Here is a 144,179-nt window from a genome sequence, read left to right as displayed (position 1 = left end):
AGTCGCGCCTCAATTAAGCGTTAGCTATTGTTGCGGTTTTTAACCGTAGCAATATGCCAACTTATTCTTGTGCTTTATTCCCAAAACGGCAGCAATAAGTGCACTTTTTATAAAAAAAAATTTTGAAATTAAAATCTTCATACTATTTTCAATGTTAAAATGCAATAAAAACTTAAAATTAACTAAAACCCACTGGTACAACATATTGAATCCATATATTGAGCATAAAATCATAAATAATGAAAAGAAAACAATTACAATATACCAAAGATAAAATAAATGAAATTAGAAAAGAGAATGAGAAATGAAACTAACTAAATAACAAATTGAAACTAATTATAAAATTTTTTTAAAAAATAAATAAAGTTACAGGAAGTCGAAGAGTAGTAGTTGGAACAAATTGAAACCTAATAACACTAGTGGAAAAAAGCGCATATAATGTGGTCAAAATCGGGCTTACTGATGCGGTTTTGGTCCGCATCAAATGGACTTGCAGCATATTCCATTTATTTACTGATCTGATCCAAAACCGAATCAATATTTTATTTACTAATGCGGTTTTAAGGTAAAACTGGATCAGTTAATCACATTTACTAATCCGAATTTACTTTAAAATCGCATCATATTGCCAAAATTTTTGTCGAAAAAAAAGTTGCAGACCTGCCACCTGCAGGTCTGCAACCTTTTTCATACACAAAACTCACGCTGACTTTCATACAGAATACAATCACAATAAATATATATATATATAGAAAAATAGATTTGTATAAAAAAAAAATTTATACATATATATACCATAACAATACATATATATACCTGAAAAAATGCATACACAATTCCAGTTCAATAATGAAAACAAATGAAAATTACAAAAAAAAATGAAAAAAAAATGACAGTAAATGAACGAAAATTGAAAGTGACTAAAATCCAAACTAGATCTAACTAAAAAAAATTAAATTAAAGAAAATGAACGAAAATGGAAAAAAAAACGAACTAAATCTAACTAAAAACATAAATTACTAGAAAATGAACGAAATTTTTTTGAAAAACGAACTAAATCTAACTAAAAACATAAATTATAGAAAATGAACGGAATATTACACAAAAATAGATATAACTAAAAATGTAACTTAAAGTAGATCTGAAGTTACAATAAGATTTACAAAATGAAGACGCAAAGGATGAAGGCTCCATTGAAATTCGTTGATGACGAGTTCAGATCTGCATGCGGCGGCGCGAAAACGATGGCGGCGCGTAAGTTACGTTGAAGGCGGCGCGTAAATTTGTTGCATTCTTCCCTTCGATTGTCCCGGCGGTTCGTGGTTGATGATGAAGGAAATTTCAAATATTTGAAAGAAAGTGGCGGAGATTAAAAATGAAAAAGAAAAAGTCAGAAAATTTATAAGTGTTAGTTGAGGAGGGAGGAGGGAGGAGGGAGGAGGGAGGAGGGAGGAAAGAGGAGGGAGGAGGAAGGATAGAGGATCGGAGGGTGTCAGATTGAGAGATGGGATTTAGGATTAGAAGAGAGAGAAATGAGAGAGGGTTAGAAATGAGAGAGGGGCCGGAAATGAGGGGTAGATGGGATTTAGGGTTAGAAGAGAAAGAACAAAGTTGGGCCGCACATTTGATGTGTTAGAAATGAGGGGACCGCATTCGTGTACTCAAATCTGATGCGGTCCACAAAAGAACCGCATTAGTTTCTAAAATCTGATGCGATCCACAAAAGGACTGCATCATATTGTCCTCTCATCTTTCCCTCCCAGTTTTTATGTTGATTTTCGGATGCGGTTTTATAAAAACCAAAACTATTACTAAAGTGACAGATAAGGTTTTTTCCACTAGTGAAATACAAATCCTAAACATTGGATCTAAACTAAAAATAACAAAAATTAAAAATACAAAAGAACCGTTAGAGCGACGATGACGAGGACTCGAGTAATGACGAGGATGGTCGAGCGAAGAATCGCCTTCGTCTGGTCGAGCGAAGAAAAGATGACGGAGGAGAAGAACGGCCGACGAAAGATAATGATCGAAGAAAGGACTTGAGTAATATGCCGACATTGACAAAGCAAGAATCGACCGACGATGACAAGGAAGCCGGTTTGAGAAGGAGTGAGAAAGGGTGGTGCGAAGTGTGAATGAGAGATTGAGAGACGAGATGAGTGAGAGATTGAGGGAAGCAAATGAAGGTAGGAACTGCAGCAATTTTAAAAGTCTATTGCTGCGGGTTTTTTTTGTAGGAACTGCAGCAATATATTCAAATATTATTTTAAAAATATTTTAATTACCGTTGACGTCTATTGTTGCAGTTTCCACCCAGATCACATCAATAAATTAAAATATTGCTACATATGAGTAAAACCGAGTCAATTCACCGTATCAATAAGTAATTATTCTACTAGTAAGTTGTTTATAAGAGTTCTTTCATTGCACATTTAATTTATTGATTTCTTAACACACTAAAATATGATGTCAAAACAAAAAACACTGAAATACATTTTTATTCCGATTTTAAGTAAGAAAGGAAATGTGACATCGTACAATTTTTTAATTTTACAAATCCACTCATAACTTCACAAGTAGTCACAACACACATTTACGTAAATCACAGTATATATTAGTGACACACAAGGTCAAGTGACGTTGAAATAATATAAGCAGGAGTATCAATTAGTGCCACCGAATATTCTCTTCACCCTCTGAACTTGTGCAGCATCCAACAAAGTAATCTTTTGAACCACATCAGTTGGTAGATCATTTGCGCCTATAGAAGTGGTAAAAAATTGGAACCCAGGATTTGCGCTGTTCAAACTAACGAATGCAAGAGCAGGAGTTTCACCCACGTTAACTTGGAAATGGAGTAAAGTATGTGGAAAGATCATAATATCCCCCCTGTTTAATGTTTTAAAGTATGCGGTGTTATCAGAACTTATAAATCCAGCAATTATAGTCCCTTCAATCACCATTATAACTTCAGACACTCTATGCGAGTGGATTGGCACAACTCCACCTACACCAATGTCTAACCTTGCCATGGAAAGGCCTAGACCATTCAAGGCCGGGAAAGTTAGATCGAATGCTGCAGTCACACCAACTCTAAAAATGTTTGAGGTGTTACCTGCAACACCTAAACCTGAAAAAACAAAGTCATCAACTGTGAGATTAGCAGGATTCCTACAAGGGTATCCTGCTGGTCCAACTGGAAAATTAAAGTCCGCCACACAGAAGTCAATGACACTTGTGGCGGACGTGAATGAAACTAGAAAACAGAAAATAATGAATAATTTTGGAAGGCTCATGCTTGGTTTTTTGTTTGGAATGCTGGGTGTTGAATGTGTAGATTATGGTAGTTTACGACTTCGTACTACGTAAAGTTAGTATATATGTTGGTTTGTTGGGTCTTGTTGTAGGATTTTGTGTTGCTTTATATAGAGCCAGGAAATGGGGGAATTCTTCTTTGTGTTTACTTGGCATGCAAGGGAGTTGCTATTCAACATCGTCATTGCTTATATGGATGGCCAAGGCTGATAGGTTAAGCATTGACTGATACTTTTTATATCATAATGATCAATGAAAACACCGATATAGTACGGGTGAATGGGTGATATGTATATAAAATATATATTTGGGTCTTCTTATGTGTTTGTAATTAATTGGTTAAGTGAACTAGAAAATATAATTTGCTCCGAAAGTAGCAAATGAAAGAAAGAAGGCAAAGTATGGGAATTTTCTTTTGTCTGTCCCATTTAATAATAAAAAAAAGTAGACTAGTCTAAGGTAACATATTAAGTTAAGCCCAAAAAAGGTTTAATGTATAAATTTCACAAAACAAAATTTAAGGTAACAACATATAAAAAGGTTTATAATTAACGGTTTGAATATTACTTTTGTCTATTTACTTATTTTTTTGGCATATAGAGACATAGAGCCACAAATGCAATTGATGAAGACGAGATTTGATCACTATTGGTGCAAAATCAAATCGTTGACCTTGCAAACAAGTCAATGGACACCCAATAATTTGATATTTGATACCTTGGGAGACTTAGTCCGTGGGGGTTACCGGTCTTAATTAGATATAATCTCGCTAACTTACTCTGTTGTAATTTAATTAAAACGATCAAACTACAATATAAATTAATTTCTGGCGAAAAGCAATAAATAGAACAAACAATAATCAAGCTTTTAATTAAAGCACAAAGTCCTCATACATGGCACAAACTTAAACATGAATTTTACAAGACAAAAAGGATAGGTCAGGCTGAACAACTAAAGAGAAAATACGAAGGTTGTTACCTCCATGGTTCCCTGCTTCAAATTTGAGTGAGAATTTGACATCTTGCCTAATGGTGCCAGAACATGCTCGGATACCTAAGATAAATCTAAGGACTAAACTATAACCCCGTAAAGGGGTTGGGCTATGCTAGTGCGAAACTACATTAATTAAGCAATTAAGAAATGTTAGAGTTTGATGGATTGTTCGTTCTTTTCTTGATAATAGCTTCTCTATTTATAAAGAATCATAACGTGTACCTTCAATGCATGCCAGGGGACGGAAATATTTGAATAATATTTGATTCATACCTTAACTGTTTTCTGGCGCTGAATAACCGTTGCCCACTAATGGACATTTGTCTTCATGTTGAACCATCTTCTATTATCTTTTGATTGATATTCTTTCATTGCCTTTGACTTTCATCTCTTGATAATCCTGATGATCTTCCTTTGGATTTTCTTGACTTTTGACCTCTGTTAACTTCTCTTAATAGGCTTTATACTTATATTGGGCCCTTATGTTAAAGCATAAATTAAACCTTTTGAGGTTTGATTCAATGTACCATAATAAATGTTACTGGACAACCGAAAATGGTAGTAACAAATTGCTGCCCTGATTTATGGAGTGATGTTCTCATCACTACACAAATTATGAGCAGAAAGAGACTTATAATGGTTCTAGCCAATATCATCCAATAGTATTCTGAATGTGACTTCTTCCATTGTTCCAAGGTGATCAATAAATGCTCTTTTTTGGATGACTAAAAGTAGTTGGAAAGAATAACCTTTCTTCAATGTTCCCACTTGCAAGGTTATTTGGTAATAACCAACAAGGAATTACATCGTAGGCCATGAAATCATACCAAATCTGACACGCACATTTATATTGTACTAAGACTCTTGATGATAATCCATCCATCATTCTGTAGACCTTAACCTTCACTAGTACAGAAAAGGCAATTTGTGTCGGATGTGAGGCGCCTATTTGCGTCGGACTACGGTGCGACACCAAAGCCATCGACGCAAATGACTCAGAAACGATATGCGTCGTATGCGGAAACGACGCAGATGGTTCAACTACTTGCGTCGCACCTTGTATACGGTGCGACACAAATCACGCATCTGCGTCGCACCATTGGCCATGTGCGACACACATGCTTCATTTTTTTTTTTTTTAAAAAGTAGGATATGCGTCGGATGGAGGGCCACATCCGACGCAAATGGCTCATTTTTTTAAAAAAACAAAAATTCATTTCACCATTAACCAGATATAAATTACGGACTTGAAAACAGAGACAAACTCACATGAATGAAAATAAAACACCAACCAGATTTTAAAATGTCAAAATCATATTATACAACATGGATGAAACAGAATTACAACATGGTCGAACGAAAATTGAACCTAAAAATTGAACGAAAATAAAACGAAATTGAACCTAAAAATTGAACAAAAATAAAACTAAATTGAATCTAAAAAATGAACGAAAATAAAACAAAATAAGATATTATTCTTCTTCAATTTTGTTCTTCGTCAGATCTAAAAAATACAAGACTAAGATAAAAAATTGAACCTAAAAATCAACAAAATCAGATCTAAACAAGCGAAGAAATGTTCGAACTGGAAGTCACGAAATTTCTGGAATAATTCTGGCTCTTCCTCAGTTGTTCTTTGTGAAATGTTCGAATTGAAAAAACGAGGAGGTCTTTAAACAGATCTGAAAAAAATGACAAATAGCTAAAAATTAAGACATGCGAAAAAGAAGAAAAAACAAAAATAAACAAATTACCTTATTCTTGGAGTGCGAAGAAAGAAAAACGATTTGCTGAACGAACAAAGAGGTCGCCGGAGATAATACTCGAAGATCTTCAATTTTCGTTGCGATTATACCAAATTTTCGCCGGAAATCTAACTCGAAAATGAAAAATCAGATTTTCGTTGCGATTATACCAAATTTTCGCCGGAGATCTTCAATATTATGCAATTGTAGATCTGAAAACGAAGGTTTTTGTTGCGATTATACCTATTTTCGCCGGAGAGAGAGAGAGTTTGAGGGTGAGAGAGAGAGGGGGGGTTTGAGTGTTTGAGGGTGAGAGAGAGGGAGAGAGAGGGGGGTTTGAGAGAGAGAGACGGTTTTGAGGGTGAGAGAGAGACGGGGGGTTTGAGTGTTTGAGGGTGAGAGAGAGAGAGAGAAGGGGGGCGGTTTGAGAGAGAGAGAAGGGTGAGAGCTGAGAGGGTGAGAGACGGTTTTGAGAGAGGGTATTTTTAGGGTTTGAGAGGTGCGAGCTATAAGTGATTGGGCTGATGTGCGTCGGATGGGCCAAGGGGTCCGACGCACATTAGCCTTTAGCAACACACCTTCATAACGTGCGACGCACATTGGTTTAATAATCTCTCCAACTGGTGCCCGGAATATGCGTCGCACCTTCGCAACAAGCGACGCACATTGTTAATTTGTGTCGCATGTGAGGAGGGTGCGACGCATATACCGTGCACCTGCTGGGAGATTTTTGTGATTTGCGTCGCACAACTTCCCACATGCGACGCAAATCCTAACTGTGCGTCGTTTCCGTTTCTGTGCGACGCAATTGAGGGGACGCAAATCGTCCTTTTTCTACTAGTGCTTCTTTTTTATTCCTTTGACAAAGAGCCTTTTCATATACCTCCAAGGGAAATTAGGCTTCCATATCTCTTTTATGATGATTTTACCCCATGATTTACAATCTAGAAGAGACGTCACCTGATCAGTCCTTTCAAGTTTTGGAAATATCAATTCTTTTACGAAATCTAAATTAGACCAATTTGAAAGGCCTTAGATTCTCTTCTATTCTATGATATTTGTTGCATAATAGGATTGTCTCCAAAGTATTTTTGAATAGAGGAGGTCCATTTTGTGGATTCATGCTTAGTAAATTCGTTCTTATCTCCAGATATTATATTCAATGCTTTATGATGATTCGAGCACGTTGATGGCTATGACATATCTTTTGGAGTAAGTTGATTAAACACGGGAAGATATGTATAATCCATTAGCTTAAGTCTAAGATGTTGTGGATATCATATATATAAAGACTTAGGCACTTTAGCTGTCGAATAGTTATCACCACCGTGATACCTACTATGCCATCAGGGTGATGAAAATAACCTCACCCTCCAACATTATAACGCAAAATTCATCCACCAACCCATCTTCAAAATTTGGGCATGGTTCATGTCTCAGACATTGTTTGGGCGGGTGGAAGGATAATTGATCCGGGGGGACAAACTGTACTTGATAGGGAGCTATATTTAGAGGGACCCCTTGCTGGTTTCAATACAACATCCCTCACCATGTTGCGTCTCCAAATAGAGCGTATTGCTACCACATTTCCTAAGAGGCGAGCCGACAGTACCTTGACCTCTCGTGCCATTGTGAATAGGGAGTTGGTGACTCTTTTTGCTAAGGAAGTCCCCAGTTTTGATGAGACCCGCTACCACTCGGCCATAGGACCTACTCTCATGGACTATGCTTACCTAGATCGCCTCCACTAGTTAGGGCGGGCTGGGGACACATACCAGTAGCGCATTAACGAGTTGTGCTCCATTAATTTGCCTAGTCCTCTAACCAAAATCAGACTTGGGCAACCACATTACCACCTTCCCATTGTCGGTACTTATTTTCCCACCCCCATCCCTTAGGTACCCTAGCGCACCTTTCACCGCCGCCCACCCCATTCTAATGACATTGCCTCTAATTCTGATGCTCCCCCTTCCCCATAATTATGTTGTTCCTCCTTCTTTTGATTTTCAGCATATGATGAGCATACTCCAGCGGATGGAATCTGGCATTAATGCCAACTCTGCAGCCAGAGCATCGGCCAGCGAGTTGATGCCAATTCTGCAGCTCTCGAGAGCATCAGTCGGCATGTTGATACATTGGCCAATAATTAGCATCTAGCTACGTATCCTATGTACGACGAGTACTAAAGACTTCATCAAATTGCTGAACAAGATGTGCACCCATCTTGGTACACTTGGAACCTGAGTTACAGCCAGTCGGGATCCAGTAATAGGGGTGGTGGAGGTGAGAATGATGATGGTTTATGGCACTTACATGGATGACTGATATCCATGTCGCTCCTTCCCCTTGTTGCAATGCGACCATTGCCACGTTCAGCTTGAGATAGGATTTCTGTAAGTACTTGTTTCTCTTATACTGCTTTTTGTTTAGTTTAAGTTAGTTTATTTGCTTTGAAAAAAAAATGAAATATTGCTGGAAAAAAACACCAAAAATACGAGTTAAATATGAATAGATTGATTGCTTCACTGTGCCCCAAACTTTGCTTTGAAAAATTATTTAACTCATTATACTAGATAGTTGGGTATTTGTGATTGGGATGTTGTGATGTGATCTCTGATTGCCTTGATCTTGAGTGGATTCTGATGATAAAGCGCTTACTTTAACTGCATGCTTGAATTGGTTACATTGTGAGGATTCATTCTAGCCTTCAGAATTATATCTATGTCCGGTATATTCTTGTGCATTGTGTTCGTTGATTTCTAATGAATTTGAGCATGTGTTGTGATAGAGGCGTTAAGCCTCAGAGTTGTTAAATGGATCATTTTCCCCTAGCCCCGCTGAGCCTAATGACTTTTTGGATCTATATTAAGCCACATTACACGTCTTAAGCCTTTACAATGATTATTGTCCCAAGCCTAGATTGGGATAGCATTTGTTAGGTTGATACTATATTGTGTGGTTGATTATGTGGGTTGGTTGGAAAATAATGTTATTTTAGTACAAAGTAAAGTGAAAAAGAAAAAAATAATACATGAAAAGTCTCCATGGTTTTCATTCATTAAGTTTCAAGAAATTTTTATTCATGAAAAATTATTAAAAATTCTACTAAAGGACATAATTATTTGTTGGTTCGTGAAATATCAAAGTTGGTTAGTATCTTGGTCATGTTATTGAGGCTATGAGAGTTGTTTCGACCACATCTAGTCCTACTAGTGTTTTTTGCTCCCCTTTTCTTGGCTTTTCCACCACATTTATTAAATAATTTATGTACCGCGCCCCATTACAACCCTGAGAAATACCTTTGAGCACGTGTTTGATTGTTTATTGTAATAATACAGAGTCATCAATATGCCAAAGTTGAAGATTAAGTTTGCTATTTGAGTCGACCTGATTAGGATGAGCGATATTATACGTTTCTAAACACATGAGAGTGTGAGTGAGAAGGGATATTATGGTTGGGAATATGAGCGATCGGGCACATTTTATGCTCGCCACAAAATTTAGAGGAGTGACGACTCGATGAGCACCTTTTCAAGATTTGCATGTTATGTAGGGCAACTGCATTTGATGGTTTTCTTAGGTGATTGGTGTTCAGGGTGATCTGAACGACTGAACTTGAATTTTGCTTGCTTGAGGGATTTTTAATTGAAAATGTTTGAGTTCGAATTTCTTATTTGAGGGGTGAAGCAATTTTATTCATATTCATGTTGTGCTTTGCAAGAGGACAAGCAAAGATTTAGCTTGGGGGAGTTTGATGTTATGGTTTTAAATAGAGTTTTGCCCCTTACTTATAAGCTAAAAATGATGTCAATGGTGCTCTTATGAGCCATTTTATACTAACTTTCTCCATCTAGTTGTGATTTTTTTTTTTTGCGTCGAATTACAGGTTTTAGGGTATTACTATTTTCTACTGTTATATGACCGCTACACTGGAGTGTAGATGTTTGATGTTGAGTCCCAAGGTTTCGATGACACTTTTCGGGACCCTTGCGTCGAATTTCTTATTTGAGGGATTGATAGATTAGTCTAATTGCCTTGTATTTCAATTGTTTCCTGTGGTTGAATCGTTCATGCTAGATTTATAAGTTAGGCCTGATTTGTATTTCTAATATCGCAATATTGAATCTGCTTCGAGAGGAGAGATACCGTATAGGCTTTCAATCATCAGGCAAAGTGATCCTTGACCATGCGAAAGCGGCTAGGTGATCTTTGAGGGAGCTAATATTCAGGAGAAATTACATGTTCCCTAGATAAATTGACTTATTAGGTAGGTTTTATTCATCCATGATTTCCTGAATTGTATGCATAATGATTCATAATCCTAATACTCTATTAATTGATTTATACCTTCATGTTTAATTATGTTATTTGCTTAGTTTAGTAACACAACCATTTTCATCTGATTTACTTAGTATAATATTAAAGTTCAGATACAATAATATAACTTTCTCCCTGTGAATTCGATCCTGACTTCCCTGACTACTAGCTAGTAGATCTTAGGTTATTTTTGATTAGGTTATATGCCTTTAGCCTGTCGGGGTGTGCGATTTAAGAAACTCAAGGTCAAGGAGCATGCGAAATCACAAAATCAAGTTCTAAGTTGCAGCACATAGGCAAGCTTGGCCAAACAAAAGTTGAGTGTGAAGGAAAGCCTCTAGTCAAGGAAGCCAGTGAGAGTGTGGAGATTGATATTATGAAGGATTCCTGGGTTCATAACTGTCCCATTAATGAAGGGCATACTGTAACAAGGTTGTAGGTAATAAGGTTACCTATGTCAATAAAAGAAGACCAGGAATGTGTTTAAAACTATCACAAGCTGATATATTCAAACTTAAGCAAGGGAAGGATCTCCATGTTTATCACCCCCACTCAATGTCCTTTATGAAGGCTCGTAACCTCATCTCAAAATTAAACAAATTGATGGTGGCTCATTGATCAACATTAGAGTTGAAGGAAACAACGGTTCTGGATTTTGCTTCCCCCAAATCATGTGTGAGAAGCAGGAAGAAGAGATCATGGAAGATGCAAGTGGTTATACTCATGAATCTGGCTTGGAAGTTGTTGAGTCTTAACGAAGAGAAAGTAGGAAAAACATCTTTTTTAGTGGAGAATATCACCAGCTCTATTCATCAATAAGGTCTTCAGCAGAAGGATACACAGGTGCAACGAGTCTTAACCTATAAAGCAACCCAACAAAAGGTAGGTTATGCACAAGACCCAAGTGCTGGATTCTCGAACAAGGGTTATGTATCATCAATGATGCCCATGGTGTCATAAACAACGAAAGCACCTCGAGAAATAAAGATGAGAGAACTTACAATTGCTAGGTCTAACATGCACAAGGCATTGCTCAATGTCAGCTCAAGATCACTAAAAGGTATGTCTCTAGGGAAAACAAGGTCGAGATGCTTTCAACATGCAGTTTCAAAGTCTCATCCACCCCATATTGGTTGTAAGCGCAAGTCAGTAGGGTCTATTCCCTTAGATGTGATCCCCCTCCCCCTTTAAGAAGCATCTTACCAATGTGATGTCTTGTAAAATATGTTCTAGGTAGTCTGCGTCGACCCATGATATAACTTGCTGTTACTTGTCAGAATTCATAGGTTAGTTAGTTTTTCCTTGTGTGTACTTGTTGTAAAAAAAACCATAACCCAATAAAAATCGCGCCACTTAAATTCATTATTGAGTCAAGCAACTATACATATTACAATATATGGTACAGGACGATAACAAACCACAACTAAATGCGCAATTTAAACGTCAACCGAATGACCGATATGTAGTAGCTTTATAGTACATAGGTGCTCTCCTACAATACAGGAGTAACTTATTTAGGTGGAGAAACTCTGCACTTAGGTGTATATACATATACATGGAGATAGGTGGTGGTTTACCGGATGAGTGGATCTACGACGACACGCATGTACCACTAAACCAGCGGTTGCAAGATGTGCCGGCGCAACACCAATGGCCTGGTACAATATCACAAGGATTCCCTTCGGGTGTGCAGCCTAGCACCTGGGCAGCGAAACCAGTGGCCACCATCAAGATGATGGCAATGGTTAACAGCAAGAGAGCCTGAACTGTCTTCATTTCTGCTGCGTTATAGTCTATAATAAGCGTTTTCTTATTTCAGTGCTCATTTGAACTACTTTTTGTAACCTTCAAAATTCAAGCCCTACATAACATATTTGACCGTCATTTGTTAGTCATGCAATTAAATTAAAATAATGGGAAATTCTCCATGATACCATTCTACTTTTACCTATTCTCTATGGTACCCAAAATATTTTTTAATTACATATGGTACCACTCAATGTTTAGCTTAATTTCTACAATAATATTCTTTTAAGCAAAAGTTAATTTAACGTTAAGTGGGGTTTTGTTGTGAAGTACAGTACACTTACTTTCATATTTTCTCTCCCTTTTTAGTCATCTTTCTCTCCTTATTTATCTCTCCTCCAATCACCCCACTTATTTTCCAGCCATCATATAACGATTTCAAGCTGCTTTTCCTTTGGCAAAATCAGATCCTTTGTTCTTTGTTTATACCACCACCTAAACCCTTGACCATGCAAAAATTAAAGCCAAGATTGAATATATCCCAACCCAATATCTTTCACCAAGTTAAAGTTCCAATTAAATGAACGTTTATGAATGCATAAACTAATAACCACATCATTCTTAAGCCGAAAATTTCAGCCAGAAGTTAGAAGTTTGATGTCCGTATATTTACAGCAATTTTCACCGAAATAAGGATTGAATGCTTGTTTTTTAGTTTTTACAGCAAAAAAATTATCATGATTACAGTTTTTAGAGTTCGGAATCAAACAACAAACAAAAATTTCATACATGCGATTCAAGTAAACATATACGGAGTAATTGACAATTGGTGACTTATGGTATCTCAGGCAATACAGTTCATTGTTTCTTTAAAATGATATCTTGTGTGAAGATTGACAAAAGCATGATACAATTGCAGCAACGATTGTAGTTGGGAATCGAGAGGGCAATTGAATAACTTGCTATTAGTTGTTTGTAGCTGGTGGGTGGGACCATTTATTATTAAAACAAAAATTAAAATCAATCTTTTGAACATAAATTACCTAACAGCAAAACCCCACTTAACGTTACATTAACCTTTGCCTAACAGAATGTTATTGTGGAAATTAAGCTAAACATTGAGTGGTACCATGTGTATGTTAAAAATATTTTGGGTACCATATAAAATAGGCAAAAGTAGAGTGGTACCATAGAGAATTTCCCTAAAATAATTCCCAACCAAATACAAATGTGACAAAATAATATTGTTATTTAATGACTTTGTCATGAAGGTCAAAATTATTAACTAAATCTTGGTTTGGGCACAGAATATGAAGAATCAACTAGTTTTTAGGCCCGGGCTATGTTCCGGGTAAGAAAAAATTTCATTTATTAATATAATACTTTATGATAATAACACTAAATACAACTTAACCTAATGGTTAAACTTTAGTATATGTATTTGAGGTCTTGGGATCAAACCCTATACTATGCAATTTCTTAATTTTTTATTGTACATGAATTACATGAACTAAAACTTTCTAGGGAGAGCGCCACGTAGCACAGTTCCTTGTTCTCGCACGCCTTTTAATATATTTGTATAGATTCATTAGCGTCATCATTTATCTTATGTTGAGAAAATCAATAATTATATTATTTTATACGGTTTTGATATATGCTACTCTGCAAATTAGCACTTATCTTATGTTGAGAAAATCAATAATCACATTATTTTATACAATTTTAATATATATGCTACTCTACAGATTAGCATTGAATCTATTTCCTATAATTGAATATGTGTGGTAATTTATGGCAAAAGAAATCTCTAATTGGAGTTATTTATGGTCACTTGTTGCTCAATGTTTCCATCAACTATCTGTTTAAGCTTTTTTTTTTTTTTACATCAGGAAAAAATACAAGAAATTTTGAAAGGTGCAGGAAGGAATATTAGCAGTACGTAGACATGTAGCTATGTCATAAGCTTGCTATTTAAGTATAGCTTAATCCGACTCTTGCTCTGGTGGAAAGAAGGATTTCATGTTATCCTTAAGGATCAAATAACCCTAGTCCCCTTCTCTCTCTGAGTTAGGGCTGCAACCCAGCGTGTCTGGCTGTTGTCGTCGCACTTGCGGCCGGTGTCGAGACGGCGATGGCGGATGAACTGACCGAAACGTGCGCACAATTAACGATAGTCGAGGAGGAGAACCAAATTATTGACTTGGGGGGAGTCGAATCGCACAATCCGAATTCGCAGACTTCTTTAATGTTGGTCGGGAAGGTAATTTCTGAGCGGGCGGTGAATCTTGACGCTCTCAAAAGGACGATGTCGCAAGTTTGGGCCCTACACTGCAATATGGTGGTTAGGGCGATTGATTCAAATACTTTTGTGTTCCAATTCTTCCACTGGAAGGATAAAGAAAAAATCATGAATGGAAGACCATGGAGTTTTGACCAGAAACTATTGGTGTTAGATTCAATTCAGGGGGATGAACAACCGTCGCAAGTCCGGTTAGATACTTCACCTTTTTGGGTTCGCATCTACAACCTTCCATTCAATTGTCGTTCCGAGTCAGATGTGAAGACGATTGCGTCATGCTTAGGTCCTGTTCTGGAGGCTGATTTGGACGATTTAGGACTAGACCGTTTCTGCAGAGTCAAGGTGATGCTGAATATATTTAAACCATTAAGGCGCACGCAACGCATCAAACGCAAAGATGGTCAGGTGACTATGATTGAGTATAAATATGAGAGGCTCCCTCATCTTTGTTTTAGATGTGGTGTAATGGGGCACAGTGACAAGGACTGTCGTGCTGAGTTACCGGAGGACTGTGATGTTGAACTTGGGTGGGGGGAGTGGCTGAAAGCATCCCCACATAAGGGGAGGTCTCGAAACAGAGAGGAGGTGGCTGCTATTAGAGCTCGGAGACGGGTTTTGTTTGTAACGAAGGAGGTGGAGGGGGTTGATGTTTCTAGAATGTCGCAGCCGGATCTTAGGGGGGTGCTACAACTACAGCAACTGCCCGGGAAAACTCGGGGTTGGAGGCTCTCAACGTGCCTATTTTAATAGAGGGGGATGGAGAGGATATGGGGTCTACTGTGCAGCAGCCACGTGTGGCTTTTATGGGGATTAGGGAAGGGGAACATAATGATGAGGATGTTGGGGTTCTGGTGGATGGGGGGGAACAAGTGGGAGGTGGAAGTGTGAATGATGCAGGGGGTGGCGAAGGGTTGATGCGGGCTCATGATGTCACACCCACTGATGTGGACCTAGGGGGATGTGTTTCTACTGCTTTTAATGATAATTCTCGTGGGTTCTGTCTGCCAGAGCAGGTTCCCACCTTTTTCCAAGCTGACTTTTCTCCTAAGTCAACCACCAAACGAATGACACGTAAGAAGAGCAATGTCGTTAAACGCAATAAAGTGAAGGGGACTGATCCCACCTCAATTATGGACATGTCGGTTAGTAATTATACTGCTTTTTCTAATTCTTGCATGGATTTTGATGACATCATGGACATTTCTGATAATGGTAAAAGAAAAGGTGCTGATTTACCTTTGCATGAGGAGGGTTGCATGGATGTTGAAAAAAGAAAGAAACCAAAAATTGATCTTAATTCGAACCATACAATGGTTCAAGTAGCGGAGGTTGGTCTTGCCCAACCCCGCGAAGAGCAATGAAACTATTGAGTTGGAACTGTCAGGGTCTGGCCAACCCTTGGACAGTTAGTGCGCTTCACTCTATGTGTTGGAGTGAACGGCCAAATATAGTCTTCTTGATAGAGACGATGATTGATGCGAAAGTTCTTGAGAAAATTCGGAATCGGTGTGGTTTTTCGGAGGGGCTGTGTTTGAGTAGTAATGGTCTTTCTGGGGGAATGGGGTTGTGGTGGAGTAATATTGATGTTGCTGTTTTATCCTTTTCTGCGCATCACATTGAAGCTGCGGTGTTGGATGAGCACAAAAACCCGTCTTGGCATGCTGTTGGGTTCTATGGGTGGCCCGAGACGGCTAATAAACATTTATCATGGCAGCTAATGCGACAACAATGTCCACTTCCTTTGATGTTTTTTGGGGATTTCAATGAGATTACTAGTGTGGAGGAGAAGGAAGGGGGTGTCTTGCGGAGTGAGAGATTGATGGATGCATTTAGAGAAGCCATTGATGATTGCGCAATTAAAGATTTGGGGTTTAAAGGAAATAAATTTACTTGGCAGAGGGGCAATTCCCCCTCTACTTTGATCCGTGAGCGTTTAGACAGGATGCTTGCCGATGATGCATGGTGTGACCTTTTTCCGTCGTGGGAGGTGCAAATTTTACCGAGATATCGTTCAGACCACGCTCCGTTGCTGCTGAAAACGGGGCTAAATGATTCGTACAGAAGAGGGAACAAACTGTTTAAATTCGAAGCGTTGTGGTTGTCGAAGGAGGAGTGTGGTAAAGTGGTGGAGGAGGCGTGGAGTGGTTCGCGGGGGGCGGATATTGCTGAGCGACTAGCTGGAGTATCGGGGGATCTCACAAAATGGGCAACACATTGTTTTGGTGATTTAAAAAAAAGGAAGAAGCGGGCTTTAGAAAAGCTTAATATTCTTCAGCAACGGGCGCCGGATGCTAGGGTGCTTGAACAATGTCATGCAGCATCAACTGAGTTGGATGAGATATGTAGACTTGAAGAATCATATTGGCATGCCCGTGCTCGTGCTAATGAAATTCGGGATGGGGATAAAAATACAAAGTACTTTCATCATAAGGCGAGCCAGCGGAAGAAACGTAATGCGATCAAGGGTCTCCTTGATGAAAATGGTGTGTGGAAAAAAGGAAAAGATGAAATCAATGAGGTGGTGCAGAGATATTTTGGGGATTTGTTTGCTACAGAGGGGCCGAATGAGATGGAGGCGGCTCTTACGGGTATTTCACCTTGCGTCTCGAATGAAATGAACCAAGCTCTGATTAAATCACCTGCTGGGGATGAAGTTAGAGATGCCCTTTTTGCTATGCACCCTAATAAGGCGCCAGGTATTGATGGTCTACATGCCCTATTTTTTCAAAAATTTTGGCACATTCTTGGTCCGGACATTATTACATTTGTGCAGGATTGGTGGAGTGGTTTGGTGGATTTGACGGTGATTAACCGCACGTGTATTGTTCTTATTCCTAAGTGTGAAAATCCGCAGTCAATGAAGGATTTTAGGCCGATTAGCCTATGCACGGTACTGTATAAAATTCTTTCTAAAACGCTTGCTAATAGGCTCAAAGTTATCCTTCCCTCAATTATCTCCCCTAATCAGAGTGCGTTTGTCCCTCGCCGGCTGATTACGGATAACGCTCTAGTGGCCTTCGAAATTTTCCATGCGATGAAGAGGAAGGATGCTAACAGAGATGTGATTTGTGCTTTGAAACTTGATATGAGCAAGGCGTATGATAGGGTGGAGTGGTGCTTCTTAGAACGTGTTATGGAAAAGCTGGGGTTCTGTGCTGACTGGATTAGTAGAGTCATGGCTTGCATTTCTGGTGTCTCCTTCACCTTTAAGGTGAATGGGGTGGTTGAGGGATCTCTTTCTCCATCGCGGGGCTTGCGCCAAGGTGACCCTATTTCGCCTTATTTGTTTTTGTTGTGTGCTGATGCTTTCTCTACTCTTATTACTAAGGCGACAGAGGAGAAGAAAATTCATGGTGCGAGAATTTGTAGAGGGGCTCCTATGGTGTCTCACTTGTTTTTTGCAGATGATAGTATTCTTTTCACAAAAGCTTCCGTGCAAGAATGTTCTGTGGTGGCTGATATAATCAGTAAATACGAGAGAGCATCGGGACAGAAAGTCAATTTAAGCAAAACGGAGGTTGTCTTTAGTAGAAATGTGGAGAGCGATCGGCGAGATGCTATTGTTAGGGTGCTTGGGGTGAATGAGGTTGAAAGGCAGGAGAAATATTTGGGTTTACCAACGGTGATTGGGAGGTCGAAAAAGGTGACTTTTGCTTGTATTAAGGAGCGTATATGGAAGAAACTGCAAGGGTGGAAAGAGAAACTTCTATCCCGCCCGGGGAAAGAAATATTGATTAAATCTGTTGCCCAGGCGATACCTACTTATATGATGAGTGTCTTTTGTTTACCCAGTGGACTTATTGATGAGATTCATGCCATGTTGGCAAGGTTTTGGTGGGGCTCTAATGGTGGTGAACGGAAAATGCACTGGCACAGTTGGGATGCAATGTGCCTTCCTAAGTCGATGGGTGGCCTCGGTTTTCGTGACTTGCACTGTTTTAACCAAGCCTTACTAGCGAAACAAGCGTGGCGGCTGTGTCAACGTGACGCTACCCTTCTTTCCCAAGTGCTTCAAGCCCGGTATTACAAGAATGTGGAGTTTTTGGAGGCGAGGAGAGGCTATAATCCTAGCTTTACGTGGCGTAGTGTGTGGTCATCCAAATCTTTGCTGCTGGAGGGATTGAAATGGTGCGTGGGCTCGGGGTCAAGGATCAATGTATGGACCGAGGCGTGGATCCTTGGTGAGGGGTCTCATCATGTGCCCACCCCCCGACACGACAGTAATATGGAGTTACGGGTGTGTGATTTAATTGATGTCAATAGAGGCGGATGGAATGTGGAGGTAGTTCAACAGGTGTTTGTGGAGGAGGAGTGGCGCTCCATTTTGGACATACCCCTTTCTCGTTTCTGGCCTGAGGATCACCGTTATTGGTGGCCATCCCGCAATGGTGTCTTTTCGGTAAGATCTTGTTATTGGTTGGGCCGGCTGGGTCACGATCGCACGTGGCGTTTGCAGCATGGGGAGGGTGAAACTCGACTGTGGAAGGAGGTGTGGCGAATCGGGGGCCCCCCGAAGCTGGGACATTTTATTTGGTGGGCCTGCAAGGGTAGCCTCGCAGTGAAGGAGAGCCTGGCGCGACGACATATTTGTGAGTCCACCGTGTGTGCTGTGTGTGGAGCTTCTGTAGAATCTATTCATCATGCGCTGTTTGAGTGTAGCTTTGCTAAAGCTATATGGGAGGTTAGTCCGTTTGTTGCCTTATTAAATATGGCTCCTACCTCATCGTTCGCAGAGTTATTTATTTGGCTGCGTGATAAGCTTTCGAGTGATGATCTTCGCACGGTATGTTCACTTGCCTGGGCTAGTTGGTATTGTCGAAATAAATTTATTTTTGAGCAACAGAGTGTGGAGGCTAGTGTTGTGGCCAGCAACTTTGTGAAACTTGTGGATGATTATGGTTTGTATGCCAAGAAGGTGCTTAGAGGGTCAACTACGATGTGCACGTCGGAGGTATCATGGCAGCGTCCCCCTGCAGGCCTAATAAAAGCCAATTTCGATGCCCATGTGAGCCCGAATGGCGAAATTGGGCTGGGCGTGGTTGTGCGAGATTCGAGCGGTAGGATTGTAGTGTTGGGCGTGAGGCGTATGGCTGCTTCGTGGGATGCTTCTACAGCTGAGGCGATGGCTGCTCTTTTCGCGGTGGAGCTGGCGCAAAGGTTTGGGTATGGCAACGTCGTGGTAGAAGGTGACTCCCTGATGGTGATAAGTGCGTTGAAGAACAAACTCCCTGGTGGCTCTCCTATTTTTAATATTTTTAATGATATTGGTAGATTATGTGTTAGTTTTAATGCCTTTTCTTTTTCTCATATTAAACGAGCGGGTAATGTAGTTGCCCATTTGTTAGCTCGTTGGGAGTGTGCTGTTAACTCTGAGATTGTTTGGCTGGATTCTTTTCCCCAAAGCATTTCCACTTTGGGGGATCTTGATTTAATCTAAGTTCGTTATTTTCCCCTCAAAAAAAAAAAAAAAAGTATAGCTTAATCCGGCACATAGCTATGTGTGGTATCTGATTTTGACTGTCTTAATTAACGGTCTGAATCCCACAAAAGTCTCTTATAGAACTATGAGTTTTTAGAAAACTTTAAAGTCGCCACCCTATTAATATCTTAATAGGGACAAAATTTATTTAATAAATAATTTTAAAATCAATTTCAAGAAATCTCATTTAAAACGATGATGACTTTATATAGATAAGGCTTTTTGAAAATTAGTCTTTCATACCATGAGATAGGGTTCGAGGTTTAGGTTAAGAGGTGCGAACGTCTGAAACTCGTCCCCTCTACCGTTCTAAAGAGTGAGCTCTTACTAAATGCGTTATTTTCCATTTTAAAGTAATCATGGCTATCAAAAAGAAAGAAAATCACATAGTTTGCACATATACACATCAATCATTTTTTAGTTTTTTTAGGACCAATATATCATTTGTACATGGTAAGTTTGAGCACTGAAGTTGCACTATGTACCAATCATTACGGGATTGGAATCTACTCGTAGATAAAAACCATTGTAGTTCGATCTATGTTTCACCTTAAATGGCCAATTCCATTAGGCGGGAAGAAAAGGAAATAAATTATGAATAACTCACCTTTAGAATTAAAACAAATCTATTTGAAATGAGGTAATTAATCCAATTAGTGATAGAAATAGGATTCAAATAATCACTCCAATTAGTGATTGAAATGATGGATTAAGATAATCATCTTAATTAGTGATTAAAAATGAAAAGATAATCACCTCAATTAGTGATTAAAATGAAGTTTAGAAAATAATCATCCAAATTAGTGATTATTCAAAGTTTAAGACAAGCAACCTAATTAGTGATTAAATATGATGAAAGATTAAGATAATCACCCTAATTAATAATTAATCAAGATTTAAGACAATCACCCTAATTAGTGCATGACTAAATATGATGAAAGATTGCGATAATCATCCTAATTAGTGATAATTCAAGATTTAAGATAATTACCTTAATTAGTGACTAAATATGAAGAAAGGTTAAGATAATCATCTTGATTAGTAATTAATCAAGATTTAAGATAATTACCCTAATTAGTGATTAAATATGATAAAATGTTAAGATAATCAACCAGATTAGTGATTAATCAAGGTTTAAGATAATCACCCTAATTAGTGATTAAATGAGGTTAAGACAATCACCCTATAAGTGATTAAAAGGAAGGTTAAGGCAGTCACCCTAATTAGTAATTAATCAAGGTTTAAGATAATCATCCTAATTAGTGATAAATATGATGAAATGTTAAGATAATCACCCAAATTAGTGACTAATTAATGTTTAAGATAATCACCCTAATTAGTGATTAAATATGAAAAAAGTAATCACCTTAATTAGTGAATTAAACTTAGGATCTTTTAAGAGGTCTTAAAAAATAAGAGTTGCTTCCTAATTGAGGGCTTTTCGATGGATGAAAAATAATCTTAATTTAAGTTATTAAGTCATTTTTAGCAAGATGATCAATTTGAGATGGAATTTGAAAATTGTATTTGACTAATCGGAATTTGACCATTTAAAGTGAGACACGTGAAACGACCTAAAATCAATTAGGATATCATAATTACCTTTCTCATTACGTCAAATTATTTAATTGACCTATTTTAAGATTATGGAGAACAATTTTGAAAATGTTAGATGGATCATCCTACAATTTAACTTCATTCGATTTGTAATGTTTCCTCTTAATTGAGATTGGATCATTTAATTCATATACTATGATATGATATATTGGACCCAACATGCAATATTTGTAACATTGGTTGCTCATTTTATTCAGAAATAATTGTAGAATTATTTATGAATTGAAATATGTATAAACATCTCCATATTTTTCATTAATTGAGTGATGTAATAACTATTTACAAAGAAACAAATATTACAACAATATGTACAAATTCTATGATCTACACAAACCTTCAATCTTGATCTTCACAATGATCTCTCCTTGATCTTTATCTCCTTGAATGGGCTTTGAAATTCATATTTATTTGTGACCTTGTGAAAGTTAAAGATTAATTAACTTATTTAATTTGATTTTCTATGATGATTTTTATTGATTTTTGTTTACTTAATCAAAATGAGTCATTTTAAGAGAAACTTAAAATTTAATGATTTTTAATTATCATTTTCGTTACCAAAGACAACATATTTTATATGAAACTTGAGTTGATCAATTTACTTCATTTTCTAGATTGCACTTTTCTTCTTGTATTGACTTATAAAATTTAGAATTTTCTCTACAGAGCGTGAAATACAACATGTGATACACCTATATATGGATATGTCAGTGATCAGTTCTATATGTTGAGTCAAAATATCACAAGTTTTTAGTGACAACTCAAATTATGGTCAATATCTTATACTAAAACCAATCAAAACAAGAAACTGGTAAGATAAATGCTTATTGCTGCGGTCATTAAGTGGCCTATTGCAGCGGTTTTGACCGCGCAAAAATTAAGGGGGCAGCAATAGGTAATTAATATATTGCCACGATTTTTAACCGCAATAATATTTTAACGTATTGATGTGGTTTTTAACGAAAACCGCAGCAATATATTTATTTTATATTAGAAAAATTCAGTATATTGTTGAGGTTTCTAGGACAAACCGCAGCAATAATATACTTTATTTCATAATAAAAAAAACAAGGATATTGCTGCGGTTTAGGGTATAGCCCGCAGCAATAGGCCCTGGGGAAGTAAAAAAATAAAAAATAAAAAAATATAACAAAAAGAGAAAAATAACGGTAAACTAACATTGCAGATGAAACCAACATCAAATTTCTCTGAGATCTTCGTTCCAGATGAAGAAAAACACAAAAAAAAAACAACCAAACCAAACCTGGAAAATGAAACTAACATCAAAACCAAAATTTAACTGAATATTAAACTAAAATATGAACTCTTTAACATAATTTGTAAAAATAAAAAAAAGGAAAACAATGCAAGATCTAAACATCTGATCTAAATATAAAATGAAAAAATACAAAAATAATTTGAGAACGGCCGACGATTTGCGAGCAAGGACGACGTGCGAAGAGTGACGGCGACGGCGACATGTGAGGTTTGCGACCAAGATTTGCGAGCAGATGAACAGCAACCACGAAGTGCGAAGAGTGACAGCGGCCACGATTTGCGAGCAGATATACTTGATGCTGCCACCAACCGACATAAAATGGGTTGTACTTGGTAATCGAACCAGTTTTTAATCGATTCTCTTGAGTAGTCTTACCATTAAATTTGTCATCTTGAATACCAATATCTTGAACGACGGGTCGCGAGAGAGGCGCACTGATCCGAACGACGGCGAACGTTGGTGAGACGAATGACGAAAGAGGAGAGAGAATGAGAGGGTCGAAGAGCAGATCTTGAATACCAATATCTTGAAACAAATCTTGATCTTGAAACTTTTTGACCGACGAAAGAGATGACAGATCAAAGAAGTAGATGGTCGAAGAATGAGAGGGTCGAAGCAGGAGAGAGAAAGTCTGAAAGAGGAGAGAGAAAGTCTGAAACTGAGAGAGAGGCGTGAGAGAATTTGAATGAGGATAGGCGTGAGAGAGAGTGAATGAGGAGAGAGGAGTGAGAGCGCTAAAAACCCTAAGTTGTAACTGAACTTGTATGGGATATTGCTGTAGTTTCTGGCAAGAACCGCAGCAATATGGTGATTTTATGTTTTACCTTTTATTTTTAACTTGATATATTGTTGCATATGGGTAAAACCGCAACAATATTACCGCAGCAATAAGCAATTATTCTACTAGTGAGACATCTATCCAATTTGTTCTTGGAAACGTAACTTATTGAACATATTTTGAAATGAATTTTTGTATGAGCACTTTAGACACTTTGGACGACTAGACTGAAAATTTTCACTTGAGTTAGACACTTTTAAGATCCTTTTTAATTTATTTTCTTAACTGAAGAGAAAATTAGTTTTTTGAAATTTAGTGATTTGCATGAATGATTTTGTAAAAATGAGTTCAAATTATATAGAATTCATATGAACATGATTTTTATGTTTTTAGAAAGCTGCTGATCTCTAATTAAAAGTTGATGTTTTTGGTTTTACCTAAATGAGTTTAGTTTGAACTTTATTGAAAGAACAATCTTATGTGGCATTGGACAAAATCAGTTTTCCACAACCATTTTGTATGATTTTTATTAAACTGTACAAAATTGTTTTTTAGTAATTTCAAAGCCGAGTTTCATAGGAAAAATACTACATTCTAAAAATATTTATATAATACAAACGAAAAAATATAAAAAAGTACGAAATTAAAACTAATTATAATTATAGCATCACAATTTCTTCTTTATGGAGATGTTTATGCACAACTTTACTTGAGTTTTTTTTATGAAAACACATGTTTTTGGTGATGAATAACAACTTGATTAAGAAAAATCACATAATAAACACATTATTTCCTAAGAGTCTCCCCATTAGAGTTGACTATTATAGGTAGGGTGATTTAAGGTTGAGAACCTATTAGGACTTCCACATACCCAAATCACTCTAAACATTGAAAAATGATGAGAGAAAACAAAGAGAAAGTTAGTATATGATCAAAAAGATGATTAAGAAAAATAATACTCAAAGATGCACTTCCTTTGCAAAATTTTCTATTTTTTTTTTTGTGATTTTTCTTAGTTTCTAATTGAGTTTCTAGTTTACTTAATTACTAACTAAAACCTTTTTTTGTGTTTTTCTTTGATGAACTTCTTACTACTAATTACTTTCCTAACGTTTCTTTATTTTCTTGAATGATATTTTTTTAGAGGAAGGAAGTAGAGAAGATGAGTGAGAGAAGTTGTGTGGGATATTATTGATGATTAATGAAAACAAAACGGGGGTATTTATAGGAAAATCAAGTGATAAATTATGATTTTGAAAGAAGTAGAAAATTAGATTTTTAACCTTAAAAATCTGATTTGTTTACCATCCTAAATCACCTTAATGACATCACCCTAATGACATCGTTAAGTCTCCTAGATATAAATATTCTTATTCTCTTTAGATTAGATTTGATTTTTTTCATCAATGAGGCAAAATCGGATTTTCAGAAAATATCCTTCCCTAAATCCATCCTAATACGTAGAAATGTATCGAAAAACGTGAAAAAAGAAACTGGCTGGCGACTTACGCGCAGCGCAAATCCCTGCGCTAGACACAACCTTGGTCGCTTGGCACACAAGCATGCGTTTAGCGCATGAAGTTGTTGGGTGTTGGGCGCTTGACCATGCGTCTGGTGCATTATCATGTGTCTGGCGCACATCTCAAATCTCTCGAAAAAAATCGGATCCTTGGCTCTTACACATGGGATTTGATTCTTATTCTCGCTCATTTTCATGATTCTTATTCCTTAACGAATGGATAAAGGATGTGATTAATGACCTCCTCTCTTCAAGGTGTGTTTATCACTATGAAAGTTTCCTTCTCTAATAGAAAGAAAGAATACCTTGATTTGAGTTGAGGTTTTTTTTCTCTTGAGTTTATTAATAAAATTATAGTACCAAATTATTAAAAAAAATGCATTATCTAAACAAAATTTAAAAAATTAACTAATAATATCTTAAAATTTTACAAGTCTTTAATTGATTTAAGACACTAACGAGTTCGCAAATCACAATTCATAAAATCTTAGAGTTTAGGTAAAAAAAAACAAATTCTAATATGTAAATGAGTCTGCGGTCGGGTCTGGATCTAGTATATGTGGACCCGGACCTAGACCCGACTATGCTCTCTCGGACCAAAACCCGAGCTGGACCCATTGGGTCTAAACTAGACCCAGACCCTTATAAATGGGTCGGGTCCTAGCGTGTTTTGGTCGGGTCTAGGATCTATTGTCATCTCTAACCATAAGTCCACAACTTAGAGTATAACAACATCTCACACGTGTAAACTAATATGAGTGTTTCATATTATTATTACTCATTTTTATTTCATTATATTGGCGTATTGTTTCATATCATTCTGGAGTTGTCTCATGTCTTTTTTTTATAAATTTATTTCATGTCATTTATAAAACTTCTCCCTGTCATTGTTATTTGACTTCTATGACATTTTTCAGCAAACTTATATCATTTTGGAGCTGTTTCTTCATGTCATTTTCCCATAATTCATTATTATTTGCTAATTTCTTATATAAAAGTGACATAAAAATGAGTAAAAATGACACAAAATTGAGTAATAATGATATAATACACAAAAAATTGGCAAATAATTAAGCTCAAACATAATGGCATTTATTCAAAGCAAAAACTCGGAGTATTACTCGATAAAGTTTATTATTAAATCAAACAATCATACATAATACAATATATGGTCCACCACGATAGCAAACCCCAAGAAAACTACGAAAGTCGTGGATTAAACATAGTGGTATAAGACCATGATATGCATCAATCCAATAATGCATACGTGATCTCTTATAATACAATAGAGGATTAGATGAATAATTTATTTAGGTAGAGAAACTTTGCACTTAGTATAGAGATGCAATAAGTAGTGGATCTACGACGAGACGCATGTTCCGCTAAACTAGCGGTTGCAAGAAAGGCTGCCCCAACACCAATTGCCTGCGATATCACATGGATTATGGATATCCTTCTGTAACGCACGTTGGAAACTGGGCAACCGCACCGGTGGCCACCATCAGAATGACGGCAATGGTTAGCAGCAAGAGAGCCTGAACTGTCTTCACTTCTGCTGTGTTATAGCCATAATGTGTCTTTTGGTGCTTTGTTATAGACTAATATGTCCTTTTATATCCTTGAAAATCAATGTCCTGCATAACATATTTCGCGTCACTTGTTAATCATGCAATCAATGTAAACTATTTTACAATGAAACGTCTTTGATTTCCGGAGATGCCTCCTTTCACATTCAGATACAAATATTATTACATTTTTTTGGATAGGAACAAAGACTCTCACATTATATTGCTAATTAATGACTTTGTTATGAAGGTCAAATTTATTAACTAAATCTTGGCTTAGGGCCCAGACCCAGATGTAATAGGTTTTTTTTTTTTTTTATTGTAGATAGAGTTATAAGGGAAAATGATATAGACGATTTTTTCTCCCAAGTTTTGAGTACCACCTTTCAAGACTTTAACCAACTAAACTAGTTGACATCCACAAATGTACTAGGTCGTGTTTGTGGAGATTCACTATCAAGTTTATGCATAATTTCTATTAGATCAAATGTTATCAAATATCATCAGCAGAAATGTAGAAACATCAAGTTTTATTTAGAGAAACATCAAGTTTTATTTAGTCGAAACCAAATGTATGTGGAGTTCTTTGGTGATGAAGATGGTTGTGCGGAGTTCTTCAGTGAAGACGAAACAACGAGCGAAGAGGAGGGGGTTTAGGGTTTTAGTGAGGAGAGGGGCGGGAGCAGAGAGGGAAAAGGAGGGGGTTTAGGGTTTCAATGAGGAGAGGGGGCTGATGAGAGGGGAAGAGGAGAGTGGTCTAGGGTTTGAGAGTTGAGGGAAGAGGAGAGTGGTCTAGGATTTGAGATTTGAGGCGCTGATTTGAGTGGGCTGGGGTTATAAGGGAGTGGCTGGGATTATAAAGGAGGAACGTGGGCCATGCACGCAGGTTTTTTTTTTTTAGAAAATAAAAAAAAGTGATGCGGTCAACAAGAGGACCGCATCAGATTGTCCTCCCAGCTTTGCCTCCCATTTTTAATGTTGATTTTCGGATGCGGTTTTACAAAAACCGAATATGTTACTAAGTGACATATACGGTTTTTTTCACTAGTTTTTTTCGCTTTGAAATTCTGGGGTGTTACATATTATATCTTGAAACATAGCAAATATCCAACATTAGTCTTAATTAATAGAAACTTAGTTACTAAACAAAGTCTGACATTAACTTAAATTAAAACCATGAGAGTCTATATAAGTCTAGATATTATATTACTCCTCACTGCTACGCCATCCCGTTATCATCATCAGTACCTAAAACATAAAATAAGACATCGTGAGTCGAGGCTTAGAAACACACTACCCTAATATCATAAATCCATTTCAACTCATTTTGTTTATATACAGGGAGGAGAGAATAAGTAAAATTATTTCAAAAACTTAACATATCATATAACATTATCTTCTCTATCATGTTCATCATCATATTTCATATTATTTGCTAGCTTGGCTAGTACAACAGAAGGGACATCTCCCTAGAACATATTACATCGTAAACGGAAGGCAGCCACCCAAGGACAATGGCCCTCACTAAACATGAGATGGAGTTAATGTCCATAATATAGAAGTGTGTGGTGCCACCCGAGTACATTGTCCCTCACTAAACGGGAGGTGGTGAACCGACCGGGAGGTACGTGCACAACACAGGATAACAGAATACTCCCAAGAACTTTCACTTGAATTTATCATGTTTCATTTCTTTTAAGCGTAACATAATCATCATGAATCATTATATTCTTTTATTTCATCTATAACATCTTCATCGTCATCTTATAACATTGCATCATAACACATTTCATTTCTCGCAATCCAAATATGTAAAAGCGTAATATTAACATGATCATAAACACATACTTCGAAGGGAAATGCGGGTTAATCATATCTAGAGCATAGGTTAATCCTACAATCGGGTCTTGACGCTCTCAAATCAACATATATATGTAGTATGGTCGCTAACATAATCAAATTTGCTAATTGTAGGTAAACTTCTAAAAAGTACTATATCTCGATCTATGACTCAATATTAGCAAGATTTAATCAGACAATTGATCAGGTTGCAAGATTAACAGTAGAAACACTAATCAATTAGAAATATCAATGACTAATCAAACCATCAATAAATATCAATCAAGATTCATGGCATACAGTTAAGAGTTAAACTTGTTATGCCTCAAAAGATTACGAGTAGAGAAAAAATGTGGATAGAAAGAGTGTTCAACTGATAGAATGAGTTTTCATCTGATGTATAATCTTGTTCTTTGCACTTCAATTTAGAGGGGGTCAATCTAGTTGGGCTATTCTTTTTTGAAGTTAGCTTAGGTTGTAATATCGATTTTTGTGTTTTATAATACTTCTTACTTAGCAAAAGAAAAAAAAGATTCATGGCATATAGACATGGATTCCCAAATCCTAGAAATAACAACTACTCAATCATGAAATAAATAATAAAATCTAAGTATACAAAAGAAAACATGATTAAATAAATCAAGGAGAGAAAGTAATAGGACTCATAAATTAATTAAGAACATGAAAAACTAAGTTTGCAACTAAAGCCAGAGAGAAAAAGATGAATATATACTAAACTAAACCTAAAAATAACGTCTTTAAAGAAGAGAGAAGAGAAGTGTTTTTCCTCATCTAAACAATATTAAGTAACCTCCTAAGACTAGGAAAGTAAATTACAAGATAAGGAAAGTCAAAATATTCATTAAATGAGCTGAATTAGCTAGTACGTGTGCGCGTAGGAAGATCAGCAAAACAGGACCAACTTGCAAAGTCCATATCTCCAGTAATATAACTCGTCTTGGACCATGCAACCTATCATTGGAAAGATATTCAAGTCTAGTTTCCAAATATGATGAAATTATTCAATTCTAGGAAGCATATCAAAAGTTATGGTTAGAAGTATAGATATTACTCCTTTTTTACATTTCTTCTAATGATTTACCACTTTATTTTCGCTCAAATTCATACTATGAGATATCCATGACGATAATGCACCTTCTTCCAGATGCTCCTAAAACTCAAACTTAGCTAATTATACTCCAGATGCGTTCTAAATACCTGAAATTCATCAAAATACGAAAACATACTAAATAGGTGTAGAATAGCATAACTTAAGAATAAGATGCAATAATGAACCTAAATATGAATCTAAATGCTCTAAAATGCAACCTAAATGCACCTAAAAACATATATAACAAGGATACGCCAATAGTTAAGATGGTGAATGGTTACGTACTATCCTATTCACTAGGCGAGAAGAAAGTCTATCTTATGGATGGATAGTTTGTGATTGTTTGTTTAGTTGAGCAAAAATGGCCAACTCTAGGTTGTATAGTTTTGGTGGAGCTTTATACACCTACTTACTTACCAAAATAAAAAAGTGTATCTCAGTTCAGGTGCGATAAGCAATATTGAAGGCAATTTAGGAGCGAGTAAAATTCACTAAACTGAATTTCTAAATACCATTAGATGTTCTGGCCTACCTAATCATCATTTAAGATTAAAGATCGATGCACCTATTGTTCTGTTACGGAATATAGACTAGATATCTGCGTTGTGCAACAGTATGAGGCTGATGATTAAGCATCTTGGGTATCGCGTTATTGAAGTTGTATTTATTTCTGGAAGTAACATGGGGGATAAGGTATTTATTCGTTGCATGACTCTAATTCCATCTCATGCAACGAGATTTCTCTTTGGTTGTTTGTTTTGCAAGGACTATAAACACAAGTCAGGGTCAATCTCTATCGCGGGTAATTTTTTTTGTTATGGTCAGTTCTATATTGCCATTTCTAGAATAACAAACAACCGGATCTCAAGATCCTAATTGTGGCAAGGAACACGAGGTATCTACTACCACGAGTAATGTTTTTTATAAGGAAGTATTCCGGAACTTATGCTTTACTTTGACTATTGATGTAAGTTACTCACTTTTATTATATGTTTATTTTATGTCAATCGTGCTCTTTAATAAATGTTTGTCCTACTTTATTATGTTATAAACTACTTATACATAATAACTAACCATTCTTTTCTTATATTATATAGATTTAAATCCAATTCTATGTTACTAAATTGGATTTGCAAATTACACTATTCTCTCATGTAAATTTGTTGTTTTTAGATGTTTAATGATAATAGTAGGTTTATTCACCAATCACCATACACTACTGTAAAAATTAATCTTTAAATCGAGAATCACATTTCATGTGGACACATACTTCTAAACAAAATTATAATTTAGATACATAATTATCTTAAATTTATAAAACAAAATAATTAATGTGTATTTTGCACAGAGGCGACTAAGGCAATGTACAAGGTGAACAATTGCACATGGGCCCCGAAAAATAAGGGCCCAATTATGTTAGTTGTCCGTCCAAAGAAAAAAAAAAGAAAAGCTAAATCTAATTATAAATATAAAGAGATTAATTTCTATTTGGTGTTTTTCTTCTTCTTCTCCTATCCTCCAAAAAGGCCCATTTATAACTCTTCCGACTCTTCTATTCACCAAAAACTTTAATCTTTATAATTTTATTTTAGCATAGGACTCCTAATTTTATGAGACGGTCCTGATTTTGCACGGGTGAAAAGATAGTTTAGATGAAAATGATATTTTACCTGAGAAATGAGAAAAAATACCAACCCTTAAATCATGGTTCATTTAATTAATGCCCTAGATTAAAAAACAAAAGGTAAAAGGAGTTTGTCTTGTAAGAGACTGTCTACTTTTAAATTAAAATTAGGCAATGGTAAGCCCAATACTAAAAAAACAATGAGCCCAATGGTGATTAGGTTAATTTCTAGTTTAATCCATTTAGTGAATAAGTCTACTTTTATATTAAAATTAGACCGTCTCCTTTAATAATTTTTGAGGTAAAAGAAACTAATCCCCCAAAACAATCTCCAATCCTCACGCATAAACATTCTTTCTCTTTCCTCTCGTTTCTTCATCCTTTTTTTTTTTGCGTCAAATTAAGTATCTGAAGTTCGACACTGAAATTTAGGGTTCTTCAGCACTCAAGAATGGTAGAACAAGGTTAGTATTTGGTAATTTTTTCGAATTTTTTTCGAATTTTATAGAATTTTGATTCAAGTTTAGATCTGAGGCTTTGGGGAAAAGGAAACTCTATCCAAAGACCCAAAGTACAGGGCAACAAAAGAAGGCATATGGGTTGAGATTTTGATTTGAACTGGAGGATGCGCAAGTCAATAGATTCTCTGCTTTTCTTTGGAAAGGAATACGGATTAAGAAAAACATACAAGAAATAAAAAAAAGAGAACAGGTGGTGAAATAGACTAATAGTTTTCTACTGACTTTGAACATGTACTAATTTGATTTTCTAGTCAATGTAAAATTAAGGACATGTTTGTTCAAATATTTGTAATGTGAACCTATTGTTTTGCATGTCTGCAGATTTCATACTTAAATTCCAAATCTTCTTTTGCATGTCTGCAGATTTCATACTTAAATTCCTACTCTTTGTTTGTGTATTGCTGATTTCTGTTATGTTTGTACCTCAAAGTTACAATCTGATATGTTTATCTATTCTTAGGTGTTTGAGAAGGCCCTCCAATGTTCAATTTCAAGTTACGAGGAGGTATTTTCTATTGTCTTTTTTTCATGTAATAATTTGCTTCATGAGCAGTTGAATTTTGAACTATATCCTGGCATGCAATATTGGAGATTTATAGAAATATCTCTTGGAGTCTTATGCATAGGGAAATCTGAATTTAGATGAGTTACAGCTTATGACTTATGAACTATCGGTCTATTAGCTTTCTTCACTAGACGGCCAACAACAGTCATCTTATAAACTGCAACTTAACTTGACAAATTTTTGTTCTCTTGTAAACCTTCCTCTGGAGAAGAACTCATCGCTTATCAGAAAATTCTACTTGAATGGTCTAATTCCTTGCTCGCTGAATTATGTAAAAGCAATGACTGGACTCTTATTCTAACTTGCAAGACTGAACAATATATAGTTTTTTCTAGATATTATTGGAATCAATCTTGTGTACATCTTTTGGTGTATTGCTCCGAAAAAAAAAACAGATCTTTTGGCTTTGAGTAAAAATTCGTATGTGAATAGGTTGGGGAATGATCAGATAACCATAGGATTTTAGAGAGTAATCAAGTAGGATTTTAGAGAGTCATCAAGTAGCAGTACAAGAAAATGTCAAATCAACGACGGCTTCACTGCGACGGCTTAACGAACAGTCGTTATTCTTGCAAATAGCGACTGTTTTACGCCATCATTTCCACCGACTGCTTTTAACGAGCACAACGACGGCTTAAACGATCTTTCATTAACAGCGACCGTTTAAAACCGTCAATGATGTTATTATTTTAACGGTTTTTTCACCACGTATCTTTATACTTTATCAAAATTTTTGGGGTACCCCAGTACTTTATCAAAATTCGTGGGGTACCTTAGTACTTTATCAGAATTCGTGGGGTACCCGGGTACTTTATCAGAATTCGTGGGGTACCCCCGTACTTTATCAGAATTCGTGGGGTACCCCCGTACTTTATCAGAATTCGTGGGGTACCCCCGTACTTTATCAGAATTCGTGGGGTACCCCCGTACTTTATCAGAATTCGTGGGGTACCCCCGTACTTTATCAGAATTCGTGGGGTACCCCCGTACTTTATCAGAATTCGTGGGGTACCCCCGTACTTTATCAGAATTCGTGGGGTACCCCCGTACTTTATCAGAATTCGTGGGGTACCCCCGTACTTTATCAGAATTCGTGGGGTACCCCCGTACTTTATCAGAATTCGTGGGATACCTCTAATTTTAAAAAAATGCACCACGTACCTTCATTATTTTTACAAAATGCATGAAATGTCCTTAATGATTAACGGTGTTAAGTTTTCGTTAGTCATTAGGGTTAATTAAACCCTTTAACCCTAATTAAACCCTGATTAATTAACTAAATCCTAACTTCTAACTTCTAACTTTATCCTAACCCTAACCCTAACCCTAACCCCCTAACTTCAAACCCTAACCCCAGCACCATCCAACCACCACTACCCCACCAACACCAACCACTACCATCTCCCCTCGCCCACCCCGTCTTCCCATAACATACCCCTCCCACCACCCCACCACCCCCACCCTCCCCTTTTTAGCCTAATAATCAAAACCCCCCACTTTCTCTCTCCTTTCTCCTCTCTCCTCTCTCCTGAAGCTCATCAATGGCACCACTCTTCCTCTTCCTCTTGCGTGCAATCCACCATAATAGCGTCATCAGATGTGCACCAGCGAACCAGTGAATTCTCCGTCGTGAATTCCATCGACTCATCAATGCGCCACTCCTCTTCCTCTTCCTCTTCTGGTGCGTGAAACCATGCAAACTAGTGAATTCTCCGTCACGAATCGGCGAGTCGCAAATTCCACCATTTCAAATTTGTTTAAACGATTTTGCTTCATTTTTTTCTTCTGAATTTCAATTTCTCTTTTTGTTTTGCTCTGGAACTTAATTTTGGAGTTATACTTCCACTAATTGAATTAAGGATGTAACTTTTAGAACTTCAACAAATTGAATTTATTGAACTTCAACCGTTGTGCTGCTCTTGTTGTTGTTGGTGTTGTTGATGTTGTGTCGGTGGGGGAGGGGGGTGCTGTCGGGGAGGGTAGAGGGGGTGTTGTGGGGGGTGGGGGGTGTTGCGGGAGGAGGTTTGTTGCGGGGTGGGGGAGGGGGAGGGGGAGGGGAAAGGGAGATGGTGGGTGTTAGGTGTTGGTGGGGCGGTGGGGTTAGGGTTTGAAGTTAGAGTTAGGGTTAAGATAAAGTTAGAAGTTAGGATTTAGTTAGTTAATTAGGGTTAGAGGGGTTAAAGGGGTTAATTAACCCTAATGACTAACAAAAACTTAACACCGTTGGTCATTAAGAGATTTCGTGCATTTCATTGAAATAATAAGGGTACCTGGTGCATTTTTTTTAAATTAGGGGTACTCTATGAATTTTGATAAAGTACATGGGTACTTGGTGAAAAAACCTTTATTTTAAATTTTAGATTTTTAGGCTTAGGCGACGGCTTGAAACCGTCGCTGGTTTCAATTTAACCGGCGTTGAATATTTACGACTTAAAACAAAAACTTCCTCCAACTTAAACGTCTGTTTCTCAAAACACAAAATGAATACATTCGTTTTTGGGACAAAGTTGGATTCTTCCTCCAACTGCCATTGAAGGCTAGACCGACGACTAGTGATTGGCGACACGACCATTTTGCTCTCCTTGCCGTCGGTAATTTAATGGTTCATGTTTATTATTTTTAATTTTTTTTGTTACACATCAAACCCTAAAAATTGGGGTTTTGGGATATAGGTGGCCAACTCTCCTTTTGCCGCCATCGCCACGTGCTCGTCTTTTTCCATTCAATTCCCACAAACTCCTCAGTCCAATCCTTACCTTCTCTCTCTCTCTCTCTATTGAAACTCATGTTTCCTTGAATTTTGTTTTAGGTATCATGCTACTTTCGCCTTTCGAATCAATTGTAAATTTATGAGATTGGTAGAATGTTAAGAATGTGAAAAATGATAAACAAGAGTTTAACATTGGTTGAAGTTTCATTTTGTGAATTGAAATTTAATATTCGTCTATGAGCTTTGTCTATTTGATTTTATTTGGACCTCCATTTCTGAAATCCTGAATATGCAAATACGCTTCATGTCGATGTTGTTGTTTAATTTGTTGTTGGTTGTTATGTTGTTCTTGTTGTTGTTGTTATTGAATTGAAATTGTTGGGGTTAATGCTGCCACCATGCTCTTAGATTGTTGTTAATGTTGATGTTGATGATGGCTTGTTGTTATTGTGGTGTTAATTTTTCTAACTTTACTAAATGATGCTTTGTAAATTAAATCAGCGTGTTGTTGAACCAATTAGAAGTTAAGTTTGGTTAATATTATTTAATAATCTAGTCTTGGTTCTTATTTTGATTTTACTTATGTTATTTGCAAAGTCAGTTTATTAAAATTGAAATCAATTATTTATGTTATGAGTTCCCAAGTTTACTTGTTAAAATATTTTATTAGGAGGCTATCCTACTTATGTTCAATCACTTTTCTCCAATATAGATTGTCATCTGGATTTGTGGAATGTTTTATATCAACAAAGTAAGTTGGATTAGTTTTTTGAGAAATGGTTATTTATATTTACTAATATTTTTTTGGCCGTTATCTTAACATTTACCTTTCACAATCCATTTCATACTCAAATCTCTCTACGCCACGGCAACACCATTGCTTCCCCCCACCATCACAAGCACAACCACACCAACCTACGTATCAACCACACCAACCTACGTATCAACCACCACCCTCCGATCAATCCTCTCCCACAAAACCCTAAGTATCCCCCTCCCAAACGCCTCTCTTTCTCTCTCTAGCCTCACCACTCTCTCTACCTCCCAAAATTCCACTCTTCTCCTCATGCCTTCTTTCTCTAACCCCCCCCCCCCCCCTCACTCCCTCTCATCTTTAAGTTAGTAAATACTTTCTCTAATCTTCACTTCCCCCCTTTCCCCCCTCAAATCTCTAATCTATTTTTTTTTTGTTATGGTATTAGGGTCAATAAATTATTTGCACATAATGATTTAGTTCTCTTTTTTATGGACCTGATCGCGTTATTGTTAGAAATTGGAGTTTGAAGAACAAAGAGATTGGTTTTAGCCTACAACTTCCCACAAAATTTAGCAATAATTGTAATTGATTAAATGAGATTTCAACTAGTTTTTTTTTTTTGGTAGAAGAAGAACGTTTGTATGAATCCTTTGCTATTAAAAACTTCAAACTAACTTCTAAACCCTACTTATTTTAATTTTTTTTTTTGAATTTTTGGCATTCACCAAACCCTTATTTGACTTTGTGAATGTAGGTGGCCAAACACCACTGTCTCCATGCCGGTAAATCTCCCAGGCAGCCAAGGTCGTGGGCATTTGATTTCCAAGCAGCTTTTTGAGTCACCAGGAGTATCAGAAAGCCATAATTATATCTAAGAGACGCAGAGAGATGATTTACACGCACGCGACTTTGGTAACCCCATACTGAAAACTCTGAACAGTCATAGGAAGGTGAAGGGTCAAATTGTGCACCAGAAATGGTTTTAAGCCCTACTGGATTGTGGTAAGTTTTTTAGCTAATATATGGTTTATGATGTTTGTATAAAATGATATTCACAATTCACGTGTTTGTTTGATGTTCAATTTGATTTGATGATAACAAAGTTAGTGGATCCATCACTGACATTTTCTAGAGCCATTTTCGAAAACCTTGGTTCAATTACAGTGATGTAGACGATGCCACAAGGCCGTATTAGTAGAACTCATTCACAATATATATGAATCGAATTATGAAGAATGAAATTAATTATATTAGTTTATTAATAACTTAGTTTAATCTTTGATTAAAAAGTCTCTTCAAATGGGCTCCTAAATTAGATGGCTAAGTGAGGAAAACTTACAAGATGAAAGCTGCATATCGTCTGAGAGACTTGCGATACTGGGTGCTTAAGAAAGCTAAAAAAAAGCCAAAATGGTTGGGAGAAACCATTTACGAAGCAATGGAAAAGAAAAGTCTAGAGCTCACGTTCCTCGAAAAATCTGAAAAGGCGAAGAAGAACCGAAGAGGTGGCTCCCTGTCTAATCCAATTGAGCCGTCACACTTTCAGGATTTCTATCTCGACGTCAAAACATGTTAAAAAGATGATAAAAATGTTTCATATCTACTACTTAATTATAAACACCAGGAATAGGCTTTATTTTTGCGGTAGAGAGCAATTTATATTTTTGCGGTAGAGAGCAATTTAAACTAAGTAGTAGATATGAAACATTTTTATTATCTTTTTAGCATGCTGTGACGTCGAGATAGAAATCCTGAAAGTGTGACGGCTCAATTGGATTAGACAACGAGCCACCTCTTCGGTTCTTCTTCGCCTTTTCAGATTTTTCGAGGAACGTGAGCTCTTGACTTTTCTTTTTCATTGTTTCGTAGATGGTTTCCCCCAACCATTTTGGCCTTTCTTTAGCTTTCTTAAGCACTCAGTACCGCAAGTCTCTCAGACGATATGCAACTTTCATCTTATAAGCTTTCCTCACTTGGCCATCTAATTTAGGAGCCCATTTGTAGAGACCTTTTAATCAATGATTAAACTAAGTTATTAATAAACTAATATAATTAATTTCATAATTCGATTCATATATTGTGAATGAGTTCTACTAATACGGCATTGTGGCATCGTCTACATCAGTGTAATTGAACCAAGGTTTTCGAAAATGGCTCAAGAAAATGTCAGTGATGGATCCACTAACTTTGTTATTATCAAATCAAATTGAACATCAAACAAACACGTGAATTGTGAATATCATTTTATACAAATATTATGAATCATATATTAGCTTAGAAACTTACCACAATGTAAGGCTTAAAACTTTTTTTGGTGCAGAGTTTGACTCTTCACCTTCCTCCCTATAACTGTTTGGAGTTTCGATACTTGGTTACCAAAGTCACGTGCCTGTGAATCATCTCTTTGCGTCTCTGAAATATGATTCTGGCGTTGTGGTAGTCTTGGTGACTCAAAAAGCTGTCAAGGAATCCAGAACTGAACGTAAACTAACATATGTTGCAAGAAATACTAGAGGGTAATTTTCATTACTATGGACAAGTGTCATCATTCTTGTGCTCTTGACGACTCCTTGGATGGCTAGGTGGTCAATGTTCCACCATCGAGCACTAACACGCTGAATCAGGTCACCAGGAATATATATATTGTTTGAGTTGCGATGTATATAGTGATTTGAACAAACTGCTTTGTTGTCATGTATCATAAATGTATGATACTTGTTGATTTAGCCTTTTATTTTACCTTCAAAGAAGGCATATATTTTCTGCAAATGAGGTATGATGCTTGGCAGGAGGCTCTTGACAGTTTATTTTTCCATCTTATCAAATTCAGGTGTAATTTGTTTTTTTAGTAAGTTTCATACGGTCTCTTTCACATATCTCTAGTTCCTTTACCAATAACATATATATCTATTTATATATTTGACTATTGAAACTATGTGACTACTAACAGTCTCTTCGCCGCCTGTGATGATGTTCATGAGGACTTGCAAGAAAACTTTGTGTGCCTTTGTTTGTCAATCGTCAAAAAGCTTTGAGTACCTTCAGATTTTTGTAAGTATGTCACTGCATTTTAAGAGAATATACATTGTCATGTTATGTATTAACTTATTGGAGCACTTACAATTATGTTATATTTACAGCTTCACTCTTTTTTGTCTGACTATTGTCATTTTGGTCATTTGTTTGAGCATTAGAAGTTTAGAACGTCTCGTCATTTTTTCATAGATATAAATAAGGCCCCCTATCTCATGAACAATTGGCGTGATATTTGTTTAGAACAATTTCTAGAGAGTAAATTGTTTTATACAAAGAAGATTAGCTTTAAACCTTTTGTATCCAAGTGAGTGTATTATACAAAGTGACTGTATACGGAGAACTCACTGCATGATAATGTAATGCATGGTAGATAAAGTAAATAACCTGCAGAACAAGTGCTGGGTCATTTCAGAGTTCCACAGGTATGTGAGCTGCACTTTGCCATTTAGCATGCTAAGAAGTCTGCAGATGATAGCAGGTTGTATGTTATCCGCTAGCATGCTTTGTATGTACATTAAAGGATTCCATCGTTGAACATGAATTGTACACGAAAGAACATATGAATTTACATGAAAAATATGTGATTTTGTATGATTGAATTATGAAGTAATCTGATCAAGTTATTTATGCTAGCAAGGGAAGGCATAGACTTATTGAATGTCTTTATTTACCAGTACTAGAAGCCTAGATGTGTAGATTATTTGATCTTCTTTGCTCTAAGAATTATTTTGGGGTGAGTGTTGCGTGTATGTGTGTGTGGGGGGTATTCATTCATGGAAAGTTTTGTGATGATGGTGCTGTAAACCAATATTTGAAACTAAAAGAAAGCGATTCCCTTTATTAGTGAGTTTCATACATTTGGTTTAGTTGTTGACAAACGCAAAGAGTCTGAAAAGTGAAAAATTAGAATGATAGCATATAATTTTCAGAACAATGCAAATGTTTTGTTACTATATATTTATTTTGAAGCTGATAAAGATCTAGATTATAGTACTTATCTTGACATGGAGAATACAATTAGTAGCTAGATAGATTCTTCAGATTTACCACTTATTTTTCAACCTCGGCAACCTTCTAGGATGTAAACTTAGCTATTATTTAGTGGGAGAGAAAAAGGAGCTTTAGGAATTAGGACACTGATGGTAGATTAAGGACTTGATCTACACTTGAAACTTGATGATATGATCCAAATCGTATTGGATTTCTTTTGTTCTGACGTCTTAAATTGTCTCATATTAGAATTTTCCTAAGAAGAATGTTTGGCTCCTTAGATGTATGATTTATTTAGGGTATCGAAATGAGAATAGCACGCAAAAATGGCTGATGATTAAGTGTTGATTACAATTAAAATAAGACCTTGGGTATTTCGTTGGTATTGTTAGACCTCCAGTGTCATAACTCAAGATGAAGGTAGTGGTATGGATGATTGTATACAATAAGCTACCCCTCATAAGTGTGTTGGGCTCTAATTAATTGGTCAAGAAATTGAGTTTTCTTGCGCTTTAGAGTCATTATTACTTCGTAGCCTTGTAAAGGGAGAAAGAAATGTCATCTGCGCCTTTCTCTAATTGCTTAGCTTTATAATACTAACTTATTTCTTGTTGAAGCTAGGGGAGATACGTGGTTCTTTGTTCTGTGCTATAAAAAAGCCTGTAAATTTCTTATGACTTGTTATGTACCTTTCCTTTTTCTACCTTAAGAAAGAAGTATTGTTTGTACTAAACAGTTTTGCAATTGAGTGTTGGTCGCTAGGGTTGAGCACCGGTCCAGGACCGGACCAGGCCGGAACCGACTGGACTGGTGGATCGTAATTGGGCAGATCTTTGAACATGGACTGAACCTGTTTCGATTCCTATTCGGTCTTGGTTTCAGAACAATGCAATGTTTTGTTATTATATATTTATTCTGAAGCAGATAGAGATCTTGATTATAGTACTTATCTTGACATGGAGAATACAATTAGTAGCTAGGTAGATTCTTTAGATTAACCACTTGTTTTTCAACCTCAACATGTCTTCTAGGATGTAAAATGTGTTACAAATATTAAAGTGTTAAAGTATTACCTATTTTAAAGTGTTACATCAAGATGTTATTCAATTGAAAAAGTGTTACATCGAGGTTACTTCTGGAAAAAGTGTTACATATTAATGAAGTGCTACCAAGGTATTACGTATGTATTTGAAAAAAATTGAATTTTGAAAAGTATTACCCTATATATTTGAGAAAATTAAATTTTAAAAGTGTTACTTTAGACCAACTTTGTACTAAAGAAGAAGCTTTAGGATTTGGGACAATGATGGTAGATTAAGGATTTGATCCACTCTTGAAACTTGATGATATGATCTAAATAGTATTGGATTTCTTTTGTGCTGATGTCTTAAATTGTCTCATATTAGAATTTTCCAAAGGAGAATGTTGGCTCCTTACATGTATGATGATTTAGTGTATCATATTGACATACTATAATATAAACCTAGAACGTATACTATATGCTCTGTAGGTCAGTGATGCTGCCACAATATGCAAAACAGAGGGTGCTCTCGCTTGGTCCAAGTATATTCAAGAGTTCATCTTTCAGTATGTGTTTATGCTTAATATCTTAAAGAAGTTTCAGACTTCCAATTGCCATGTATTTTGGATTTTTTTTTCCTCTAGTGGTTGTATCTTGGGCAGAAGAATTCCCCTGATTATTTGTACTCAAACTAAATGATGCATGATTAACTATATCAAGAAGCATTTTATGTTTCTTATCACAGTAACGCTCTACCATATTGAGCTAATAGGGTAGAAAGAGAGTGACAAAAAGCAACGATTATTCACACAAGCCATATTACATACAAGTTATCCTTGTTAAAAGGATAGCCATTAGCAATTTAAACATTGATACAATAATAATAACATTCAAAATCCGAGATACGAAGTACAATCCATGTTTATATAATTACATATCCCCAATTTAGCTCATCACTATCACAATCAATACATAATTATCTTATCACAGTAACAAACCAAACATGGGAACAATAGAATTTAGAGAAAAATTACAGCAATTCCCACTACACATTCAAACAGAAGTTCAATAAAAATCGATGCTACTACATAATTGACTTTACGTAACATCCAAAAGTGTTACTTTTTTTTTTTTTGAATAGTAAAGTTAATTCATTAATAAAAAGTCATACGACATCTACATAAGCAATCGAATCAAATAAATACATAAGTTGAATCAAACAAAAATTTCCTTCATAAAAACTACGATCGTCAAACAAATCTTGCAAAGTGGAACATCTCCCGCTTATATCGCTGGAAAATACAGCCTTATTGGAGAGACAATCTAACGATCCCTTGTAGTCGTGAGGATGATTTCCGTCGGATTCATCTGACCGTATTCGAAAAATTGAGAACCTTTGTGATCCCGCATAATTCTTCACCAACAAAATAATTTCACGGCAATCCATTAGATCTAGTATTCCGGATTGAAACCTGTAGAAATTCCCCCTCTAAAAGAGGAGAAACTCTGTCTTTCGAAGGAGGTCGAAAAACCTTGTCTTTCGAAGGAGATCGAAAAACCTTTTCTTACGAAGGAGATCGAAAACCCTTTCTTTCGAGGGAGAAATCGTTATTGGAAACCTAAAAACAAATAAAAAACAAAGGTGGGGCTTTCCAACGGTAAAAACCGATGGAAGCCCCTTTAAAAATCAACAATGGAGGCTAGGGTTTTTGAAAGTAGAGAGGAGAGAGGGGAGAGAAGAGAGTCCAAAAGTGTTACTTGAGATTGACTTATGTAACACTTTTAATACCTATTGTTACCACATTCAAACTGTTGCTTGAATTTTTTTATGTAACACTTTTTATCCCATTAGTAACATATTGTAGTGTTATCACAACCTATATATAGTAACACTTTATTAAACATTGTGTATAACTTTTTATCATTTTAAGTAGCATCTTGTACGTTATTAGGTAACACTTTTTGTCATATCCTGTAGCACCTTATGGGTGTTCAAGTAACACTTTTCTTTAGTATATATATATATATATATATATATATATAGGGTTGGGTTCTAGTGAGAACCCTCTTATGGTGAGAACCGTGAGAACCACTTAAAATGAGCAAAAAACTTCCTAAAATGAGCAAAAAACGTAACAAATGAGCAGAAACATAAAATGAGTAGAAAATATTAAGTCATCAAAAACGTAAAATGTACAAAAATGTAAAAGAAGAAAAACGTAAAATGAGCCTAAAAAGAGAAAAAAAAAAAAGTAAAATGAGCAAAAACGTTGATAAATGAGCACAAAATTGTTAAACGAGCAAAACCATAAAATTAGTGAAACAAAAAATGAGCAAAAATGTTAAGAAATGATCAAAATCTTTGTAAAATGAGTGGTTCTCACCATAAGGGTGGTTCTCATATGAACTTAAACCTATATATATATATATATATATATATATAATATATATATATATATATATATATAATATATAATAGGGGTAGGATCCGCTGGAAACACCAATTAATCTGAAAACTGAAAACAAGGGTAACTTTTAACCCCTTTAGGGTAACTTTTAACACTTTCAGGGTAACTTTTTCTAGTTTTGGGGTAACTTTATTATATTAAGGGTAGTTCTATATATTTCAAGGATAACTTTATTGATTATAAGAGTAACTATTACCATTTTTAGGGTAACTTTTAACTTTTTTAGGGTAACTTTTAGCAATTTTAGGATAATTTTATATATATTTCAAGGGTAACTTTTAGCACTTTTAGGGTAACTTTATATGTTATAAGAGTAACTTCTTCCACTTCTAAGGTAACTATAAAATATCAAAACAACAATAACTCGATTTATCAACACTTGCAATAACATTCAACGAATTTCGCAACAACAAATGCTTGATAAAGAAAAAGCAAATTAACTATCAATAAAAATACAAGCAACCGAAATGTTCCCATAAATATTTTGGAAGGAAATTAAGCACTGTATGGATTCATCATGTTCGATTATGCGATTGTCAAAAAATTCACGCATGGATTCATCATCATTGATATAAACATATCTTCTCATTTTTGTCCAGTGCAGTCAAAATCTACTACAAATAATTCAAATAAATACATTAATTATGAAAAATGCGATAGATCTTTCAAAATCGCAAACAAAACAGATCGAATTTGAACGAAAAATTTTCGATCGAAAATTAGCTCAAAATTAGATGAGAAACTGGGCAGAGTATATACAAGTAATCTCCAGATAAAACATTTCATGGATTCTTTAAGGTCCAGTCAGCGTCGCTATTAGAGAGAAAAAAATGAACTTTCTTGACAGAAAATAAATCTAAGATTCTGAGTGTATACAAATGTTCTGAGAGTAGCAAAAACCCAATAAATTCCGTGTGATAATGATAACCAAAACGAGCTCAAAATTATCATAAAATTAACAATTACTCATCAAATCACATAACTCAAAAAAAAATTGTAAATGAAAATAAACTAAATCTAAAACCAAAAAAAACAGAGGAAAACTTACTCGAATTTTGATCTGGAATCCGCTTGATCTGGAATAAACGAAGGAGAAAGGAGAGAGGAGAGAGAAAGCTTGAGTTTCAGAAGATAAACGAAGGAGAGAGAGAGGAGAAGAAAGAGGAAGAGAGAGAAAGCAAACGAAGGAGATAGAGAGGAGAAGAGGAGAGAGAAAGTTTGAGTTTCAGATCAAGATAACCGAAGGAGAGAGAGAGAGGAGAAGAAAGAGGAAGAGAGAGAAAGCACGTGGTAGATTTTTTTTTTCTCAAAACTCATCCGTGAATTTCGTCCGTCAGATTATACTATGGATAATCTAATGGTTGAAATTGCTTGTTTTAAGTTTTCAGATTAGATAGTGGTTTTCACAAGATCCCATTCCTATATATATATATATTAGGATTTTGTATATATATTAGACTATACAGAATTAATATATGAATTGACAATTGTATTATATGTTGAATAGATAATACACTGATGTAACAATATATAAAATCAAAATCATCCAACAAGCTAAGAAATATATTCATATAATAATCTAAAACTAGATCTAATTGTCATATATCTCTTCTCCATCATTTGTCATCTCGCCATATGTATCCATTTTTCATGCGGCTTCGATATCATGAGTTGCTACTCCAATTCGTAATTTTGATTCTCTTGATCCTGTAATAAAAAAATATTAAAGATGAAATCTTCAACAATAATATTATGTTATTCTAACATAAGAGCGCAAACATATTAGGAATTCAAAATAATATCATGAGATAGCTAATTTTGAATAATATAGTGCTGCTTGGATTTCTTCTAAGTGTCACATGAAAGCCAACAAAAGAAAACTAGAGAGGGGTAGTAAAGGAAATATAAAAAAATATATATGCTTGTTAATTATGTTTAAGAGGTAAATATTGCTACAAAAATTATTTCTTCATCTTTCTCTTGATCATTAGTGCCTTCTTGAAGATGTTATGTAATGTTATGAATAGTTGACACATTTCCAAGTGAATGAGCCAAATCAGCAAAGCATCAGGAATGATTACACCAATTTGCTCTATAATTGTGTTTCTCGAACGTCTTTATATGATTGCAAAAACTCATCAAAAATGACTACATCGTCCATGTAAGATCCCTTAGAGTATGTACAATGGGGCTCTCCAACTAGCTCTCCAACTAGCTCTCCAAGGAGAGAGAAAATGGAGAGCCACCTCTTACCCAACAATGGGGCTCTTGGGTGTGTCTTGGGTGTCTCTCCATGGAGACACTTTGCCAAAGAGCTCTTGGGGGAGATACCATTTGGGTTGATGGAGAGATGACTCTCCAATGTGTGGGACCCACTTTTATTGTAATTACTTCAATTCTTTTTTCTTCATGCAACCATTTAATGATCTTTTCTATAAAAATTATAAAAAAGATGGTAATAATTATTATGCCAACAAGTATAATTTTCCTTTATCTATAAAATGAGCCTAATATTGGATATTTAAAAATTAGTTTTTCATGTTGTAGGTTAATTCTTCATTCCATGCCAAATTTATGAAAATTAAATATTAACACTCATAATTATATTGTTTTTTAAAAATTCTACTTTGCTTAAATTATGAAAAAGATTAATTTGTAATTATATTTAATTTACATGAATAACTTAATTTATACAACTTTGATCATAATATGAAATGAGGTTCATTTATTGACATGGGGACCACAAAATAAGGAAAAGTTGAATGGAGAGCTCTTTAAAGGGTTTTATTGTTGTTGGGTGTTTTTAAACATGGCTCTTGAGAGTAGCTTGAAGAGAGAGAATAGGAGAGAAAGTGTGGAGAGCTAGTTGGAGAGACACCAACCATTGTACATGCTCTTACACTTTCTTTTGATTGAACATTTCTTCAACTAATCTGATTTATTCATAACTTTATATATGCATCTTCTCCATCAATTTGACTTTGCTTTTGGACTTCCTCCATCTTCTCCTATAATGACAATACAATAAACTAATTGCATAATTGAGTGAAATCAACATATTTTAGCCTAATTATGTGATTTGTGCAGCAAAAGTTTGAAATACAAACAACACTCTTCCAGTTAGAGGTGTGCATGGGCCGAGCCGGGTCGGCTCGACACGGTTTGGGCCCGGCCCGACCCGTTGACCTCTATGTGGGCTGTGGGCCTGTCATGGTCAAGAAATTTTATTTCAGGCCCACACCGGCACGATCCCGCTTAGATGGCTCGTGGGCCAAACGCCCCTTTCTAGAGCTCGGCATGGGCCGGGCCTTTTGACGGGCTCGGCCCGCATGCTTGGGAAAATGACTAGTCGGGACCCGAGCCTTGAGTGGCGTATGGGGTTTGAATTTTCAAGATTTTGTCCACGGTCCGGCCCAGGCCCACGATCCGGCCCAGGCCCATGGCCCACGGGCCGAGCTCGTGCCTCCTATAGGCATGACCCATGTTTTATGTTGTCTTTTTTGAAATTTTGACAATTTTAGGCTAAAAAGCAAATGAAAGGGGCGTTCGGCCCGAGGGCTGATCCATAGGCCATCTAGGCGGACTCGTGTCAGTGCGGGCCTAAAATAAAATTTCTTAACCGTGACAGGCCCGAGGCCCACGTAGCGGACAACGGGCCGGGCCTCGAGCTGGCTCATGCCGGACCGGGCCCAAATCGTGTTGGCCCGACCCATGCAACCTCTACCCATTTCCTTTATTTTTTAGCCTAAAACTATCAAAAATCCAAAAAAAAAACATAAAACACGGGCCAAACCCGCATGAGGCACGAGCCCGACCCGCGAACCGTGGGCCTGAGCTGGACTGTGGACAAAATCTGAAAATTTCAGGCCCAGCACGGCCCGGCATTCACAGGCTCGGCCCGACCCGACCTGACCTGTCATTTTCCCAAGTCCGCGGGCCGAGCTCGTGAACAAGTCCGGCGACCCATTCCCAGGTCTACTTCCGGTACAAAAAATATGCATATTCTAATGGATCACGAGTAAAATAAACTTTAGAATGTTTTTTTTGGATAGGCTCAGTTGATATTTTTGTAGTTTTTGCCTACTTTGCTTTTGTGAGTTTCTTTATACAATAGTGCTTGTACCAATGGCTTTTTCTCAGCATCTTTAGAGCAGCCTAATAGCACTACGTAGAAAAATTATTGATGCAAACTTTTGATCTAAGTATGTAGATAGCAAAACTAGAAAACATTGTGGAATAAGAGGTTGTGGATTTGTTGTATGGGACAACGAAAGCCACAATCGTTTGTGGAACATGGATGGACAAAATTTGAGATAAAACCTAATGGATGGATGCCATTTCTCGGTATTTGGAGGAGAAACAAAAATATAATTTTACCAAATATTATAATACTATAGATTTGAGATATATAATTAATAAAAGAATATCCATGGCTGATGGCTCTAATATTCAAAACTTACATATATCATATAGATTAAACACATTTTTTTTCTACTTTTTTAAAGAAAAATTATATATAAAGCTCTTAAAGTTAAATGTTGGTATCTATATATATATATAAAACAAGGTTCATTTTGCTTACGTGTCAAGCCAACATTATTCAATGTTCACTTCGCCTACGTGTCATGCTACTACTACATCTGCCACGTGTCATCGCCAAATTCGACACTCTATTATATAACGTGTTCACATCCAAAAAATCTGATATCACATGGCGTGATAATTTCCTTCCAAAAAAAACTACCTTGAAATCAAACAATGATATTAGTGTGGGAAGTTTTAAACAACTGCCTAAATTATAGATACCGGTCAAATATAATTAAATGTTTTTTTATTTAAAATTCCAAATTTACCCACCAAGAATTGTTATTATAGTTGCGGGAAAATAAAGGTAAAAAATGTTATTATATAAGATGTTCATGTAATCACACCCTAATATAAACTGATTGTCCAGAAAATAAAAATGTTCATTCATCCATATTTCAATCTCAATTATAAATTCCTAAATGACAGTTATACTACTAATATATTAAATTAATTTTCACTAACTGTTAAAACTTACAATCTTGATTTTTTCAATATATTTCTCACTCACTAACTGTAATAAATCTAATCCTTTCCCAAAACCAACTCAAGTTATAATTTCGGAATATTCTTTTCTCTCGAATTTTCTTTTTTGGACGAAAAACTGATTTACAAAAAAAAAATCTGATTTTGAAAATTTTATTTTTTAAAAGATAAAAATCTGATTTAATAAATAAAAACATGTTTCACAAAAAAAAAATCTGATTTATTATAATTTTACTTTATTTTTCATAATTTTATATTTATAAAATCTTATTATAACAAAAAAAAATTTAATCTTATTAAGTAATGAGATGATTTATGTATTGTATTGTAGTGACCGTTAAAGAATTGATATCGGTATTATATAGCACCCATAATCGATTGTGTTTTTTTTGAATAATATTAAAAAAAACCGATTTGCTTGAATAAAATAATGGGATTATTGCCTCATCATGGTCTACATAGTGTATAAATTGATTTGCTTGAAAAAACCGATTTGCTTGCAAAGATTATTGCTTCATCATCATATTCTTTCCTAAAGTAAAGATTCTAATTAAATAAAGTAATATTATCGCACCTATAAAACCGATTTGCTTGAACTGATGGCCGAAGTGATATTCTTTCCTAAAGTAATATCATCATATTCTTTCCTAAAGTAATATTATTGTCCTTACATTAAAATTACCACGTGGTAAAGCAAAGCAATAGGTTCAAATGAAGATGACACGTGGCAAAAGCAAAGAGGTGACCGGAAAAATTAGGATGAAGGAGAGCAGAGGAAGCTTCATGTCTTGCCACGTAGCTGAAGTTTTCTCTCTAATTTTCTTTTCTCTCTAATTAAAACTTAGAATATTTTTTATAAGGCCCGTTCTAATAAAATAAGAACAATCATATACTAATTATAGATAATTCACAAGTCATAATATTGCAGCATAAGGGTCGTAAGCCAGTTTTAAACTATTCTCATTACAAGATTCTAAATTTTTTAATCACAAGGCCATAATAAATATTTCACCCTAAAATTACGAGATACACCTCTTTCACGAGTATGTTGGAATGTAAATATAGAAGTTTGAAATTGTTCTACAATACAATTCTAAAAATCGAAAAGAATATGGAAAAGAACACAGGTCATATGGTGATTAAGAAATAAAAGGCAAATCAAGACAAAAATATGCCATATTTGTATAATTTTCTTGAGTGATTGTCTATTTAAATTAACTTTTTCACTTAGAAATTTAGAGATAACCCCATTCATTTTGATGAAAATCATGCTATATAAAACTTTGAGATTGTTTTATAATAAAATTTGGATAATCATATCATAAAAAAAATAAAAATTTGTAATAAGATAGTTTAATAAGAGAGAGGAGTTGAGCGGGACTGCAGAAAGCAAGGAGTGAAAGTTGTTGCATGATCGAGTGACAGTAGTGCTGCGTATTGTATTTTTATATGAGCCTCTGTATAAAACGATAGGAAGAACAAAAGCTTCTTCATTCAACTTATTTTGTTTTAAGAATGTTTTTTTTACTAAACAAGTAATTATATTAATTAGAGCAAACAGTTACAACCTAAAACCAACTAAGAGAAAGCAAACCTTTGCTTAGCAAAAAAAAAAAAAAGTTGGTTGGTCACATGTTTTTCATGACATTAGCTACATCAATCACTAAACATACGGGTCATGAGCCGGTTTTAAAATTTATTTTTAATACACAATATGATTATGAAAACTTGAAATCAATCAGCTACTATTCAAATCATGATTTTAGGAGAAACATCCTAAAATCTTAAATTTATAAACAAAGTATTCCCCCACAATTTAATGTGTTTTTTTGTTTCATTTACGTAATCATAAATGTATATATCACGATCACAATATTTATAAAGTTTAAAATGTCATAACAAAGGAGTGAAAGTTGTTGCATGATCGAGTGACAGTAGTGCTGCGTATTGTGTTTTTATATGAGCCTTTGTATAAAATGATAGACAGAACAAAAGCTTCTTCATTCAACTTATTTTGTTTTAAGAAAGTTTTTTTTTACTAAGAAAGTAATTATATTAATTAGAGCAAACAGTTACAACCTAAAACCAACTAAGAGAAAGCAAACCTTTGCTTAGCAAAAAAAAAAAAAAAGTTGGTTGGTCACATGTTTTATCATGATATTAGCTACATCAATCACTAAACATACGAGTCATAAGCCGGTTATAAAATTTATTTTTAATACACAATATGATTATGAAACTTGAAATCAATCAGCTACTATTCAAATCATGATTTTAGGAGACACATCCTAAAATCTTAAATTTATAAACAAAGTATTCCCCCAAATTTAATGTGTTTTTTTGTTTCATTTACGTAATTATAAATGTATATATCACGATCACAATATTTTTAAAGTTTAAAATGTTATAACAAAGGATTTTTATGTATATTAAATATAATTTTACATTTTATATTCTTTTAATCTTAAATACATGGATTCTAAATAATCACGGATTCAATATATTTCAAATAAAAACAACTACTTAATATACAAAATAATGTTGTCGTACATTATATACAGCTCCAAACCATTTCTACATAAAACCTCCCGTGCATTTTTGCACGGGTGGAAAGCTAGTAAATGTATAATAAGCATCAACTAGATTATTAATAACAACGACGATCAACACATGATTTTGCCATATATATATGGAATATGTATTTAATGATTTTCAATAGCATTTAGGGATGCATATATCAAAATATTTTCTCAATTATCTTTTTCCCTTTTGATCTACTCTCTAAGTAGGAATTTAAGTAAAATATTGTGAGGATAGATTTTTTAGGATAAAGTGAGGAGACACGAGAACGATTTTGTTTTTGGGTTCATTGTCAATCATGCTCTTAGTGTTTAATCATGCAAAGATACGATGTGAATATGACGATGATAAAATAAACACATTAGCTTAAAGGAAAAAAACATGCTTTCCAACAAATTCTGAAAACAAATACAACAACCAACAATGCATTACATCTAAACAAACAAAAAAACGAACAAACAGTACAAGTTATTAGGGTTCCTTCGTTCCATTTTGTTCAATTTCTAGAATCACAACTGAATAAATTTATAGCATGGCTAACAAAGTTAACCAATTAATTGGTACCACCAAGAACACCCTTGAGCTTCTTCACTGTAGCTTTATCAAGGAATGTTGTTGTTGTAACGATTTCGGTAGGAAGACTGTTTGCAAACAATGCAAAATCAGTGATTTGAAGTCCAGGACTTGGGTCACTGAAGCTAACAAAAGCAATAGCTGGTGATTTACCAGAATTGATTTGGAAATGAAGTAACCCTTGTGGGAAAACCATCACATCACCCCTGTTAAGTGTCTTAATGTACACAGAGTTAGCTGAAGAAACAAATCCTGCACAAATTTGGCCTTGAATAACAACCAAGATTTCAGAGCCACCGGGGTGAGTGTGCATGGGAATAACACCACCAACGGCGATATCTAGACGAGCAATGGATATTCCAAGGCCATTAACACCAGGGAATTGAGCAGAGAATGCTGGTGTCACGGCAGCTTTGATGAGGTTGCTAGTATTGCCAGCAGCGGCTAAACCATGGTAAACAAAATCATCAGCTGTGACCTTAGCAGGGCTCTTGCACGAGTACCCTGCTGGTCCGTCAGGAAGGTTCAAATCTGCTACGCAGAAGTCCCCTGCGCTAGCCGGGTAAAGCGAAACGAGGAGAGAAAGGATGAAGAGTGGAAGATACATCTTTGAAAGAGTGGTAGATAAGATTGTAGTGGCTTATCTTTGGTACGTTTGGCAATCTTTTATGCTGTTTCTGACCTGTTTATATAGAAAGAAGTAGTATGGATGTGTATGAACCAATTTGCAGGGTCAGTACAAAATGATTCACATGTTATGGGACTTATTCTTTTGTGGTGCATGTGATTGTTCGACCTCGACCCCATTCATAGAGTAACAACAAGTAGCAACTTTTTCGTCTGAAATGTAGATACAATAAAGCAGTGTTGTTTCCTCAGTGTAACTAAGAGCTACTATTTAATCATTACTGCAGTCAATTATCACTAATTAATTTTCAGATATGTTGATAATATACAGGTTGTCCAACATCGAGGTTATGAGTTATATATGACTAAATCAATCTTTCTCAGGAAAATGACTGATTAATTACATCTACGACAGAACTCTTTTTTATGTGATTGAAGAGGTTGTTTGTTAGGGAAAAATTTGATGTAGGAAACGGATTCAACTAAGTGTTTTCATTTCTAATTGTTTGGTATGAGTATTAACACATATCGTTTTCCAGAAGGAAACATAATCCACCAATTTGTTATCCTTATCAAACTAGTGGAAACAAATTACGTTTCCTTCCTCAATCATAAATCTCTCAATTGTAGCAAGGATGTCTTGGCTCAGTGGTTAAGGTTGATGTGCTATGAACGATAGGTCACAGGTTCGAATCCCCCTTCTCCTTCTTTGTACTTTGTACTGCCTTCATGGTTCATATAGATAAAAAAATCTCTCAATAGTTTCTATTCCACCATGTTACCAAACACCTATTAAAAGTAACAATTGTTATTTCCATTCTCCCTCTTTATTCAAATCCTTTCCATTTTGATTACATTGATCATACCAACGTGCGCTAAAGAATTGCTCATGTGTTTTGTTGCTTCAAACATCTCGTTTTATATTAGTTTCAATGGCAGTTCTGGGGCATGCATGCGGGGTTAGCCACATAATAGGAGTATAGGACCCCAATTTTAAATTTCAAATATAGTGTAATTAGCTTTCCTAATATTCACAAAAACAAGACAGAAGTAGTGGTTAAGGTGTTGTTATAATATATAAATGGTCCTCCCGATAAACCCTAACAAGTAAATTACAAATTAAGAAATGGTATTATCTTGGGGCCGCATTGTGAGAAATTATACAGGGCCCGATAATCATGGCGTAATAGTATTCCCGGCACTGATTAGTTTGTGTTTCTTAGTTACACTAAGCCACCAAGTGGGCATATTCAAAACTAAAAAGACCGCCAATCTTTGACATGATTAATGAATGTACTAGAGCTTCTATCTTTATACTTCTTCAGTTTTGTTTTATATGCAACAATAACCTTTTAACCAACATATAGCTTAGATCGTTGGTAAGGGAGTTGTTCTAATTTAACCAGAGGTTCGGGTTTGAGCCCTGGAAACGCAGTAGTGTATGTTGGGAGAGCTTTCCCCCCAATTGAGGGCTAACCCGGCTCGAATATGGATTAGTCGGATCCAAAAATGGATTTCGGAAACCGGATGGATTCACCAATAAAAAATTAATATTTTATATCTCATAAATAATATCCCTTTATTACATTTAAAACGAAACGGAGGAAGTACATTATTGCGAAAATCTATATAATACACAAGAATAAGCCATTAGTCATTAGAACTGGTTTCTTCTCCTATAATTTTCTCTTAAACATATCAAGACTATCATTGCACTAAAACTCTTGAAAAAGGTTATATTAGACATCAATAATACCATTATTTATCAGCGTTAAATTTATGAATGCCTAAACATTTTCATGCATACTCATTAAAAAATTTAGCATGGCCTGGTATAAAGTGGCTTTCTGATAGGGCCGCTAACAGAGGCGAGGCTATGTTGGGACCTAAGAGGGCCATGGCCCCTGCAGCCCTATCATAGCTTTGAAAAAAATCAATAGTAATCAATGGTTATATCTTGTTTTATAGGTAAATTGGTCTCCCTCAACAAGCATATCTAAAATTCTCAGTTAGACTGACCCCTCTCCACAACCAACCTTGGCTACGTCCCTGGCCATTATTCATGCTAGAGGCATTCTACAATTAAGTTTTATAGGGAGACCTTCTGTCTGAGGGTGAGACATAAAACTAGTAAACTAGCAGGGACATTATAAAATAGGTTTTTTTTTTTTTTTGTCAAAAACCACCTTATAAAACATGAAATTTGTGATAAACCACCTCATATAATTTTTGTGCGGAAACAAACCTTAAACAAAAAAATTTTGTGCGAGAAGAAACAGTATGTCGAATTTCAATCATTGACCCAAGCATTTGGCATTCACCTTGTCATGTGCAAGGCACATGACTTTTTAAACCCAACAAAATTTATGACATGGTCAATACCGGAACCTTGGGTCAACGATCGTTATTTGACATAAGGTTTGCTCTTGCAAAATAAATTTATTTAAGGGTTGTTTTCGAAAAAAATAGTTATATAAAATGGTTTCTCAAAATTTCATTTTTGTAAGGTAGTTTTTGATAAAAAAAAACTAATGTTTTGTAACAGTGGGAATCGAGAGCGTAAACATAAACATTACTCCTCCAAAATTAGAAAATTTACTATAATGCTATGTAATGAAGCAGGAAAAGGCCCTTTGGATTAACGACTTAAATACAATGTCTTATGTAGAAAAGCAATATTTAATATGGTGGTCCATAATGCATATGGTACAGTGGAGCAGAAAATGCCAGATTTGACAACTAAGAACTAAGAAGTCGTCTCTGGTAGTCATCCTAAAATGTAAAGCTTAACCACAGAAAAATATGTGGATATTGTGAATTACCCACTTCATGGGTTCATGCCCATATTCATTAAGGATATTCTGTTCGGTTCTTCATCTCTCTGCATGAATAAGTCCAAATACAAAATTATTAGAAAGATTTTCAGTGCTTATTTTATCACCATTTAAGCATGCTTCACTGCAACTTAAGACAAAAAAATTTTAAGAAAATCCCACTTATGCAATGTGATTTAGTACACAATGTAGTATAATTGAAATGGTACTGGTTGATATATGTATAAGGAACAATGAGTTAAGAACTTTAGTGCCATACATTAAGTTTTTATTTCTTAAATTTTCATTAACTTTTTTAGCAAATGCAGCATTGGATACAAGGTAGGTGATAGGCCAAGTAAGCGTAGCTGAGGATAAGGTTAGAGATTGAACCAATAGTTGCATACTTTATCTGTCTAATGTCCATACAATATCAGAAAGTAAGATGAAGATTCATGTAGTTTGTACTATATGCTTGTTTCCTTGGGTGAACTAACTTACAGGAATAAAAGATCTGTATTGGAACGAAGTTAGATATTATTTAACAGTTGTATAAGAAAGACAGTACGTGCTTCAACAATTCCAAACTTTATTTGTATGAAATATCTTTCATTACATGCAATGCGTAGGTAGAGTGACGACAACTTTTGGCCCCCACCTTCGGCTAAAATAACAACCAATCAAGTATTCGAACAATTGCTGCCAAGATTAGAAGTCTAAGGTGAAAAATGTATCGTTAGAAGCGAGGTGCCTAGGCACTCTAAATCTTATAGTCACACACAATAAAAGGGGATGAGGTAATTCATACTCCGGAAAGTTGACTCTCAATAATATTCAACAACTATTATCAATATGTGCTAAATGATATGCACTTGGCTGCTATTGATAGAATCAACTATCTACATATATGTGCTAAACAATACGCCAGGGATTGGAAAGGGTATTTTAGCATATTCTAATGACCAACTATCGACATATTCGTGCTCTTGATATGACCAACTTTCCTAAATACTCATAGCATTTCCTTGGTACTATTGAGAATTAATTTATTTCCCTAAAATATCTTTTCCAGCCACTGGCTAACTATTTATCACGACACGAGTCAGGTCACGCCTCAATTCAGAAAGATAAAGGGCCCAAAAGTCTTAATAAATAGGAGGTTCCAAATTCCCACATATATGTCGATAGTTGGTAATATAAAGAGCAAATAGAAGAGTGTGTATTATTTAACGCATATCGGCCATAGTTGGTATTATTTTGAGGCAGTGTACGTATTATTTAACACATACTGGCCATAGTTGGTATTATTCAGAGGCGATAATTTTTTTATATTCCTTATGTCTCAAAATACATTACTCATTTTTGTCCCATATATTGTTGTCTAACTAAAGATAAGCTGAGAGTCTAGAGAGATAGACTCCCGCTTCTCTCTAGAAATGTTAAAATGTAGCTGGATCCATGGGGAAAGGAGCAAAGAAGGAAAATGGTGGACAAAAGCGAAACAACCTATTCAGATTGTGAAGAAACCTCAAACGGCGGATGCAAAAAACAGACTAATGTGAATGAAATCTTTGAAGTAGTGGTTGTGTTGAGATGGACATCGGAAGAGGAGAAAGATGATAATCGAATGCCTCTACGGATTTGAATGCTTCTATGATGGATAAGGCGAGTTTTGAAGTAGCGCGGTCTCAGGTGATAAACTGTATTGCATCAATTCGAACTCATTAAGGCAATCCACTGTGAATTAGGTTAATCCATCACCTCATCCTATGCAACAACTTGCTAGTAATACTAGAAATAATACCTGAAGACATAATTTGTTTGAGACAATTAGGGAGAATCAATTGACTCAACTCAAGCACAAAATAATGTGAATAGCAATAGTAACAGAGATGAGGTTAGAATTATGGATGATGAATCTACGGCGGATGGAACTTCAACGCAGTTGATTAACCATTTGCGTCGGATGTGGCCTTGTATCTGACGCACATCGTCCACATCACCTTTTATTTTCCAATGATTTGTGTCGGACCCTATATCGTATCCCATCCGACATAAAAGGCTGGATTATTAATAAAAAAGAGCGATTTGCGTCGGACCCCATAGCCCATCCGACGCAAATGGCTTGATTATTAAAAAAAAAGTAGTTTCGACAACAATTCAAGGAAAACAATTGCCCATCTGCCATGTTAAGTCTAACCAAATAATCTCAAAAAAAAATAATCAAGACTAAAAAATACAAATCGTATTTCACCACCAAAAAAATTCAACATAATCAGAAATTATTACCCGAATCACTAGAAGCATACCGGAAACCGTCGGAAAAGGTCACACAAAATCTATCAATATCTAGAATTGAAATTTTTTAAAATTGAAGCGGGAAAAGATGTTGAATCAGGAACAACAAAACAAAAATCTTAGGGCCCGTTCGTTATCGTTTTTTGGTTTCAGTTTTTAGTTTTTTTTTCTGAAAACTAAAAACCAAAAACAGGAAACCAAAAAAATGGTTTTCACTTTTAAGTTGTCAGTTTTCAAAATCATCATATTTTCAATAAATTTGTCTAATTTTTATTCATCATAAGACATATATCATATGACTTTTCAAAAACCAAAAAACAGAAAATCACAGTAATATCGAACGGGCCTTAATTCACAACAAAACAACAAACATTTCAAAATCTAACCTACAACAAAACAACAAACATGTAAAGATCTAACCCACAACAAAACAAAAAGTGAACAAGAAGACCTTGTAATAGTGCTTGTGAAGGCGAGAATTTCATCTGATTCTTCATCTGGAACCTTAGCCCCCAATGCGAGAGCAACCTAACCGACCCGCAGAGCGGTGTGCCTTTTTCTCTCTTTCTCTATTTTAGGGCTTTGTAGAGAAACTTGGGGCTTCTTTGTCGCCAGCGTGCCTTTTGTTGTCGCTCGATTTTCTAGGGAAAGGAGATGAAGGGGAGGGAGAGAATGGATAATTAGAGAAAGATGTGAAGATTGAAGAAGGGAAGGGGCGGTGGTTAAAGAGCTAGAGAGTGAATGAGAGTTTTAAGGTTAGAGAGCGCGAGAGAATGAATGAGAGTTGTAGGGTTAGAGAGAGAGAAACTGTGAGGGATTGAGGGTTACTAAAAAATAAAAGGTCGGATGACCCGTGTGATCCGGCGCAAATCACCTAAGCGTAGTGATTCGCATCGCACGTCAAAGACATTCGACGCAAATCGTTTGTTATTGTGCACCATTTGCTTTAGTTATTTGCGTTGAATATAGAAACAACATCCGACGAAGATGATTCTCCCACCCATTTGCTTTAAGTACTTGTGTGGATGTACCTCAAATCCGACGCACATAAACCATGATTTACGTCGCATTCATCCCGTATTAGACGCAAATGATATGGCCCTAGCCTTCTGCGTCGGTGTTCCCGTAAGTTTGACGCAATTAATGAGAGGCATATCAACGTTTTTCTACTATTGTTTTATTTTTATTTTTTACAAAAATAGAGTTCTACATATAGATCTAAATAAATATAAGGAATTTTAGATAAATGAAAATTAGAATTTGGTTTTGAATGAACAATCTAAATTATTATATTATGTAAATTGCATATAGAATTTGCTATGTAATTTGAAATATTGTAATCTTTGTACCATTAAAGAGTGTTTAAAATATGCTTCTAAATAAGATCCATTTACAATACAGTTTTACAAGTCATGAAAATATATTTAATTAGATGAATTGTAACGCAATATTTAGTCTTTGTTTTACATAAATATAATATGGCTATAATTTAGTGTATTATATGTGATTATAGCATTTGATAATAGGTCCAACTTATAATATTAAACATATTATCTTTCAAAACTTGAACTTACTCAATTGAACCAAAACAATTTAGTATTGCGACAAAATTCATTTAGTAAACTTTATTGTTAGAACGAAAATTAATAAAATCTATTGCGATAAAATGACATATACATTAGAGTTTTGTACGATGAAAAAATTAGAGTTTGATTTTTTTTTTTAAAAAACTTGAACTTTATAGAGACACCTAAGCATGTCATGTCATTCTTTCCAATATTTATTTTTTATAAAAGAAATAGTTTACAACATAGATATAAACACATATAAGGTATTTTGGATAAGTGAAGATTAAAGTCTAATTCTGAATAAACAACCTCAATTATTATACAATGTAAAGTGAATATAACTTTTGTTACATAATGCGTAATATATATTTATTTTAAAAAAACTAATATGAACCCGGTGCACACTAATTAGTGTGCACCCGATCCATATCACGTGAGTTTATGATATAGTGTATGTTAAAATGATATAGTGTATGCTAAAATGATATAGTGTATATTAAAATGATATAGTGTATGTTACAGTGATATAGTGTATGTTATAATGATATATTGTATGTTATAATGATATAGTGTATGTTAAAGTGATATAGTGTATGTTAAAGTGATATAGTGTATGTTAAAGTGATATAGTGTATGTTAAAGTGATATATTGTATGTTACAATGATATAGTGTATGTTACAATGATATAGTGTGTGTTAAAGTGGTATAGTGTGTGTTAAAGTGATATATAGTGTGTGTTAAAATGATATAGTGTATGTTAAAAGTGATATAGGGACAATAGGGTGTGTTAAAGTGATATAGCGTATGTTATAATGATATAGTGTATGTTAAAATGATATAATGTATGTTAAAGTAATATAACGGGTCACGTGCCTGGACCTGGTCCACACTATTTTTAGTGTGAACCGGGTCCACGCAAGTCGGATTGAATTTATTTTACCATCGAATAGTCTTCGAAATATGATTTCAAATAAAATCCACATACTACCACTTATTAAAGATATCGATTAAAGATTTTATATAGAAAGATATAGATTTATATAGAAAGATATAGATTATATAGATTCCTTAGTTGCTAAACCGATCCTAGGGACTAGGGAGAACTAAGAATAGAGAATTAATGGCCCAATGTGGGTTATGTTAAAGAGCTCTTCGGTACCACATCATAGAAAGACGTATCCCGGTAATAGAAGCTCGAGAAGAGCTATTCTGGCCCAACACTGTTAGTGATGAAACAAACACTCTGTCTCCTCTCTTGAATTAGGCACTGAATTTTGGGCTAATTACTTATGGGCTTGTCATCAATACTCAATTACCCCACTTTAGGAGAATGGCTTTCTTTTTGTGGAATCTTTTGGCAGTTCTTCTATTTCTTTCCCTTGTACTATATTAACTTTCAGCACTATCTACATATTTCATTTTTACCTTTTTCTATTAATTATTTATGCATTTTTAAGTTCATCTAACAAGGAAATTTTTTCACTTCTCCCATTAAAGGGTACGTTCTCTTCATCTGAATAATCCTGAATTTATCTGAATTGAGCTTATTGGACTTGAACTGAACTTATTGGACCTGAACTGAACTTATTATTAGACCTGATTGGACCTGATTCAATTTATTGGACCTGATTGAACCTTATTGGAACTTATTAGACCTGATCGAAACTTATTGACCTGTTTGGAACTTATTAGACATTATTGGACCTGATTGAAACTTATTACACCTTATTGGACCTAATTAAAACTTATTTGACCTTATTAGACCTAATTGGAACTTATTTGACCTTATTAGACAAAAAAAATTGATGAGTTATAACATAAATATTACCCCTAACGTACTGCCCCTCAAAATTTATTATGAAATAAAAATTATTAAAATTTACCCTTTACAAAAATAATTATTATTAGTTATCTCTTAAGATAAAAAATTTAACAACAAAAAATACTAATTATATACTTGCCTATATACAACTTTTCACCACTAATATATCTAATAGTCTTGTTAATAGTAATATAAATAATAAAATATAGATAATAATACAAGTATAATACTATACATTGTGGTACTTTAATTCAAAAATTTTAATAACAACATATTCAACTAATAATAATATGAATAATAAAATAATAGACAATAATACAAGTATAATACAATATAATCATTGTGGTAATTTGATTAAAATTCTAATAGTAACATAATCAAGTAATAGTGATATGAATCATAAAATAATGGACAATAATACAAATGTTTATTCATCATTGACTATTTGGACCTTATTAAAACTTATTGAACCTGATTAGACCTAATTGGAACTTACTGGGTCTTATTAGACATGATTGCACCTGATTGGAACTTATTGGACCTTATTAGACCTGATTGTAACTTATTGCCCTGATTATTGGACCTGATTGAAACTTATCTTAACTGACCAGAACTGAACTTATCTGAATTTATCTGAACTAAACTGAACTTATTGGACCTGAAATTTAATTTATTAAGGTGAAGAGAACGCACCCTAAGAGTATAATAGCGATAAGTTATTACTCTTTTCTTACAATTTCCATAATTTTTTTGGAACTTTTCAAATTACAATGATTCTCAATTGTCTAATGTCTCATTAATCTTTAGTCTCTAAGCAAAGCTTCCAACATTCTCATCTGCCCCTTTAAAAATTTAATTAACAACCATTGTAAATTAATCTTTCTCAATTCTTGAATACCATCAGTAGCATTTCACCATACTATTATTGGATATTTTGTGTCAAAAAAGGAAATTATATATTATTGGATGTTAAAATTGGCCAGTTTTTATATATATAAAAACTGGGGCCTCTTGTTAAAATATTTAACTGGGCCCTGATAGCTCTAGAAATAATGAGATGCATACAACTAGCAACTAACAAGTAACAACTTCATCTAGACCTCGTCAAAAAAAAAAAAAAAAAAAAAAAAACTTCATCTAGACATTTCGACTTGCAATTAGGCGGCTACACTATTTCACTAGCATGCAATGAATACTTTATCCACTTGATTATAAAAAATTAAAAAAAACGAGTACTCAACATAGGTTGAACGGGGAAAATTTTTGTGATGATTTTTCTGTCTAGGCATCCATTTACATTTTGTATTGGACGTTGGTAGGTAATGAGAGAATATTTGACACAATTAGATAGTTTTCGTTGATTAATATTTAGTATTATCTATACTATAATTAAAACATGTGGGAGAATATTAGAACCCGAAACATATAACTGTAAACACAACTGTTAAATTTGCAAAATACAAAGTCTAAAAATGTGAACACAATAATATTTTATTGCTTTTTGTATTTTGGATTACAATCTCTAATATTTTCATTCTCTGGTTCGATATCCACGTCTATCTCAACTTTATATCACGAACAATGTTATCTTCGTGAATAAGGATCTTCGAGCTGAGCTTGATCTTGTACAAGCAGGGGCGGATTTTGGTTGGGGCGGGTGGGGGATTGGCCCCCATAAATGTATAAGATAAAATTAAGTAAATTGTAATATATGTCACTAAACAAACCATGGCACAGTGATTTTGAAGCAAGGTGTAAAAGGAAGTTTGAGTTTTAGAAGCTGCAAGTTCAAACCTTGTATCAACACATTTGGATTTTTTTTGTTTTTCTTCATTTTAAATGCTTCTCTTTTTTCCTTTTTTCTTTTCCTTCTTTCTTTTTTAATTATTTCTTTCTTCTTCCCCTTTATCTTTGGCTTATATCAATTTGCCTAATTTAGAAAAAACAAATCCATTAATTGTACTATCTTTTACTCTTCTTCTCTAAAAAACTTTCTTTTTTTATCAACTATAATAGTACTTCTTATTTTCTCAAACTCATTCCTAACCTTTTTTGTGACTTAAGAAACCAATTTGGTAATTTATTTTGTTTTTTTAAACTGGAGTAATTTATTTATTTCCTAATGAACTATACCATCAATTTCTTAAAAAATTACTCAATTTTTTGAACTTTTCATAATGGTTAAACAAATAAATTGAAACAATTTCTTAAAAATTGCACCTTTGAGATTTCGATTTATTACATTAGCTACAAGCTCTTTGTAGCCATAAATAATAGTATATTAATATTTTGTTGTGTATTAGTGTTTTTACTCATCATTTAAAATTTTATACTAAAACTTTTATCTTATCAACTTGGCCCCTGTTGAATAGTTAGTTAAGATCTGTCACTGTGTACAAGGATATTGATGTAGAATAAAACGACAAGTCAGTTTTGTATGTTTCTTGTTCTTGTTCTAAAGGAAAGATTTAATGTTGATTTGTTGTTACTCTCTCGGAAACAAATACGATCTTCCCAAACGAGGACCTTTTGGCTTTATCTCGTCCAAGGTTGTTTTTTTTCTTTCTTGTGGGGAGAGAACGTATTTGACAAGTTTAGGTTTTGCCTTTTGTTTTTCTCTCCCTAAAGATGAGTTTAAATCTTATGCACTTCCTTTATAATTACATTTATTCAATATTTTTAACAATGTTTTGTGTCTTCTCTATATATAAATCATTTGACATTTTCTATCCATCATTAGATACAAGGGGTTCTGTTGCTCTTAGAATAAGAAACATAACAATATCATTTACTCAAATTATTTTGTGAATATTTGAAAATTTCTCTCCTTTCCCTCTTAATTGATTATTTAAACTAAGATTAATACGAAATTTGTTGATTATTACTTGACTGGCCCAGATTTTTGAGCTTATTAAACATGAGAATACCGATGATTTTGATGCATCGATCAAAATATAATTGAAATTGGACATATGATAGGTTGTCATACACCTATTAAAAATAATTCCTAACAAAACTTGCTAATAATATAGTAGGGTAAGTATGATCGAATTCACATAGAGATGTCCATTTTAATGAGCTTCGTCTAAGGTAAGGGAAAACTGAACAAGATCATAGATATGAGAATTAATTATAAACTAATAAAATACGAAAATCAAACTAAAAAGATCTAGGAAAATGGTTTACCATGTTCATACATGTAATCTATCAATTGAAAAATCATCAATAGTTCAATGAATTAGATAATATCTATAGCACAAGTTAAATCTACGATCGGGTCTTAACGCTCTCAAATCAACATATGCAGCTCGATTGCTAACATGAGCAGATTTGCTAAATGTATCTTAGGAGTACTATGTCTTGATTTATGACTCGTTATTAGCAAAATTTAATCAGACAATTGATCAGGTTACAAAATTAAAAGAATAAACTAATCAATTAAAAATATCAATTACTAATCAAATTATCAATAATACCAATCAAGATTCATAGAATATAAACCTGGATTCCCAAACGGCCTAGAAATAAGACTACTCATTTGTGAAATATATAATAAAATCTAAATATACAATGAAAAATATAATTAAGGAAATCGGTGAAAAAAAGAGAATGAAATAATAGAACTCATGAAAATAAACGAAGAATAAAAGAAATAGGGCTTCAAAGTAAAAAGTTAGAGAGAAAAAGAAGAACTAAAACAAAAACTAATAAGAATAAGACTAATGAGGGAGAGAGAGAGTGAGGGTGTCAATCCTTCACAAAAAGTGATTTTTAATTTAAATAATGATTCCTCCGTTTAGAAATAGTTGCACTATTTAATGTTTTCACGTTTGTCGTCGCAAAGTTTCAAATATTAATATCTTTAGTTATCAATATGTAAAAATTATAACAAATTGGTATTAAAATAATACACATTGAGACGAATCTAACAAGATCCAATATGACTATGTTTTTCCTAAAATATCAATCACCAAAGACAATTAAAGTATCAAATATGAATAGTAAACACTATGCAAATGGTGCAACTATTACTAGACAGAAGAAGTACTAAATAACCTAATATAATTAGAAAAGTAAGTTTACAAGATAAGAAAAATCAAATAATCATTAAATAAGAGGATTAGTCATTCGTGTGTAAGGTATAGCAGATTCCAGCAGAAACAATCCGAACTTTCGGAAGACATAACTCCTTAAGCAAAAGTCTATCTACTCGGGACATGCCACTCATCGCTGAAAATCTCTTGAGGACTAGTTTCCAAATTCGTTGGAATTATACAATTCCAAGAATCACATCAAAATTTATGGTCAGAAGATTAGATGTGACTAAGTTTTGCTGATCATACTCCAAATACGTTCTCAATACCTAAAAAGCATCAAAAACACAAAAGTATATCAAATATGAGTATTGTCTCATGTTATTACTATAAAAGTATTAGAGATTTATCTACTAGTATAAGTCATTTAATATAATTATAAGATCTTATCATATTTATTATGAAATACTCATCTATATTATTTTATCTTTCTCACTTGGAATCTTGACACTATCCATAATTAAATAGAATCTACTAAATTATTCTCAATATTAAGAAAAAAAAATATAGTCATGTAGGGTCTTGTTCGATTAGTCTTAAGGGGTATTTTTTTTTAATATTCAATTGTTATTTTTTACTAATATGTATTGAAAGATATTTAATAACAAAGAAGTGCATTGACAAATGGGTAGAAATAAAGTAGAAAAGAGAAAACAAATACAGAGGAAGTACTAAACAATGATGTTACATTGCATTCGTGATTAATTAAGTTTTCACTTGAAAGTTGTATTGATTGACAATAATGTCAAATAGATAATTACTCCTTCCGTTTCCTAAAGACCTTCCCTCTTTTCGTTTAAGTGCGTTTCCAAAAGATCTTCCCTCTTTTACTTTATTCCTTATTTAGAAATTCTTTTTCCCTTTTTACCCTCTTATGTCAATATCATATGGTCCACCATAACATTATTAATTCAATTTTACTCCCTTTCTCTCTCCTACTTTAACCTCTTTTTATTTTTTTTATTTATCTTAACTCCTTTCTTTCTCCTACTTTACCCACCCCACACCCCACACAAGTAGATCCTCCTTGGTATCTGTAGGAACAGTAACAAGGAAGATCTTTAGAAAACGGAGGAAATGACTTATTGAATATGATTTTTTTTATTACTATTAATTATATGATTTATTATGTGAGTAAGCAAGTGTAAGGGGGGTCATTTTATTGGACACCATTGCTTCCCCTTCTTTTATATAATAGAAATTAATATTTATTTTTATTTTTTTAACACAAATAATAGTACTCCCTCCGTCCCAAAATTTAGTTCTTGTTTTTTTGGCACAATATCCAAGACGTACCTTTTGACTTACAATATCTTTTATTTTGTATTAGTAAAAATTATAAAAGTTGATATTATGAATGTGGATATTGAGACGAATCTAACAAGACCCGACATGAGTATGTTTTTTTATATATTAATGAGAAAATTTGGTCAAAATTTTTAATGTTTGACTTCAAAATAGAAACATGAACTATATTATGGGACGAAAGTAGTATTTAAGTTTCATCTTTTATGTGTAAGATCGTATTTTTTTGGACTGAATTAGGCTGAATTGAACTGAACTGAACTTTGCTGATTTGAAGTAAACTAAATAAAATTTGTGAGAGGAAACTACTAAACTGTACTGGACTGCGCTTAACTGAATTGAACTGCTCGAACTAAAAATAAATTCATAAGAACATAACCTAAGTGTTGAGTTTCCTCTTCTTAATTTTACCCGTTACAGTATTTGACATGAACTCCACATTTTATAAATGCTAATAAACTCAAAATTGTTTTTTTTTTCAGGGGAAACTCCACATCAATTGAATTCCACCAATAAATTAGCAACCATTCCTTCAAAATAATTGAGAGTTACCAAAAACAATAATTACGTTACAGCAAATACATTGAGGCAAAAAAACTGCAAAACAATTAAAAAAGTGGTCAACTAAACTTATTTAACAGTCCAAATTGACAACAAAAACATACCCCATCACCCATAAAAACCCACCTTCTTCATCAATCAATCATCTATTCATCTCCACTCAACCAATTAACCAAAAACACACTTCCAGAGGAGAGAGAATATCACAAAAAAATGGGGAAAAAAGCAGTGTTGATTGGATGTAATTACCCAGGAACTAAAGCAGAACTCAAAGGTTGCATCAATGATGTTCATAAAATGCACGCTTGTTTACTAGAACGTTACGGGTTCGACGAACAAGACATCACTATTTTGATTGATACAGACCGGTCTTTTACTGAACCGACCGGAAAAAATATTCGACGTGCGCTTCAAAATTTGGTCCGATCTGCTGAACCGGGTGATTTTCTTTTTGTTCATTATAGTGGTCATGGTACCAGATTACCGGCTGAAACTGGTGAACAAGATGATACTGGTTATGATGAGTGTATTGTTCCTTGTGATATGAATCTTATTACAGGTATACAGATTTTAAATTTTTGATCTTTTTTTTGTTGTTGTTTTTGATTTCAGATTGATGGTTTTTTTTTTTAGTTTGATCTGTGTGTTTTTGAAGTGTTGATGAATTTTTGACTTAATGTTGGAACTTCTTCTTGTTTTTGGTGATTGTTTTTGTTGGTTGAGATTTTTAAATTCGAGGTTTATTGGGATTTGAAAAGTGGGAATATTCTTTTGTTCAGTAATTTACAGTTGTAAATTTGTAATGAATATTAGATATATGAGTTGAAAGATGAATATTTTATTTTGGTGTTTAGAGATTCATATCACGGGGTTATGAGTCTGTGACGTAGGGGTATGTTCGAGATGTTGGGTACATTTTGATCTAGGTAGCACGGATATGAATACGGGATACGAGATACGATACTTAACAAGCGTACCCGTGCTTCATAGATTTTGATACTAGGAACTTTGATACCAATAGAATGATATAAAAGGTTCTCCTTTTATACTTTTTCAAATATGATGGGAGAAAACGAAACAAAGCCAACTTATGAATAGGATTAACAATATAAGAGTTCGACTACTTCATCTATTAAGATTGCTTGTAGGGTGAAATTTTGTTTAGCCTTGCAAGTGATACAAGCTTTTTAATATGGTGGGTGCGGCTTAAACCCATCTGAAGATTGATGAAATCTATTAAAGACGAGATTGGGCGTGAAAGTTGCAAGTATTTAGTTGTTCCATTTGGTCAAATTACTAGTCTAAAAATTAAAGAAACTGGTCCTAGCACTCATTTCCTTCTCATTTTCACCCTGTTTTTGGAATTGGAGCCATATCAACTATATGTATTAAGGCTGTTTACACATTTTTGGAGGTGTTAGTCATAGTGTATTGGCATCTTGATCAAACTACGAATAATGCACCGATACTGTAAGTGACAAATAATTTGTTATGAGAAAAACAGGAGCGAAGAACATGTAAGTAGAAATAAATTAGTAACTAGCAGTTGATAATTTGCATTTAGCAAAATGCACTGGCATGTTTGACTCGTAGTCTGCAGATGTGTACAGAGATCTTAGGTGAACTAGCTGTCAGTTACCCTCAAAAATTGCTTAGTTTTATGCTGAAATGTTGTTTTTTAAAATTGTCCTATAACAGATGCAGTTGCATAATTATAATCCTCCTCCCTAGTCTCTTCCTGCAATTTAGTATTCTGATCTGGACAATATATGTGAGCTGTGCAAAATGCTAATGTTTAGACATAACGATGATGACCAAACAAGGCATCTGTCTTATGAGATAATGATTGGCAATAATCGCAACCTATGCTCTCTTAAAGGTAGATCCTAATTTTACTTGAAAGGAATGCTAATTGCTCAATCAGTTTTTGAAATTTGTACACTATGAATAATCAGCCCAGTATTACTAAAATGCACATCAGGAAATTATGAAAGGGAAATATAAGGAACAAAAACCATGAATAGGATACGAACAAAGCTAAGAAAAAGAATAGGAATGAAGACAAAGCGTGGGTGAGTGGGGGAAAGAAGAGATCTCTCTGGCTTATCAGATAGCCTAAGTGTTATGTAATAGAGTGTCAACTCGGATGGAGAACAAAAGTTGCAAGAAATGAGTTGAAAATATTGATAACCAAATGTTACATGTCATTGGCCTAAGGTTACTTCTAAGTAACTACTTGCTTGTTAATTTGAATAATTATGCCTGGTTTGGATGTCCTCTAAGTAAGCAAAAAAAGTAGAATTTCGGGATCATATCATAAAGACTCGACCCACAGAAGTGTGGATACAAGCCAAGGATGCAAATGGATGCATTGGGTAGCGAATCCAATGTTCTTTCCCATTAGAAATCAATTTGGTTGGCTATTGTGCACCTATGCTTCTCCTGAAGACATAGTTGCTTGTAGAGCTTGTCTTGGCAACCAACCGTTTGAGTCTCTTAGGGGACTCAAACGGGGTAATTTGGTCATTTTATGCGTTGGAAGATTTCACGCGCGTGTGGCTGACATTTGCTTGGTACCAATGCTAGGTTATAATGGTAATGTCAGGTTATAATGGTACCATTGTGTTTTATTTTGGGTGTTTGAGTCTTTTTTGGACTCAAACCGTTGGTTACCAAGCCTTTCTCGTTGCTTGTACTAAGCTTATAGCTTTTTCAGCTGTCCACTGACTAAGCTGAAAGTTGATTCTAATTATACAAAATCGAGTAATTAATATGGAGATTGGAGGTTTAAATAGGTTCTCTAGCATTTTTTATATATGTTGTTTAAATGAGATGGATCTACTATCAATTTATGAAGCTGAATTTTATTTGGTGATTTTTTTCTTATGATCATCAAATTGGTCTTTGTATAACCTTTTAGAAGTGTTTAGAAGTAATTGCCAAACTCTCAATATCTGATGACTTTAATTACACATTGCAACTCCTATTAGATGATGCTTAAAGCTCAAGCTTGTGGTTTTGGATCAAAATCTGCTTTTTTGCACAAAGGCTAAGTAGCTAATTAATTAACTTCAATATCAATTTTTGCAGATGAAGATTTCAAGGAATTGGTGTGCCAAGTCCCTGATGGTTGCCGAATTACAATAGTCTCAGATTCGTGTCACAGTGGTGGCCTAATTAGCGGGGCAAAAGAGCAAATAGGAGAAAGCACACAATCTAGCGAAGGCCATAGTGGCTCTGGATCCTCAGGATTCAGCTTATCTGGTTTCTTAAAGCAAAAGGTGAGGGAATCTGTCTCTGATGCAATTGAATCTCGTGGAATCCATCTACCTCATCATCGTAGCAGGCACGATGAGCCTGACTACAGGGTAATTGACGAAGATAATTATGAAGGACATAGTGGGTATGTGAAAAGTAAATCACTTCCCCTTTCAACTCTCATTGAGATGCTCAAGGCAAAGACAGGTAAGGATGACATCGATGTTGGGCAAATTCGACCTACCCTCTTTGACATGTTTGGGGAAGACTCTAGCCCAAAGGTTAAGAAGTTCATGAAAGTCATCCTAAACAAGCTTCATGGTGGAGGAGAAGGAGGCAGTGGGGAGATCCTAGCTGCAGTTGGGGGACTCGCAATGGAGTTTTTTAAGCAGAAGCTTGGCGAGAAGGATGAGGATTATGCTAAACCTGCTGAAGATGCTGAAGTTGAGAGGAAGGAGGATGTTTATGCAGGTGCAGATAAACGGAGTTTGCCTAGACATGGGATACTTCTTAGTGGATGTCAGACTGACCAGACTTCAGCTGATGCTAGCCCTTCTGGGAATGAAAATGAAGCTTATGGCGCTTTCAGCAACGCGATTCAGACTATACTGAGGGAGTCCAATGAAGACACTACCAATGAAGAGATTGTGTCGAAGGCGAGGAAGTTGCTCAAGCGTCAAGGTTTTACTCAACGCCCTGGACTTTATTGCTCTGATGACTATGTTCAAGCTTCTTTCGTCTGCTAAATATTGATTGATCTTGCCTTGGATGTCTGCTTTATTGTTATGGGTTTATGGCGTATATCAAAATCGTGGTCTTGATTTGGATTGGCCTGGTGTTATTTTTAAATATATACAATTTCATTTGTGGAGAGTCATGTGGTAATAATTGATGTTCAGTTCATGAATATATATATATTGCCTAAAACCAATTTTTCTGCTTTTGAAATTATGTGTTTCTTTTCGAGATTGATGTTGGTTGCAACTGTAGTGATGATACGTTGATGAATTCTAGTGCTTAATACAATAAGTCAATAACCCTGGTGAAATCACCAATTTTGCAAGAACTGTAGTACTAAGGCCTGATGATGAAGGGAAAGTAACAAGTCTTTGTAACATAATGAAATGGAGGATCCTATCAAAAAGATCATTAATATTTCTAATTATATATTAATAGAAATTATGAAAAACAGGGAGCTGCTTACGTGAGGCTAGAATCCACTTGGTATGGACCTGTGGTTGCTCACTCCCTTTTAGGTAATTTGACTTTTTAGAACAAAAAATCATTAATATTTCTAATTATATATTAATAGAAATTATGAAAAGTTATTCTAAATCTGTACTTGTAAATAAATCAGACTACATTTCATTACAGCTGGTTTTTTTCTTGCATATCAATAACAAGGAAAAATTGACAATAAAAGTTTGAACTTTGGGTGATAACTTTTAAAAGGTCTGAACTATTGATTAACATGTGTAGGTCCCAACTTTAGGGGGGTCTTAACTTTTAGCAGGCCTCGACAACTTAAAACTGAAGATTTTTTTTTAAATTTCACCTAGTTCCTACATCCCTCCCTCAATTAACCCTTCTGATGTGACCCAAGTTTTACAAGTGATGATCTATTAACCCAATTTTAAGTCATTAAGGCCCGCTAAAAGTTAAGACCTTCTAAAATTGGGACCTACACAGGTTAATCAATAGTTCAGACCTTTTAAAAATTATCACCCAAAGTTCAAACCTCTATTGTCAATTTTTCCTAAAAAATGTATATGGTTAAATTTGTAAAGGTTAATAGTAAAATAAAATGGTAAATAGCTTAAAGCAATGTAAGACGAAAGAACATTCGCAACCACTTATGAAGGATTCCTTGAAAAGTTAAGGATTAGTAATCTTTTCTAGAAATCGGACGGATTTGGTCTTATACATACGCGAGGAAGGTAACCAAAAAAAAAAGAAGAACTCATCTTCTTTCTTTTATCACTTAGGAGCCGTGCGAGATGAAAGTCTCATGCGCGGTTTTGAATGAGAGGAAAGAAGTGAGAATCCTCTTTTCGACTATGATTCTCCCACTCCAGTCGTTGTTTTTGTTTTTGTTATTTCGAAAGTAGCTGCTTGAGCTTTAGCGACTCGAATCTTCAATATTTCTTTTTATTTCTCATCAAATGAATGACATCTTCTTCTGGAAATCCTAAATATTCTTAGCATGATATTGGCGAATCTCATTGATATTACTCAAACAAGCATGAAATGTATGCTTGCATATTCGTCCATAAGTCAAATCGGATATGTAATTATTGGAATATTTGTTGGAGACTCAAATGATGGATATGCAAGCATGATAACTTATATGTTGTTCTATATCTCCATGAATCTAGGAACTTTTGCTTGCACTGTATTATTTGGTCTACGTATTGAAACTGATAACATTCGAGATTATGCAAGATTATACACAAAAGATCCTTTTTTTGGCTCTCTCTTTTAGTCCTATGCCTCTTATCCCTAGGGGTCTTCCTCCACTAGTAGGTTTTTTCGGAAAACTCTATCTATTATGGTGTGGATGGCAGGCAGGCCTATATTTCTTGGTTTTAATAGGACTCCTTACGAGCGTTCTTTCTATCTACTATTATCTAAAAATAATTATTAATGACTAGACGAAACCAAGAAATAACCCCTCATGTGCGAAATTATAGAAGATCCCCTTTAAGATCAAAGAATTCCATCGAATTGAATATGATTATATGTGTGATAGCATCTACTATACCAGGATTATCAATGAACCCGATTATTACAATTGCCCAGTATACCCTTTTTTAGCTTCTAGAGTCTATTTCTTAGTTTAAGATACCTCTTACTATCTGGAATCAAAGAATTAGTAGATATGTTCCGCCCAAAATGGGAATGGGCTAGGATTATGAACTTATAATCTAGAATCTGATGATCGGGTCGATTCCATGTAGTATTTTTTTTTTTTTTTTTACAGTGTGTTTGGTTCATTTTTAGTAAAGGAAAAGAAGAGAAGAGAAAGGAAGGGAAGAGAAAAGAAAAGAATGGAAGAGAAAGGAAAAAAACCTTAACTTCTCATGTTTGGTATAAGTTTTCTCTTTCCTTCCAAATTCCCCCACTAAAAAACAAGTGTGATTCCATGTATTGACAGATTCATCATTCTTGGTGCTACCTCCTTTAGGCCCATCTAGAATCATTAGACGGTTATGTCCATAAAAATGTACTAATTAATGAAAATTATTTTTCTCTTTAAAAAAATTCAAATCCAATTTAAGACTTTATTCTTTTTAATTGAACTGAATTGAATCAAATTGAAATAAACTGAAATAAATGAAAACTGTTAAAGGTTAGTAACTAAATTGAATCTTTATTAGGGGGTGTTTGGTTGGGGTATATAATGGAATGGAATGGAATGACATCCATTCCATTGTTTGGCTGGGCATATTTAGGGTAAAGTATCATACCCAAGGGTATCTATCTCCACCTCATCCCCCTAAAATCACAATCTCCCCTCCCCCCATAAGTTTCTAACTCCATTCCCCTCAAGTTTCAAACCCTAATTTGCGTGGAAGGTCTAAAACTCTCTCTCCATTGAACTCTTAACTACTCTTTTTTTTTCGTTCTCTCTTCTTTTAAGACTGTTTTAATGGAGTCCCCGATTCATCTTCTTACTCTCTCTCCATTGAACTCTTAGCTGCATGTTATTATTTACTGATTCCAGTTCAGTGAATCAAACAGGCCCTTAATTCCGTCTAAAAGAATCTTTACCTTTTTCTCATCTCGACCCTCCGTTATGATATCATGTTTGAAATTTATCAATAAACGCAAGATTGTTGGGTCTCTAACTTTGGTGGGTCAGATAGATTAAGGCCCAAGAGCAAAAGACCGATTGTAACAATTGTATTAAATGGACCGACTGTAACAAGTTTGCCAGCATAGTCCTTGGCGACTTGGCGTGATATCGAGGGATGTCATAGGCATTATTAGGCCGAATGTTGTGCTTATGCATAGAGTCACTCAGCCACACACTATACAAGGCTTTCTTTTTGATCCTCCTTTGTATAGTTGTATTGGAATTTTTTCCTTGAATAATGCAAAAGTGGGTTTAATTCCCAAAATATGTCCAAAAAAATTAAAATTCCCTGCGTACTGTCCACGTAGGACGGCACGCGAGAATTTTTTTTTTTTTTTGTTTTAACCCACGGAAACCGCTACTCAAAGTAGCGGTTTAATTTTAAAATAAACCGCTACTCTGAGTAGCGGTGTATAAATATAAACCGCTACTCTGAGTAGTGGTTTACCTGCGCAAAAAATGGTAAGCAGATATCAGTTTGCATAGTAAACCGCTACTCGGAGTAGCGGTTTATAAAAAAAAAAAAAAAAAAATTTTTTATTTTTTTTTTATAAACCGCTACTCCGAGTAGCGGTTTTACCTAAGTTAAAAAAAAAAAAAATTCTCGGCACTTGTAAACCGCTACTGCAAGTAGCGGTTTTACTAAAAAAAAAAATCTCGCGTGCCGTCCTACATGGACGGTACGCAAGGAATTTTAATTTTTTTGGACATATTTTGGGAATTAAAACCCACTTTTGCATTATCCAAGGAAAAAATTCAGTTGTATTGGACTTGGGAACATTTTTTTAAAATTTTTTATAGGATATGCTTCCAAGACTAGTTGACAATTACCACATGTTTTGTCGGTCTGAAATTGTTAACTGGGATTGCGATTTAGGAGATTTTGATAGATTTACCCCTAATTAATATTTTATTTTAAATAAATACATATATTGTACATAATCTCCCTATTTCTTTTTATTGATTTACCTATTGTAGACCCAACGACAAGGAGAGTGTAAATGCCGAACCACTTGAGAGGAGAAAGAGTATGAGTTTTAAGTGTAACATATATTGCGGAACAGCGCGTCTTGTGTGTAGTCGGCCACACGCGAAATTACAGGTGTGGCCACGCGCGCGACACCTTGTCAGTTCATTTTCAAATGGTCATATCTCACTCGTTTCTCATCGGAATCGAGCTTTTAACCAGACATTGGAAAGCTATCGAGCCAAATTTTCATCTCCAACTTATATCTTCCCAAAATATTAAGTGTGCTGTGAGATATGAACTTTTGAACTTTACCCTTATGCACAAACCCTTTATGAACAAATGGAGTTACTCTTATGACCAAATGGAGTTACTTGCATGAGTATGTGGTTACTTTTAACAATAAAAGGGTGTCACTCCTATAAACAAACGTGGTTACTCTTATAAGCAAAATGAGATTACTTATGTCAACAAATAAGATTACTCATGAATTTACTAGTATATGAATAAATTGATATAGTCCTTATGAATGAATGAGGTTACTCTTATTAATAAGTGGGAGTTACTTGTATGAACAATTGGGGTTACTGATACGAATAAAATGGGATTATTTATGTGAACAAAATGAGGTTACTCATATGATTAAATGAGGGTTACTAGTATAAACAAATGGCTTACTCCTGTTGAACGAATGTGGTTACTCTTATTAATAAGTGGGGGTTACTTGTATGAACAATAGGGGCTACTTATGCGAATAAAATGGGGTTAATTATGTGAACAAAATGAGGTTACTCATATGATTAAATGGGCTTACTAGTATGAATAAATAGTGTTGCTCTTTATAAACGAATGAGGTTACTAGCTCGTACTAATAAATAGAGGGTTAATTGTGTGAACAATTGGGGTACTCGTATGATTAAATGAGGTTACTCGTATAAATAAATATGGTTACTAGTATGATTAAACGAGGTTACTCATAAGATTAAACAAGGTTACTGTTAGAACCCAAGGTGACACTCAAGAAGGGGGGGGGGGGGTTGAATTGAGTGACGAAATTTGATCGATTTTCGCAAAACCTTTGTTATTGCACAGTGCCAGCCACTGTGCGAAATAATCGTAAATCTCTTATTTGAGTTTTTGCGAAAATTAAAACTAAAACAATATTAAATCAATACTCAAACTCAGGATATAACGTGGTTCAATCTCACCTCTGAGATCTACGTCCACAAGAAACAAAAACTCTTTTATTTCTTTAAATCCTAAAATATCAACCTCTTGATACAATAAGATTTCCCTCACTACTAACTCTAGTAGTGACCCCCAACACTTAACTCTAAGTGTTGACACTCTCTATAATGGTGAAATTACAGAAAGAAAACGACCCTCAATTGTGTGCTTCTTAGTCAAGCAATTTAGAGGACAATTACACTCGTATATTCGTTACTTGAATCTGACTCAAACAGTGCTATACTCTGTGCGAAAGGAAATAGTTTTCAGCTCTTAATATCTCCGATTTTTCTCTCTGAAAACGTGAGATCTAAAAGTGAATTATAAATCCCTTTTATAAGACTTGGTGAGATCTAAAAGTGAATTATAAATCCCTTTTATAAGACTTGGTTTGGACGAAAATCCTTCAAAAATATCTTTATCTTTTAATCCTTAATTTAAGGGATAAAACTCTCTTTTTAGAAAAACAAACTTTATCTTTTTCTATCTTTATCTTTAATCTCAAAAAGATAAGTTTTTTCTTATTAGATTTTCTTTTCAACTAAAATTCTGTTTTTATCAAAAAATATTTTCCAAATCCTTTTTGAAAACCAAATTACGTTGTTTACTAAAATTCTTTTCTAAAACTCGTTTTCATAAATTTATTTTCATAAAACACGTTTATAAAAATATTTTTCTAAAACCACGTTTTTATAAAATTCTTTTTCTAAAACATTTTTTATGAAAATCTTTTATCTTATTTTATAAACTAATTTCCTTTTTATATAGACATATAATATTAATACAATTATTTATTTTCTTAACTCTAAGAAAATAATAATTATACTAATTTTATATTTCTATATTAGCACATAGTATATCACCTAATTCAAGCCTATTACATTTTTACACAAAGTAACTATTCTAAGGAACATATAAACTTGACTTCAATCTTGATTCTTCTTTTCTTCAAAGTCTTCATTTATTAATTCCTTTCTTCATGCATCTGTTTCAACTGTTACATACTTTCATACTATAACATATTATATTAATTTTCATCATCAAAACATAACATATTACATGCACAACAAATTCCCCCTTTTTGATGATGACAAACCATAAATATAATATTGTTAGATAATCACTTGTTCCCCCTCAAAGTATGCATCATTAATCACAACATAATATCATTCACATACGTTTTCACAAGTAACTTGGTAACCAAGATAATTTCATTCAATAGTCTAAGTATTATACCCATCTTCCCCCTTTTGACATTATCAAAAAGGAGAACATCAACATGTTTAGCAAGTCAAAGTGAGATATAGTCTGTAAAATAATTCAAGTAGCTCAAGCAATAAATACTAAGGATGCTGGTGCTATGTCATAATCCAACTCACAATCCGAAGTCATTAAGCAAAAATATAATCCAACTCACAATCCGAATTTATGAAGCAAGAAATAATCATGAAGGATCATGGTTAGTAGCTAAGAATGTAGGATGGAGATAGGTAATGCAAGCTTAAAGATTTGAAATGGCAATTGGATCAACAAGTGCTTAAACCCTTTTTCATATTTTCAACTTTCGCAAATAAACATCCTAAGACTTTCTTCACTGTGGCACTGTGTGTGCCACTGAACAATCTATTTCCTTTCAAATAGAACTAATCTTCGGATATACAGGAATCCAAAATAATGATTTTCAAACCTTTGATAATATTTTTTTTCATCTAGAAATTGAACTCTAAGATTTATCTAACACAAGTGTCTTACTCTTCTTTTCTTTCTTCTCTCTCTCTCTTTTTTTTTTTTTTTTTTTAAAGAGAGTCAGACCATACAATATTACTAGAGTCAATCAATAAGATATCAAAGGTGAAATAAGTTAATTCGAACCTCATTTTCTTCTAGATACATCTCATGGCACTGTGCCCGCACAGTATGAAACAGTACTTTCATTCTTTCAAGCATTAGTGTTTCTTCCAACCTTTTCATGTTCCCCCTTAACTAATGCGTCTTCTTCTTTCACCATCTTATCAATATGTCTATGCTCCATATACCATGAATCAAGATTAAAAGCACTTGTAGAACTTTGGATGAATGTGTGAAGAAAAGAAGGATAATAATAGGGAAATGAAGATAAGGTGGGATATATGAAAAAAAAATGATGAGGCACAAATGTCAAATTCATGAATAGAAAATCAGAATATTGGGCTAAAGATCAAGCTTGCTATAGGAAAAGAATTTGCATTTCATAGCTCAAAAATTCGGCAACTTAGGATCATATAGCTTATTAGTTCGGCAACTTAGGATCATGACATTAGGACAGCATCATTAGACCATTACGAGTCCTTTTATATCAAGTGGACCTTTACTCACAAAGCTTCACCAAGACATGCATCAATAACACTCTAATTAACATATTTAAAGGAGGACAATAGGCATAATATTCAACTAATTTCCAGAAATTAATCCCAAAACCACGAGTTATCTTGTAAAAGGTTCATGCATGACATTCAACATAATTACCTTGATCACATAATTACTTTTCAAACCACTTACCACCATCACATTCTCTATGGAGTGTGTTAAAGATTTGCCGACATTTCAAATACCAATTTATCCCTTTTTATTAGTGCCAAATATAACACACCCTCCATGGTAGGCTACTAGTGAGAGGAATTGAGATTTATCACTAGTCATATGTCTTGAGCAGCCTTTGTCAAGATACTATAGGCTGCTTCCTCTCACATTTGCCTGCAAAAGAATCACTTGTTAGTTTTAGGAACCCAGATTTGTTTGGGTCCCTTTTTCTTACGCTGAGCATCAAGTATGTCTTTCCTAACCCAGATTTGAGTAACACGTTTGATATTCTTTGCAATTTGATTTTTCTTTTTGTTGCAGTCGTCAATTAGATGACCATTATTTCCACAAAAATTGCAAATTAGATATTCAGGAAGGCCCACGTATTTTCTCTTTCGGAAGTCTCTTCGTAGGTCCTTACACAGAGCCTGGCACTGTGCGGCTGATTAGTGTATCCTAATCCAGTTTTGTTCATGTTGTTTGTGGTGCTAGTTAAGTAGTTTAGAGCATTCATTCCGTTTGTCCATTTGTCATGCATCTTACGAGCAATGGAAAGTTGTGATTCTAAGAATTCGACTGAGGTATTTAGATCACTACTTCTTTTTCTGGAAATCTCTAAGTCTCTTTTAACTTTTTCAAGATCTTCTCTTAACTTAGCATCACTAGGCAGCATTGAAGGAACAATACTAGATTCCTGTCTTGAATTTTTAAGTTCAGTCAATTCGTTATTTAGTGTTTCAATTTGTTTTTCAAGACACGTTTTTTCAGTTTCACAAACAGTGGATGGCACTGTTCGATTTTTATGTCATCAGCCAGGATTGTTTTTTCGTGTTTTAGTGTTTGTATCTCAATGTCTTGCTCATCAATCCTTTTCAACAATGTTTTATTTTCTTTCAATAAATCCTTATATCTAACTCTAATCCAGTCTTTAGTTTGGTCAAATTTTTTATTTCCTTTTTCATGATATCAAAATTATCATTCATGTTTTGACAATCATCAATTACATTACCAAGTAAGTGACAAGTTGACTTTTTGAAAGAAGATGAATTGAAGGTTTTAAGGAAGTTAGGCTTACCTCACTGTCTTCTACCTCTTCAAGAGGGTTCGAACTTTTAGCCATTAAGCATAGATGTGAGTCGTCCTTGCACAGTGCCGTCTTCAGTGTTGTCTGTACAGCATTCAGACATAATTTGCCTCGTGGCACTGTGCCTGGCACTGATCCTCGTCAGAATCCGAGTCTCCCCAGACTGCCGCAATCATAGCTTTCTTGTACTCTTTCTTCGACTGCTCTCGTTTTTCCTTAGGCTTTTCTTCATCCATAGAGGACATTCTTTAATCCTGTGATCGAACTCACCACACTTGAAACAACCAGAGTTAGTAGCACTTTTCTTTAGGTTAGAAGTAGTGCCTTTACCTTTGAAGTTTCCACTTCTCCTGAAGTTGTTGCTCCTGTTCTTTTTTAAGAAATTTTGAAACTTTCTAGTTAGAGACGCTACTTCTTCATCACTTTCACTATCATCCGTTTCTACTTCAGTTTTTAAGGCCAACCCTTTATTCTTTGGTTCATTTGATTTAGGATCTAAAACAAGTTCATGGGTCATTAAAGAACCAATTAGTTGTTCTAGTGAAAGTTTTGTTAGATCTTTAGCCTCTTGAATAGCAGTGATTTTGGGAAGCCATTTATTAGTCAAACTTCTTAACACTTTTCTAACTAAATCTTCAGAAGAATAGATTTTTCCTAAGGATCTTAGTTCATTAGTTATTAGTGTGAATCTGGTAAACATATCTTTAATAGATTCGTCCTTATTCATTGTGAACAATTCATATTCATGGACTAGTAAATCTATCCTAGACTGTTTTACCTCATTTGTACCTTCATGGGCCAATTCCAGTGTGTCCCAAATTTCCTTAGCAGTAGTACAAGCCGAGATCCTTGAGTATTCATTAGGTCCAATTCCAATTGGAGAATACTCATAGCTTTGAAGTTTTTTTCGGCTTTTCATAGTCAACTGAGTTGTAATCATCTTCGTCCTTGTCAATCAAGTTTCCTTCAGTATTCTTACTTGGATTAGTATAGGTCCTTTCTTATGATTCTCCAACACTCATGTCTGACCTTGAATGTAGATCCTCATTCTGCTTCTTTCCACCATCCGTAATCTTCTCCATTGAAAATTGACACTTGGAGTGTCTGTCTCGAGAGTCATCTTGCATATTCATGATTTCTATTCTCTAGATGTTATTCTTACGAGAATAGCTTGCTCTGATACCACTTGTTAGAACCCAAGGTGACACTCAAGAAGGGGGGGGTTGAATTGAGTGACGAAATTTGATCGATTTTCGCAAAACCTTTGTTATTGCACAGTGCCAGCCATTGTGCGAAATAATCGTAAATCTCTTATTTGAGTTTTTGCGAAAATTAAAACTAAAACAATATTAAATCAATACTCAAACTCAGGATATAACGTGGTTCAATCTCACCTCTGAGATCTACGTCCACAAGAAACAAAAACTCTTTTATTTCTTTAAATCCTAAAATATCAACCTCTTGATACAATAAGATTTCCCTCACTACTAACTCTAGTAGTGACCCCCAACACTTAACTCTAAGTGTTGACACTCTCTATAATAGTGAAATTACAGAAAGAAAACGACCCTCAATTGTGTGCTTCTTAGTCAAGCAATTTAGAGGACAATTACACTCGTATATTCGTTACTTGAATCTGACTCAAACAGTGCTATACTCTGTGCGAAAGGAAATAGTTTTCAGCTCTTAATATCTCCGATTTTTCTCTCTGAAAACGTGAGATCTAAAAGTGAATTATAAATCCCTTTTATAAGACTTGGTGAGATCTAAAAGTGAATTATAAATCCCTTTTATAAGACTTGGTTTGGACGAAAATCCTTCAAAAATATCTTTATCTTTTAATCCTTAATTTAAGGGATAAAACTCTCTTTTTAGAAAAACAAACTTTATCTTTTTCTATCTTTATCTTTAATCTCAAAAAGATAATTTTTTCTTATTAGATTTTCTTTTCAACTAAAATTCTGTTTTTATCAAAAAATATTTTCCAAATCCTTTTTGAAAACCAAATTACGTTGTTTACTAAAATTCTTTTCTAAAACTCGTTTTCATAAATTTATTTTCATAAAACACGTTTATAAAAATTTTTTCTAAAACCACGTTTTTATAAAATTCTTTTTCTAAAACATTTTTTATGAAAATCTTTTATCTTATTTTATAAACTAATTTCCTTTTTATATAAATATAATATTAATACAATTATTTATTTTCTTAACTCTAAGAAAATAATAATTATACTAATTTTATATTTCTATATCTAGCACATAGTATATCACCTAATTCAAGCCTATTACATTTTTACACAAAGTAACTATTCTAAAGGAACATATAAACTTGACTTCAATCTTGATTCTTCTTTTCTTCAAAGTCTTCATTTATTAATTCCTTTCTTCATGCATCTGTTTCAACTGTTACATACTTTCATACTATAACATATTATATTAATTTTCATCATCAAAACATAACATATTACATGCACAACAGTTACTCATAGTATTAACGAGGTTACTCATATATATAATATTTTGAGGTTATTCATATGAACAAATGAGATTACTAGTATGATATGGCATGAATAAATAAGGTTACCGATATGAACAATGTAGGTTACTCAGATGAAATTCCCGAATCGAAGCAAGCGTTAAACTAACTTCCGTGTAACATGCCCAAATTAACTTATCCAATTCATTCTTCAAACTCTTTTCCCCTCAAAGATAACAGTTTAGAAAGAGTAGAGAGAAAATACAAGATAGGTATCAAATGCAAGAGTTTTTCAAAGATTGAAAAGAAAGAGAATAAGAAGAGAGAGAACGAGTGAAACTTCCTTCAATGGAGGGGAGTAGAATATAGAAGAAATGAATTGAGGAGAGAGAAAATGTTAAGGAGTCTTGAAGAGGTCCAATGAAAGTAACATCGTCGGCGACTTCAACCATGAGAGAGAAGAGTTCATTTTTTCAGAAAATGTTGTTTTGCCGATGAAAACGGTCGTTTAAGATCGTCTTAGGAAGCGTACCAAAATACTGTCGTATTGGTACTCGTTTTGGTGGGATTCTCGAAATTTCATGCTTTTAAAGGGTCATAAACTCATAAGTGGCGTCCGTTTTTTCAAAAAAAAAAAATCGTTTTGCCGGTGAAATCGGTCATTTAAGATCATATCGAGAAACGTATCCAAAATACCTTCGCATTGTTTTTTTTGATGGGTTCTCGGAATTCGAGTCCTTTTAGGGTCGTCGGTGGCATCCGGTTTTTCAAAAAAGTCGTTTTGCCGGTTAATTCGACTGTTTAAGATCGCCTCATGAAGCGTTCCCAAAATACTGTCGTCTTGGTACTCGTTTTGATGGGCTTCTTAAATTCGTGTCCTTAAAGAGTTGTCGATGGCAAAAATCGTATTTATATATAGGCAAAGAACAATATAATCAATTGATAAGATTAAGCGACAAATATAACGGAATAAAGAAATAGGACATAAATCTTATTTTTCCTTTTAGAGAAAATCGCTTACATATATAGTGCAAAACATTTTAGCACAAAAAAAGAATCAAGTAGAAGCTGAGCAGCATAAGACTATCTTATTCATACTTCATAAATCATAGCAACATGTGGTAATACCGTAATACACTAATACATGAGAAACTGAGAAAGGCAAACCTCTAGACTTACCAAGAAGGAAGCATCTAAAAATAAAAAAACCTTACAATACCAAAAATAAGGCAAATCTCACAACACACAAACCAATCAACACAGGTATTCTGTAGTAAAAGCAAAGTCAAATAAAATAGCCTACAAAAAGTTAAAAACAATTAATATTCTATTACAAAGATAGCAAATTTTTGGTTGTAAACAAAGAATGCAAAACACCAAAACAGAATGTATTTCTTTCTCTCTCTCTTCTTAAAAACGAGTTTTCAATGATTAAAAACTGCCAGCAAATCACATGCACTCTTCTCACCCTTTACACCCTCTGTCGGCACCTCCTCCCTCCTTCTTCACCTCCTCCCTCCTTCTTCACCTCTTAATAATCTCTCTCCTCACTTCACTTCCCCCAGCAAAACAAACACACCCTTACTTCTTTAACCAATAAAAAAAAAAAATGAAGAAAGAAGGTTTACCGGTCACCGGCGGAGTCACCGGTAAACCCATCGGAAAACTCCTTTTATGTTTCGAAACTAAACCATTTCTCGCAACTCTCATCACTTTCTCTCTTGTTTTACTCGTTTGGAATCTCCAACCTTATTATGACCAGCTACTTTCTCTCTCTATCTCCTCTTCTTGCCACTGCCACGTCACTCCCCTTCTTAACTCCACCATCACCAACACCATCACCACCAACACTACCACCGACATATCCGCCATTAATACCGTTAGAAAACCTCGTATTTTCCCAACATATAAAGACCCGAACAAACGAGAATTCAAACCGTACGGAAACGCGGCAGCGTTGTTCGTACAAATGGGGGCCTACAGAGGTGGACCCACTTCATTCTCCGTCATCGGACTCGCTTCAAAACCCATCCACGTGTACTCACAACCATGGTACAAATGTGAGTGGGTCCCAAACCCGACTACCATAAACGGGTCGACCCACCAAGCCCAACCCACCCGAACAAAAGCGACGAAAATCCTTCCTGACTGGGGGTACGGAAGAGTCTACACTGTCGTCGTCGTAAACTGCACTTTTCCGACGAATCCAAACGCCGATAATTCCGGGGGGAAGCTTCTTCTATACGCTTACTATTCTCTCTCTTCTAGAAACTTCGAGAAGTTCACCGCACTTACAGAATCACCTGGGTCTTATAACGACACCGTTTACACTTCACCCCCGAAATACGACTACCTCTATTGTGGGTCCTCTTTGTATGGTAACCTTAGTGCTTCGAGAATACGAGAATGGTTAGCGTACCATAGTTGGTTTTTTGGGTTAAATTCACACTTTGTGTTTCATGATGCTGGAGGTGTTTCTGAAGATGTTAGGAAAGTTCTAGAACCTTGGGTTAAGTTAGGGAGAGTTACAGTACAAGATATTAGAGAGCAAGAGAATTATGATGGGTATTATTATAATCAGTTTTTGGTGGTTAATGATTGTTTGCATAGGTATAGATTTGCGGCGAAATGGACGTTTTATTTTGATGTTGATGAGTATATTTATGTTCCTCAAGGAAATTCGCTTAAGAATGTTATGGAGGAATTTGATGGGTTTACTCAATTTACTATTGAGCAAAATCCTATGTCTAGCTCTCTCTGCTTGAATGATTCTTCTCAAGATTATTCCAGGTAATTTTTTTTTTGTGGGTTTTTTGTTTTGTTTTTATGTTTGTTGATTATGATGATTTTGGGTTTTTTAAATTATTGATTCTTGATTGATCTGGGTTTTATGTTTTCAATCTTGGTGTGAATTTGGTTGGTATCATATGATTATGAAAAAGATTTGAGTGATTATGATTGTTTGGTTTTTACTACCTCCTATATAAGATGATAAATGTAGCAAATGACTATTATTTGTGAGATATAAAATGTTAATTTGTTGTATTTATTTTATTACGGATGAAGTATTATAATTGATAGGAGTAATTATTTTTACTATCTCCCATTTAAGATAATAAATGTATCAAATGGGTATTATTTGTGAGATATAAAATGTTTATTTATTATGTTTATACTTTACTCCCTCCGTTTCCTAAAGATCTTCCCACTTACTGTTCTCACATATATCAAGGAAAATCAAGTTGTGTGGGGCATGGTGTGAGTAAAGTAAGAGAGAGAAAGGGGTTAAGATAAATAAACAAATAAATAGGGGTTAAAGTAGGAGAGAGAAAGGGAGTAAAATTGAATTAATAATGTAATGGTGGACCATATGATAGTGACATGAGATGGTAAATAGGGAAATTTGTTTTGCCAAATAAGGAATAAAGCAAAAGTGGGAAGATCTTTTGGAAACACCCTTAAACGGAAAGTGGGAAGATCTTTAGGAAATGGAGGGAGTATATTACAGATGAAGTATTATACTCCCTCCGTCTTTTTTTATTTGCTACATTTTGCCATTTAGGGGTGTTTCAATTTATTTGCTACATTTGCAAATACTTCCATATATAGTACATAGGTCCACATTTTATTTACAAATTTACCATCACTCCCTTCTTGATTTTGTAAATGTTTCCATATATAATACATAGGTCCCACAATTTACCTATTTGCTTTTTTGTTAATTCCATTTATGTCAATGGTCCCCACTCCCTCCTTGGTCTTTGTGAAAAAGTGCTTGTAGCAAATAAAAAAAGACGGAGGGAGTAATTGATAGAAGTAATTAATGTCTTGCATGATGGAAAACATTCTCTGTTGGTTTAAATTTAGTGAGAGGGTCAAATACTCAAATAAGAGAATCCAGTGAGATTGATATTGGAGTTGGTGATTAATTAATTAATTTGACATCAAAGAATTAAAAAATTGATTAAGAATTGATGGTAGGAGAGACTAATTAAGGTTCTTAAGCTAGACGGTGCATTATTTAATTGATGCTGGCTTGATTAAGCGACAAACCGTTGGTACTAGTATATCAGTAATGCAATTATTGAGGAGAACATTGTCTTGAAATAAATTAATTAAATAAGTAAGGCTAGATTAATGAAGTTTAACGTTGGGTGACTCCATCTTCTAAGAGATGGATGTATGTCGTGATGTTGGTGAGAGCCAAGGCCTCATGTTCTATGTATGGTTGTTTTGTTTCCGGACTTTAGGTACACCCAGGTGGATGATGGACGGATTATTGTTCTCTTATTGTATGGTTATAATGTGCTTCTTTGTTCACTATAACTTACTCTTCAGTTGATTTTCACTAGCAATTTGCTTAAATTGTTGTCCAATGGAAGTAGTGAGAAATTGAGAATCTTAGGAATGGAATATGCAAAAAAAAAAGAAAATGGACTTCTTTTTCCTGGAAAGTGAAAAAAGGCATCGCAATATAAGGGATATGTCTAGCTGCCAAGCACTTAACGGTCATTATTTTTATTGGTGTCTTGCAAAGAAAGCATCATTATGCTCTCTTTTTCCTGCTTTTGTTGCATTTGGAAGTCAAATTAGATCTGTGTTTCCATTGAGTTTCATCTTATGAACTATGAAATGTCTTCTGTGCTAGCGAGATTGATATGCTCATACTTGATCCAAAATATTTGTGAGAATTTATGGTAAGATTTGTGAAACCCCATTAGTGCTATGGAACTTGCATCACTAGTTTCCTAGTGTTTCTTTGGTAGAATGTGCTAAAAAATGGAATTGTGGAAAAAAGAGAGAAAGCAAACCTTTTTTTTTTGCTTTAACAGAAAGATATTCTTCCCCAAAGAGAGTGGATAGAAACAGAAATGGAAAAATTAATAGTCAAGAATAGAAATAATATTCTCTTTTGACTAGGTGAAGTTCTTTTACTTTTACTTAGGCAAGATAGGATAATACTTTAAGACCTATATCATAAATTCATAATAGTACATTACTTTCACTTAAGGGTAAGTTTACTAGAATAATCTCCATTATGGCCGGTCATCATACTATGATGATACTAATCCCAAGTACGAGATGTTCCTTGCCAGTTATGATGGTACCTTCTCAAAATGATTTAGTGACCTGAAAATCTACTACCTTCGGTCTTTATTAGTTTACCCGTATTTCTTTTTGGAACGTCTCTTATTAGTTTACCCATTTCTTTTGTTTCTATTTTTTGAATGAGACTACTAAGTTTTCATTATATATATTCAACTTTAACATAAAATAATAGTTTCTCTTTCCTTCTATGTCTCACTATATTGTTTCTCCTAAAACTTTGTGCAAAAGAAACGGGTAAACTAATAAAGACTAGAGGGAGATCAAATGATTAAGCAGGCGGAGGCAGGAGATGAGGGAGAGGAAAAGAAAAGGTTGAAAGAACAAAATAAAAAAATTACTAGTTAAACATGTACTAGAAGTAGAAGGATGCAGAATGCATGAATTCTTTTAACTAGTATCGAAAGGCTTCTGGAGCTCCACAACAGAACTATATTTGTCCATGAACTTTCTGTTAATGTAATATCTAGACTTGTGTTTTTCTTTGTTCCATTGTGCTATGCGTTGTTAAGCTAGACTTTGAATCATCATGTATATGTGTTTAAAATATTCTAGTGACCTCTATATTGATTTCTATCCATGTCGTTACCTAATTCTAGAAATATGTTTTGTCTCTTTGCTCACCCCTTGTCCCTTGCCGACTTCAATTTTAACACTATTATGCCCATACCTTTCCCCCATCTCTATGCTAGAAAGTCTACAACTTTGGCAGTTACTCTCACCAGTAATCAATACTAATCTTATCTACCCGAAATGAATATTTGCAGGCAATGGGGTTTCGAGAAGCTCGTATTCAGGGACTGGAGAACCCGAATCCGGAGAGATAGGAAATACGCTATCCAAGCAAGAAACGCGTTGGCCACCGGAGTTCACATGTCCGAGAACATTGTAGGGAAGGCACTCCATCGTACTGATAAGAAAATCCGGTACTACCACTACCACAACTCCATCCAAGTCCCTGGTGAGCCATGCCGCGTATTCCTCCCACCTTCGGCCAAGAAAAAGATTACTATCCATGAAAAACTACCTTATGTTTACGACGACAATATGAAGAATCTCGCTGATACGATCAAACGGTCCGAGCGTGAAACTCTTGGAAGTTACCATCAGCTCCTGTCATGACACAGCCAAGTACAGTATTAGGCATGTTTGGCTGGTAATGAAGGTAATGAGAAACAGGGAACTAGGCCCACATTGATGGTCCTGGTTCCAGAGGCTGCGGCTGAGGATGGGTCAATAAAAGCTGATGTGGTCTAACCCATGCTAATTGTGATGTATGGCGAGAAAATAAAGAGGGTTTGGTAGGTAAGGAAGATCATTTTAAAGGAGGAAATATGATGGTGTAGGGTGGTGAGATGGTAAAAAAAAAATAATAATTAAAGAGGGTTATGATATGAAGATCCATGTTAGCCATAATCATTAGGTTATTGTAAAGATCAGTTTAATTTGTCTTGCCTCTATTTCATTTGTTCATTCGTATAATCTTTTTTCTTCTGTTTTTTAATCTTATAGGGTAAATGTGTTCTTTTAAGATTTAATCATTCATGTACTTCCTATAGAGCAATAGAATGGAATTTTTGTAAAGGTTACGTTTCTAGGACACTATATTTAATTATAATGACCACCACTACTACTAGTCTACCACTATGTTTTTTTTTTTTACATGATACTATTTTCTTTGCTTTTACTCATTCGCTGAACTTTCTCCACAAAGCCAAAGATTAAAACAATTGCAAGAGTAAAAGAGTTGCAAAGCTAAAGGCACACTTGGCTTTTACTTGTGTTTTTATCTTCTAGATAACACTTTTTTTTTATTATTCTATTTCACTATTTATAGTTTCAATAATTTCATTTAAGGTTTAATAAGTCTAGATAAGTTTAATAATTTTTGTTATGTTTTACCACTTTATAAAGATAACGTAAACAGTAATATATCTCTGTTTCTAAATATATATGATGTAACATGTCTATAAGTTATTCAACGTACAATTTTGTTTCTTAATATTTCTAAGTATGTATAAGTAAAAATTATAAAAAGTTAATATTATGAAGTATGCATAAGACTAATCAAATAAGATTACACTTGATGAAAGAGAAACAACGTTCGGTCCGCGGGCCAGTCCACGGACCATATAGGGGGCTCTTGTTGGGCCGGGTCTGGACTTTCATACCCATGGTAGGCCCATGATCCATGTAGCAAATAACGGGATAGACCTTAAACGGGATTAGACTGGAATGAGCACAAACTGTGCCGGGCCGGTCTGGCCCGTGCCCACCTCTAGTTGGGAGTTGTCAATTTTGATGATTTCATCGTCCACATTAGCGACTTGATCAAAATATAAAATACATAAAACAAAAAACACAAGAAAAGTTGGCGATGAATATTATTGAAGAACTATAGCTGTTAACGACTAGAAAAATGTAGTGGCTAGCAATTAGCATGAGGTAACACTAGCAGTCTACCAATACCATCATTGATATTATAAGGTGGGCCACCCTGCCACCCAAATTGGAAATGGGTGTTGGGCATGGCTCATGTCATGTGGGCTCAACTTCTTCAAGTCTGGATTCGCATAATTTTCACTTCTCATCGTATCTTATATAGTTATATACTAGTACCAAATAATGCAGAGTTCTTTTACTAACGTCTATTTACACCTTCAAATCTGACCACCCAAGTGCAATAAGCCTGGATTTGGACTGTATTTATGTTTTGTGGAAGCATAGGACAGTACGTCGATACCGATTGCTAGTTTGTTACAGGCTAGTGGCTACAGCCCATATCATATGATAGCTCAACATAATTATGGTCCTTTCCGTAGAGTCTGTTTCAAATGTAATGCACATCATTCATAATATATTAGGGCAAGGCCGACATCTATATATATATAAAAAAAAAAAACAGTCAAGGAGAGTTATTTATAGACTATGACCATTTCATTAATTTTAGCCTGGTAAGTATAACACTATAATGTGACTTGACTCTAGATATTATAAGTTTATTTTGTGTGGATTTATATATTATCTTTTGATCTCTCTACTTTCATGTATAGTTAGCTAAAGTTTAGTCAAATAGAATTATTTTTATTTATGGCACCATAATTGATGTTTATTTATCATCATATTTTAACATACAAATGATATTTTTCAAAGAGTTTGTTTTATATTATTAATGCCCAACATTTCACAATAAAGCAAGTGCAACGTCGACATCTAAATAACTTAAAAAGATTAGTTTATTGCACCGAAGCACTAAATGACCCAATATTATATGTTAGTTTTGCAGTGTCATCTATATATTTTGGATAGGTAGGTGTTGCGAAATCAAAAATAAAATTAAAAAAAAATTATTATTTAATATCTCAACTAAAAAGTAGACAAAAGTTCTTTTTTATTAGGTATGTCAACTGACAGCTTTTGTCTCAATGTAGATTTCTCATTATATCCTAATATAGTTATGGATTACTTTTTAAAAGAATATATGTTGAATTAAGGTATTTATTGCACCCTAATTGTGTTACAAAGTATTTTACCCATATGATGCATGTACAACCATAATAGAGTCGATTAAGTTCTAATATGAATTAGCTCAAATAAGTCAAGTAGACGAAGTAGTATTAACATTTCATAGTGAAAATAGTAGATATATGTTACTTATCAAATTTTAATGTATATTCTATTCAATTTTCTAAACTTAATAGAGCTTATATTACTTGTAAATTGATCATGAACTTACGAAGTTACGAAAACATGAATAGATATCAAAAATAAAAAAAATTGTAACATAAGTCAAACACAATTAATTCATAATTGCAGATTTAAGAAGAAAAAAATCTAAGCTAAGGTGCAAATAGACTTAAAGATAGTAAAAATGAATTTCTCGATTCTATATGAATTGAATTATCCAACGTCTAATTTTGGTTGAATTCAAATCTAAACAATTTGCAAATTGAACCGAGCCCAGACATGTAGCCTGAAGCCTAATCATGATTCATGATATGGTTAACACTTATCAACAAACCCTAGTCCAATCTGGTTGCTTGTTCGCATACAATAATAATGTAATGCATAACATACAAAAGAAACAACAATAAAGAGCGGAATTATTTCCCTTTTAAGAGATGTCTAGAGAGAGAGAGAGAGAGAGAGAAGCTGAGAGAAGGAGTGAAGGAGCCTAGAGTGCGTGAGGGAGAAACGGAGTTTAGTGAGAGAATCTTCAACCCAAACCCTTGGATTATAGTCAAGAATAGGAGGAGACGAATGAATCATCATCAACCTATGGCATCAAGAACTTGTTACGTGGACTTTCTTCCTTTTTCAATCAACGAAAAAGTTCTTCATGGAATTTTTCAGAGATATGGACAAATCAAATCCATCTACATACCTTCATCTCACAGAGAGAGGCGCAAGTATAGGTATGCATTCATACATTTTTTTCCCCAAATTCTATGAAATCTGCAATTGCTGGTGAAAATGGCAGAATAATTGGAAAAATTAAAATGAAGGTATTTGCAGCAAAATATGACTCACCTCATCCTACCATCACCAGATTCTACCCAAATCAATTTCAACAAAAAAACCATAATCAACACCAACACAAAAAAACCATTTTTCGTGACTCAAGATCCTACAAAGAAGTATGTACCAACTTACAACCCCAAAATCAAACAGACAAACCAAGAAATCCAGAACCACCTCAAGCCCCCACCCCACCACCCCTGTCCTCTCCAATCCAAAAACCCACCTCCGAACCAAAATCACCAAATGAAACCAAACCACCCAACCAAAATAATGTACCTTTCCAGGAACCCGACCCCATTCCGGAGTTTATTGCATAAAAACCAAGCACCCTGCGTAGAATGTGCTCACGCGCACTTGGTGCAGATGTAGAAAAAATCCGTGACTCCATCTCCGCTGGGGAAGTGGATTGTGATAGTGTAGGACTGATAAAAGGTGTTAAAAACCATGAGAAGGCTGAACTTTGGCAACGCAGTGTCGTGGCCATTGCCTCATCATCGTTATCTTCAAACCAAATTCTTGAGTGCATTCTAGCTGAGGGGGTTAATACATTAACTATTAAACCTATGGGGGGAATCCAACATCTCATCTCTTTTGAGTCAATTGAGGAAAAAAACGAAATGATTGCAAGTCAATGGCTTGAAAAGTGGTTTGTGGCAATTAGGAATGTGAGTTCAGCCAGTGCAAGTATCTGGAAAGAAGCATGGATTAGTGTGTATGGTGTTCCTCTCTTTGGCTGGAACTATGAAAATTTCTACAACATTGGTTGCGTTTTTGGAAGAGTGAAGTCAATAGATTATTCAAATTATGACTGTGCTAAAATCTTGGTGATCTCCGATTGTCTTTTCACGATTAACTGCAAAATGTTAATTGAAATTGAGGAGATTCAATACAAGATCAGCATATCAGAGGATAGAAAAGCAATCATCACATGTCCAATCAGTTCACCTTGCGAGGAACCGGGTTCGACATCATCTGATTCAAAGGAAGCCATGGCCAATGATCCCCCTTCTGAACCTGGATCTCTCTCACTAGACCTGCATGCATGCAAGGGTATAAGTGACATTTCTCAAAGCCCCCAAAAAGATGACCAATCAAATTCTAGCACCTTCCAACTTCTCCCCACCCATTCATCTGAACCACCCAGCATTACTCCAATGATTAATGGTCCACCTAGTCCCAAGGATTTTTTAAACTCTCCCTCTCGAAAAAGCCGCCTCTCATCTTCCCAAAAAATTGGAGACTGCCTACCCTTTACCTCTTCAATACTATTTGAGCCGCCAAACCTTACCAGGCCTCTCATCATTCAAAGCGCACCAAAAAAACCCAGTAATCTATCCCGCGCACTATCCCCCACACAAACTTCCAACAAATTTGGACCATTACGGAAAACTAATGCATCATCATCATCATCGACCTCATCTCTCTCAGGCCCATTTTTTCCGCCTGGTTTTGAGCAGGCTATAGCACCACCAATTAGGAAAGCCCATGCGAGGAAACGACTTCGACGGTTACTCAGGAAAAAATTGAACAAACCGCAAAACCCCAAATCCATCCCAGCCTTACCCTCATCTCCCCTTGCTAATCACCCTCCTCTCACCCAGCCCCAACAACCTCACTCATCTAGCCAAATCTCATCTGGAAACATAATGAAGCTGGCGGAAGAATTTGGCTTGACCTATGAAGGCTCACCTTCCACTCTTAAGAGGAAAATTGACGAAATAATTGACAAACAATTTCAGGATTGGGTTGGCAGTCAACTCTAAATCCCTCACCTTTCACTTCATCAATACCCCCAATGATAGTGATCTCTTGGAATATAAGGGGCTTGGGAGCCTGCATAAAAAGAAACATGCTCAGGAAATACATTTTATTGCACAGTCCACACTTTGTTTTCATCCAAGAGTCTAAACTGGAATCAATAAACATGAAACATGCTCTCTCAATCTGGAAAGACAGCAACACTGAATGGTTGATAAGTCCCTCGAATGGAAACTCGGGAGGTATTATTTCCTTATGGGATAAAAGTGTCTTTGAAATGACATCTTCGAGGATTGAATGCAACTGGATTGCGATTATTGGCACGCTAAAATCATCCAATTTCAATTGTCTCCTCCTAAACATCTATAATCCATGTGCTACTGAGGATAGAGCGGAAGTTTGGCGTGACATAGCAACATTCATGAACTCTCTCTCGATTCCTAGTTGGGTGATGGGTGACTTCAATGAAGTACTATCACCACTTGATCGAGGCAGCCAAATTTTGTCAACTAACGGTTTAAATGCGTTTCAAGCTTTTTTGCAGGAACAAAATTTGATTGAAATACCACTCTCAAATTCAAAATTCACTTGGCACAGAGGGAATTCAAAAAGCAAATTAGATAGATTATTCGTGACTCACGAATGGATCACCCTCTTTCCTTCACTCACATTGACAGCGTTAAAGCGAAATATCTCAGATCATTGTCCACTGGTTGCAAAATCTGTGATGAGGAATTGGGGCCCGAAGCCATTCCGCTTTCAAAATGTTTGGCTATCACATCCTGAGTGTCTCAAAATTATCAAAAACACGTGGGTGGGATGCAAACACAGTAGCTTCACAGAGAAACTGAAGGACGTTAAATTATCTCTCAAAACGTGGAACAAAAACACGTTTGGCAACATTGATGATCAGATTGCAAGATATGAAGACAAAATTCATGAATTAGATGCAAGTGCAAATGACAGATCTCTCTCGGAACATGAACTACAGGAGAGGAAAAATGCTCAGTTTGAATTATGGAAATGGTTGAAATGTAAAGAGGTGTATTGGGCTCAAAATTCGAGAGTGAAGTGGTTAAAGGAGGGAGACAAGAATACAAAATTTTTTCACACCACCGCAACCATTCGAAGAAGAAGGAACTCGATAAATTCACTCACTCTCAATGGTTTACAAGTGGATGATCCGGAGGTAATTAAAACAAAGGCAGTGGAGTATTTCCGGGAAATCTTTGAGGAAGATTTTAAAAATCGACCGATTTTTAATGACCTTAACTTCAAGAAGCTGGACGAATCTCAATGTTCACAGCTTATTTCACCTTTCACGAAAGATGAAATAGATGAGGCAGTTAAAGCATGTGATGGGGACAAAAGCCCGGGACCGGACGGGTTTAATTTTAACTTCATAAAGGCATCGTGGGAAGTGATCAAAGAAGACATCTACAAAATAGTGCAGGAATTTTGGAGTTCATCTAAACTTTCCAAGAGGTGCAACACTGCATTGATAGCTTTGATACCTAAGATTGATGTTCCTTTGAGCTTCAAGGACTATCGTCCCATTAGTATGGTGGGATGCGTGTATAAGATAGTGGCCAAAATACTTGCACACCGGCTCCAAGCGGTGATAGATCATTTGATTGGGGCACCCCAATCCTCCTTCATCAAAGGGCGCCAAATTCTTGATGGTGCCCTAATTGCAAGTGAAGTGATTGAGTCATGTAAACGCTCTAAAATCAAAGCTAATGTTCTTAAACTCGACTTTCACAAAGCCTTTGATTGCGTTTCATGGGAATTCTTATCATGAACACTTGTTCAATTAGGATTTCCGGCTAAGTGGTGTGATTGGATAAAGGCGTGTGTCATGACGGCTTCGGCTTCGATTCTCATAAACGGGTCACCATCCTCTCCTTTCAAGCTTCATCGAGGTCTAAGGCAAGGGGACCCGCTATCACCGTTTCTTTTTGACCTTGTTGTGGAAGTTTTGAACTTGGTCATTTGCAAAGCGACTTCGAAGGAATTATGGACCGGCATTAATATTGGCGATAATGGAGATAATGGAGTTTGTATAACACACCTTCAATTCGCGGATGATACCATTGTATTTTGTCCGCAGAACATGGATTACCTTCGAAACATCAAAAAGGTACTCATTCTCTTTCATTTAGCTTCCGGTCTTCAAGTTAATTTTCACAAATCATCATTGTTTGGAATTAACATTGAAGACTCATGGCTCGAATCTGCGGCTCAATCCTTGCATTGTAAAATTGGAAAATTTCCATTCTTGTACCTTGGTTTGCCAATTGGTGGCAATGCGGCAAGAATTTGTCATTAGGATCCGGTTATTGATAAGATGAAAAGAAAACTTGCATCGTGGAAAGGAGGTCTATTGTCAATCGGAGGCCGCCTAACTCTTATAAAAGCTTCTCTCTTAAGCTTACCTATCTACTATATGTCACTCTTCCCTATTCCAAAGGGGGTTGCTAAGAAGATCATAACAATACAGAGGAATTTTTTCTGGAGCGGCTCTTTAAACAGGAAATCGCTTCCTCTAGCAGCATGGGACATTCTGCAACTTCCAAAAAATCTGGGTGGACTTGGGCTTGGAAATATGCATCACCAAAATCTGGGCCGGGCCTCCTTTTTAAGTGGATATGGCGTTTCATAACTGAGCCCAAGGCGCTTTGGAGTCGTGTAATTCGGGAGAGATACGGCTATGATGATTACTTCACACCTTCATCTCTTTCGATTCCGATAAAAGGAGGCTTATGGCGTAATCTATGCTCAGCCCTCCTAAGCAACGTGATCTCAAAACCTCTTGTTCTCTCTCAAGTTCGGAAAAGAATCGGATCCGATTCTCATACTAGGTTTTGGTTCGATTTATGGGTGGGTGATTGCACCCTTAAAGTATTATGCCCTAGACTTTTTCTCCTAAGTGCTCTACCAAATGGAGTGGTGTCATCCTTCGGGTTTTGGGATGGTTCTAAATGGGAATGGTCATTCGAATGGAAGAGAAGTTTGCGCCCCCGTGATCGCGAGGAGTTGCTGTCCCTCCTCTCCACTCTCCAACGAGTTGTTTTTGACCCCTCGAAACAAGACGATTTCATATGGTCTCCTCACAAATCGGGAGTTTTTTCAGTTAAATCCTTTAAGAATGAAATGGCAAAGAGTTCACTTGTTCATAATCCACTTCCCAGCATCGGAATTTGGAAAGGTTTAGTTCCTCTTCGGATTGAAATTTTCGTATGGTTCGCAATCCATGGTAAACTAAACACCCGTGACAAACTGGTCCGTCTTGGTATTATTCCGGCGGATAACATCTTCTGTGCCTTTTGTGGGGAAGTTGCCGAAGACTCAAACCACCTATTCACTCATTGTTCCTTTTCGAGGGAAATTTGGAGCTGGTGGCTCGGTATGTGGGGGACTTATTGGGCGTTTCCATTCAACCTGCGTGACTCTTTTCTTCAATGGAGGGCTCCCTTTGGTGATAAATTTTTCAAAAAAGTTTGGGCTGCAATTTTTTTCATAATCTTATGGTCCCTTTGGAAGGAACGGAACTGTCGTATCTTCAGAGGAATTTCCATGGCTTCAATCCAGATTAAAGAATTGATATTGCTTAGAGTTGGGTGGTGGATCAAGGGTTGGGACCCATCTTTCTCTTATAGCCCGAAGGAGATTTTAAGAAACCCCAAATGTCTTCGTTGGAGTGGGTGCAAAGCCATGATGCCATCTCCAGCTTCGGACCTAAAGCTTCGCCTTTGGTCTCCGCCACCTCATCCATGTCTAAAATGGAATGTGGATGCTTCGTTTCAGCCCTCCTTCAACAAGTCAGCAATAGGTGGGGTTCTTCGAGACTCTTCAGGGAAGTTTCGCTGCCTTTTTTCCTCTCCAATTCCTCCCATGGAGATTAATATGACCGAGATCTTTGCCATTCACCGAGCCCTAAAGATTTCACTCAGCAGCTCAAATTTCGCAAATCATCACCTTATAGTGGAATCCGATTCCGCAAACGCAGTTAAATGGTGTAACGAAAAATCAGGTGGTCCTTGGAGCATTCATTTCGTACTAAACTTCATTCGAAACATCCACTCCATGGGTATCCAAGTTACAATTTGCCATCGTGGAAGAGCTTCAAATTGTGTCGCAGATGGTTTGGCAAAACAAGGTCTTACGAGATCTGATGATTTTATTGCTTGGCTGTAGCTTATCTCTCATGTAATTTTTGAACTGAAGGTGTTATCTTTCATGTAATTTCAACAATGTAATGGAAGGTATGCGTGGTCTTCGCTGGACCAAACATACCAACCTCTTTGAATAAAGCAATAAAATACCAAATTATCAAAAAAAAAAAAAACAACAATAAAGAGCGTACAAGAAAATTTAACGAATAACTCGAAAATCGAAAGAAAAATCACCAAGAATGCACTAGAACTTTCAACGATGTGTAAGAAACGATGCTTTAGAAGACTTTCCAGATCTTTAGCTTAATCTATTTAATTTTAGAACTCAAGACCCCTCCACGCACCCAAGACCCCTCCACGCACCCAAGACCCCTTCACGCATCCAAGACGGCAAGACCTAACCCGTATGTTAGACTTTAACCTAGGCACTATATCTTGGCTTTGTCTCTCATAGACCCTTATTCCCATCCCACTATCTAAATTTATAGACAACTAGAAGTACACAACTTGGTCCCAAGCTAACAATAATCTGATATAGAACAAATACATGCAAATATATCTAATTTTTGAAATGCAGACCTACTAGCGCATTAGAGAATCTAGAGGTGATCATGGGCCGGGCCGGGCCGCGGCCAAAAAAATTTGCCCATTGGCCGGGCCTAAATTCGGGCCGAATTTTTGTGTCCAAAGCCCGCCAAAACGGGTCGGGCTTAGCGGGCTTTTGCGGGCCAAAACGGGCCGGGCCAAAAAATAGACTAAAAAGTCGTTTTTAGCTTGCCCAAAGCCCGCCCAAAAACAAAAAAAAATGACCGGGCCGGGCCCGGCCCGGCCCGCGGGCCGAAAAATTCTGCCCAAAAACGGGCCGGGCCGGGCCAGTGGGACGGGCCAAAATGATCACCTCTAAGAGAACCAATATCTTTGACATACTTGGATACTTGTGGAATCATAAACGATTTCCATTGAGAGCATCATGAAAGCCCCATGGTTGGAATTCCCACCTCCGAACCTCATGGTCTGTTGTTCGATTCTAATCAGCCCCAATTTGAAGAGTTTGTGTAGATATTTGCTTTTAGGTATAATTATATCTTCAGTTTTCAGTCTTTGAAAGATTCTTTATAGGTTGGGATCCCTCTTATTACCCCCCAACTCATGAGAGTTGACCCTACTTGCATTAGTTAATTACCAGATAAAAAAAGATTTCCATTATCCCGACTGAGAGCTTATCCATAAATGGAATCACTCTATGACAACTTTGTTTGGCTTAATAGCTATTTGTCAATTCACGTGACTTCTTAAATCAGTTGATAATGTTACCTATTTGTATGGTCTTTTTAAAAAAATTTACTCAGCTTTAGAAATAACTATTAGTCTATTACATGTATATATGGTGAAATGAACCATTCTTATTTGTTATTGTGCTAGATAGACAAATGTTTGAACAGAACTACAAATTTTTACTTGACTATCCAATCCAAACAAATTTGAAAAATTATATGAAGGTCAAAAATTAATATCACACGTACAAAATGATAACAGTGACTCTTTTATTGCATGCATCACAATGAAGCTACTATACCAAGTCCCTCGGCACTTAATGAAGGATTTCTTCCCCTAAAAAAGGATAATCAGTATAACCCAAAACAGGATCATGAGTATAAAATGTAGTCCTATCATACTTATTTAAGGGTGCATTAACCTTAAGCCTATGTACTAAATCAGGATTAGAGATAAACAGCCTTCCAAAAGCAACCAAATCAGCCTCTCCTTGAGCAATAGCATCCATCCCAAGTTCCTTAGTATACCCACCACTACTCACAAAACTCCCTTCAAATGCATCCTTTAATTTCCTCAACAATTGAGCATCTGCTTGGGCTTCTTTAGCAGGCTTATCTACCACACCTCGGGCCGTGAACCTGGGCTGAGTTACATGCAAGTAAGCCAACTTTGAGCCCAAGTTGGATTGTAGTTTGTTGAGCCCATCAACGACTGCTAGGCCCAATGCTAGTGGGTTGGAATCAATTGCATCAAAGTGATCTATTGCTGGTGAGATTCTTACTGCTACTTTTTCATCTCCTAAGGCTTCTACAACTGCTTGTACTACTTGCATGAGGAACTTGATTCTGTTTTGTAATGATCCACCATATTCATCTGTTCGGTCGTTGATTGCTTCCTTGAGAAATTGGTCGATTAGGTAACCGTGAGCTCCATGTATCTCCACACCATCAAAACCTAGTAAAGGGTAGTAAAAAGCTTTAGATAGTTGTTTTGAATTCGAAATAAAAACTAGTTTATAACCAGTGCAATGAATAAATGAGCGACTAAGTGTAATGATGTGGACAGTATCTGATCCAAGCTATGGGTGCCACCCGCATAACACTTTACCAACTAAATTAGATGTCATCCACCTGTAAAGCTTTAGATAATTGTTTCGAATTCGAAATAAAAACTAGTTTATACCCAGTACAACGAATAAATCAGCGACTAAGTGTAATGATGTGGACAATATCTAGTCCAAGTCTTGGGTGCCACCCCTACAAGACTTTACCGACTAAACTAGATGTCATCCACCTATAGAGCTTTATTTTACAATTGGTACATCTAGAGACCAAGAAACAAGTTAGGAAATATATATACCAGCATGAATGGCATTGAGAGCTGCTTGGCGATATTGTTGGACGACCTCTAAAATTCCAGGCACGCTCAATGCTCTTGGAGGGGTGCACTTTTCGTGTGAACCATCTGGCATTAATATATTCCATTTATCTGACAAGACTTTGTTTGTTGACGATATTGGTGCACCGCCATGTTGGTACACTGTTTCATTCAATAATTCATATAGCATTATGGTCCAATTAGCCTTTTAATTAGATATAGTTGTACAATGTGACAACAATTAGAATTAAGAACACATTTTTTTGGTCTATTGACTGATAGTTTTATTAATCACCAAGAATAAAATAACAAGTAAAAACATCAAATCTCAAAGAGTCTAACTAACACTAGTTAGAACAAGATTGCATCAGCATTAGACAAAAAAGCCACCTTCTAGGAAGATTTCTTATTTATTTCCTGACAATCTGACATGACACATACTCTTATCTCTAATATCTACTATAGTTTTCTTTTAGCCAATCACATAATCAACATTGATCTATGTTTAGCCCTATAAACTATACTCTAAAAGAATACAATTCAATGATCAATACAGTATGTTGCTATGGATTTAAAAAGAGGGTTAGTGAGGATATATTGTAAGATAGAAAATTTATATGAGACACCCTCATTCAATTACTATTCTTCCTAAGCCGTCTTATAAAAGGTTACATAAAGAGTTCCAAGCTCATGATGCTTCAATTTTTTCAATAGCTAACTCTAGAAAGTTTGATAAAAGTCGCAACTTTTTTAAAAGACGTGAAATGGCAAATAACAAATAATATGTTGTGCAAATGTTAACTAGTTCAATTGGCAAATCTTGAGAATGATATTCATAATATAAAACTTAATTCAGTATTGTTATCAATTATGACTCCCATATAAGTTCTTTTGGTTAATTTTTTTATGTGTTGACGAGGATTATAACTTGTGAGTAGTAATAAACCTTGATTGGAAACCCGACCGACGTGCCACAATTGACAGAAGATAATAGCGCCCTTGGCATGAACTGAGTCCACTATTTTCTTCCATGCTTCCACTTGTTCGTCTGTGTAAATTCCCGGGCAATGCGCAAACCTAGCACAATCATGGACAGAATTAGTATACCTCAATAAACTGGAGTACATTTTAAACCTGAACCTTGTCCAAAAAAAAAAGAACAATTTAAAATTGGGATGATGGGTAAAATAACAAGATTTGATAAGTATAATATTTGAATTTTTACCCAGCGGCTGCTTGAGAGATAAGAGTGCCTTCTGTAATAAGAAAACCACCAGGAGTGGAGCGTTGAGTGTAGTACTTCTCAAGTGCTTCATTTGGCATCTCATTTATAGCTCGACATCTGGTCATGGGGGCCAATACTATCCTGTATGCATATTAAAGTGTAAATTTTAATAATTAATACTACTCTTTAAACAATTAAAATGATAATAAAGTTATTTTATTGCATATATATGAAAGTCACACAATCATAACTACACTTTAAAAACATATTAAAACTTTAGCAAAACACATGTGAAATAGTATCATTTCTTTAATACTACTAGGTTAGATGAAAAATTTTATATGGATCTCTTAACTTTATATTTTTATACAGTTAATACCTCATTGAGTTAAATACTTTCCCCGTTCCATAATAAGTGAAATACTTCTCTAAAAAAAGCTCTCACATAAAAGAGAGAAGTGTTTCACTTATTATGAAACGGAGAAAGTTTTTCTTTTAAAGACATTCAAGGCATAATAAAAAAGGTGCTATTTTGAGAAACCTATATTCTTTGTAATTTAACACTACTTCTGGAATTTTTTAGTTGCACCGTTTGCTTTTTTACATTTGCCGAAACGATTCTTTGACCGTTAATATTTCTTATTGGATGTAAGTAAGAATTATAAAAATTTGAAATTAAGAATCCTCGTATTGAGATGAATCTAACAAGACCTACTTGACTATGTTTTCTCTTAAATAATAATGCGAGATATATATAATAATGCGAGATAACTTAAGAAAATTGCTTGATGGATAATGCCACAAAACCAAATGGTGCAACTAAAAAAGTATGGAGGTAGTATTAGTTGCTATAGGTTGGCAACCCTCATACAAGGTGCTCTGGTGCTGAGTATGATACCAGTACTTAAAGGTATTAGGCACTTTGTTTTCCTTAAAGAACATAATTAATAATGGGCTTTGTTCTACTTTACTCTTTTAGATACAACTTTCAGTAATCAATTGAAATATTCATAAGTTCTTTAATAATTCAAACCAAACTTCTTTTATTTAATACGAAATTACTTCACTGTATTTGTATCATTATCTTGTCCTCTCTTTCCTAATCGAAATTTCCGACAAAAATGAATTCGTTCATAATCTACTTTCAAAAAGTTGTGATTTTAATGATTTTATTGTATTCTTACTTCCCATAATTAATGAGAATAATACATAAAACTAACCTGGAAGATCCTATCAATAAAAAAAAATAAAATTGGAAAGCTAAAGATAACAATTAATCGAACCTGTGAGTGAGCTTGAATTTACCCAATTGGTAAGGAGAAAAAAGATCTTCTTTCACGACATTGGTGCTCATCACTCCCATGGTCAAGCTGCTTGCCACAACCATTGCTATATTTACTTTGAAATTTGATCTAACCCAAAATAAATAGCAGCTATATTGTTTTTCAAGTAATCAAATAAGTGTAATTTCGTGCTTGTTTTGATGTAATTTTCAATGTGTAGCAAGTTTTGTTGATGCAAGAACAAATAAGAATGCAGGTGCTTTTATAGTATAATGTTCAGATATGAACGGTCATTTAGTTTAGTGCAGCACACCAGGTTTGTGGTTCCGCGTCGTCTAAAAAGCAATTATTAATGTAGTCATAATTCATAAAGGAATAAAGAAGTGAAAGTTTCACATTGTTGACGACCTTTTTTTGTGTGGTGTTGACTTGATTTAGAATGTTTTTCACGTTGCTAATTAATACTATAGTACTACTAGTACTTTTATTTCTTTTTTCCATGAGCGCACTATCGAGCACGTTACATTGCTGATGGTAGAGGTGTAAGCATATTGCAAAAAGGTCAGAATATTCCATCGAATCCAATCCAATCCGGTTCAAACTTGTCGAATTAGATTGAAATTTTTTTGAACTGGACTCTGACTCAAAAATTCGAGTCCAAATATTTTCGGATTGGATTTGAAATCACCCCTTTAGAGTCCAGTAAGTCTAGTCTACTCCAGTCCAGTCCAAAAATATTTTTACATATTAAATATTTATATATAATGTATATATATTTAATATTTATATGTATAAGATAGAAGATGTATGTTAAGTATTTTGTGGAATGAATATAATGAGTTTAATTTTTCAAATTCAATTATGTGAAAACGTTGTGAATAATTGAATTTAAATCGAAAAAAAATATAATAAATGGACTGGACTGGACTGAATTTGGACTCAAGAAAAAATTATTGGACTGGACTCAAAAAATATTTGATCAATCAGACTTGGACTCAATTTCTCAAGTCCAAAAAACTTTGGAGTTGATTTAAATTTGGCAAAGTCCAATCTAGTCCAATCAACTTACACCCCTAGTTGATGATATGTATATACTGAGGGCAATGGGATCTTGTTTTGAGATATGGTGTGGAGCTCTTTGCCCCAAAGGCCAAAAGGAAAAAAAAAAAAAAAAAGATAGGTGGAGTGTTAGTTAAGTCTAATGATTTAGCAACATGGAATCTTAGCTTACTAATTCTTGTCTTGGTTTAGTAACTTCAAACTTTAATAATTAGTCAATTACTCCCTCCGTTTCCTAAAGATCTTCCCACTTACTGTTCCTACAGATATCAAGGAAAATCAAGTTGTGTGGGGCATGGTGTGAGTAAAGTAGGAGAGAGAAATGGTTAAGATAAATAAACAAATAAAAAGGGGTTAAAGTAGGAGAGAGAAAGGGAGTGAAATTGAATTAATAATGTAATGGTGGACCATATGATAGTGACATGAGAGGGTAGATAGGGAAATTTGTGTTGCCAAATAAGGAATAAAGCAAAAGAGGGAAGATCTTTTGGAAACACCCTTAAACGGAAAGAGTGAAGATCTTTAGGAAACGGATGGAGTATTTTGTTATTTTGAAATTTTGTTTATTTTGATTGAAATTATATGATAAGTGTTTAAGTATTTTTATTGAAATTATTATGATTCGTGTTTAAGTATTATTATTTAATTATAAGTTATAATCTTACTAATTGTTGTCTTGGTTTAGTAACTTACTAACTTTAATTTGAACTTTTGGCTATTTTTATTGAAATTATTATGATTAGTATTTAAGACATAACTATCATTTATTAATTAGCATATTATTATTATTATTATTATTATTATTATTATTATTATTATTATTATTATTATTATTATTATTATTGTAACGCCCCGACAAATTTACATAACCTTAATCGCCAGCGGAAGCATAACTTAATCCTGTGGGTTATGACCCACAAATAAAGTAATAGCTTAAATTGAAAATTCACTATACAATACTCATCGTATAATAATACTTGTTTATCCATTATACAAAGTATCTTAAAACCTCATGAATCATACATAATCTCCATAACGCAATAAATCGTGATCCACAACTGTTCTTCCCATACCTAAAACATAAAACAAAACGTCGTGAGCCTCAGTATACTCTAACATCGTAAATTCATTTCACATCATTTTATTTATAAACAGGGAGGAGAGAATAATTTAAACATTTCACAAACATATCATATCATGTTACATTATCTTCTTTATCATGTTCATCATCATATATATATATCTTTTACTTTGGTAACTTGGCAAATATCGCATATCACATATCGCATATAGGGACGTCTCCCTAAACAAATGGGTGACACTCTCGGTGTCCAAATATTGCCAGAAAGGCAGTCACAAATGGATGACACTCTCGGTGTCCAAATATTGCCAGAAAGGCGGCCACAAATGGATGACACTCTCGGTGTCCAAATATTGCCAGAAAGGCGGTCACATCTAGGTGACATTTTCTATGCCCACATACTTGCCAAGAACCATCTTTCACTTTACTTTATCATGTTTCAAATATCATAGTTACATTACATCATTATAATCATAGTCATGAAACATCATTAAACCATAGCATTATTATACTCATATTTTCGTAACATCGAAGTTTTCATTTCATCGAAAATCATCATATTCGTAAAACCTTTCATATCCCACAATCCATAAATCAACAACATAGTGCGAAATACCATAAAACATCATTCGAAAGGGATTGTGGGTGTTAGCAGTAGACGTTACCTGAATTCCTGCTTACCAACCTTGATAGCCGGGGAGGCTTGTAATATCCTTTATCTTCTTTAATCTATTCAAGAATAATTTTATTAATGAACGTTTCGTTATTTAGCTTTTAAGCCTAAATATTAGTTAGCGCTTATTAAGGTCAAGCGGTCATTATAACGTCGTAAAGGTCTCCTTAAAGGTCATTATTTCTTAATCGTTAATAACTTTGTTCAATTAAGGTGACTTTAACAACACTTAATGAAATAACTCATTTAGCTATTTTTTAGAATTATCGAAACATTAAAGTTATATTACTACATATTATATAACCTTTCGAAAACATAACATTATTCAGTTCATAGTTAATAACTAATTAGTCGTCCATAATAATTAATTAAGTTTAAGGTTATAATGATACATTAACATTATTTTAATATTCATTTAGTCTTTAAAACTAACAAGTCAAGTAACTAATTATTATAATGAACTTAAGTATTAATGAAATAATAATAACTTAAACTCATATCATAAATAATAAGCTTATTGGATTTTTAATTAGTTTCAAACAACTCAACTTTATTTAGTAATCATGGAAAATAGCGCAATACTAGATTTTAGGAAATAAGTTGGGTGATTTTATTTAGCGAATTTGGTTTTAAGCGCAATAATTATGTTTAATTAATATACTAATTTATCATGATCTAACAGGACACTAAATCAGTTTCAATTAGTCTACATTGGTTTAATTCAACATTATGCAAATCTACCTTTAGCCCAATAAGTGGTAGTGACAAAACAACTAGTTTAATTACTTAAATCAGGTTTTTAGGCCCAACACTAATTAATACATCAATAGGTTCAATTGGGCTTGGGGTTTATAAGAAAACAAAGATAAGCATAAGAGTGGTACCTCTGCTCATTGAGCAGGGAAGGCAACGAAGATTCCGGCAGGGGATAGGACGCCGACTCCAGTGAACGGCGAGCAGCAGCAATCTCAGACGGTGATCTCCGGTGGTTTGGCGCGCGCGGGCCGTCGGCAGTGCTGCGCGTGCAGCAGCGTCGTGCGAAGAAGAAGAGGGGCGAGAGAGACAGCGCGAGGAGAGAGAGAGAATGAAGCTGCTGGCGCGGATCTCCGGCAAGCTGTGCAGGCGGCCGGCAAGGTGAGGGGGCGACTAAGCGTGGCGCGAGACCGGCGTCGCCCGGTGGCCGACGGGAGTGTTTCGTGGGGGGGACCGAAACAGAAGAGAGAGAGTAAAAATTTGGGGGTTTCTTTTTGGATTTCTTTTAGTTACAAATTTTCCGGCGATTATTGACTGAATTTCTGATTAGAGAGAGAAGAGAGGATGAAGGTTATTGTTGGTGGGTTCTTGATGTTGAATCTCCATGGCTATTTATAGTAGAGTTTGGAGGTTTTAAAATCAGTGGTTGGGAGGAAGATGGTGAAGTAAATAATCTGAATTTGTCAACTTGAAGAAGCTTTGGGTGAGGATTGGTGACAGATTTGTCTGATGAAGGAGAAGAAAGTTGTGATTGCATGGGTGACAAATGGACATGGTGGAGTGAGGAAGAAGACACCATTAATGGGGGGGAATTGACCACAGCTTTGTTTTCTCTTTTCTCTTTTTCCCTTTTTGTTTCTCAACCAAAAATCAGAATTTCCCCACTAACACTTATCAACGTGACTTAGTAACACTTTGGGTGAAATGTTGACTTTTTGTACTATAAGTGAATTGCAACTACATTAGTCCTCTTGTTTAACTCGTGAAATCGTAAATTATAAATTATCGCCACTATTATATTAATATTTTTAAGTTGGAAATTTTTATATTCGTTTTATTATACGTTAATTAATTAGTGGAACTTTAGGTAAAATATAATTTAACTACTCATAAGAAAATTAATTATTTACTTAAACACGTTTAAGTTTCCAGGATATTACAATTATTATTATTATTATTATTATTATTATTATTATTATAATTATAATTATTATTATTATTATTATAATTTAATTAGAGTTGTGAAATGAGTTTCTTAATTTTAATTAGACTCCATATTTATGGTGTTACTTATACAACTGTCATCAGTCTATTACACTCAATTAAGTAATAGTTTAATTATATTTATTAAAGTGAACTTATATGTAATGTTTTGATCTCGCCCGATAACAACTTGTTTCAATCCAATTATCCAAATACATGTTTTAGTTTCAAAATGCATTTAACATGAAGACTACTATCCAAAATAGTGTACTATTATCTTGAATTAGATAAAATAGTGTACTATTCTCTTGAATTAGCTTTTAATTTATATAATTGATACATTCATTAATCATATATAGTAACAACTTCTTCAATTATCTAGGAACAAGCTAGTGAGTTACTGAGTTGGTATAAGTCTATGTGAGTAACTGACTAAATGCTAAGTTAACATAAGATTGTTATCGTACAACATATGAACTCTCGTTATGTTTACTATCATTTATGTAAACTGTTGTTGTGTTTATTATTATTTTTATCGTATAACATGTGAACTCTCGTTATGATCACTTAAGCCTCATATGAATCGTTGTTGTAAACATATGATTGTCATTGTTATAATATTATAATATATCAAGAGTCGTTGTACTAATTTATAATCAATACGGTATTAGAATGGATTTACAATTATTTTAATACCAATGTATAGTACTACTAAAATGATTAAACATATTGATTAAATAGTTTGTTTATACTTAATCATATATAGTCACAATATAATACATATATACCGCGTTATATAGGTTTGTTATTGTTATATCGTACTAAATATTGTTATATCGTACTAACATATATAAGCCTACTGATAAAATAGTTTCTTTATAGTCACACACATATACAAAGTTAAGAGAAGTCCATAAATACTATACTAGTATTAAACTATAGTATAACATAAAAACAATTAACTTAAATAATCTTATAACTTATAAAGATAAGGGATTGTTATGGTTGTTAATCTTATACTAGTATTAAACTATATGCATGGTTGTTAACAAGTTACTATTTAGTAACTAGCTAGTAAGTACTTGCTAACTTTACTTAACTTATAGTTGTTACTCCCTCCGTTTCCTAAAGATCTTCCCACTTACTGTTCCTACAGATACCAAGGATAATCAAGTTGTGTGGGGCATGGTGTGAGTAAAGTAGGAGAGAGAAAGGGGTTAAGATAAATAAACAAATAAAAAGGGGTTAAAGTAGGAGAGAGAAAGGGAGTAAAATTGAATTAATAATGTAATGGTGGACCATATGATAGTGACATGAGAGGGTAAATAGGGAAATTTGATTTGCCAAATAAGGAATAAAGCAAAAGAGGGAAGATCTTTTGGAAACACCCTTAAACGGAAAGAGGAAAGATCTTTTGGAAATGGAGGGAGTATTTGTTTACAGTTAACTTATTTTAATAAGTTATGGTTAGCTTTTATAAGAGATAATGATTTGGAGGTATAATTTATTTATTTATTTATTTATTTATTTATTTATTTATTATTATTATTATTATTATTATTATTATTATTATTATTATTATTATTATTATTGTGTAACATATGAACCCTTCTTATAATCACTCAGTTCTCATATGAACCGTCGTTGTAAACATATGAACGTATGATTGTCATTTTGTTATAGTATTATAACATATTAAGAGTTGTTATACTAATTTATAATCTATAAAGTATTAGATTGGTTTTACAATTATTTTGATGTCAATCTTATATTAAAATGATTCAACATATTAGTATCTATATTGTTATTGTTATTGTTAGTAGGGATGGGCAAGGGTAGGGTAGGGTCTGGGTCGGGTCCAGGTGGACCCTAGACCCGGACCCTAAATTTTTTTGTAGACCCATACCCGGACCCGGACCCTAAGGGTCTGAAAAAATTGGACCCAGACCCAGACCCTTAGGGTCTGGAGGGTCTAGAGGGTCTGGAGAGTCCAGGCCTAAATTCTTTATTTTGCCAAATTTTCAGCATTATTAATATCAATAATCATCTGAAATTCGCATGAAACAAACACAAAAATTGAAAAAAACGAAACAAACACAAAAATTGAAAAAAGCGAAACAAACACAAACTTATAAACTGAAAAAAAAACGAAACAAACACAATTCACAAACATAAAAAGTGAAAAAAAACGAAACAAACACAGACATACAAAGTGAAAAAAAAAATGAAACTAATATAACTTACATAAGAGTTCATAATGGGTGTTTTGGTGTTTAATTTAGGTTTAAGTCTTTTAGAAAATCAATTTATTTTTTTAAGAAAAATATAAAAATGTATATATTAAATAAGTTTAGGGTCTAAGGGTCGGGTCTGTGGGTCCAAAATTTTAAGACCCGGACCCTAAAAAATTCACTTGGACCCAGACCCGGACCCGGACCCTTAGGGTCTGAAAAAGTTGGACCCAGACCCTTAAATTAGGGTCGGGTCCAACAGGGTCCAGGTAGGGTCCTGGACCCATGCTCATCCCTAATTGTTAGTATTCATGTTCTTATTTATATTAATATTGCTATTGTTAGCCTTGTTACTATTTGTATTTTTACCTATTATCATTGTCGCTTTATGTTTATTAGTATAATTTCTCATTACATACCATCATAGCTATTTAAAAACTTATATATCAATCATAATGCTTATCATAATAAATCATTTATATAAAGTTTGGAATTGATCGTCTACTCGTTATTATTGTCATTATTGGTTATAATATTAATATTAAAACATATGAAGAGTCGTTCTACTCCTTTACTCGTTAGGGTCGTTTTACGCAGTTGATTATTCGAAATAAGAGTTGACTAATAGAATACACTAAACATCACGGTAATCAATATAGTATTTTTATTGGTTTTTCGTTGTCATCCATATATTTATCGAATACACACATATGTATATATATGTCAATCTTAGTACTTTTATTAATATGATTTGTTTACAGAATCCATAACAAAATCAAGATGACCCGAGCAGGATTTACCCGAAGTTGAAATGACGTTCAATATCGAATAGACCCGATGTTTCACAATGATAGAACTAAGGTCATTACTAACTCAACCCGAGTACATTTGACTTAAAGCAACCATACATGAAAACTAAATACGACTTGCGCTAACCCGACAAAAAAAATGTCAATAGGTGATTATATCCGGGAATTGATCGATTTGTAAATGGAACGCTCAGACATGTCCGTCACCCGAGAACCCAATAATTCCAATGTGTTTGACCCAGTTGAACAAAACTTGACTAATCATGACCTAGGGCACTGACAATCAGAATCCTTATTTGTCCGGGTCTGACCTGGTTCGCCGTGGGTATACCCAGAGCCTGTTTTGACACTACTAGGCATAGATAATCTTTCGTATTCCCTCAAACTATTTAGCAAGTTGCTCTAATTTACTAGCCGGTCTACACTGTTAAAGATGCTCTTAGATTAAAATACTATAGTCATAAGAGATCGAGGTAGCTGTTTTTCACGCGTGAAATCAGCAAGTAGATATTTTTTTAAAAGAATTGGGCAGATAAATTGGGCCCTTATATTTTGGGGCCCTGTTCATTTGCTCACCTTGCATAGAGCCTTAGCCGGGTCTGCATTTACCCAAAAACTCTTTCAAACTTGATATGTGATTGGAGATGCATATTAGGTTACATAATCAAGCTTATTAGTTATAGAGTCTTTGTGATTAGATAATTTGGTGCATAACTATCTAATGGGGCATAATTGTATCCTAATTTTAAAGGCAATTCGTTTGACCATGGGCATTGATTTGTATGGACGAATTTCTCCTAAAGGAGAGAGTGCAAAGGCTACACATATAGTGTATGTGGATCACACATACACTAGGTGTATGTGTTACTATTAAAATGTATATTAATTGTTACTAAAAATATTACAAACTTAGGATGTTTCGACAGATAATTATGTTTTTAATGATTTGTTCTTTATCTTTGTTTAAAAAATTTATTTTATGAATTTTTCTTTGTTTAGATTTGTATGAATTCTTTTTTTAAGGGTGTGTTTGACACAAACTTTTTAAGTAGATTTTAGTGTCTTGACTCGATCAAAACACTAATTAAAAAAAAAATAGTAGTGTTTGGAAAGGTAGTGGTGTAAGTAGTTTTTGGTGGTATAAATAGTATTTTAGCAGTGTTTGTCCAAAGCTACAATTTGTAGCTTTTAGGGGTGTATAAATCATATATTAAAGTTTTGTTTGAGTTTTCAACTAGTTACTCCCTCCGTTTCTTTTTAATTTACTCACTCCACTTTGGGGGAGAACCAAAGAAAAAATGCAAAAGCGTGAGAGAGAACTGAAAAGGTGCAAAGAGAAATTGAAAAGTGTGAGAGAGAAACAGAAAAGTGGATTAAAATATTAAAAAGTGGATGACATGGTGAAAAAAGAGAAGAAAATAGATGTGACATATTACCAATAATAGAAAAAGCAACGGTGTATAGATTAAAAAGAAACGCACCAGAAAGGAAGGTATGTAGATTAAATAAAATGGAAGGAGTATTTGTAAAAAGCTACTTTGACAATTTAGTTTACCCAACATCAATATCTTATACTGTTAGTTTGACAGCACAAAAGCTACCCTCACAGCTAACATCAACCCTCACAGCTTCTATTGCCGAGCACGCCCTAAAATTAAAAAAAAGAATTGTAATTTTTTGTTAAGATTATTCATATATTAGCTTCATCTTCACCATTTTTCTACTATTGATTTCTCCTAAATTTTCCTTGCATTTTCAATTATTTAATTTGTTTGTAGAAAAATAATGTTATAGTTTCATCCCTACCATGTAATAAAATTTAATTCGAAATATAGTATTCAATCGTCTATGTATTATATAAATTCAAATATTGTTGAATAACAAAACAGATTCAAATGATTGTAAGTTTGTAACTTTTTTTGATGATTGTATACATTTTAGTAGTAACACATACACAATGGTGTATCTAGAATCGGCATCGAGTGGGTTCAAGTCAAAAATCAAAAGTCGAAGTTTTAGACTGAAAAAAAATAAAATATATATATATATATATATATATATATATATATAATAGACAAATATCAATTTATTAAAACTTAAAACAACCTAACAAAAATTTAAATATTGATTCGTCTTCTTTTTTTGACAATTGTCCTTGACGAGGTTTTATTTTCTGAAAATATTGCATAATATCTTCATTTGTGACTCTACCAAACATCTCACCTTCTATGAATGTTACCAAACAATCATTCATCCATTGATCACCCATGCAATTTTGCAACTTGTTCTTGACATAATTCATGGAAGAAAATGCCCTTTCGACACTTGTTGTAGCAACTGGAAGGATTAGAGCTAGCCTTAAGAGAAAATACACCATTGGATATACAACATGTTTTCCGGTTTTCACTAGATTAGAAGAAAGTTCACATATCCTTTTTAACTCACAAAATTCTTTCTTCGAACGCATATCAACAATATAATTCCCAAGTTGATTTTCAAGTGGCCCAAGATCACCTGTAGAAAAGTCGCTTGGATAGAATTGAGCTAACTTGAGCAACTTTTGAGTATCAAAAGCCTGAAATGAGTTGCTTGGACTCAAGGAAGCCACACATAAAAGAATGTTAGTCGTCTCCTCATCAAACCTATGGTTGATCTCTTGGCGAAGAAAGTCAATAGTTGCAAAACATATTTCAGCACGATAACGATGAAGATTTGAGACCATTGGTGCCTTACGCTTTGACCTTCCTTCCAAAATAAATCTTTCATTCATATAGGGAACGGAAATTTCATGTGTTTCGCAAAATGAATAAACTTTATCTAATAAAGCTTCCTAACCTTCATCTCTCATGGCTTGTAACCGTTTCTTAGTTATGTTAACTTGGTCCAGAGCATTTAGAATATCCTGGTCTTTGCGCTGTAATGCCATAGACAAATCATTTGTAATTCCCAATAGCAAGAACATGAGATGTAAGGGGAAAACAAAATCTAAAGATTCAACCAACTTCTTCATTATTCGTGCTTCACCCCTATGTTCAGACACTATGCCTTCCTCATCAATATACTCAAGGGTATTTATTAATGAAGAGAACATGACCAGTAAAATATTGAGAGTTTTATAATAAGAACTCCATCGCGTCAGCAGGCCTTTGTAGGCTTGTTTCTTGATGTAGACATCTCCCGCTTTAACACCACTACATATTCCTTCTTTGTTCCTTGATTGAAACATCACGTGATTCATCAACTAAAATACCAAAAATGTCATCTCCAACATCATCCATAATGGCCTTACTTCACTGTCAATCGAGAACAAGCATGAACAATATCTTTTTGAATCTTAGGAGAGATCAATTGCAAATTTTTTGGAACATTTTCAAGAACAACTTTAACAATATCTTTATTGTTGTTTGCTAGAAATTTCAAAAGTTCAACGAAATTACCACGATTTTTTGAATTTGTGGACTCATTGTGTCCTCTAAAGGCTAAACCCATTCGCAAAAGCCATTGAATACATCTGACTGTAGCTTCTAAGCGATTGCGATAATCCTCCTTCTCCTTATCACTAAATTCATTGAACATATCCTTGACGATTTTTTACTTTGTTTTTTAAAGTTTCAAACGTAGTGTAAGCTTGATTATGAGAACTAACACATTCACCCACATGGATATGCAATCTTTCCTTTTTATTCCAAGATGACCACCCAACGGTAACAAAACCATCACCTCCCCTTTTTTGAGAATCATCAGACTTAAACAGATAGCAATATCGACAATATGCTGCATCTTTCACAATACTGTATTCCAACCAATCACCATAAGTATCATACCAATCTGGAGTAAACGACGTTTGAGTTCCCCAATAATTCTTTGAGGAAAATCATGTTTACGAGGCTGAAAAGGTTCTTGTAAAACATAATGTTTTCTTATTTCAATCTGATCATTCGTATGGTAATCCGTAATTTTGTTCCTTAAGCCTGGATCAGCAGAGAGTGTGCTTAAATCAACACATTTATACTTAGATGGTTGTTCATATATGTGTGGCAATCTACTTGCATCATTACCATCTTCACTTTCTATCTCCACATCTTGATTTGTTTCTTCTTCAGTTGGGTTGTTTGATTTAAAATAATTAAGTAATGTATTCCGTGGACGTTTTGACATCTACATTAATAATTATTGTAGACAATTAAAAGAAATTCTAAATATTTCAATTATTGACAATGCTCAATTACTCTAAATACCCGCACCATAAAAAAAAAGTACCAAAACTTATTAAAAGTATAGCGTAAAAATTGAATGTATTTATTATATATAGAATGATAGAGCTTATAAAAATTGAAAAAATTTCTACATTATAATCATAATTCATTATTGATTTAGATCTATAGAAAAAAAAACAATATTTTCTTTTACCTTTTATCCGGTCGAATTCGTCATATGTTGGAATTGTGGAGAATAGTTGCTTTCTCGGTAAAATTTTTCTCAAAAAGCCCAAATACTATCAACTGTATAATGGTAAATTATTTTCGGGTGAAAAGAGAATTGCTTTTCGAGTGTAGACTTGGAGTATTACTAGAGATTAGAGAGGAATTGATTTTTTCTGTTGAAAATTGCGAAAAGAGAATAAAGTTGCAACTAATATTAATCATAAAATTACCTATTCCAAATACAATTAGACTTGCCTTTTCCAAGTACAATACCTGCCAAGGAGTAGACAGAAGACAGTAGTATACTAGTAGGAGACGTGATGGCGTATGCTGCAACTTCATGTTTTTTTTTTCTTTTTTTCCCCCCAAATTTAGTCGCTTATATTATTTTTTTAAAATCAAGTGGGGTCATTTGACCCCACACCCTACCAAATACATCCTCCCCTGCACATACATACATTTGTATGTATGGTCCACATACACTGAGTATATGTGTATAATCTCTTACAGGATAGATATCTTATTTGTGACTTGAAGTGTAGAAGTGTAGCAATTATTGTAGTAAAGTTGTAATGTGTATTTTTCCTAACAAAGGTTAACTTTGAATAATTTTAAGTAATTTAAGACAACTTAAGAGGTAATGTTGATTATTGTATGGTGAGTTTAAACCTACATTTAATCTTATTGAGACTTTATGATACTTCAAGGTAACTTTGGTTTTGTTTTATTGTGTTGGTTAGTTGGTATACTATGGAGTAACTCTTTTGGTTGCATGCTGGACATTTCTCTGGCCACCATGTGGCCACGTGGATTGATCAACTCAGTTAAGATTGTAAATTTACTTTTACAGTTCAACAATAGCTTCAAACACAAAAAGGAAGGAAAGCAAAAGACAGAGATGGAAAGTGACGGTTCTCATAAGCAGCTTCACAAAGCAATCTCAGGTAATTTCATTTTGACTAAATTACTTAGTTCTTGTTAAAATGAGCTTATAAATTGCAAAGACATGACTTCTAATTGTGGAGCATAATGTATACACGCATGCATTCTGTGCTGAATTTGGTCCTTATGTTGCTCAATTTGTTTGGAGTATTAATGTTATTGATGGATCAAAATTATCGGGCTGAAATTCAACATGCAAAATACTCTATATTATATATGATCTGAACCCTCGATGATTATGTTTATTTTTAAACTTCCCAGATTTTAACCATAGATTATCCCATTATATAAGGAAAAAACCGTTGTTAGGTATAATTTTGTTAAATTCGTCTCGATGTGTACTCTCAAACTATCAATTTTTCAGAATCTTATTAGCTAAACAAGAGACGGCATATTTGTGGGTCTTCACAAAGTTGCGAGGTTTTACATAGCGTGCGACAAAATTTTAGCTAACTGAAATTTATGTTAATAGCCTTACTCAAAATGAGATGAGTTGATCCCTCAAAAAAAAAAAAATGAGATGATTTCTTTACCTTTTTAAAATTCCAACGTCAAATGTGAAACAGTCTCACTTTTTTTTTTTTTGAAAGAAAAGGAATTTCATTAATATTTCGCCAAACGGCACTTACAAGTCATTTCTGAAAAACATAAAATTCTAATAGAAATACATATCACCCTAGAAATGTAAACATCGCAGATTTGACTTAATTTTGCCTTAATAAAAATCTTCATCTGAAGCAATGCAATCTGTGAGTTCGCTCTGGTTCGGCATACGATCTGCAGATGTGGAAATTTTGGGATGAACGTACTCCAATAGTCTTCCATAATTTTACAGAAGTTGTGAAACCCTAATTCTTCATGTTGAATCTCGAACTTCAACCAATGACCATAAATAGTATGCTCACGAAACAGTCTTACTTAGTAGTATGCTCATTACCAATTACCATAAATAACTAATTAATTAGCAATGTAGCTTTATTTTCATGTTGATTTACTTGATTATCTCTATTATATAAGGGAAGGGGGAGCAATGGTGTCTTCTTTTGAAACGCCTATTTTGCCCCCCTTCCCTTTCTAAATTACAAAAGGAATGTCAAAATCAAAATCGGCACTCAAAGAAAACTATCGAAAATAAATTTACAACGAACACTCACTCACAAATCACTTAAAAGAAGAAACTTTACAAATCACTTATACAATTGAGAAAATCACGTTATAAATATCACGCAAATCACTCAAATAATCAGGAAACTTTATTAAAACTTAAAATTAACATACAAACTAAAACTAGCTAATAACCTAGAACATCAATACATACAAAAACATTTACAAAAATTTACTTACAAATCACCATTTTCAAGAACCATTCACAATTAATGGTGGGTCATGATAAAAAAAATAGAGGTGTATTTGTAGTGAAATCATAATTTAGAAGTTAGACAAGGAAAAATTATTTGAACCTATTTTTTTCTATTATATAATAGCGATTAATTATCAAGGTAAAAAGGTTTATGTAAAATATCATTCAAGAATTAAAGTACAAGATATCTCTATTATATAAGGGAAGGGGGGAGCTATGGTGTCCCCGAATGAAGAGACTATGTTACCCCCTTCCCATTCTAAATTACAAATTTACTTACAAATCAAAGGGGGCTTCAAACAAAAATATCAAAAATATAATTATAACAAACACTCACAAGTCAACTAAAATCATAAAATTGCATAATTTACGTTATGCAAATCACTAAAATGAGGAAACTTTACAAAAACTTAAAAATTCACTTATAAACTACAACCTATGAAAAAATTGACTTAAAATTAAAGTGTCTACTTTCTTTACAATTTATGAAGTATTGTACTTAATTCAAAAATCAACTAAAAAATTATAATATTAGAAATCATAAATAAATTCAATAAAATTTCTATTTTGTTCATAGAATTTAATTAACTTTAAAAAGTTAAAAAACAAAATAAAAAGAATGGTGAGAGACTTAAGTGACAGAAACTAAACTAATCAAATTTTGCAACTAAAACCAATTATACTTCGTATGTCTAATTAATGTTCAAATTTTGACTCTCATGCCGAAGAAATTCGAGTTTCTGTTTCGAAAAAAAATTCTAGTCTACTATGTTGTTCGGACTTTGGACTTTTCATTCCACTTCAAGTATCCGTGTCAGATCCTTGACACTCGGACATAGGTGGGATACTTAGACCCTTCATTTTGGGCCAAAAATATAAAAATGTTCCAAAAAGTAGCTGAGTCGGACATGGATACCCATGTTCGAGCAACATAGATTATCTACTATAGAAATGGAAAAATTGACAGAATTAATCTCAACTATGATCGTTCCGTTCAAAATAATCCCAACTTTAGCTGGAATAATCCAAACTATTTGGGGTACCTTCCCAAAATAATCCAAACTTTTATTTTTTTTCCCTTCAATAATTCTTTTTGGGTCTATTATATGTAGCCATATAGGATAATCAAAAGTTTGATTATTTTGAGAAAGTACTCCCAATTGTTTAGATTATTCTAGAATAACCCATGGTTGGGATTATTTTGAGTGGAACTGTGATAGTTTGGATTATTCTTATTAGAATATGGTGTATACTAACAAACAAATCAACTTCCGGATTTGGTTTCCAAAAATTTTACATTTGCAATCTGCTCTTCATTGGGTGAATTATTAGCTAGCTTTGTAATTAGTAGGCTGAAATTTTTATTGCTCTAGCACTAGTAATTCAAACTAGTTCGACTTCTATATAGACTGAAAACATTACTGCTATGCTTTAAACAGTGAACATGCAATGTGAAATGCAAAACAAGCCTATGTTTTCATGCAAAGGAGCTTCTTTCATAAAGGTTCTCGGTCGTGACTTCTCCAAGCAATTGGTATTGCTCTTTATCTTTGATCAATGCAAGTTGCAATGTTGCCTTCGCTTTTTTTTCCCAAAGCTACTAGCTACTCCTATCTAATAATTCATCGCTGGAACTTTTGATCTGTTTTAGCAATTACCTGAAGAATTTACCGCGAACATAACTGGTTATGTACCTCATCGATTCATCATCGAAAGTGGTACAACAAACAAATGCTGGAGGGTAGAAGTGGAAAAGGATGGAGATGGACGGATGTATTTCCGAGATGGTTGGGCTGATTTTGTGGAATTTCATTCCTTAGAAGTTGGCAACATTTTATTGTTCGAGTACGAGGAACAATCAATTTTCCAGGCAAGAATATATGGTCGAAACGGGTGTGAAAAAACTTTACTCCTAGACAGTAAAGGAGGTCAATGTAAGCCCCTAAAGACTATCAATGATGATGATGGGGAAGAAAGTGAAGCCTTGGATGAACCCGTGATCGTAAAATGTAGTCGACAGAAAACGAGAAGTTTAAGTTCGAGAAAATGTAAGTCAATGTTAATGTTTGCAAACCAATTTAGATTGATCTAATTTTTTTTGGTCATTCTTCTATTGTTTGGATGAGATAATCGTCATTTCCGAAAAAAAGCAAAAACAGATGAGATATTCCTCTGTTATCTTGTTTTCTTTAGATGGAAACGGAATTTATAAGAAGCGCACAGTTAACCGAGATTATAGAAGGACAGCCAAGGTGTCAGTCACTCAAAACAATTTGTGTTTCTCAGTAATAATGCACTACAGAAAGAGGCACCAATTCAACCAGCTGGTAAATCTTACCCTCCACTTCATTTCCATTTCATTTTCTTATCCCCATTCCCATTATTAGTATAAGAACCTACTTACTTTCCAATTTTAGTAGTTTTAACTTTTATCTTATTTATATTGAGGTAATATCTTACTTTCGATGTTTTTAAATCTTCTCTTATGGTATTTTAGTTATTAATTTCCTAGCCAATCTTTTCTATGAGACCAAATTTTTTCTATTTAATATGGTTATGGGTTGTGTTCATGTTTATGTCATGAAAATCTCAATCCAAGGATTGGCTAATGAAACTTATTGCCAGCCATTGGTGATTTCACCAGCAAGAAATTGCTGAATGAAAAAGTCAGGAAATTCTTTTTAGCTTTTCATGCATATATAAATTTGTTGTAATGCACTTGGAGAGCATTTTGGTAAGCCTAACTGAGAGGAAACAATCTGCAGACTGTTCCAAAGGCAGTTTCGCTAAAGATGAAGCTACCAAGCAAAGATGAATTGAAAATTCAGGATGCCCAGGGTAAATGTTGGACACTGGCACTAGGACATAGAAGAGATGGTCGTGCACTTTTTTCTCAAGGATGGAAGGAATTCCTGAAAGATAACAATGTTGCACCCGGGGATAAGTTGAAATTCGAGTTCATGTCCGATGAGATAGTTCAATGTCACGTGACAAGAGCATCAGAGGTGAATGAGCATCAATCCAATGAACCAACCAGATCCTCAGATATGGATTGTAAGTCATGACACTCAGCATTTGCCTCAGAAAATTTCTCTGTTCCAAACAGATGAATAGTTTGTTACCAAACAAGAGGGAGGAAGGAAAGTCCACCGCACACTAGTGCAATCACCAAAATTTCCTTTCTCTCTCTAATTTGATAACAAAAAGTTTAGTGTATACATCTTCTACCGAAAAATTGCAGAGTTTGAGCAGAAGCTTTGATGTGATAATGTAAAAGAAAAAATCAGGACAATTTCCAAAAATAGACGTTTTTTACACGATAGCTTAAAAGTCGAATGTTGAATGATTACTCGTTAACTCTATTCGTATGACAGTATGATGCTTGAAAGATGAAATATTTCTAAGGCTGCCAAACGAATTTACCAACAATTGGCTGGATATAAATTTCTATCTTATTTCGGAGGTTAAAGCCTATTTTCTATTTGATTCTCTATGTTATATTTCCTAAGATCTACTTACTTGCTTTTTACATGGTGTTACATGCACACCTTTGATCATTAATATCTTCCATTACGTATCATTCAATTTGATGTTATGAAATTAGACATTGAAATGAATTTAAAAGATCCCACATGATATTGTTTTGTAAGAAAGCTATTGCTTGATTCACATTTATAAGTGTCAAAAGACAAACTCAACCAAAAACTTAAGTTGATGGTCGAAGCCTCGGAAATAGTTTTATACTCTTATCAATAAACATTTTTTGTCATCATGCATATAGGTAACCTTGATAAGCCAAATACTCGTATTGTTTCTCGTGCCCCCAAAAATAGGGCTGGTGGAATTTCAATGACTTCAAAGAGAAGGATGTCCTGTGAGTCTGGAAGTTCATTTTCTGTCATGTGGAGGGACTCCTGTGCCAGAACATATCTGGTACGTTGTTCTTTTTGTTTCGGTTTTTATACTAGTCTCAGTAATTTACTAAACAACCATATATATATATACTATAACTACACATCAATCGTTCATGTTCATTGATAATAGAGGCATAGATCATAATACAAGCTTTATTGCTTATAATATTCAGCATATGCCAAAGGCAATAGTTCGAGACCAAAATCTGATGAACAAAGAGAATATAGTGCTTCGGGATCCAGAAGGGAAGTGTTGGCCACATGAAGTTAAAAAATTAACAGGCAACCGTGTCGCTTTAGCCAAAGGCTGGGTTGAATTTTGGAAAGGGCATGGATTAAAAACTGGTGACTTCTTGAATTTCGAGTTTGTGTCCGAGAACCTAGTCCAGGTGAATATAAACCGAGGTAAGCCACAACATGAACCCAATGTTGAAGATACTGTCATCTACTTGGATGCAATAGATGATGAGGAAGCAGCTGCCATCGAGCCAGAAGCGGTCATCACTCAGCAGGCAGGACTCCAGGCTGGTATTGAGCCAGAAGTGGGCATTACTCATGAAGGATTTGATGCTGCTTTCAGTGCAGAAGCAGGCATTACCCAGGAAGGATACGATGCTGCTATGGAGACAGAAGCGTTTATTACTCTGGAAGCATTTGATGAAGCAACCACTCAAGTCTGAAGTTAATAACGTCACCAACTAGTGCAAAAAACTTTTGGATACTTGATCAATGTATATGTAATAAAATCTTTTGTCTTGTAGCTTATGGTAAATGTGTTTGGGTCAATGCAGTGTAAAAGTGCCTAGTTTGCATTGAGAAGAACTTTTGGAGACCTAAAAATTTCATATGTAACCTGGATTTTGTGTATATAAATTCCAATGTAGTACTATATTCTGACGGAAGCTATTATATGCATCTAGTTCATCTGCGATCAGCACATGTTAGTTGATGATTTCTAGTGTCCTCAATTTTGCAAAGAACTCTTGTTATAACAGATGTGAGAAAGAAACAAATTCTTGAATGAAAAAACAATAAAGCACACAACAGATTTACGTGGTTTATCAAATTTGGCTACGTCCACGAGTAGAGAGAATATTTTATTGATGAGTATGAGGAAAAACAGAGTTGCAGATGTTATATACTAACATCATCAATTAAACAATATTAGGTTAAATAGGAATTTAATTCGGCTAACAAAACTAACAAAACGCGTGACGAAGTATCCCGCGCAAAGCGCGAATCGCGGTGCTGGCCGCGAGTCACGGTCAGCTCTCGACGATTTCAGGCGCGAGTCGCCATTTTGTAGATAGCTCGACTATAATATATTCAAGACATATTCACAAATCTCCACCTTGACTTGAATCCTCTCGCAATAAACCAGAAAACAGATGCGGCATTGATCACAACGCCCAGAATCTCCCTATAACAGATTTGTTCCAAAAGACAACCAGACCAGATTAGTCCCTAAGGACCCAGATTGCCCCAAGAAGGCAACTAACAATTACGAACATTGAGTAAGTCCAAACAATGTTGAAACTTACTATGCGGAATCGGCTTGGTGAACATATGAGCAAGATTATCAGCAGTTCCTACCTTCTTCACCTTAATTCGAGTCTCACTCCTCAGGAAATGATATCTCACATCAATATACTTAGTCTTCTCATGATGGACTTGATCCTTGGCTAAGCATATTGCACTCAAACTGTCACAATACACAATAGTCTGATCGTGATGTAAACCAAGATCACTAACTAGTCCTTTTAGCCATATCCCCTCTTTAGCAGCTGTTGTCAACGACATGTACTCTCCTTCAGTAGTAGACAAAGTAACAGTAGCCTGCAAAGTTTCCTTCCAACTAACGACAGAACCACCAAGAGTAAATACATAACCAGTCATTGACCTCCTACCGTCAACATCTCCAGCATAATCAGAATCAGAATAACCAATGACTAAACATTGAGTATCATTCCCATAAATAAGATCAATATCAGACGTATCTCCTTGTGAATCTCAAATGATGCAACAGCAGCAGAACCTGTCACAGTATAACCTTGAAGAATATATAAGGTACCATTTTTAATACCTCTCATAACCACCTTTGAACCTTTGTAGACACTCATAACTCCACCTCACCTTGAAAACTGAAACCCTTGCTATCAAGAAGACTCAAGATATCAGATTCTTTATCATTAGTGGAACATGCCTAACTTCGTTCAAGGTACAGAATGTACCATCATGAGTCCTCACCCTAATATAGCTTATTCCAACTACTTTGCAGGCAGCACTATTGTCCATAGAAACATTGCCCCCATCTATCTGCTCATAAGTTGAAAACCACTCCCTGTATGGACTAACATGATATGACGCCCCAGAATCAAGAACCCATACATCCCTACAATGTGAGTGGTTATTAACAACTAGGGCCAGATCTTCCTCAGAGTTACCTTCAGTTTCTGCCAGAGCAGCAGAACCTTCATTCTTGTCCTGCTGCTTCTTCTTCTTAAGACATTCATTTTTCCAATGCCCCTTTTCCTTACGATAATTACATAATTCAGTAGTTTTAGGACCATTAGAATTCGAATTTTTATAGTTCGTTTTCTTTTCACCAGATTTCTTTTGTCCCTTAACCCTAGTAACAACTAATCCCGATGCCTGATTCTTTGTACTAGAACCAGATGCCTGATGACGGACCTCTTTAGTATGAAGAGCAGATCTTACTACTTCTAATGACATATTCTCTTTCCCAATAATAAAGGAATCCACAAAATTCTCATATGATACAGGCAAAGATACTAACAATATTAAAGCAGCAACCTCATCATCTACTTTAATATCAATATTTCGAAGATCTAGCAAGATAGTATTCAATTTATCTAAGTGATCCCTCAGAGACGTACCTTCTTGCATACGCAGGATGAACAGACTTTGCTTCAAAAGCAACTTGTTGGTTAGAGATTTCGTCATGTATAAACTTTCTAACTTCAACCACCGATCAGCAGCAGTTTCCTGCTACGAAACTTCAGTTGTTATGTCGTTAAACAGACATAACATAATTGTTGAATGCGCCTTTTCCTCCAGAATATTCATCTCAGCGGTGACTGAATCTGTTGACTTCTTTGCCAACGACGCCCACAACCCCTGGTGCTTCAGTAATGCCCGCATCTTGATTTGCCACAGACTGAAACTATTCCTCCCAGTAAATTTATCAATTTTAACATTCATCCCAGACATCTTTCTCGCACAGATCGAACACAAAGCTCTGATATTAATTTTTTATAACAGACGTGAGAAAGAAAAAAATAATTGAATGAAAAAATAATAAAGCAGACCATATATTTACGTGGTTCACCAAATTTGGCTACGTCCACGGGAAGAGAGAGAGAATATTTAATTGATGAGTATGAGGAAAAACAGAGTTACGGATGTTATATATACTAACATCGTCAATTAAACGATATTAGGTTAAATAGGAATTTAACTCGGCTAACAAAACGCGTGACGAAGTATCCCCCGCAAAGCGCGAGTCGTGGTGCCAGGCGCGGATTGCGGTGCCTGCCGCGAGTTGCGGTCAACTCTCGGCGATTTCAGGCGCAGTCGTGTCGAATTCTGCGAGTCGCCATTTTGTAGATAGCTCGACTATAACATATTCAAGGCATATTTTCACAACTCTAAAGTGAAGTATCTCTAGAATTTTCACTCTATAATTCTCTCTAGTAACTCCTTAGACACTAATAATATCATCAGAGACCCAAACTTCCTCTCCTTTTTATTTTCTATCTCCCCTTCACATTGTTTATGACAGCCTCAAAGGCCAATATTCAAAAGTTGAGATAAGGGCTTTGCTATTTTGATGTGGATAAACGTTTGAAATACGTACTATTGCACTTAGGGGTGGCAATGATGCAAGTCGAGTTAGAGTTTGAGCTAGTTCGCCTCGACTCATTAGCATTTTAAGTTGAGTCGAGCTCACTCAATTCGAGTTTTCACCAAGTTTTGTTTGAGCTTTGACCTAGTCAAGCATTGACCGAGTAGATTTCGAGTAGTTTGCAAGTATTTCATGTTAAAAGCTACAATAAGGTAGAAAAATGTTGAATTTAGGTATATTGCTATTGATAGTTGGGTATTCAAACTTCTCACGAATTCTCGGGTCGGGTATCGAGTTGCTCACCTCGACTCACCAACATTTCAAGTCGAGCTCAGGTTCGATTTGAGCTCACTTAAGTCGAGCTTCGACCGAATCGGTATCGATTTGTCTCGTCTCATTGCCACCCCTATATGCACTATTGAAAAAATAAACCCTCCTGCCAAAAGAAATTATATTTTTTTTTTGGGTAGATAAAAAATTTATTATGTATACGATTCTAATTTTATGATTCATGCAACATGTTTTCAATAGATACTTTGACCATTAATATATTCAAGATGTATGTTGAGATTGTTGTCTTTCAAATTGGTGGTTCCTTGCAATGAAGAACCATGATCTGTATCGTGGTATGTGTAGTATTGTTTATACTGTTGTTGTCATAAGTTTTAGACTTGGTCTGTCGAAGGTTTATGCCATGGACGTTATTTACGATTCCTACCACATGTTGTGTTAGGACTCTATATATGATATGTATTAGGAATAATAGGATTAATATTCCTAGTAGGACTCTTAACTATGTTGTATAAATATATTTTGATGATGAATGAGAAAGGGGATGGGAATTGACCCTAATTTGACATGGTATCAAGAGCCAAAACCTGAAAATTCTCTCTACCAAAATATGAAAAGAACCGAACCAAGAAATCTGAAACCAAGGCTCGATTTTTTTCGAGTTCTTCTTTCAATCCACCGAACCTAAAATCTAACACCTAGATTTTTTTTTTCCAACAATCAAAAAAAAAGAAAAGAAAAAAAACACCAAAAACTGATTCCATCAAACAGACCACCAAACCCCAATTTTTTTAAGAGAAAAAGAACAAGAAACAAAAACACCAATCTTCTTCAAGACAAGAACACGGTGATGGTTGACGAACTCATAATAAACAAAGTCTTTGGAAATTCAACATCAATTGAGAAATTCTCGACTGCTCAGTTTGCTTTAATCCATAACAAACGTGAAACTGCAAGAATCCCGTGACGAGCAATTTCCGATCGTGGATTTGGAGCGATATAAAGTGGAGTTGGAGGAGATGATGACGACAGTAGCACAAATGGTTAGAGTTACAAAGGCAAAAAGAAAATGAAAGATGCAGCAGTTGCAGGACATTGAAGAGAAGAGAGAAAGTACTAAAAGTTTCAAGAAGGACATATATAGTAACATCCAAACCAATTGGGAAGCAAAATTCTTTTGCTTTCTTGAATTTTGTACAATACATGAGGAAGATTGTAACATGCAAATGGGTTTTCAAGAAGAAAGAAGGGTCTTCACCAACTGAGGGGGTCAAATATAAAGCTCGGGTTGTTGCAAGAGGGTTCACACAAAGGGAAGGAGTAGATTATAATGAGATTTTCTCACCAGTAGTCAGAGATACTTCCATCAGGGTGCTACTAGCAATAGTTGCACATTAGGATCTTGAACTTGAGCAACTAGATGTAAAAACAGCTTTCCTACATGGGGAGTTGGAAGAGGAGATTTATATGACACAACCAGATGGGTTCCAAGTTTCGGGAAAAGAAGACTACGTTTGCATATTGAAGAAGTCCTTGTATGGACTAAAGCAGTCTCCTAGGCAGTGGTATAAGCGATTTGACGGCTACATGATTGAGTTAGGCTACAACAGAAGTGAGTATGATTGTTGTGTGTGCCATAGCAAGCTGGGTGATGGTTCTTTCATATATCTGGTTCTGTATGTAGATGATATGCTTATAGCTGCAAAGTCTAACTCCGATATTCAGAGGTTGAAGGGTCTTCTCAGTGCTGAGTTTGAGATGAAAGATTTGGGTGCTGCAAAGAAGATTTTGGGGATGGAGATCTATAGGGAAAGAGGTCTGAAGAAACTTTTCTTGTCACAGAAAGGTTATATTCAGAAGATTCTGTCAAGGTTTGGCATGACAACAGCTAAGCCTATAGACACTCCAAGTGCTTCCAATAATCACCTGTATGTTGCTTTTGCACCTAAGACTACTGAGGAGAAGGAGTACATGAGTCGGGTTCCTTATGCTAGTGCAGTAGGGAGTTTGATGTACGCTATGGTTTGCACTAGGCCGGATCTTGCACATGCAGTCAGTGTAGTTAGTAGGTTCATGGGTGATCCTGGTAGGAGCATTGGCAGGCGGTCAAGAGGATTTTTCGGTACCTAAGAGGTAAATCTGAGTTGGTCTCATCTATGGGAATGATACTCAGTGTTTAGTCACTGGTTATTCGGATTCTGATTATGCTGGAGATGTTGACAGTAAGAGGTCAATGACTGGTTATGTTTTTACTCTTGGTGGTTCTTTCGTTAGTTGGAAGGCAACTTTGCAGCTACGTTCTTTTGCTACTCCGAAGTCGGTCTGTTGACAGCAGTGCTAAGAGAGGATATGGCTAAAGGGACTAGTTAGTGATCTCCGGTTACATCACGATCAGGCTACTGTGTATTGTGACAGTCTGAGTGCAATATGCTTAGCTAAGGATCAAGTCCATCATGAGAGGACTAAGCATATTGATGTGAGATATCACTTTCTGAGGAGTGAGACTAGGATTAAGGTGAAGAAGGTAGGAACTGCTGATAATCCTGCTCATATGTTCACCAAGCCGATTTCGCATAGTAAGTTTCAACATTGTTTGGACTTACTCAATGTTCGTGATTGTTAGTTGCCTTCTTGGGGCAATCTGGGTCCTTAGGGACTAATCTGGTCTGGTTGTCTTTTGGAACAAATCTGTTGTAGGGAGATTCTAGGCTTGTGATCAATGCATCTGTTTTCGGGATTATGGTGAGAGGATTCAAGTCAAGATGGAGATTTGTAAAATATGCCTTGAATCGTTATAGTAGAGTTATCTAAAAATTGGCGACTCGCGGATTGCAGCTCGAATCGCGGCCGAAATCGCCGCAAGTTTACCGCGACTCGCGGCCAGCACCGCGACTCGCGGCCAGCACCGCGACTCGCGGCCAATGCCGCGACTCGCGGATTTGTGGATAAGTTGCGATGCGTGTTTTTCATTAATTGTTATTAGACGGGTTAAATTTCCGATTTAGGTCGTTTATTCGACTAAGATAGCCTATATAACATCTGTAATTCTGTATTCCTCATATCATCATCAATAAAATATTCTCTCTTTGCCATGGATGTAGCCAAATTGGTGAAGCACGTAATTCTATTGTATGTTTTTATTGCTTTTGAATTCGTTATTTGTTTCTCTCTCACATCCTTTATAACAATTTTTAACCAATGATTTCAACCTAGAAAATCAAAGAAAAAAATCTTGTTATAATATACACAATACCATTAAGCCTTAAAATTATAAAATACTACTTCTACATTACAAAATTACTCAACTAAGTGGGTAAAAATATGAAGCCACTAAGCGAGTAACAAATTTTATCTACTGCCACATCTAGTACAATAGTACTAATCGTCTTCTTCGCAAGTTCGCATCATCATATGAAGCAAATGTCAATTAGTTTACTTTAGAAAATTCCAACCATTTCAAATCAAAAATTAAACACAAAAATTTGATAATTGATAAGCACAATCGAATAACTAGTGAATGATAATGTACTCCCTCTACTTTTATTTATTTGCTACATTTTCCGAAAAGGTTGCTTTTTTTTATTTGCTACATTTCCTTATTAAGAGACTTGGCCCACCAAAAAGTAATAGTATTATATTTGTTTCCCCTCTTCTTCCACCAAAAAGTACTACTTTTTTCCCTTTTCCCATCCTATTTAATGCTAAAGGGATCAAAAAGTATACCAAAAAAGAATGAAAGGGACCGCAATTTCCTAAATTCTTGTGTAAACAAGAATGTAGCAAATAAATAAAAGCGGAGGGATTATTAGTGTAGATATTCAGAATTCACATGTCTCGTACTCTCATCTCTTTGCTTTCTTTGAAGTTCGACTTTGACAGCCGATCGCACGTCGAGATTGAAGACAGAGAAACAGAAGGTATCTTCACGACTTCACTCTTCTGGTTTCTTCTTCCTCCCCAAATTTCCAGAAATAAAAAAATAACAAAAAGTTGAATGTGTGAATTTCAATTTCTTTTGTCTCATAATTAATTGATAATTGATGCAAAAATAGAAATGAGTTCGAAATATATAAAGAGTGAAAAAAATAGCCGTTAATTGAATGGAGAAATTAGAATTGATATTTTCATATTCTTTATAATGGTTGATAAGGAATGAGTGAGAGAATTTTGGGAAGTTGTTAAGAGAAATGGAGAAATTAAGAATTTAGAAGATTTTCAAAAGATAACAAATTTCTGAAAATTTGAAGAGAAATTAGGGGAAAATTAGAGAAGAACCTGAGTTGTGTGTTTTGGTTGAGAAGAATTGCATTGAAGAAGTTTTTATTTTTTTAAAATGCTGGACTGCAATATTTGGGAATTGGGCCCTCAAAATTTTGGGGCCCTGTGTTGATGGTCTGTTTGCACAGGTTATATGGTCGGTATATGATATGTATTAGGATTATAATTGTTATTCCTAATAGAACTCTCTAACTAAATTGTATAAATATATTTTGATGATGAATGTGAAAGGGGATGAAAATTGACCCTAATTTGATACATTGTCTTACCTAGCTCTTAATTATTGATAAATCCATCTTTTATCTCCTTCTGCCTTGTTGTGCCATTGTTCCCCTTTGAGGTTATGCTTTGCATTATACTCCATCCGTCTCAACAAGATTTAAACACTTGTTGTAATACGTAATTTAAGATAATAAATTGTAATGTGGTTATCAAATGTAATTTTATTAAAAAAAAGCAAATGTGATAATAGTTGGTGGAGAATATTTAATTAAAGGGAGAGAAAGTAGGGTATTTTTTTATTGATAAAGATAGAATGTGGGCCAAAGGAGTGTTAAAGAAATAATATATTATTTGTGGGACCATGCCAAAAATGAAAGCGTTCAAACTAATTTGGGACAAATATAAAGAGAAAGTATTTAGACTATTTTGGGACCGAGGGAGTAGTGAATTTGGGTTGCTCGTCATTGTTGGTGGTTTTTCTCTCATAGAGAGAGTTTTCTACATTAAATCTTGTGTGCCAATTCACATTATTTATTTATTATTCTATATCAAATTTATTGTGTTGTGCATGTTGGACATAATCCTTTACAATGTACGAGTAAAAATTATGAATAATTCATATTTGAAAACTACACATCGAGTTAAATCTATCAAGATCGCATAACATTATTATTTTCCCTATAGGTGGTAATTCGTGATCAAAGTTTATACCGCTTGACCTTGAAATAGCAATTTTTACAAGACTATCTCACTATGTATTTATCTTTAAAAGGTCACTTTTTATTCAAAGTACTTTTAAGGACCCTTTAAGGTTATCGGTCTTTGTGTATACCAATTCTTAAGTGGTTAAGTACTCAAAAATTGAAATTGATTCAAGTGGTGAGTTTTTCCATTTTTTCTAAAAGACTAGAGTTCAATTTTTACCCCTTAATATTTTCTTGAATTTGAGGGAGTTTCTCGATTAGAGTGTATTGTTGTAGTATGAGCCTTTAGGTGGGGTCCTCTGTAAAGACAGTTTAGATGATTTTTTTTAAAAAAGTAATTAACTAGATTAGACCACAGTACTCACTTCTTAACCGTATCACATATTAAACAGTTTGAATCCTTAATACTTCCTCCGTTTCGTATTAAATGCAATAAATAGATATTATTTATAAGATATAAAATGTTCATTTCTCGCATTTAAAACGAAATGGAGGAAGTAGTAGCAATCTAATTGCTCTGACAAAAGGTTGACAGGTCTCAACTTCCATAGCTAAGACATGACTTTAAGTTACAGTGAGTGAAAGTGAGGCCTGAGGGTCAGACAGAGAAAGAGAAAGAGAAAGAGAAAGAGAAAGAGAGAGAGACCTATAACAATCCACTGTAAGGTCTGTAACTGCACACTAGCTGCTTCAGGTAAGCTCGTTAACTCGTCACATTCTCTGAATTTGGGTATTGACTTCTTTGGATGATATATATTTCCTTGATTTCTTCAGTTAATTTCACATGCAACTTAATAACGTTGGTATTAATATTCTCTTCAAGTTTTTTGACATTATACATGCAAGAAATGATTATAGACTTGGGATTCTTTCAAGAACGAACTTGATCATAAGTTATGCTGATTAATTTAAAAGAATTTAGGTTGTTTTGGTAGAAAGTAACAATCAATTTGATGCAGAGGCGTGGGTTTTTGTCTTGATTACTGAATTGTGCATGTAAAGAAACATGGCTTTTTTTGGAGGTGTTGAAGTAGCTAATAGTTATCATTCTAATAGAAGAAATTTGTCTTTATTAAAAAAAGCAAAGACAAAATGTAGTTTACTCCTTTGTGTTGTGCATGTCAACTTGTCATGGAGGATCAAGGTTGGTCTAGTAATTATAAGGCCCTCCTTCTACCCATGTAACAGGAGTTCGATTTTCACCCCTTGCAAGAAGGATCCCTAATTTTCCCCCTTTCTTGCAAGGGAATTCTCCTTACCTTAAAAAAAATGTCAACTTGTCATGAATCCAAGCAAAAAACCATATGGCTTATGCTCCAGCAATCATGGGTCCACATTGTATGCACGTTCTCCCACTCAAACCGACCAGTCAAACCATTAGCTTGCTTTGGGTCTAACCCGCACAAATTTGTTTTTAGGCTCCTTACCAAAAAGCCTCTTATAAACTAGGTAACTCTTTCTTATCTCTCCGATGTGGCACTTGAGATGTATACCCAACACTACGCTAGTCGTTTTTCTATTATCTCACCGAAATTGGAAGTACATCACCTAGTCATCAACAAAGGACTGCATTAACTAATTATAATTCACGTCAAGAAAAAAAATGTTGCTTCTAATTTTCAGAAAGTTCTTTCACAAACACTCGTTAAAGATGGAAGTATACAGTTATCCATCAAAAACATAGGAACTTAGAGTTGTTGAGCTTACATGTTTCAGCTACTTTGTGTAATACTAGAATTCTAGAAATTGACTCGATATTCCACTGCTTTGGTTTGCGCAGCCTGTCACACTGGCTTCGATGGATAACAAGCGTAAGCTTTCATTTAAGCGAGCATCCTTTATGAAGATTCTCGAGGACAGCTTCATCAATAAGCTGGTACTTCCCTTGCGATAGATATCTCCATATTCATTATTTCCAAATGTGAACTAGCTTTACATGTTCAGTATAATGATTCTGGTATAAAATGAATACCATGAAGTCCTAATTTATCAGTCTTTCCATAAAGTTGTGATTTTGGTTGATAATTTATAGAATGCTATTAAAAAACACTACCAGTAGCCAAAAGCAATCCAGAAGTATAATTACTCACACACCATTTGTATTTAGAAAGCAAATTGTATGAAAATAATTGGTGTTACTCTTATGAAGGATAATTTTAGGCCTCCTTTTATGTGATGATGGATTAACATTGCCAAAACTCTGTTCTTGTAGCCAATACCCCCTGCTTTCGCTAAGATCTTTGAAGAATGCATACCACCATGGCTCATCTTAGAGATTGCTGGAACCAGAAAATGTTGGAGGGTAGACATAGAAGAGGACGGAAATGGCAGGATGTATCTGAGTTGTGGCTTTGATTGCTTTGTGAAAGCACACTCTTTGGAAGCTGGAAACTTCTTGCTCTTTGAGCTTGAAGAACCATCAATTCTCCAAGTGAAAATTTATGAGAAAGATGGATCTGAAAAGGCAGTAGGAACAACTTTTGAGACAGATTATGAAGGTAGTGCCTTTGAATCTCCAAGAAGAACTCCAATAATCCATCAAGAAGGAGAATCAAGTCCATGGTATACTATGCCTTGTAAGTCGGCTTATTACTAGTACAGTTAACGTATGTTGCACGCAAATGGAAATGGTGAACCGAAACTTCTCAATATTATGGAAATATGGAACTATCAATTAAACTTTATTCCCAACATATGTTTAAAAGTAATTTTGTTCTTGACAAGAAGCCAACCATTAACACTGCCTTTCTTCAATAATCATAGACTCTAAGGTTTCTACCTTCTCCCCATCAGTTAATCTGTTAACTTTTAAACCTAAACTTTGGGTCAAATTAATCATAGGTTTCTTTCTTAGCCGAAGGATGCCGCAATTGCATTTTCAGAGTTTTGGTTTCCAACATGTTTCGAAACGTATATGTCAACCTCAACCAACATTTGGGTCCAGCAGTCACTTTTAACTGCTGTGAATTTTATTTTATTTTTAAAGGATCTGATTGCTATGATTTTAATTTTAGAGCTATTTTGGTGTCTCGGTGTGTTGATAGCTGTTCAATACGAAGCATATGAGAAGCAGCAGAACGCTATAGGGGGAAACAAAAGGAAGAAAGGTATAGTGTCAGCTACTGAACACGGTCTGTGTTTCTCTGTGACTTGGAGAAATGCCAACCACTTCATTTATTATCTGGTAAATGGTTTTGAACTTTTGATATTGTAAGTGCATCAACTTCCCTCCCCGTTCTTTTGTTTGTAATCTAAGAGTATCTTTAGGTGATATTAAGGAAATAAAACTTCAAATAACCAGTATTTGAGTATTGTAAGTAGTAATCAGTTTAGTAAGGTTTAAGTTGGGTAAACTAAATAAAATACACTGTCATAGATTCTCCTCCAGAAAAGTACTCCCTCCATCATGCTATGATTTTCTCGGTGGACTAATTATTGGTCAAAAATATATAGATCAAAAGAGTTAACTTCTTATTTTCAGTTGCAACTTTCTAGACCCTCCAATGCACTAAAATTTACATGAATATTACAACTAATGATCTGCAATTTTGACCCAATAGTAGTCACCGTGGGATTAGAGAGACTACATATTCACAATACAACCTAGATAGAAATATTGTCATTTTTTAAGAAGAATCGGGTAATGGAAAGCATAACTGAAGACAAGTTGAGATGCAGACAATTCCAAAGGCAATGCTGAGTGGGAAGATACTCTCCAATAAAGATAGAGTAATACTCCAGAACCGAGACGGAAATAGCTGGCCAGTGGAGCTGAAAATGAGGCCAGATGGTCGCATGGATTTACATAAAGGGTGGAGGCAGTTTGTCGAAGACAACAATTTAACTACGGGTGACACATTGATTCTTGAGTTTGTGTCGAACAATGTGATTCAAGTTCATGTGAAACGGGCTTTTCAAGTTGGTAATCCTCCACAAAGTGGACAAGATTGCCAAATTGAAGACACTCAGTTTTTCAATATGGCATGTGAGTTATGTTACAATTGACAACTTCCTTTTTTTCCCATGATATCCGAATCACTTAATCAAGTTTGATCTGTGACGATATATTCTCTGTCAAACCAGAAGACCTTTTTTTTATAAAAGCCAAAACGTGAGAAACAAAGGATGGGAAATAAAGATTTGTGGTAGCTAAGAATGGGTCATCTGTACAGGTGAAAATGAGGAGCTTGCTGCTAACTATACGACCGAAAATAATACACCAGTAACAGTGGCCAAAACTGAGAGATTTTCATCTGAATTGATAAGGTCTTCATTCGCTATAACCTGGACTCAGAAAACAAGAAATTCATATTTGGTAAGTTCTTTCCCGAGTTATGTTAATCATTTGCATTTTTGTGACATCTAATTACCTTGCTGTTGTAGCAAACGGATTCAGTTAGAGAACTCTAAATTTTGTCAGAGGTGGTAATTTGGAACTACTATGGTTTTCTGAGTGTTGAATGGTGCTAAACATGTGTCCTAGGCGTAGCGTTTGTCGGCCATAATGAATATCTAGACTTACTTCTTTTCACCTTACAAACAAATTAGATGAAAAATAAGTTTCAATAAGCTGATATAAGTTCCACTAAGACTTAAATAACGTCGGATAAATTCAAATCAAGTTTTAGTAAGTTTAGATAAGTTACCATGAGTTCAGATAAGCAAGCTTTAGGTGAAAAGAATGAAGCCTTAGAGTTTAGACTTTAGATTAGATTTTCCCTTGTATGACTATTTTCAATTTGTTCTTCAGTACTTCTGATTAATTCCTAATTCATCAGCATATCTGCTGACAAGTTGCTTATTTGCATGCGAACTAAAACACTTCTGCTGTGCAGCACATCCCGAAGGCAATTGCCAATAAGCAGAAGCTGGAGCACAAAGACACAGTGGTGCTTTGTGATCCGGAAGGAAAACAATGGTTAATGGAAGTCAGAACTAGACAATCAGACGGTCGTGTAGGAGTAGGCCGTGGATGGGCTGATTTTGCAAAAGCATATGGAATTGGAGTTGGTGACACGTTAATTTTTGAGTTCGTGACTGATCATATGATGAAAGTTCACGTGATCAAAGCTTCTACAGAAGGCACCATTAAGCAAGAACTGTTGCAGCTAGACTAGATAGCTCAGAACTTTGTCACATGGAATATGTAAAACCGACGTATTGTGATGCAGCTAAACCATGTTTCTGGCTTTTCATCTTGTTTTACTTTCAGGCTTAGATTTCTGCTAATATCTCTTGAAATCTTCCTAGCTAAGCTAACATGGATAGCGCTCATAAATAAATGCATTTGTTACTTTTTGGTCCGGGAACAAGTGTAGGAATGTAACTCACCACCTAGTTTTGCTGAATCATATCACTATGTTCCATAACATGGTTTCCTTTAAAAAGCAATCAAATGACTGAATTTAGAAAGGGTCCATACTCCAGGAACATACTAAATCAAAAGGAAACAATACATATAATGAATGATATTGCAAAGTCAAGGTGATGAATAGTTGACTTCTGATAAATTTACTACTAAGGAGCTTAAAAGTGCGAACTCCACATAGATTGTCGAACTTAAATACAATAAAATTTGGTCTAGAACATAATGATCCCTGTTGGGAGAGGGCATTTCCCTTGAAGGCTTCCCTTGAAGGCTGGAAGAGATAAGAAGGCTTTCGATCTTTCGTCAAGTAAATGAATTGGCATTACCTTCGAACAGACTTAACAGAAAGGGATTTTAGGGGAGTTGGCTCGTGCGTGCAGTGAATACCTCAATCCAGTGTGCAGAGAGAGTCCTGTGCGGAAGCTGTATGCAGTGGATACTTAATGTCTTTTGTGCTGAAGGCATATGAAGTGATCTGGTAAAGATTCAAATAAGGTTGTACTAACTATATTGTTTTGGGGTGAGGGGAGTAATATAGTGCTTAAGAACATGTATGGTTCACAAGGTGTGAGAATATATACTAGTATTGCAATCATTTCAGAAGGCAAGCAACATGAGCTCATATAAGCTTTATTTGGTCTGCATAACTTTCCATATGCAAGTCGTCAAATTATCATACAATATCAGAGTTTCATTATAGGCGAGCCAATACTTTACTAGAGCTATCCTTACCTAGAAAGGGGTAATCAGTGTAACCCACAACAGGATCCTGAGTATAGAATGTTTTCCGAACATACCTATTCAAGGGTGCATTAACCAGAAATCTCTGAACCAAATCAGGATTCGATATGAAAAGCCTACCATAAGAAACTAAATCAGCATCCCCTTGAGCCACAGCCTCCATCCCAAGTTCCCGAGTGTACCCTCCGCTGCACATAAAAGACCCTCGATATGCTTTCTTTAGAGTCCGAACAAGGTGAGCTTCCTCTTCTTCGCTCCCTTGTCTAGCTGACTCAGTTTGGCCATACGCAGCATATCGAGGCTGAGTTACATGAAGGTAAGTAAACTGTGAGTTCAAATCTAGTTGGAGTTTGTTGAGAGAGTTGACCACAGCTAGGCCAAGTGCGAGAGGGTTAGAATCTGAAGCATCAAGGTGGTCGATTGCTGGTGAGATCCTTATAGCAACTCTACCAGCTCCAATGGCTGTAGCCACTGCACGAACCACTTGTACTAAGAATCTACACCGGTTAGCAAAGGACCCACCATACTCATCTGTGCGATCGTTAATCCCATCTTTTAGGAATTGGTCTATGAGGTAGCCATGAGCCCCATGGATCTCCACCCCATCAAAACCTGCCAACAATTGTTGCAGCATTACATGGCTGAATTTGCTTAAGTTCAATGGGCAGGATTGTACAGATAGCTGTACTCTATATACTTCAGATCTGTTTTACAGACCCTGACAGTTGACAAGAAGCACTGAAGCAGATTCTGCAGATCATAGTAACATTAACCATCCCACTAATGACAATTTTTCTAAATGTGCCATCTTTTCATTCTACCCTTTATACTGGTTAGATTTTCTCATCTCTTCATATAGCAATTTCCTATCTCCCTAGATTTCTTTAAGGAAAATCACTGACACATAAACCTTCAGAAGAAAAAACCGAGGGTACAAGTAAAAGAAGACAACAGCAAACCTGCTCGAATAGCATTCATGGCAGCCTGGCGATAATGCTCAACAATCTCAGGTATTTCATCAGAAGCCAAGGGTCGAGGAACAGGGTATTTTCCAGTAGATCCGTCTGGCATTAGTATTTTCCACCTGTTTGATATTGGCTTATTTGTGGATGATATGGGCGCCTCGCCTCCAGGTTGATACACTACATAATAACCATGATATAGAAGGTCTATGAAATTCAGCACACAAGAAAAGATCGAAACTAAATAAATGTCGGTATTGTAATCATAGTGGACTAGATTGGTGAACCTGTGTGAGAAGCTCGACCAACATGCCACAGCTGACAGAAGATAACCGCCCCTTTGGCGTGAACAGCATCAACCACTTTCTTCCATGCTTCAACTTGTTCATTGGTGTAAATGCCTGGGCAATGAGGGAACCTGCAGCATTGTTTTGTTGCCATTTCTGTTAGACAGACACCAGAAGTAGTACACAGAACTACTCAAAACATTAAACTATAGTAGGATGTCGTGAAAAAGTTGCCACATTTTTTCATATGGTAATGGCTTACTGTAAGATTTTCCATTACGCCACTAGATAAAGTACGTGGTAAAGAAAGGATTGAAATAGTTTCGCTATTACTAAGAAAGGTCTATATTTTAAGAGGGCTTACTTTAATTAAGTTGTAGCATATGTCTATTTACGTGTGACCGTATTTTAGATAGTAGGGTTGAATATTCAGATTATCAAAGATTCAATTCAACATCCAATTTTCTATACTAATTGTAGCCTTGTTGAGAATAGAATCTCCTCAAGTAAAGATTGTTAAGTTATTGATTATTGTTTATGGTGGGAACAACACCCTTTTATTAGATCAGATTGAATTATTAACATATTGGATGTAATTATCAATCAACATTTTAAAATAATCGTTTAGCTAGAGTTAATCTTGTAGATGTCTTATGTTATTAATAATTGATAATTTTCCATATTGTCAGGAAAAAAATTGTTTTGAGATTGAAGTCAAATCTTAAACAAAAATTATTAAAAGAGACGGTCTAATTTTAATATAAAAGTAGATCTAGTCACTAAATCGATTAAACTAATCACCGAAAGAAATTAACTTAGTCACTATTGGATTTACCATTGTCTAATTTTAATCTAAAATAGGCGGTCTCTACAAACTCAATCTTAAATCATGAAAGATTGAGACAATGACAACAACTAAATCCTCCCATATGTACACGTCAAAAGGGAAAGAAATGTATCCAATATATACTGATTTGTAAATTCAGGGAAATTAGCCACCTCCAATATTTGTTAAACCTATAATCAATCAATTAGAGAAGCTAAAACTAAAGTACAATTTGTTGTATGATAATACTATATACAAAGCCTTAATAAAAAGATTTGGAGTCCGCTAACATTAATCGTTGTAAGAAATCATTTCCTTCAGGGGCAGCTAAGGCCAGGTGAGCAACTGCATAAGCCCAAAAATATAAGGGTTCAATTATATTAGTTGTAATAAAAACTAAATCTAATTATAGGCAGTTCCTTCTAATTTATCAAGTGTAATGTTGGTACATATTCTAAGAGGTTAATTTCTATCTAGTGTTTTGCTTCGTCTCTTCCTATTCTCTTAAAAAAAAAAATGACTCTTCCGTCTCTTTCTCTCACCAAAAAAAAATCCAATCCTTATAATTTAATTTAGCAAAGGACCCCTATGGGGGCGTTCCTAGTTTCCGTGATCAAAACGAAAAATATATACAAATATATTAAAAGTAGTGCGTGACAATGTATACCCGTCACATAACACTTCTCAACCAACTTTTAATCATATTTTAAGTGTCCACATTATTATATTTGTATCTTTTAAATATTGAGTTTTCCTTAATATATTTTAGTGGGAATGAAAAAAAATGCATATCAAATCGAAAATACAATACCAACCCGAGCGCCCGGATCGCCGGATCCCAAATACTAATTTACTAATTAAAAAATAAAAAAGTTGGAAAATATATGCAAAAACACACCGTAAATAGTAAAAACACTGATGAGGACAATAATTACCCCGGAGCAGTAGGAGAAATGAGTGTTCCCTCAGATATTAAAAAACCACCAGGAGTTGATCGCTGAACGTAATACTCCTTTAAGGCCTCGTTTGGAATCTCATTTATCGCTCTACATCTAGTCATCGGCGCCAATACCACCCTACATAAATTTAATTTAATTTAATAAAATTACATATTTTGGACCAACCCAATATATAAATACTTATATATCAAAATCTTACAAGTGTGGGTAAGTAATTACCTGTGAGAAAGAGAGAATTTGCCGAGTTTGTAAGGGGAAAAAAGAGTGGGAGTGACTTCATTTTTGCTGCTTTCCATTACTGAAAACTAAAATTACAACCAAACAAGACTTACGAAATTCCAAGTTTGTTTTGAGGAGAGAGAAAATGTTTTCAGATTTTCATAGTTGAAAGGGTGTAAAGCAGCAGCCTTTTTTTGATTGGAGGAAAGCAATCTGGTGTTGTCGAGTGTAGTAGAAGAGCCTAAGAAGGTGTCAAAGTTTGGGAATCTGACGGTGGATGTTTGTTGGATCAAAGTTGTAAGGAATTTGAGGGATGAGATTTGGTTGATGTTGGATGAAGAGTGGACTGTTGGTGTGCTGCTGTAGTGCTGTGTCATAAGACTCATAAGTCATAACTCATGATAGTCAGTCATTGGACAAAATAGTGTGGGTTGGGCCATTCTCGCACTAGTTGCGAGAACACGTGCTTTTGCTTTTAATAATTTACTAGAATTTTTTGCACGCGATGCGTGCTGGAATTTTTTCCGAAACAGAAACTCGATTTTTTTTAGCATAAGAGTCAAAATTTGAACATTGGACATACGAAGTATAATTGTTTTTAGTTGCGAAATTTGATTGGTTTAGCTTCTGTCACTTAAGTCTCTCAACATTTTTTTTTTTGTTTTTTTTACTTTTCAAAGTTAAATTCTATGAACAAAATAGAAATTTTATTGAATTTATTTATGATTTCTAAATTATACTTTTTAGTTGATTTTTGAATTAAGTACAGTACTTCATAAATTATAAAGAAAGTGGACTCTTTGATTTCAAGTCAATTTTTTCATAGGTTGTAGTTTGTAAGTGAATTTTTAAGTTTTTGTAAAGCTTCCTCGTTTTAGTGATTCGCATAATGCAAATTATGCAATTATTATTTTATTGACTTGGAGTGATTGTTATAAATTTTGTATTTTGTTTAAACCCCTTGATTTGTAAGTGAATTTGTAATTTAGAAGGAAAGGGGTAACAGAGTCTCTTCATTCGGGACACCATAGCTCCCCCCCTTCTCCCTTATATAATAGAGATATGTTGTACTTTAATTCTTGAATGATATTTTACATGATTTTTTTTACATTGATAATTAATCGCTATTATATATAATAGAAAACGATAGGTCCAAATATATGTAAAAGTCTCATTAGATATAGGAAACAGAAACACTATAAAAAAGTAAATAATTTTTTTCCTTGTCTAACTTCTAAATTCTGATTTCAATACAAATACACCTCTATTTTTTATCATGACCCACCATTAATTGTGAATGGTTCGTGAGAATAGTGATTTGTAAGTAAATTTCTGTAAATGATTTTGTATGTATTGACGTTCTAGGTTATTAGTTTTAGTTTGTATGTTAATTTTAAGTTTTAATAAAGTTTCTTGATTATTTGAGTGATTTGCGTGATTTTTATGACGTGATTTTCTCAATTGTATGAGTGATTTGTAAAGTTTCTTATTTCAAGTGATTTGTGCGTGAGTGTTGTAAATTAATTTTCCGTAGTTTTCTTTGAGTGCCGATTTTGATTTTGACATTCCTTTTGTAATTTAGAAAGGGAAGGGGGTAAAATAGGCATTTCAAAAGAGGACACCATTGCTCTCCCCTTCCCTTATATAATAGAGATAAGAGAGTTTTTTTTTGTCAAATACAACCTTTTATATACTTCCTCCGTTTTTTTAGATGTTACACTTTTGAAAATTGTGGTTCCCTTAGGCAAAAAGTGAATAAGTGATTAGGAGAGAATAAAGGTAGGGGATTAACATGGGGTTTAAGGGAAGGGCGGAGAGAGAAAAGAGGACCCCAACTTGGTTCCCCACCATCACCCCAGCATCCCAGCGAACTCCCACCACCACCCCACCACCCACCCAAAAGTCCCACCCAGCCACCTGCCGAAATCCCTACACACCCACCCGAAAACCCCACCCCACCGCCGAAATCCACCCGAAACCCCACCTCTACCGCCGAAAACTCCACCCCAGCCTCGAAAACCCCACCTCTACCGCCAAAAATGGAGGACATGTGGTTTTACGCGAAGAAAATTGTGTGATTTTCGGTCGGTGGGGGTGGTGGGGAAGGTTTTTGTGGGTGGGGGTCGGGTTTTCGGGTGGGTGGGGTGGTTTTGGGTGGCTAGGTGGGATTTTCGGGTGGGTGGGTGGCGATTTCGGGTGGGTGGTGGGGTGGTGGTGGGAGTACGCTGAGCTTCTGTGGTGGTGGGTAAGGAGGCTGCAAGGTAGGGGAAGGGATGGAACAGCTGAGGTGGTGGGGGAGGGGTGGTGGAAGAGAAGGGAGGAGGTTTAATTAATTTAGATTAGTATATAATAAGGTTAAATTAAGTTAGTTTAATTTTGATTAACCCTTATAAGTAAGGGTAAGTGAGTAATTTTACAGCATGTAACACCCCGATAATTCTCTCTTTCTAGAAAATACTTTTATAATAACCTTAGAGAATTACCCAGGCATTATCGCCCGTGTGATAACGTTTCGGCTTACTCAGAATTTTGCAGCGGAAAACTTATTAAAAATCAACTTTATTAAAACTTATGAAGCCAATAACAATTGTCAGAACTAAACACACCAACTTAAACTATTGTCTGAAAACATAACTCCTAGGAAAACAACTTAAATGAATCTAATAATACAAGAGCCTCTCCATTCCAGATTACCCAATGATATGCATCTTCGAACCTGTAATGTCAATGCCGTCTAACTCTGCTCCCCGAAGGATCACCACAGGATCAATAGGCAAAGCCATGATCACAAACACAGACAAGCACGTAATCAGCAAAGCTGAGTACTACATATCAGACATAATAACCCTAAACATGATACTACAAAAAATAACTTGCAGGAATAAATAATAATAAGTAAATAATAATCTGCAGACAACTTTTACTGATCTAAACTTAAACTAACTTTTTAACACTTGAATGGAATAGTTATTAGGACGAGTTGTCTTGCCTACTAAGATGAAATAGGGGCGCGACTCCGCATTTCAGAGTGACCTGCGATATCGAGGAACCTTTGAATAAAAGAGGGATGGTGATCAACCCATTCCTAGAAAAGCTATGGCACGCTCACCATAACCCAACCCTTATGTCCAACTCTAGACGTGCACCAGTCTAAAGTCTATAATCTATTCTCGTTTCACTTTACGTTGAATATATTTTATTACTTGTGTTGACACAACAAACAAGCAAAACATAACTAATACTCAAACAATCATAACAGAATCACTTTTTATCTTTGGATTAACAAGTGATCACAACTCATCAATCAAGACTCCTTTAAATTCCTTTTTATACTTTACTAACTTGCTTGTTGAACCTAGCCAACAATAAACTTTACCTTTATATAGGTAGAACTTGTACTTACCAAATAAGATCCACGGTCCTTATAAGATAATTAATAATACTCAAGAATCCATGAAAACATGATTCAATCTAACTTATATTAATTCACTCACGAATTAATAAATAACTTGACTTATCCTGCTTGCATCAAACTTCCATACAAACATTTATAATCATAATCACTTCTAGTTTACATGTAGCACACACGCAAATAACATGTAAAAACAATTCTAGTAATCATATATATGAACAAATAGAGTCCTATACATGATACTAATAAATAAATACTCTTAAAGCATGCTTCTAAATCACATAGCACGTAGACGATGTACGTACCTTGTATAAACAAATCTGTAGGCCACTTTTACGCTCTAAAAGTCTCCCACTACGAAATCTCCGCCTAGAAAATAAAATAATGAAATAAATACCTTGAACTAAAAATTTACAGCAACTTTAAAAACGACCCAAACCCCTTAAACGTGTTTTAAAATCGTTTTTACGTATCAAACTTTCGTTATTTTTAATCCCTAGTATAGTACAACTATTCTAGTGATTAAAAATCATTTAAAACCCTTAAAATACTTATTTTCTGAAATTACAGCATTTATAAAATTTTATAAAATCTTCTGAAAATATATTTAATACATATAAAATTATATGCTAACCAAATCTCATGATTTATATTTTATAAATATAGTTTCTAGTGATTAAAAACCCTAAAAACTATAACTTTCTTAATGAAAACTGAAAATAACTTAATATAATAAAATCTGGAATTTATTATAAATATGATATGATAGCCGAAATATTTTTAAGCATATAAACAATAATTTAAATCATAAACATGCTAATAAATAATAAAATAATATAAA

General features: G+C 34.9%; 11 protein-coding genes, 1 long non-coding RNA gene and 1 pseudogene across 17 annotated transcripts; 8 read left to right on the top strand and 5 right to left on the bottom strand.

Annotated features, from left to right (window-relative positions):
• Positions 1–2,467: 2,467 nt before the first annotated feature.
• On the bottom strand, positions 2,468–3,405 carry LOC104883444 (auxin-binding protein ABP19a). Its single transcript, XM_010667972.4, has one exon. The coding sequence runs from the start codon at positions 3,297–3,299 to the stop codon at positions 2,667–2,669; it is 633 nt and encodes a 210-aa protein (XP_010666274.1). The 5' UTR covers positions 3,300–3,405; the 3' UTR covers positions 2,468–2,666.
• Positions 3,406–14,424: 11,019 nt separating this feature from the next.
• Positions 14,425–15,165, top strand: LOC109133705 (uncharacterized). Its single transcript, XM_019247363.3, has one exon. It carries the CDS (start codon positions 14,425–14,427, stop codon positions 15,163–15,165), a length of 741 nt encoding a protein of 246 aa, XP_019102908.3.
• A 16,371-nt stretch (positions 15,166–31,536) lies between these two features.
• LOC104883443 (uncharacterized) lies at positions 31,537–41,565 on the top strand. Of its 5 annotated transcripts, none has more exons than XR_008967234.1 (5): positions 31,537–31,690; positions 32,208–32,252; positions 36,534–38,627; positions 38,730–38,830; positions 41,316–41,565. It is a non-coding gene; the product is annotated as an uncharacterized LOC104883443 (long non-coding RNA). The 5 variants fall into 5 exon arrangements; XR_008967235.1 differs by having other exon boundaries at positions 39,186–41,565; XR_008967233.1 differs by having other exon boundaries at positions 38,968–41,565.
• Positions 41,566–51,310: 9,745 nt separating this feature from the next.
• On the bottom strand, positions 51,311–52,198 carry LOC104883441 (auxin-binding protein ABP19a). The gene has a single exon (XM_010667971.4). The coding sequence runs from the start codon at positions 52,122–52,124 to the stop codon at positions 51,498–51,500; it is 627 nt and encodes a 208-aa protein (XP_010666273.1). The 5' UTR covers positions 52,125–52,198; the 3' UTR covers positions 51,311–51,497.
• A 14,388-nt stretch (positions 52,199–66,586) lies between these two features.
• LOC104883440 (metacaspase-5) lies at positions 66,587–70,812 on the top strand. The gene is made up of 2 exons (XM_010667970.4): positions 66,587–67,165; positions 69,697–70,812. Exons 1-2 carry the CDS (start codon positions 66,820–66,822, stop codon positions 70,608–70,610), a joined length of 1,260 nt encoding a protein of 419 aa, XP_010666272.1. The 5' UTR covers positions 66,587–66,819; the 3' UTR covers positions 70,611–70,812.
• An 815-nt stretch (positions 70,813–71,627) lies between these two features.
• LOC125492710 (NAD(P)H-quinone oxidoreductase subunit 2 A, chloroplastic-like) lies at positions 71,628–73,612 on the top strand (annotated as a pseudogene).
• Positions 73,613–83,387: 9,775 nt separating this feature from the next.
• LOC104883439 (hypothetical protein) lies at positions 83,388–88,782 on the top strand. Its single transcript, XM_010667969.4, has 2 exons — positions 83,388–84,825; positions 87,909–88,782. The coding sequence occupies exons 1-2, from the start codon at positions 83,645–83,647 to the stop codon at positions 88,261–88,263; spliced, it is 1,536 nt and encodes a 511-aa protein (XP_010666271.1). The 5' UTR covers positions 83,388–83,644; the 3' UTR covers positions 88,264–88,782.
• Positions 88,783–95,973: 7,191 nt separating this feature from the next.
• Positions 95,974–97,617, top strand: LOC104891638 (uncharacterized). Its single transcript, XM_010677354.2, has one exon. The coding sequence runs from the start codon at positions 95,974–95,976 to the stop codon at positions 97,615–97,617; it is 1,644 nt and encodes a 547-aa protein (XP_010675656.2).
• A 1,452-nt stretch (positions 97,618–99,069) lies between these two features.
• LOC104883438 (artemisinic aldehyde Delta(11(13)) reductase) lies at positions 99,070–103,053 on the bottom strand. Of its 2 annotated transcripts, XM_010667968.4 has the most exons (5): positions 102,756–103,043; positions 101,473–101,613; positions 101,194–101,324; positions 100,230–100,409; positions 99,070–99,824 (listed from the first exon to the last, which is right to left on the bottom strand). In XM_010667968.4, the coding sequence occupies exons 1-5, from the start codon at positions 102,857–102,859 to the stop codon at positions 99,187–99,189; spliced, it is 1,194 nt and encodes a 397-aa protein (XP_010666270.1). In that variant the 5' UTR covers positions 102,860–103,043; the 3' UTR covers positions 99,070–99,186. The 2 variants fall into 2 exon arrangements, with proteins under 2 accessions (XP_010666270.1, XP_048490985.1); XM_048635028.2 differs by lacking the exon at positions 100,230–100,409 and having other exon boundaries at positions 102,756–103,053.
• Positions 103,054–104,831: 1,778 nt separating this feature from the next.
• Positions 104,832–113,574, bottom strand: LOC104883472 (uncharacterized). Its single transcript, XM_057391574.1, has 3 exons — positions 113,400–113,574; positions 112,788–113,309; positions 104,832–104,887 (listed from the first exon to the last, which is right to left on the bottom strand). The coding sequence occupies exons 1-3, from the start codon at positions 113,572–113,574 to the stop codon at positions 104,832–104,834; spliced, it is 753 nt and encodes a 250-aa protein (XP_057247557.1).
• A 1,683-nt stretch (positions 113,575–115,257) lies between these two features.
• Positions 115,258–122,136, top strand: LOC104883437 (B3 domain-containing protein REM10). The gene is made up of 7 exons (XM_010667967.3): positions 115,258–115,932; positions 118,730–118,824; positions 118,942–119,338; positions 119,484–119,617; positions 120,056–120,344; positions 121,072–121,223; positions 121,378–122,136. Exons 1-7 carry the CDS (start codon positions 115,683–115,685, stop codon positions 121,882–121,884), a joined length of 1,824 nt encoding a protein of 607 aa, XP_010666269.2. The 5' UTR covers positions 115,258–115,682; the 3' UTR covers positions 121,885–122,136.
• An 8,937-nt stretch (positions 122,137–131,073) lies between these two features.
• Positions 131,074–135,757, top strand: LOC104883436 (putative B3 domain-containing protein Os03g0621600). Its single transcript, XM_048634768.1, has 7 exons — positions 131,074–131,258; positions 132,345–132,440; positions 132,777–133,140; positions 133,609–133,748; positions 134,243–134,549; positions 134,737–134,879; positions 135,400–135,757. Exons 2-7 carry the CDS (start codon positions 132,363–132,365, stop codon positions 135,679–135,681), a joined length of 1,314 nt encoding a protein of 437 aa, XP_048490725.1. The 5' UTR covers positions 131,074–131,258; positions 132,345–132,362; the 3' UTR covers positions 135,682–135,757.
• A 770-nt stretch (positions 135,758–136,527) lies between these two features.
• Positions 136,528–140,262, bottom strand: LOC104883434 (12-oxophytodienoate reductase 3). Its single transcript, XM_010667963.4, has 5 exons — positions 139,927–140,262; positions 139,684–139,824; positions 137,923–138,053; positions 137,633–137,815; positions 136,528–137,285 (listed from the first exon to the last, which is right to left on the bottom strand). The coding sequence occupies exons 1-5, from the start codon at positions 140,001–140,003 to the stop codon at positions 136,627–136,629; spliced, it is 1,191 nt and encodes a 396-aa protein (XP_010666265.1). The 5' UTR covers positions 140,004–140,262; the 3' UTR covers positions 136,528–136,626.
• Positions 140,263–144,179: the final 3,917 nt, after the last annotated feature.

This window comes from Beta vulgaris, chromosome 8 (assembly GCF_026745355.1).
Source record: "Beta vulgaris subsp. vulgaris cultivar EL10 chromosome 8, EL10.2, whole genome shotgun sequence".
Classification (NCBI taxonomy): domain Eukaryota; kingdom Viridiplantae; phylum Streptophyta; class Magnoliopsida; order Caryophyllales; family Amaranthaceae; genus Beta; species Beta vulgaris.
The sequence above is the reverse complement of the archived record's forward strand: the minus strand, read 5'-3'. Positions and strand labels throughout refer to the sequence as shown.

Bases quoted from the DNA above. Each gene is read 5' to 3' on its own strand.
- LOC104883444 (XM_010667972.4), bottom strand. From the start codon at position 3,299: ATGAGCCTTCCAAAATTATTCATTATTTTCTGTTTTCTAGTTTCATTC.
- LOC109133705 (XM_019247363.3), top strand. From the start codon at position 14,425: ATGTCGCAAGTTTGGGCCCTACACTGCAATATGGTGGTTAGGGCGATT.
- LOC104883441 (XM_010667971.4), bottom strand. From the start codon at position 52,124: ATGTATCTTCCACTCTTCATCCTTTCTCTCCTCGTTTCGCTTTACCCG.
- LOC104883440 (XM_010667970.4), top strand. From the start codon at position 66,820: ATGGGGAAAAAAGCAGTGTTGATTGGATGTAATTACCCAGGAACTAAA. The intron at 67,166-69,696 runs GTATACAGATTT...CAATTTTTGCAG, and splicing joins TGATATGAATCTTATTACAG to ATGAAGATTTCAAGGAATTG.
- LOC104883439 (XM_010667969.4), top strand. From the start codon at position 83,645: ATGAAGAAAGAAGGTTTACCGGTCACCGGCGGAGTCACCGGTAAACCC. The intron at 84,826-87,908 runs GTAATTTTTTTT...GAATATTTGCAG, and splicing joins TCTTCTCAAGATTATTCCAG to GCAATGGGGTTTCGAGAAGC.
- LOC104891638 (XM_010677354.2), top strand. From the start codon at position 95,974: ATGGGACATTCTGCAACTTCCAAAAAATCTGGGTGGACTTGGGCTTGG.
- LOC104883438 (XM_010667968.4), bottom strand. From the start codon at position 102,859: ATGGTTGTGGCAAGCAGCTTGACCATGGGAGTGATGAGCACCAATGTC. The intron at 101,614-102,755 runs GTTCGATTAATT...ATATGCATACAG, and splicing joins AAATTCAAGCTCACTCACAG to GATAGTATTGGCCCCCATGA. The intron at 100,410-101,193 runs GTTTATTACTAC...TGAATGAAACAG, and splicing joins CGGTCGGGTTTCCAATCAAG to TGTACCAACATGGCGGTGCA.
- LOC104883472 (XM_057391574.1), bottom strand. From the start codon at position 113,574: ATGAAGAAGTTGGTTGAATCTTTAGATTTTGTTTTCCCCTTACATCTC. The intron at 113,310-113,399 runs GTTAGGAAGCTT...TTATTTTGGAAG, and splicing joins ACAAGCCATGAGAGATGAAG to GAAGGTCAAAGCGTAAGGCA. The intron at 104,888-112,787 runs GTGAGATGTTTG...TTTATGTTTTAG, and splicing joins TTTGGTAACATTCATAGAAG to GTATGGGAAGAACAGTTGTG.
- LOC104883437 (XM_010667967.3), top strand. From the start codon at position 115,683: ATGATACTTCAAGGTAACTTTGGTTTTGTTTTATTGTGTTGGTTAGTT. The intron at 115,933-118,729 runs GTAATTTCATTT...TGCTTTAAACAG, and splicing joins GCTTCACAAAGCAATCTCAG to TGAACATGCAATGTGAAATG. The intron at 118,825-118,941 runs GTATTGCTCTTT...GATCTGTTTTAG, and splicing joins GTGACTTCTCCAAGCAATTG to CAATTACCTGAAGAATTTAC.
- LOC104883436 (XM_048634768.1), top strand. From the start codon at position 132,363: ATGGATAACAAGCGTAAGCTTTCATTTAAGCGAGCATCCTTTATGAAG. The intron at 133,141-133,608 runs GTAAGTCGGCTT...GTGTGTTGATAG, and splicing joins TCCATGGTATACTATGCCTT to CTGTTCAATACGAAGCATAT. The intron at 134,550-134,736 runs GTGAGTTATGTT...TCATCTGTACAG, and splicing joins TCAGTTTTTCAATATGGCAT to GTGAAAATGAGGAGCTTGCT.
- LOC104883434 (XM_010667963.4), bottom strand. From the start codon at position 140,003: ATGGAAAGCAGCAAAAATGAAGTCACTCCCACTCTTTTTTCCCCTTAC. The intron at 137,816-137,922 runs GTTCACCAATCT...GTTATTATGTAG, and splicing joins TGGTCGAGCTTCTCACACAG to TGTATCAACCTGGAGGCGAG. The intron at 137,286-137,632 runs GTTTGCTGTTGT...AATTGTTGGCAG, and splicing joins CATGAATGCTATTCGAGCAG to GTTTTGATGGGGTGGAGATC.